General features: G+C 46.4%; 1 protein-coding gene across 2 annotated transcripts; it reads right to left on the bottom strand.

The window, feature by feature from the left end:
* Positions 1–56,407: 56,407 nt before the first annotated feature.
* On the bottom strand, positions 56,408–107,227 carry WSCD1 (WSC domain containing 1). 2 transcript variants are annotated; one of them, XM_053570216.1, is made up of 9 exons: positions 106,961–107,227; positions 96,680–97,415; positions 90,635–90,749; positions 88,967–89,151; positions 86,362–86,483; positions 73,994–74,153; positions 72,843–73,007; positions 62,580–62,780; positions 56,408–60,627 (listed from the first exon to the last, which is right to left on the bottom strand). In XM_053570216.1, exons 2-9 carry the CDS (start codon positions 97,104–97,106, stop codon positions 60,275–60,277), a joined length of 1,728 nt encoding a protein of 575 aa, XP_053426191.1. In that variant the 5' UTR covers positions 97,107–97,415; positions 106,961–107,227; the 3' UTR covers positions 56,408–60,274. The 2 variants fall into 2 exon arrangements, with proteins under 2 accessions (XP_053426191.1, XP_053426190.1); XM_053570215.1 differs by having other exon boundaries at positions 96,680–97,393.
* Between the last annotated feature and the right edge of the window lie 36,952 nt (positions 107,228–144,179).

Raw genomic sequence — 144,179 nt, 5'->3', positions numbered from 1 at the left:
GGAAATGTGGTACTCACATATACCATAAGAAAGTTCAATCAACATTAGGGGTTGACCAGACCTGGGAGACCTCACTCGTGCATGTTAGGGCGATTCCAGTTACTGTTACAAATCATGAAGTTATGGTACACTGGAGTGAAATGAACCTTGGAGACCGTCTCCACCCCCAGATGGTGAACCTGGTGGCCCGAGAGAGATAGCAACTGGCTCAAGATCACACAGCAGGTTGGTAGCTGACCAGGACTCGAAGCAGTGGTTTGAGGAAAGGTGGACATGCTTCCCCTTTGTGACTCCTGGTGTTGAGCAGAAACCAAGTTGGTGGCTTCATGTATTGTGGAATCCCAGCACGTCTGGCAGGTTTGTGTAAAATGATGCTGGTAATAAATTTTTTCCCCTTGAGGACAATGAAACTCAAGAAGAGGGGTGAGTGCTTGACAAGGGCTCTGATTAAAGCCAAATACAGATATTTTCAACAATAAAGGCTGCTGGCACTACTAAGAAATGGATGACACGAAAGATAATGGCTCAGTGCCTGTCTGGGAGAGGAGAGGGCCTCGAGGGCGACTGAGTCAGAGGCTGAGCAGGTGGCAGGGTAGACACCTGCGGCTGCAGGTGTCACATCTACCCAGGCAGGCCCCCACCCCAATGTCTACACCCCCATGCTCCTCTTGCTGGGGAATCCTGTGGCTTTCTGCATACCGGGCAGGGTGACTGTGTATTATAGACTGTGATGGAGGCATTTTTAATACAAATTTATTTTTAAAAAGTAGCTCATTAAATTGCCTTGAAGTGGTATGTTTTTAAGTTTTTTTTTTAGTACTTGTTTTAGCATTGTATTATCTGAAAATAAATATGTTGAGTAAGAAATAGACACAATCCCAAACTCCCAACCTCACATCTTCTGCCCTAGCTTGGGGTATGGGAAGGCAGAGGCTCAGACAGCCCTCAAGGAAGGGAGGGAGGCCCCATGTCCGGATTTCTTTTGCACATCTACTCAGCTGCTCCCAGCCTGCCTTGGATGGTTCCTGCTCCATCGGTCCACGATCAGTCTGCGTATCATGCTCCAGGTTGAGGTTGATCATGTGCTCCAGGAGAAGAAGCCCAGCAGTAACTCCGTTCCGGACAGCCGTACATGGTGTGCTCGGGAGAAAACAGGCTCCAGTTACTCAGAGCAGGGTGTCTGGCCCTCTCTTCCATGGGCCTCAGTTTCCCCATCTGTCAAATAAAGGATTGTGCTGCATCCCCTTTGCATTTGCTGGGAGCACAAAGGATAGGAGATTTAACCCCTAGACTGCTTTACCAGTGACATCTGTCAGTGACTCAGGTAGGGTCTGACCCAGGGTATGTGTAGAGTCTTGGAGGGACCTTAGTCCATTTGGGGCTTCTATAATGAAAATACCATAGATGGGGTGGCTTAAGCAATAGACATTTTATTTCTCTCAGTTCTGGAGGCTGGGAAGTGCAAGATCAAGATGCCAGCCTGTTGGGCTCTCTGAGTGGCTGCTCTGAGACAGCCACTTTTTGCTGCATCTTCTCACATACAGGAGGGAGAAATCATCTCTCTTTTGTCTCTTCTCAGAAGGGCACTAATCTCATTCATGGTGGCTCCACTCTCATAATCTAATTGCCTCCCAAAGGCACCACCTCTAAATACTGTCATATTGGGGACTGGAGCTTCAACATATGATTTTTGGGAAGACACATTCAGTTCATAGGATGATGGGGGCACCTTGAGCCTGTGGGTGTGTGGACTGAGCACTCTCATGGAAAGGCCAAGGCCCTCACACGATCCTGCGTCTGCCCTCCCCAGTCCGGCTCTGTGTATGACATGCCCTGGTGGACACAGCACCTAGAGGCCCAGGAACCCAATCGCTGTAGTCCCAGACACAGCCACTGACATGCTGTCTGATCCTGCACAAGCCGGTTGCCCTTTTTGGGCTTCAGGCTTTTTATCTACAAAGAAGAAATACATGAATAGAGAATGATATCACGTATGGGCATATATTTTTTCTTTGTCTTTTATTACTAAATTATAGAAATCATATATAAATATATTGTCACTTTGAACATTTGAACAATGACATGAGAATGTAAGTAGAGCTTGACCATCTACCCCCTGCCCCAGACCTAGGTCCCTCATCAGAAGGAACTGCTATTATTATTTGCTGTCTATTTATCTATGTTTTTATTTACATACATTTATAGGCACATATGTAGCACTTACAAAAATAAAAAGTTTTATTTTGTACTTTTTAATTTTAATTTTAATTTTTTACCTGAGATTGTACCAGCTGGCTCTTCTGTTCAGAGTCTCACAAGGCTGCCATAGAGATGTCCACAGGCCGTGTTCTCATCTGGAGGCTTGGATGGGGAAGAGTTCAAGCTTATTCCAAGCTCATTAAGGCTTCTGGAAGAATACATTTCTTTGTGGCTGTATGCCTAAAGGTCCAAGCTTCTTACTGGTCATTGGCTAGCAACTGTGCTTGGGTTGGGAGTAGAGGCCACCCAAAGTTCCCTGCCACCTGGCCCTCTCCCTAAGCAGAGAACTCAGGATAGTCAGAGTCAGTAAGAGACCCTCTCCAGTCTACTAGGGCAGAGTCTCATACAACATAAAGTGGCACACTCCCACCTTATATTGTATGAGACTCTGCCCTAGCATTTAAAGATGGCAGAAAACGATTATGATATGATGTGAAGTGAAAGAACAGAAGAGAAAAATCTTGAGCATATGGTGCCAACTCTACAAATGTGAAGAAAAAGATTGAGTTGATTCTGTGTGGCAGCTAGAAGCCCTTCTTTTTTGTCTGTTTTCCATAGACAATGTAATTCTATTGTAAACATGTACATTCTGCCCACCTCCATGCAGTTACACAGGAAAAAAGAGACCCACAAAGATGGTGATAAGTCTTTCATTTTTTATTTTTTAATTTTTTTAAATTTCAGATTTATTTGAGGGTACAAATGTTTGAGAGCACATTGTTTTCATTTCTAAGGTAAAGTTCAAGTTGTAGTTGAACCTTCACCCAGGGGGCGTGCTGAACACCCTCACAGTGTGTACATTAGGTGAGATTCTGCCAATCGCCCTCCCTCTTCCCTTCTCCCCTCACCCTCCTTTCCTCTTCCCTTTGATAGACTATTCTTGTGTTTTTCTTTACAATGAGTTAATAGTTATTTATATATTGGTTTCATATATATAAATGAATATATACTGCATGGGATACTTTTATTCCCATCACCAAAGGGTGTTTGATTTCTTTTTTCTTTTTTTTTGCAGTTTTTTTTTTGGCCAGGGCTGGGCTTGAACCCACCACCTCTGGCATATAGGGCCGGTGCCCTACTCCTTTGAACCACAGGTGTCTGCCCAGGGTCTTTGATTTCTAGAGCATCGCATGAGTTGCAAGAGTCTCCCTCCCAGGTCCTTCAAGACGGGATGCTGCCTCCTGATGTGCTCCTCAAAGCTATGCTAAGGCAGCAGCCTGGCTGAGAAAACTACCTTCTGAATGTTCTTCTGACCCCTCTCCTGTGGCTTCTCCCAAGAACTCCTGCCAGGTTTTTCTGAAGCAATATTTCTGTGTTCCCCAAGAAGTTATTTGAAGGGCTGGTTCTCTTGCCTGGTCATGACACTTGTGATGCCCAATATCATAGCACAGGCTTGCTTCAAGTGCTTACCTGGTAGGGACACACACAGGCATGGTGTTGCCTTTATGGACATGCAGCATTGTGTGGCTACCTTGGTCTGGTAAGAGGCCTTGGTCACTAAGGAAATGACCCTGGCATTTTGCTTGAGAGGAGTGACAGGAAGGTGCCTTTGGAAGGAGAGGAAAGAGACCGCCCTGAGCAGCCCCATCTATGCAGCAGAAACTGGAAGGCTGATATCCACGGAGAAGCTGGGTGGAGGTGCTGGAGAGAGGGAAAGCCCAACCCCGGTCCCCATATCAGCAGGTGTTAGCCCCTGGGTCCTTTCTTGCTCCCTGCTGAGGACTGGGCAGGGCCCAGGAAGTCTGGGCAGACACGGTGCAGGGAGACTGTTTGGGTTCTCAGCCAGAGCGAGGTGCTATAGCATGGATATTTGACCCCTCCAAATCTCACGATAAAAATTTGACCCCTGGGGGTTAGAGGTGGGGCTTAACAGGAGGCTATTTGAGTCATGGGGTCAATCCCTCATGAGTGGCTGGATGTCACACTTGGGGTAGTGAGTTCTTACTCTTTCAGTTCCTGTGGGAGATCCCAGAGGGGCAGTTGAAAAGAGTCTGGTATCCTCCCGCCAACACTCACACACCACCCCTGTGAATACACACTCACTTCTTCTCTTACCATGACACCAACTCTCCTTTGCCCTCCGCTGTGAGTAGAAGCAGCTCGAGCCCCACACCAGATGCAGGTGCCAGTGCCATGCTACTTGTACAGCCTGCAGAGTTTTAGCCCAGTGAACCTCTCTTCCTTACAAAGTACCCAGCCTCAGGTGTTCTTCACAACAACAGAAATGGACTAAGATGCTGGGCCCTACCACGGAAGCTGTGCACTGTGAGCTTATTACATTACAGTGGTGGTTCTCAACCTTCCTAATGCTGTGACCCTTTAATATAGTTCCCCATGTTGTGGTGACTCCCAACCATAAAATTGTTTTCATTGCTACTAAATTACTCTACTAGAGTTATGAATAGTAATGTGAATATCTGATATGCAGGACGTATTTAGGTGACCCCCGTGAAAGGGTCGTTCATCCCCCAAAAGGGTTGCAACCTACAGATTGAGAACTGTTGCATTAGAGCCTTCTGATCAAGAGGACCAATCTCTTGTTTGAGATATAGTACTTTTTATTTCCACATCTTTTTAGAGTAGAAGATTTAATGCATAAAGTATGTGAGGGCAGGGAGTTGGCCACAAGGCAGGATCCTCATGCATTAGCAGCTGGGGAATGAAATGAGGGCTTGGGGAGAAGGGCATGAACCCCTGGCTGCCTCAGCACTGGGAAGGACTGTGCCAAGATCATGCTGAATTGTGGCACAGGCCAGGGATCCCAGCACAGGTAGTGGACTGAGGTAGAAGCTCAGTCTGGGGCTGAGATCAGCTTTGGCCTTTGGCCTGGCCGAACCTGTGTCTATGGATGGGGTGTTTGTTAATCTAAAGCCATAATCACTCTCCGGTTAGTGAGAAGGGTGTGTGGCCAACATCAGAGCCTCCTGGGGACAAGATCAGCAGCAATATCTCTGCCTTACTTTAAGAGACTCAATTCACTTAACATAAGAGCACAAAGATTGGCTGCCAATACCTATTGCCACTGCTCTTCCCACCTCCCTGTCTCCCAGCCCAGCCTCCTTTGGGAGCCCAGGTTGATGCCTCATGGCAGAGTCTAACAAGAAGGGTCTCTGATGTTTGCCATGGAGCTCACAGTCTGGTTGAGGATTGTACCCAGTGGGGCCCGTAGGCTGTGGCCCTAATTAGGAGGCCCCTGTGCTCCAAGGAAGGGCAGCTCCAGACAGCTGGGGCAGCCAGGGAAGACGTCCTGGAGGAGGTGGTGTTTACACTGACTGATAAGTCTCTGGCAGGCAGTAAGGCTAGAACCCGATCCCATCAAGAGACACATAAAAACCTGGCAAAAGTACCAAAAGCCTTTTCTAGATGTTACTTTACTTTAGACACAATATTTTGATAGTTTCCACATGAGATGAATCAGAAACATATGCATTAATTTCCCCTTAAAAATATACACTTGTTTTAGTTGGCAAAATGCAGTATGGCATTTGATGAATATAAGGCAACTGAAGAATTGTATGGGAGCCAAGCCTGGGAGGTCTCAGAAGCTGAAGCATTTTGCAGCCTGTACCTGGAGGCTCCTTCTCCAACTCACATGCGGCAGGGATCTGAGACAGTGACACCTGGTACTCTTCTGAGGACTCCCAGCACCTGAAAGTTCAACTCCAAAGTCAGGCCGGATTCAACATGTTCCTTTATAGGGGATCCAATCACAAGCTGGGAAGCTCACATTGGAAGTCAATAACGTGCTGATTCTGCGAATTTCTTTGACAATGTTTTTCTAATCACGCCCCCCACAACTCCCCCGCAAGTGTTTCTGAGGCAGGTGGCCCTCACTTTTCACACTCAGAAATGCTATCTACACTTTCATTAATCTGCATACAAAGAAAGGCTTGTTCTGATTAAGATCGGTGTTTTTGACCCCAGAATCAAGATGAATCCAAAGCCCTTTCACAGCTGGTGCGTCACTTTCCTTTCTTTGGCATGAAAATGGCCCTCTGAGAAGGTGGTCATTCCTGCAGGCGTGTGTTGAATGAGGGATTCTTCAGAATGCAGATACCACCAAAGTTTATTGATAAAATGGATCTGGGGTGTAGGATGGTAAGATTATCCACAGCATTGGCTGGGTGGATGATGAATTATCCCAAAGCAAATGACTTAACACTAAGCATTTAAGATCTGTCGCAGTGCCTAGGGGCTGGGGTTTTGGAGGCACCTGGGCTGGGCGGTTTGGGCTCAGTTTCTGCAGGGCTGCCACCATCTGAAGGCTTGACTAAAGCCAGATGTCCTGCTGAAATCGTAATTTGCTCACATGGCTGGAAAGCTGGTGCTTGTCCTGTTCAGATAGATTTGTTTGTCCCACTCCCAACCCCAAATTCATATGTTGAAATCCTAGCCCCAAGATGACGGTATTATAATGTGGGACTTTTGGCTCTATCCTCATGAATGGGATTAGTGCCCTTATAAAAGAGGCCTGAGGGAGACACATCATCCCTTTTGCCGGGTATGACTGCAGTGATAGGACGGCCCTGAGAGGGCCCTCACCAGACACCACATCTGCCAGCATCTTGATCATGGACTTCCAAGCCTCCAGAACTGTCAAAAATTTCTATTTTCTATAAGCCACCCAGATTGCGGCATTTTGTTATAGCAGCCTGAATGCACTAAGACTGCAGGGTGTTGGCAGGAGGCTCTGCTGCTCTGTCTAGGCAGGCCTTGCCATGGGGCTGCTGGAGCATCCTCATGACATGGTGACTGATTTCCCCCCGAGTTATTAAAGAGACAGAGGTGGAAGGAACAATATCTTTTATAACCTAGGCTTGGAAACCACATCTCATTACTTCTGCTGTGTCCTGTTGGTCACATAGGTCAGTCTTTTTTTTTTTTTTTTAGAGACAGTCTCATTTTATTGCCCTTGGTAGAGTGCTGTGGTGTCACAGCTCACAGCGACCTCCAAGTCCAGGGCTTAGGCGATTCCCTTGCCTCAGCCTCCCGAGTAGCTGGGACTACAGGCGCCCACCACAATGCCTGGCTATTTTTTTGTTGCAGTTTGGCCAGGGCCGAGTTCGAACCCACCACCTGTGGTATATGGGGTCGGCGCCCTACTACTGAGCCACAGGCACTGCAATGTAAGTGGGGACTACCCAGTCTATGAAACTAGGCAGCAAGTCCATTGAGAACCATCTTGGAGGCTAGAGGTTCCATTTCTAAGCAACTCACACATGTCCAGCTGGACATCTCATGGAGACAGTAAATTACCCAGACGCCCTCTGTATCCACACTCACAACTTCTCTGTACGTGGCATTGTCCGTTGGATGGTCTTCCACCTGGGACTTATAACAGACCCATGACTTACAGCGAATCATGTTACAGTCACTAGTCTGATGAGCCTTAGTCACTTACAGGAGGTCTGAATGCTGGTTTCAGCTGTTAATTATATTGAGAAGAATAAAGCAGAAAAGGGAAAATAGGGCAGAGTGATGGATTAACAACTTTAGAAGGCAGTGAGCCTGCAAGAAGGGCGTTCTCAGTTGGCCTGGGTCTAGGGGGATAGTTAAGTAGGTGGTTCTGGGGTCAGATAACAGGTCGTCTCCTCACCAACTGACTCTCATCTCTGAGCTCTGCCTGCTCAGATGGACAGGTTGCCTGGAGCACACGAGCGGTCAATGAGTGCCCGCTGTGATTACTGGAGTGTTATTATTGAGACTCTACTACCCAGCTTCCAGCTTGAGCCCTGTGCCCTGTACATTTCAGAAATTATCTTGCTAACTCTTTCAAGCTGCCCTCAGGATCTAATTTCCATTCCCACCATCATGAGGGATGGAGGACAAGGTAGTCTTTCCTGGTTGCTGCTATTTTCTTTGTGAATGAGAAAGCAAGGTCATTAGCCAAGAGAAGCTGTCCTCTGGGCCTGCCAATTTGTCTTGGGCCAAAACTGGGGGCAAAGAGTGTCCCTCTGTCAGGGATGTTACTTCTGTGCAAAAACTTCCAGGGCAAGACCCAGGCTGACAGCTTCATGGAGACCACACTGGAAAACTCCCCTGGGCATCACATCTTCAGGCTAACAAAGTGCTTAGAATAGTGCCCAGTGCCTTGTAAATGCTGCCTAAGGATTCTCTGTGGTTGTTGCTACTACTGCTGGTGTGGCTGCTGGCACCCTGACTATTCTTCTGGGCATCCTTTGGCCAGGAGATGGGGACTTTGTGGGGTGTGATGAGCAGGCTGTGCCCATCAGTTCTGACCAATAGCAGAGGGCTGTGCTGGGAGTCACTGACCACAGTACTTCCCAGCAGCAGCTTACAAAGCCTGGTCAGGGTCTCTGTGCTAAGTACAGGGTATTCCAAAATGAATGAAGCATGATCAGCCTCTATTCAAGAGAAGACGGAAGAGCAGTGCATGGGGGCAGATAACATTAGACAAGGTTAACAAACAAATACATTTTAATACTCAGAAATGAGGGCTACAACGGGAGCATGTCTGTGGTGTGGCAAGAGCCCGCTGGGACAGGTAATCACACAGTTGGGAGAGTCAGTGAAGTCTTGCTCAGGAGGAGACACCTGAATCTTCAATGAGGAAGAGACAACCTTGTTAGATCTGTGACCTCATTTTAAGCAAGTTATCTGAGATCACACTTTCCCTGGCTATAAAGCAGGAATTAACAACAGCATCTTCCTGACAGTGCTATTATAAGGATTAAAAAATGCATATGAAGGACTAAGCATGGGGCTAACACATAGCAAACACTCAGTGAATTATGACTATTGATGTTACTGTTATCAGCATGGAGGCCCTAGATATCAGCCATTATGGGATCTTTCCATAGGTCCAGGGACCAGGTGGAAGTGCTGGGGCAGGGAGTGCTGGAACATATTTGAAGAGAGATGGAGCCTGAAGCACAAAGCTGGGACCAGTGGAGGCAGAATCCATCTCAGGAAGAGCAGATTCACAATCACAGCTGGCCAGAGAGAGAACAGGGTCCCACAGGGTGGTGAGCTCCCGTCATGGAAAGTATGCAAGTAGATGATAGACAGTTAGTTAATGAAGAGTCCCTTGGTAGAGATGTGCAATGTAAGTGACTGTTGTGTGTGTGTGGGAGGTCAGTTTTCTTCCCCCATACCGTGGCTTCCTTTCCCCTGAATCTCAGCTGCTTGGGCCCCTCCATTCCTGAATGTCCATTGTTCTATTTCTAATCCCCTGGAGTCTAGCAGGGAAGAGCTAGGTTAAGCTGGGCTTCTGGCCTTATCTTAGCCTCATATGAGACCAATGCTCCTGCCAGTTTCACGGGGTAGGGGGCTGCAGACCTTTGTGGGTAATCCATGGCTCTAGCTCACCAAGGGGCAGGTGTTAATTAAAGTGCAGATTAACTGTTGGTCATGGCTATCAGCACTGGGGCTTAGAATTGCTTAATAGGAGGGTTTGTTACACCATTTTGCCTTGAGAAGGCAATATTGATCAGGAATCCCTGGCCTGGAACTAATTGAATATTCACCCCCAAATTGCAGTGGCTGATTACTTAGAAGGTCATCTCTTTCACTGTTGCTTGGGAAACTGCAGATAGGCTTAGGGGAGAGAGAGAGAAAGAGAGCCTGCGCAGAAGAGGGAGGGAGACGGTGAGAAGAAGGAGAGGGAGAGAAGGAAGAGAAAGAAACGAGAGTAACACAGTGAGACGGGGACCTAGAAAATAAGATGTGACAAGCCAAACAACGCCCTCATCTTGAAACAACTTCTTACCCCTTGGAGAGGAGCTTCCTCGTTGTCCAAGTTTACCAGAAAGTGTTTGCAGTATCGCAATTTTAATGAAGGAAGCTTTCAGCATGTTAATCTTGAGAATAATTGAATATGAATTCATTCCTCTCCGGGCTGTCTTCCTTCCCATCCCAGGGTGAGGTACTATGATACCGTGCTTCTTATGGTGTTTGGTAAATCCTGTGGCTTCCAAGGGAGAGAATGGGATCCTGCGGGAGCTGAGACAAGAGGAAATAGGCCTTGGGTATCTCAAAGCTCTGCCGTCCTCAGCTCTCTCCCAATAAGGCCACAGGCAGGACCCCGAGTGTCTGGAAGGGTAGCAGTATCCTCCTGGTCTGTGTGCGTCTTTCCAGGCACATGCTAACAGCCTGCTGCCCTCGTATACCCGACACAGACAAGGCTGGGCACAGACTGCAGATACCCCCGTGTCTTATGTCCTGGTGAGAGAATCAGGGAAGCGATCGAGAACACGGGCCGGGGTGACACAGCTGTGGTGGAGCATGCCAAATGCTCAGAGGCAATGGCCGCAAGCTCCATCCCCATTTGAGCATGAGCTCCAAGGATGGGCAGGAGGTCAGCTGGCGCAGAAGGGTGAAGATATTCCAAGGAAAAGGAGCACAAAAAATGAGGTGGCGAGTTCCAGAGATGTCAAAGATTTTGATGGAGGGCAGGTGGGTTTGGTTCAGCATGGAGCCGAGGGCTGGACCACAAAGAGGCTGGGCATTTAGACTTTGCCCCGAGTGCCTTGGGGAATCACCAGAGGTATTGCTATAGAGAATGATGGGAAAAGATAGGTGTATAGGAGGAACATGGATTTAGAGATTTGGGAAGCGTTTGGAAGGACACTCAAGCCAGGAGGACCCTTTACACGATACGGTATTTTGCCATATATAATGTTTTCCCATGGGTAATGTATACCCATGTTTTTAGCCCAAATTTTCAGGGAAATACCCATCAAGAAAGTGGCTGGCTCTTGTTTGGAAAAAACACACCTCGGTGGGACTAACGCCCCACTGGTACTTCCCTCCTGCAGCCACAGGCTCTGTGAAGGCAGCCCCTTCCCACTCTCCTGGGAGTCCTTCCCTCCCTGCCACATCAGGGGCTGTGGCCAAGATGACCACGTGTGTGTTCAGCTGGGCAGGAGCTTCTGAGGCTGCTTGAACTGCAGGCAGCCAGGGGGTTCCTGAGTCCTGTGCGGAGTTCCTAGGCCCCTCTGCATAGAAAGGCCTTGGGCCTTAGTGGCCTACCTCAACAGCCCCACTACCACCCCCTTCTCTGGTACCATGGTGCTCTGCAGAGGGCACTCCAGCCCACTTGCACTGAATCCCAGATCCTCCCAGACTAGAACCCCATGCACCTGGGGACCAGGCAAGAGGGCACAGCAGCCCCGGGGAGGTCTGCTGGGCTGTCCCACTCCTGAGCCGTACTACCCATGAATAATGAGCATCCTTATTTTTCCCACAAAAATTTGGGCAAACATTGTGCATTATACATGGCAAAACGCGGTGCAGTTCCAACCACCCAAAGCTGAACTGGTAACAATCCAAATCAGAGAACTGACTGAGTAGAGGGAAGAGGCCGGGGATGGAAGATTAGGCGACTCTGATTGGGTGGAGGGTGCCGGGTCAGAGGAAGGGAGGAGCCGGGGTGATACCCCTGACTTGGGCTATGGAGCAGTTGATGGAGCTGGGGAGACTGGAGCAGAAACAACTTTGGGGAGGAAATGGCACGCTGCGTCTGGGCAGTGCACAACCCCCAATCTTGGGAGATGCCCTGGGCAGCTGCATTCACAGGCCTGGTGCTCACGGGACAGACACAGACATGAAGGTCATTGAGCTGGATTTAGTAGTTGAGGCCAAGTAAGAGGAAGCCTTTTGGTGATCCAGGGAATTGAGGAGAGCAGAAAGGGGATAAATGATTGACCCCAAAGGAATAGGAATATTTGAGGCAAGAAAAGGCCTCCAATGACCAAGAAGCCACCATCTGAAGTCTAGGAGTGAGCTTAGGGAAAGATAACTCACTATTTTAACAAATTCTTACTTCTACAGACAAAACAGGAGAGGGGCAGCCTGGATTTTAATAGTAATTTATCTCAATGTAGGCTTTTAAACCTCCATTTATCATTGTCGCTGACAACACTTGCATTAATTTGTTGCTCGGTGTCTTTCTCGCTGCTGCAAATCCCAGAAGGATAAGAGGGAATTGATACACATAAGGAACTGAATTTCAATTAATACAGGCCTGTGCTAATTTTCCGACACATAACCCAGAAACATTCTCATTCATTACAATTTTGTTACGGCTGATCCTCGGAGAGGAAACACCCCTCAGATTTATTTATTTTTCCTTGCGTCGAATTCATCTTCAAAGGCATTGTGTGTGGCGAGTGGTGCAGCCAGCTGGACTTCTCACCCACCCTCCCCAGAAGTCCACACTTTGCTGAGGGATGGAGAGCTGTTCCTGGAATTTGCCTGAAGTTTCTCGAATGCTTTCAACACACAACACAACTTTCAATAGACCTGTGTGGTCATCATGGGAAAAGGATCAGAGACAGGCAGATTCTGTTGTGACACTATCTCAGGGCCTGCCTACCCCCAGGCTGGGGCTATTTCCTGAGTCTTGCAGGTGGAGACCTGCCTGGGGGCTGGAGTAAGTTGTCCTCTTGTGCCTACTTGCCCCTGTGTGCATGGGTGTCTGCTGGAGGAGGGGATAAAATTTTCTTTGTCCTAAAGCTCTAGGGTAAATATTGCGCCTGAGACAGAGGTCTGCCCAGGCGGGCAGTGTTTTCTAATCTGTCTCCCCAGAGGGGGAGGTCCTTATTCCAGATGACACAAAAGCACACTGTGCCTGCCTGCCGCAGGCTGCTTCCGCTGAGAAAACTTCAATCCATGACTCTGGGGAAGGCCATCTCTGGGACAGCGCCTCTCTGCCAAGTCCAGGCCTGACATGATGTGGCTGGGCCAGGATGTTAGGAGCTGCTGGGGTGCTAGGCCACTTCTCCAAATGGCCTCTCCTGCGATAGCCAGATGCCTTCTCATGGTGGCTCAGGGATCCACAGGGCTACAGTGAAGGCTTCCAAGTCCCTTGAGGCCCAGCCTGGACCTGACACAAAGCTACAAGGCTGACTACAGGGAAATAGGCCCCAGGCCTTGGTAAGAGGAGCAGCGTGTGTGCAACAGGGGTGGGAGGGACCCTGGGGCCACCATGGCAGGCAGCATACAAGGAATGTGGGTCATGGGTAGGGTGGGAGGAGGAACACAGGAGGAGGAATTTGTCCCATCTTCACATGGAATAGTACAGTGGGCTGCAGATTCTGCAAGTGGAGAACATTTTTGTGCTTCCAACGCCTCACTAGCCAGCCCTAGTGGATAAGGGTGGCCTGGCAGCAGGGGACAGCATGGGGTTTGGGTACGCACTGCCCTGGGCTCCAGCTCTTCCCTGCCATTTACTGGCAGTGTCACCTTTATTGGCATGTCACGTCATGTTGAGAATAAGTCCAAGGCCCTTATAAAAGCCTCCCGGCCCAACAACGTGGACTCTGCTCCCTCTCTGCCCTCTGCCCTCGGCTCCTCCTGCTTTGCCCAGCGGTACTCTTTGCACTGTTCTTCCAACTCCACCAGCAGGCACCTGCCAGGCCCTTCTCGCTCACTGCAGCTGCTCCAGGCACCTGCTTCCACCCCCACCTCCAGAAGGCCCCCCAGCTTCTCTTCCATTCATTTGGCTTTCTCTCCGCCCCAACTTCCCCTCCTCAGAGAGGCCTCCCTGGGGCGTGCACTCACTTCCTCCTGCCTTGCCCGCCTTTCACTCTTATCACCATCTGACTTTGTTTATTTGCTGTCTGTCTTCAGCAGAAGCAGGGTGAGATGGGCTGGGCTTGGTTTTGTTTGCCACTGTGCTCCCACAGCTTCATGAGTAACTAGCAAGTAATAGGTGCTCAGTCTATATATGATGAGTGAATAAAAGCGTGGGGTTGAGCTTCAATTTTCTTGTCTGTAAAATGGGCATAGTAACACTCACCTCTCACGACTGCTGGGAGGAATAAGTGAGGTGTAAAGTGGGAAGGCGGCCATGTGGCAGCTGCCCCTCACCCTGGGCCCTGGGAGGACAGTAGCTCCTACGTCCTCACCACCTACTTCAGAGAACAAAAGCTGTGGTGTCAGGCTCAGTCTCGGAGTGGGCCTGTTGCCAGCTGCTCGAGCTGTGCCACCCCCAGCAGTGACATTCCACAGGTGCTGCCTTGATCGCCTAAAACATTTCAGGGTGTAGCAGCAACATTCTGCAATTCAGGAGCACACTATCTACCATCTGAAGCCAAGTGTGAGCCAGGGTTTCTGAACACATCCTCGCACAGAGAGCACGCAGTCATTAGTATAATTATTAGGGGGTTAATGAAGCTGGGAACAGCACATCGAGCCCACATTTAAACAGAAGCTTTTAAAAAAGTGGGTGGAAGTTTGCCTGCTTGACTTCCTCCTTTTTTTAGAATTGGGATTTCAGGGTTTGAACTCAACATGTTGGAAAACAAACTCACTATCTTCCCCACAATGCCCCTCCCACCCCCCGACTCTTCATCTGCAGGTGTCTGCTGGTGGCATCACCTTTCTAGGGTGAAATCCAGAGTGCCCAAGAGTCTCTAGCCATCTACACCCAGCCGGTGGGCAAGGCTGCTAACTCTACCTCCTTGTGTCTCCCCGCTGGCTGTGCTGCCCCTGTCCACTGCCATTGTCCAACGCAGAGGTGTCCACTTCTCCCTGGATGACAACGTCACCACCTAGCTGGCCCCCCAGCCACATCTTCCTAGGCCACTTTTTTCTTGGGTTTGGTTTTCCAGAAGCAGGTCCAGGGACGAAGATTCCTGTGAAAGAGATGTGTCAGGAGGTGTTCCCAGAATACACGGGAGCGGGGTGAGCGGGGAAGTAAGACTGGAGAGGGAAGGAGAGAAATGGAAGGGGCAGGAAACAGCACCGCACCAAACCAAGGCCACCACGGGGACCTCAGGTTGGTCCCACAGGAGACTGAGTAGGTCCTGCTTCCACTCCTGTCCCCATCAGGGTGAAGGGCTGGAGTATTCACACTCCCTGTGACCTCAATCATGGGTGAGGCTATAGTTTCCAAACCATGTGCCAAGGTACCCCAGGTACATTGGGAGATTTTAAATTTTGAGGAAAACAAAGCACCAGTTGCCAGACAGCTCAGCTGAGCTAGTTCACAGTTTCAACATTAGCTTGTCCTCTGTTCCCTTGGATGATATCACAACTTCGTGAAGCCGGGTGCTAGGTGGACAGGGTCATCAAAAGCAAGTACTGAATGGAAATTGATAGGGAATGAGAAACGAGGGTGGGAGTGTCTGATCTGACTCCAGGAATTGAGAAGTTGTCCAGTGCCCCACAGGCACACACATCCCATGAATAAGGAAGTGTGCGTGTGTGTGTGTTTTTTTTTTTTTTAGTGAAATTAACATGTTATTTCTGTTTTAATTTGTAGGTGTCATATTTGTAAGCGGCTGCTAAATTGTTAGAACATAAATACTAGTTAAAGTGTTTGGACCTTACTGCTTAATACTAAATGGAACCATTAGATATTGATTGCTTTTGGCCCAGGAATGAGAGCTGCAAAAAATTTACCAAGAAACCAAGGGCTCCCTGAGCTGTGAAAGTTTTGGGTTAAGGGCTTCCCCTGAGTAGGTGTCAATTTTCAGCCCTTTGACTCTCTGTGCCCTGGGCACAGTAACCCAAAGGCAGACCCCAGCAAAGGACACAGATGTGGGCTGCTGGGAGTACAGGCGCCCTGGGAACCACTGTGCAGGGGCAGCCGCCAGTGGAGAGGGCCAAGGCAGGCTTTGCCGTCCCAGGGCTTCTCAGACTGCAGTGCACTCACAGATCCCCTGGGCAGTGTGTTCTATGCTGCTTCTGATTCAGGGGTCCTTGTCATGCTCCCAGAGGATGCTCCCGCCACTGGCCTGGGCCCCCCCACCTGGAGTAGCCAGAGCTACACCCCGCTTTTCTCTCCTGTTGCTGCTCTACCTTCCACATCCACACATCCACTGGGTCCCACACTGACTCTTCATTCTGAGCCCAGTGTGGCTTCTTGGGGAAGCAGCAAACCTGGGCAGCTTTGAGCTGGGTCCAGACCCAGCAGTGCAGGCCAGTCCTGGTTCCAGCTGGTGGACAGAGAGCAATGGCTAGGCCCTTGCCCACAGTCATCCAGTCATCATGCCTCCTTATCACCCCGTTTTCCCTTAGAAGAAGCCTGAGGGCTCTGGACAGAGATAGATGACACTGGGGTGGGATAGAAGGGACCACACAGCCAAATGCCATGTCTAGAATTCCACACAGGTGCACCCACCTCCTGGGGCTAGAAGCTGCTGGGCTGGACAGGGTCTTGGACATGCAAAGTAACCCAGGCCTAGTGGCAAGCAGAGACTGGCAGGCAGGGCCTCAGTCCCATACCCTGGGTGCTGGCTATCCCCTGTGGCTGTCATGTCCAGGGCAGGGCACCTTTAGTCCCAGATGTTGGAATTGAACTGCCCTATGTATAACTAGTGTTGTCCCGACTAATGTTCCAGGTGTTAGAGTTCACTGATCAGAGGTTGGGGTGCACTGCATGAAATATCATGTGCAAAATGTCAAAGGCACCCTGCTTGGATGTTGGGGCACAGAGTGAGCAGTTTCAATAGCCCTGGGGGGCAGGGAGTAAATTGTACTGAAGAATGTGGCTCTGATGGGGGGAGTCAGTTCCCTGCTCGGCTCCCCAGGGTCACGGCACACTCTTCCCCTGTAGTAGACACAGCAGGGTGCCCCAAGTGCCCTAGGGCACATTTCTTCTGAGGTCCGCTAACTCTTTCAGGCTTCTCCATTCCACCAACAATTCCATGAACCTTGACGTCAGTCTGGCACCCACAGAGAGGACAGAGGACGAGAGGTGCGGTCATGGTGGGATCAGAAAGATCGGAAGGCTTTGGTTTGATCTGAGATTCACTTCTCAACTAGCTGTGCATGTAAATTGTATCCTCACTCCCGTTTATTTTCTCCTGACTGTAAAACGATGCCTCTGTGCCCTTCGGAAGGACAGCTTACAAGACCTCTCAATGGAAGAGGTGACATCTATTCCCTTTCCCATCCACGTGCATCCTGGCCAACAGACTGTTACGTATTTGTATGTCGTGGCTTGGAGTCTTGCTCTCCTACCATTAGAGGAATGTGTGGAGTAACCACTGGTCTCAGGAGATTGAGGGGAAATAGACCAACCCACTGCCTGGAGCCAAGCCCATGGGAGCCACAGCTGTCAACAAGAAGTAAATGCTTGTTGTCATCCCCTGAGGTTGCAGGCTATTTGTTGCACAGCATTATTGCCACAGTAACTGACTAATGGACTGTGGGACCTTTGGCTAGTTACTTATGTTCCTCTCCGTGGGATGCAGTTTCCTCATCTATAAAAAATTGGGCAATAACACTTACCTTGCAGCCCTAGAGTGATGGTTTAATGGGCTATGACATAAATAAAGCACATGGCACGGTGCCTGCTCCACAGAAAGCTCTCGAATGGTGGTTTGAAAAAGAGGGAAGAGTCATTCTGTAAGGGCTTAACTTGACAAAAGGGTGTTGAGTTGCCACGATGGATGGCTCCATGCCAGCCACCGGGGGATGAATTTAAAACCCTACTCCTGTTCCATGAATCATATTAGCCTCAGACAGGTCTTTGGGCAGAATTACAGGCCAGACTAGGGCTGGGGCAGAGGTGGAATATGAAATCTCATCGCCTCACTACTAATATTTGAGCCTATATCCTCCCTTCTTGAGCGTGGGTTGACTTTCTCTTGCATGTTTCTTGGCAAAAAACCAACTCTACCAATCTCCCATCACTTCCACAAGAGAGATGTGATGACACATCATCTAAAGGAGACTGCAGTGGCAATATTAAACACACTGTTGAGAGGGTGACATGGGCAAGTTGAGGTGGGTTCCCCAGGCTCCTGGATGCTGGCGTGTCCCTCCCTTCTGCAGAGGCCAAGCCTCCGTTCATGAGGTGACATATGAGGTTGAGGCCTGCTCCTGGTAAGCCCAGTCATTCTATGTAGGAGTCAGTTCAATAGTTTCAAAAATGGCAGCAGAGGATATCCTTGAAATGACCTAGGCCCCACTCTCTGGGCCCTTGTGGTGGTTACTCTTTTAATGTCTGTGAGTGGAGTGGGGGTGGGAAGTCAGTTTCAGTCAGTCCCCTGGAGGTCTGGAGAAGGCTGCCTGCTGGTCTCAGTGACACCACTGGGACAGGTAGGAGGGCGCTGAGATGAATCAGATCAGAGTAGGGGCTGAGGTCTATGTACTGGCTGAACAATGAGTGGGTATGGAATGTGGGCATGTACTGGGAGCCTGTGGGCTGGGAACACTCAGATCAGGCATCTGCATCAGAGAGGATATTGTCTTTCCTGGAATGAAATTGCTTCCCCTGCTTCTGCTCAGAGTGGGAAGCTAATACTTGCTTAATTTAGAAAATTCAAATAATACAAGAACATATAAAGAAGAAAATGCAAAAAAAATTACCCCAAATATCATTACGCAGAAATAAGCACTGTTAACGTTTTGGTGAATGTAATTCCAGACTGATTTTTCTTTATGTGCATGTGTGAGTGTGAGTATGCGTGTGTGTGTGTGTGTGTGAGAGAGAGAGAGAGAGGGGGAGAGATAGAGGTGCACTGCTGTTTACAACCCCAACTGCTACTAAGGAGGGCAGGCTCTGTTCGGTGAAAGGACTGTTGGGAGCTGACCCTGAGCCCCTCAGTGGGTTTGGATATACGCAAGAGTGGCCTAGATCCGAATTTGGGGGTGGGGCAGGAAAGGGACTGAATTGCTCTGCTTCATAAAGTGAGAAGAGCTTGGTGCTCCCAGGACCAATCAAGAACCGGAGGGAGAGCAACAGAGCTGAAAATAGAAAGAAAAATAAAGGAGCAGAGCACAGCCCGGCAGGGGGCTGGAGCCCTCGGCCTAGGAGTGGTCAAGGCACATTTGAGAAACAGGGACACCTAGTTACTGAATTTCAAGTTGCTTGCTTGGTTGCTATGAAAAGACTTCATCAAGCTTCGACAAGCCTTCAACAATGTTTATGACACACACACACACACACACACACACACACACCCCTACATACCTAACGTGTGTTCTGGGGGGAGATATTAAAGAAAGGGCCGAATCCATATCTGAGTGGTCACGGTGTGGAACCAAAATAGGTCCACATGGGACAGTAAGACAGTCCTGATCTTGAACTAATTCAGCAGAAAGGAGGAGTGGAGGGGTGGGGGAGATGGAGAATCCAGGTGTGACCCTGACAATTCAAGTCCTTTGGCAATCCATAGACATTTGGGGATCAGGGGATTCCCCAATTTGTGGGGGAGGTTCAAGTCAGCCTGTTGCAAATTTGAAGCTGTAGCTGGCCCAAGACTCCTGGGATGTATTTTTATGTTTATAGGTTTTATTTAACTAGAATTTTACAACCTTTGCTGTTCTCTATGTCTTTTTACTCAGACCCGGGTCTTCTGCATCTTGGCTGATCAGTAAGTGTATAGCTAGCTCACTCTTCCTCAGGTCTTGTTGGTAAACTACTAGATAGGAATTAGCCGTGTAGATAGCCACTCTCCTACTGATGGGCATTCAGGCAGTTTCCAGTACTTACATGATCACATCCCTCTGTTTATATCTTTACACATATGTTGAAGTGGCCACTTTAAAAACTGGCTTTAGTTTAGAATACGCTCCAAACACCTAGGTCAACAAACATTGTTTATTTCTTTTTAGTCTATGGAATTGTTTGGAGGCAATGTCAGTGTGGCCCAGTGGTCCCTTCAGGTTGCAAATGGTAGAGGCGATTTTAGTAAAAATTATAGGATTCATCAGGCCACATAACACCCCTTTAGCCTGGAGAGTCAAAGGAATGCAGATCCCCTCCTTCTTCTGATGTTCAAATTGGGCACTGGGCCTGTTTTGGTGTTTAAACATATCCATGACCTGTGATCCCTGCTGGGAGGAAGGCAAAGTCTACTGAAGAAAATGGATTTTGTGGTTGGCAGTGGTGACTCAGGCCTATAATTCCAGCAGTTTGGGAAGCTTATGTGTGATAGCTTGAACCCAGGAGTTCAAGACCAGCCTAGGTTGGCTTGGCATGCGTAGCTCAGTGGTTAGGTTGCCAGCCACATACACCCGGGCTGGGGGGTTCAAACCTGTCCTGGGCTTGCTAAACAATAATGACAACTACAAAAAAAAAAAATAGCTGGGCATTGTGTCAGGTGCCTGTAGTCCCAGGCACTTGGGAGGCTGAGGCAAGAGAATTGCTTAACCCAAAGAGTTTGAGGTTGCTAAGAGCTGTGAGGGTGACATAGTGAGACTCTGTCTCAAAAAATCAAACAAAGGAACAACAACAACAACAACAGGTCAGCCTGGGCAATAATGAGATTTCATCTCTACAAAAAATAAAACAATATTAGACAAGAATTGTGCTATGCACCTGTAGTTCTAGCTACTTGGGAGGCTGGGGCAGAATGATTGCTTGAGCCCAGAAGCTGCAGTGAGCTATGATAATGCCACTGCGCTTTAATGCCAGTATCAGAGCAAGATCTGGTCTCAAGAAAAAGGGAAGGTGGATTTTGTATCCCTGAGAAAACAAGTTCAGGCAAGAAGATGCCATTTGGTTGCATTGTCAATGGCAAGGAATATCAGAGCTAGAAGCTTCCTTAGAGATTATTTAGCCCCATGTCTTCATTTTACAAACAGGGGAAACATGCCTATAATCACACAATTTGCAAAAAAAAAAAGAAGCCACAGTTATTATTAGTTTTTAATGTATATTTTTAGTCTAAAATGTAATAGCAACCCTGACAGGTGGGCATCCTTCTATTGCCAGTCTTCAGTGGAGGAAACAGGAGAGGTGGGAGAGATAACTTGCAGCCTTGCAGGTGGAAGCCAGGATGTGCAGTTTGCATCCTAAACCATTATGGAATTGCTGTCCCCTGGAACTGAGAGGGGTGGGGATCCAGGGTCTCATCAAGTTCTCCGTTCTGCCCCTGTCATGAGGCTGCTCTTGGGCAGAGATGCTCCTGCGTGGAGGGACCCTTGGCCACATGCCTCTCTGTCTAAGTGTCTGTCTGTCACAGCTGTAAGCTTGGGGGGAAGTTCTAGGTGGACGCTGCAAATGAATAATTCAATAAAAGTGAATAATTTCCATGGCAACCTTGCCAGCACGTGACCTGCTCTGCTGCCTCCGAGGGATGGGTTCACCCTAATAAAGAAACACATTTGTCAGACTACACAGAGCGAACTGGAATAACATTTTCTTTTAAGGAAATGGAAATAAAACTAGGTCGGCTGATGGTAGCTTGTAGGAGCCTTATTCAAACATACTGTTGGCAGGTCAGGGGTTTATGGAAGGCCCGGCATCCTTAAAGAGTTGGGAAAAGAAGTGTCCTTTCTGGCAGAGGAGGGGCATAACGATCGGTCCCTAAGCACCCCTGAATGTGAGCCCCCTAGATTATTCCGCAACGTATAAATGACTCCCAGCAATAGCTTGCAAAGCCCTTATAATATTCCCTCGTGGTAAGAAAAGGAAATGGAGGCCTGGAAAAGTGCATTTTCCTCAGTGGGTGCATGACAAAACCTGGACTCAGACCCAAGTGAGGTGGTCTTTCTACTGTGACCCGATGGTCTCAATAAACTGCTCCCCATCCTGGCATACGATGTGGGAAGCTGAGCTCCTGGGGCGGGGGTGGGGGGGGGGCTGAACTACACTCTTCACTTTCTCTTTCAGTTTTCCTATTTAAAATAAAAATCAACATTCGTGAGCTGAATTAGGTTGGGGGACAATCTGGGGGCTCAGCCTGGGTTGGGGTTGAAACTCAGCCTGGGGTAAGTGCACCTTTGAGGCAGAGTTAAGGGGTGAGTCTTGGATGAGCATTGGGCTATGGCTGTGACCGGGCTGTGACTGAGACACAGATCGAGGTCAAGAGCAAGGGAAAGGGCAAGGCCAGGGTTGGGGTTAGGGTTGGGCCTGGGACTGTTAGGGTCAAGGCTCAGCCTGTCCTGGAGGAATTAGAATCTTTTCTATGTAGAACTTGCCAAAAGTACCTGAATGTCCTTGCTGTGGGGGAGTGAGACAGACTGGACAGCTGGTTGGGGTGGGGAGAACCAGGGTGTACTGGAATCCTCAAGGGTGCTCCCAGGACCCAGGAGAGAGCAGAAATGTACTTCACATCCAGAACTATAAGAGGGAGGTGGCCATAAGCGAATACACTCCGGCATACGGGGACAGGACAAGAATGAGGGTGGAAGTTCAAATGAGTGTATCCAGGGGTTTCAAACATGGGGCGGCTGGGGGCAGGTGAGGACCTATCAGGAGAACCACAGTCTGGAGAGTTCCACAGGGCTGAGCTTCACCCTAGTCCCACAGGGTCAGAGGGGAAGAACTTCCTTGTCCTGGACCTCCCCACTCTGAGTTGAGGTGTTCTTTTTTTTTTTTTTTTGTAGAGACAGAGTCTCACTTTATGGCCCTCGGTAGAGTGCAGTGGCCTCACACAGCTCACAGCAACCTCCAACTCCTGGGCTTAAGCGATTCTCTTGCCTCAGCCTCCCGAGTAGCTGGGACTACAGGCGCCCGCCACAACGCCCGGCTATTTTTTGGTTGCAGTTTGGCCGGGGCCGGGTTTGAACCCGCCACCCTCGATATATGGGGCCGGCGCCTTACCGACTGAGCCATAGGCACCGCCCGAGATGTTCTTTTATCTTCTTGCAACACACTCTTTGGCCTTAGTTCCTTTCACAATTCCCCAAACCTTCCCTATTCATTCACACTCAGGAGCCAGCACCACCCAGTCCCCCACTGCGGCCTGCAGCACCAGCCTTCTTCCTTTCCATGAGCACTTGCCCCCTCCTTATAAGAATAAGTCTACCCCTTATTCCGGGGGCTTCTCTCCTACCTGCCAGACCTGCTGATGTTGGCATATCTGGGACCGTGATCAAAGAATGAGGCACACATGCTTCGTTACCCTTAGCTCTTGATGAACTGTTAGGGGGCAGTCAAGTTCACTGCATTTTGCAATGGACGGACTGGGTTTAGGGCTGGGTTCTGCCTCCCAACTGCTGCAAGGCTGCTGCCAGCCGGTAGGGAACAGTAATGCAAAGTAGAAACAACAAACAACCCACCATTCTTTCTTCAAGTTAAAGAAAATGTGGGTAGGTTCAAATAACTCCTAACCAGAAGTGCATTATCTGGCAGGGAAAGGAGGAATGGGGTGTGTTAGAGGACTGACCTGATGGCCCTGTAAGATGCTCCTACATGTGTGAAGGAGCAGGAGGCGTGAGGGCGTGAGGGTGGGGATGCAGGATCGGGGCTCTGGTTGGCAGTATCCCACTTACATTTGCATGAACTGTGATCACTTAGTTCATACTTATTTTCATTCTTGTAGACAGAGCACATGCACCTGTGTTGAACATTGCTTTTGTGCCTCTTTCAGACCCTCTGGGCTCTACTGTCTCTCCTTATTCCGGCTTCAGCTCTGGCAGGTAGCTTTGTTCAGTGCAGCCCACTTGGGCCTGCCTGTCTCACCTCCTTCTCCAGGTAAGGGAACCCAAGCATCTGCATGGTACAGCCTACAAGATGCCCCAGAGGGTGACCTTTTGACCAGCAGATGAACACATTTCATACAGCACCCACCAAATCAAGATCCCAGTGTCATGTAAGAGCAGCAAAGCAGAAAATGTGTCCTTAACTCGGCTCTCCTCCTGTTCTTCCTTAATTCTTGGGAAGCTAGGTAGTAGCCCCCAGAGATATCTGGGCCCTAATCCCTGGAGCCATGATTGCTACCCAATGGCAAAAAAAGTTTTGCAGATGAGATTGAATTAAGAACCTCAAGATGGGGTGATTAACCCCAGATTCTCCAATGGGCTCTAAATGCAACCCTGGGTATCCTTCCAAGAGGAGGGCAGAGGACATTTGTTATAGAATAAGACACTGAGAAGACTGAAGGAAGGTCTGATGCTGTCAACATTGATGATGGAGGAAGAGGCCACATGCCCAGAAATGCAAGGAATGTAGACCTAGAAGATGAAAGGCAAGGATGTGGATTCTCTCCTATGCACTCCCGGGAGAGGGAGACCCTGCCGACACCTTGCTCTCAACACGGTGAAGCTGATTTGGAACTTCCAGCTTCCAGCGTACTATAAAAGAACAGATGTGTGTTGTTCTAAGTCACCAAATATCTAGTAATCTGTTAGAGTAGCTATAGTAAACTAATCCAACTCTCCACCCCTCACTTCTGCTCCCTGGGTCCACGCTCCTTAGTGAGACCCTCACACATAAGTTCACGCCAAAGGACTCTAACTTCCCTGGCAAGCTGTGGAATTTGCCCATTCTCTGTGCCCCCACATAAAAGGGGTCTCTAACTGCCCCTGGGGCACAGATACCACCTTTGCACTGCCCAGGCAGGTCACTCTTCCCTTGCAATACATCTGGCCTGACCTTCTCCACTCCAGTCTTATCTCCGGGCGCCACTGCTTATACCTTCCCGTGTGCGCCTGCTCCATCTACCCAACAAAGCCAGACAAGGCAAGATGGGTGATTATAGCAGGCTCCAAATCTGGTCTGGGATGGGAATCGGGCCACCAAGAGCCAAAGCAATGAAAGAAACCACCTCAGGGGATGACTGGGGCACAGTCAGGACCCAGTAAGGCTACACTCCTGTGTGTACCAGGAATGAGCTCCTGTGCTTCTGAGTGGAAGCTGGGTCATGGGTGTCTGGGTGGACTTAGGAAGAACCAGTTGATCTAGGACATACCTGGGAAGCCTGGAAGCCCTGAGCTCACTGCATGCTGTCCTCTAAGTTAGTATTTGTCTGCAGTGTAAACATCATCCTTTTTATGTGGGGCTTCTTTGTGCAGTGCACAACATGAACAATCACACAGATGGCCCTAATGAACCATTTTGCCTTGGGCAAATTATCTTACATCTCTAAGCTTTTATTCCTCTGTGAAATGGGAATAATCAGAGCACCTTCCCCAGAATATTATCCCGAGGGTCTGATAGTTCGTTTGGGCCCCGGAATAAATACTTAACAAATGGTGATGGTGTTTTTTTTTTTTTTACTGTTACTATTATTTTCATAAAGGTGGATTAGGCACCTTTGTGGAGCCCTGCTTTTCACCAAATGACAACACTCTTTGATGAGGTATATTCCCTCAGTGTCAGTTGCTAATTGGACAATATGAGCCTAATGCTCCTTCCTTCTTCAAAGATGACTCAAGTGACCACAACATGTGACCATCCTTGGAACAGGGAGGCAGCAAACAGCCTTTACACAGCAAGTTTAGGTGTACCAGGCAAATAAAAGAGCTGATTGCCAGGTATAAGCTAGTGTCTTTGCTGCTCCACCCAAAAGATGAGGAGACATGAGCTTCAAAGGGGCAGGTGGCTGGCCCAAGGTCATACAGCTTGCAAGTTGCAAAACCAGGGTTCTAACTTCGACCTCTTGGCTCCAAGAACTCAGCCTTTTCCTTTCCCCTTTCTTTAGTGTCAGGCAGCTGGGGGCATAAAAGCAGGAAAGGAGGAAAAGGAGGGAGGGAGGGATCCTGGGAGCGGCCTCCTCCCTGGAGGAGCTTTTACTCCAGCCCTTTGGAGGACAGCCATCTAAGAATAAAATGAAGTGACAATCTGGGAGTGCAGTCTCTCTTTTTCCAATTCAACTACGTCTACCCATAGCAAATATCATCAGTTCAGTCTGTGGGAGGACTGCAGCTTTCAAGAACCTTTCACATCAATGTAAATCTCTCACACTTTCCTTCTGCCCTGGCAAAGATGTTCCTTTAAATTACATTACACACACCCCAGCTCCCACCCTCATCCTAGGCATGTGTGTTTTACTCACTAGTGGATAGCCAGCAAGCCCTGATTTGATTTGAGGCTTTTGCAGCCATTAACAATAGACAGTTTCCTTTTGTAGCCCCTTATGGGTCAGCCCACCAGGCTAGGGGAATAATACTATGAAAATAATAATAACTGACCTTGACTGCCTGCTGACTCTGCTAATCTCTTTACATCTAATATTTCATCTAATGCCTATAATCACCAGATGAGTTTGATATTATTATATTCCAACTTAATGGTATGGAATTGAAGACTCAGATAAGTTAAATAATAGAGCTGGGACTCTACTGTAAATGTTCCCAACAGCAGTGTCCATTCACTTAATGTGCCTCCCTCTTTCCTCCAGGGACTGAGGGGGTCTCCCGGGCTTTGCTAAGGGGCACCTGCTTGGCAGCTCCACCATTGCAGTCGTGAAAAGCAGATCTGCATCCAACTCCAGTTGCAGCCAGGATGCTCAGTAAAGGGGCCACATTCTAAAGGCCTTTCCTTACTAGACATCAGGTAGAAATTCTCGACTGAGGATAATTTTTCCCCTCAGGCACATTTGGCACTGTCTGGAGACTTTTGATTGCTGTGGTTGATGGGAGGGGGTGCTGCTATTGGTGTCCAGTAAGAAGAGTCCAGGGACACTAAATCTTACAGAGCACAAGACAGCCTCTCAAGCCCAGAGCTATCCATTGCAAAGAGTCAATAGTGTTGGAATTGGGAAGCCCCGGCCTAGGAAAGGGACAGGGCTAGAGTGTGTGATTAGGGATCAGAGGCAACCAAATATTCTGTAGGCATAACAAATGCTCTTCTAGTGCTTACTGTGTTCAAGGTGCTATTCTGAGTACTTCCCATGCCTTCACTCATCCACTCCTTTAACTCCAAAAACAACTTTGGGTGGAAAAGATGGCCTTATTTTACAGAAGAAGAAACCTACAGTTGAAAGGCAAATCCATTTTCCCCAAATCACATCACTCATGCATGTCAGGGCTGAGTTAGAGCTCAGGCAGCTGGCTCCCTCCCAGCTGCACTCTCCACTTCTTCCAAGGTGGCTGCTGAGAACCTAGACTTTGCAGCCACCCAGACCACGTTCCAAGTCCTAGCTGCACAACTTTGAAAATAGCCCAGCTGTTCTGAGACTCAGTTTCCTCAACTGTTCATTGAGGTTCTGTATTGGTTTCCTAGGACTGCCACATAAATCACAATGCATGTGGTGGCTTAAACAACAACAACAAAATAATAATAATTATTATTCTCTTACAGTGCTGAAGGCCAGAAGTTCAAAATCAAGGTGGCCCTGAGGGCTTCACTCTGTCTGGAGGCTCCAGAGAAGAGTTCCTTCTTGGCGTCTTCCAGCTTCTGGCACTCCAGGTGTTCCTGGCCTTATAGTTGTATAAGTCCAGTCTCTGCCTTCATCTTCACACAGACTTCTCTATGCCTCTCTGCCTGTCCTGTTCTGTCTCTTATAAAGACACTTGTCATTGAATTTAGAGTTAAAACAGGATGATCTCATGTTGAGAGTCTTAATTTAACGGCATTGGCCAAGACTCTTTTTTTTCCCCCCAATAAGGTCACATTCACATGTTCTGGGTGATTAGGATGTGGATATATCTTCCTTGGGGCCACCATTCAACCTGCCACACACAGTAACTCCTGCTCTTCTGAATGGGATTATAACTGTAAAAGCACCAAGCACTGTAGAGTCACAGTAAATCTTAGATGACTCTGGGAGACATAGGTCTCAGTATGTGGTAGGGACATGGCGATTATCTGCAGGAGAAACTCTGTGAATGGTGCAGCCACACCCTGTCCTGGTAGAATGACAGAATGCCTCATGGTTTTCTTCAGTGCTGTGGATCCTGATTAGTTGTTTCTGTTTATGGTTCCTTGCATCAGGCTGAGCATCTGAGGTTAAGAGCTGATGCAGTTTCTTCAACTGTCCCAGCCCCACCTTCTCCCTCCTGCCCACCCACCAGGTGAGCATTTCTGGAACCCTAGTCAGGCACAAAAAAGCCACCTGGGTTGCTTTTAGAAAGGTCTGCAGGCCTGCCTTTCAATACTATCCTTGAAAAGGTGGTCACCGAAGTTGTTTGCACAGCAATCCAATTCTCCCTGCTTCTGGGCACATGGGAGCATTGCACCTCTTGGTTCTTTTGGTTGAGTTTTGCTGCATGACTAGTTCCACCCAAAGGCTTTGAATGGACATGCCATGCTTGAGTGTGGGGTTGGAGTGTTTCAGTGCCAGGGCAACCACCTCAAGAGCTGTCTTTCATGAATGCTTTAGAAAAGGGTTGGTCTGTGAGTTTGAGATTCAGGGGTGTGGAGCAAGATATCAAGATGAGCAGGAATAGACATGGGGCATGAGTGAGATACACACGTTGGGGCTCTTTAGCCACTGAGATTCCCATGCTGTACAGCCTCACCTCTCAGACTAAGACTTGGAGGAAGGGAGAGAAGTATAGGTGGATGGTGCCCAGGGGGAATGCTGACCACGACAGGGACTCAAATGAAATGTGATTCTTAGAGAAAACACCAAGCTCTGCTCCCCTCTGGGGCCTTGGTGATGCCTGAAGGATTCAGAGCCTGATGGAAGACTCTCATTTGGGACAGGGGTAGTCACAGGGGACCTCAGGGAAGAAATAAGGCCAAGCCTACACCAAGGGTTGATTCCAAGCCCAAGGTGTTGTGGATTTGATTTTGACTATTTGGATTTCAAAACCCCCTCTTTGAAAGCAATGTTGGTATCCTGGATTTATTTGTGGAACAGAAAATATGAGTGGAGACACAGGGGAGAGCCAAGTTTAAGTGTGTAGTTTAGTTAGTGGCCTTACAGCACTGTCAATGTCTCAGTTTTGGTAAACAGACCCAGATTATGCAAAAGCAGTTATTCATGTTAGAAAAGCTGAGTGAAGGAGACTCTCTGTTCTATCCTTTGTGATTCTTCTGTAAATCTAAAATTATATCAAAACACAAAGTTTTAAAAATCATCTCTCACTGCTTAATTGATACCCAGTTTCCTTTTGTGGTAATGAAGATGTTTCAGAACTAGAATAGAGGTGTTGCTTGCACCACGTTGTGACATGCACTAAATGCTGGTGAATTGCACACTTTAAAAGTGGCTGATTTTATGTCATGGGACTACGTCTTTGCTTTAAAAAAATCATAAGGAGAAAAACAAGAACAAAACACAAATTCTTCATGGCCACAACAGAACAGCACCTAATACCATGGTAACTTGGGGCCTGTAGGAGCCTCAGACTTAATGGCAGCCCCCAATTTCCTCTTTTTCATCATCTACTGTGTTGTTTCCCAAATTCCACCTCCTTCCTCCTCCTCCCCACTCCCATTTCTATCTTTGGCCCAGAAGTTTTCGTAAACCTCCTCCTCCTGGCTCCTCTCTCTCTCAGCCCCTCCCACCCACTATGTCTATCAGTTCTTTCCACAGAGTGTGAAAAATAGTAGTAAAGACTCCACCCACCACGTCAAAGGCATTGGGCTCTTTACCTATAGCAGGTGATCCCTGCAAATAACCTGCATGCTAAGTGCTGTTGTTACCCCTATCTTATAGCTATAAACAGGGGGCAGGAGAGGTTAAGCCCCTTCAGATGATGAGTGGTAAACCTGGGATTTGAACCCATATCATTTTACTTCAGAACCTATAGGATTACATACTGCAGGGAAATTCTGTAGACATCATCCATGGGAATAAACATCTTTCTCCTACAATGGTTCAGTTAGGGTCAAGCAGTGATGCTTTCCTCTCATTCACTATGTCATTCATTCATCAAGCCTTTCTGGAGTGCCTACTGTGATCCAGGCACTGCGCCAGGCCCTGGGGTTCTGGCATGAACATGACCTTGTCCCTGACCTCGTGGAATTTACAGTGAAGGGGGAGAGGGTGGCAATAGTAAACAAACCCAGGAGCATGTAATGTAAGTTGCACCATGCACAATAAAGGAGGAAATCTGGTGCTACCAGAATTTCATGGAATGTCAGAGAGAACTTCAATTAGCCTAGGAGACCCTGGTTGAGGAAGGGCCATGAGTTAGGCAGAGGCAGAATGTAGCGTAGATGGGCAGGGATGGGGGGAATCTCTTTCTTGGGAGATTTCATATTATTGATGCTATTTCAGTGATTGATATAGGTCTATTCAAGATTTCTAATTCTTTCTGGTTGAGTGGTTGAGTCTAGGAAGGTGGCGTGCTTCCAGGTATTGGTCCATTTCCTTCACATTTTCATATTTCTGGGAATAGAGATTTTTGTAGTAATCATTGAGGATTTTTTTGAATCTCTGAAGTCTGTTGTTATTTCTCCTTTATAATTTTTGATAGATGATATTAGAGATTTTACTTTTCTATTTCTGGTTAGGTTGGCCAAAGGTTTATCAATTTTGTTAATCTTTTCAAAAACCCAACTCTTTGTTTTGTTGATCTTCTGAATGATTCTTTTGTTTTCAATTTCATTTAATTCTGCCTTAATTTTGGTTATTTCTTTTCTTCTGTGGGGTTTGGGGTTGGAATGTTCTTCCTTTTCCAGTTGCTTGAGATGATCCATTATGTTGTAGGCTTCCTCTCTTTCTGTTTTCTTGATAAAGTCTTCCAATGCTATATATTTCCCTTTGCAGTATCCCACAGGTTTTGGTAATTTGTGTCTTCATTATCATTTTGTTCCAAAGATTTGGTGATTTCTTTCTTAATCTCATCTTTGACCCAGCTATCATTCAGCCTAAGATTATTTAGCTTCCATGACTTTGTTTGAGTATGAAGATTCCTGTTCCTGTTGAGTTCAACATTTATTCCATGGTGGTCTGAGAAGATACAAGGAATAATTTCTACACTTTAAAATTTTCTGAGGTTAGACTTGTGTCCTAGGATATGATCTATTTTGGAGGATTACCTGTGGGCTGATGAGAAGAATATATATTCAATTTTATTAGGGTGAAATGTTCTGTAGAGGTCTGTAAAGTCCATTTGTTCTCGGGTCAGGTTTAAGTCTAATATTTATTTGTTTAGTTTCTTCTTGGAGCATCTATCCAAAACTGTCACAGGGGTGTTAAAAGTCTCCAACTGTTACAGTGCAGGAAAATATCAAGTTGTTAATATCCATTAGGGTCTGCTTTATGAATTGAACATTCTGGTAGGGTGCATAAATGTTAACTACCCTGTTTCCCTGAAAATAAGACATCCTCCAAAAATAAGACCTACTTACAGGAAAGATAAGATGTCCCCTGAAAATAAGACCTAGCGCATCTTTGGGAGCACACCTTAAAATAAGACACTGTCTTATTTTTGGGGAAACAGGGTATAGAAATTTTGTCATGCTGGATGTTTCCCTTGACAAATGTGTAATGACTTTCCTTACCTTTCTTTATCTTTGTTGGTTTAAAGGCAATTGTATCTGATACTAAAATTACAACCCCTGCTTTTTTCTGGTTTCCATTTGCCTGTATTATATAAGTCCATCCATTCACCCTGAGTCTATTTTTATCTTTGAAGGCAAGGTGAGATTCTTTTATACAGCAGATATCCAGTCTGAGTTTATGTATCCAGTCAGCCAGGCTGTGCCTCTTTAGAGGACAATTTAAACCATTCATGTTAATTGAGAAATTGATAAGCTTGGTTGTGTTTGGGTGTTATGATTTTGGGATGTCCAGTAGACATTTTTAATCCTTTCACCACTGTGGAAGTTGGGTTTTGTTCAAAATTTTCTGGGTGAGTTTACTTTGGAAGTAGAGCATTGCGCTGGTCGTTGTGGAGATGGGTCTGAGACTACCCTGGAGAGGTGGTTTAGATATGGCAAATTTCTTCAACATGTTTATGTCATTAAAGTATTTGATTTCTCCATCACAAATGAAACTCAGTTTAGCAGGATACAGGATCCTGGGCTGGAAGTTGTTTTGTTTCAGGAGATTGAAGATTGATGACCATCTTCTTCTGGCTTAAAACGTTTTGGCTGAGAGATCTGCAGTCCTTCTGATACTTCTCCCTTTGTAGGTGATGCTTTTCTCATGTCTGGCTGCTTACAGAATTTTCTCCTTCATCTTAACTTTGACAAAGTTAATCACAATGTGTCTAGGAGGTGCTTTATTTGGATTGAGTCTTGCTGGGGTTCTGAAACTGTCTGCTATCTGAAGTTCTGTATCTCTTGCAATGCTTGGGAAATTCTCCTCCAAAATATCTTGGAGTAGAGCATCTGTACATTTAGGGCCTTCCTCTTCTCCTTCGGGAATTCCTATAAGACGAATGTTTGATCTTTGGGAGTGATCCCACAACTCTCTCAGGGAATGACCAGTTTTTGCTCTCCATTTGTCTGCCTCTTCGAGTGTTTGGGAATGTTCAAAAGCTTTGTCTTCACTTTCAGAGATCCTTTCTTCTGCCTGGTCAACTCTATTACTGAGGGATTCTACTGTATTTTGGAGCTCCCCAACTAACTTTTTCATTTTCTTGAGCTCTGCTATCTCTTTTCTCATTATGTCCCTATCTTTGGTGACTTGGGCTTTGAATTCATTAATTTCTTGAGACAACTTTAGAACTACTCTTTGGAATTCAATTTCTATATTTTCTTCCATTCTATTTACCTTATTTGCAATCCATATTCTGAATTTGATTTCTGACATTGCTGTCATTTGTCTCTGCATGGCATCTTCAGTTGTATCTCCTTTGTCATTTCTTGGGGGGCGGGGGGGAGGTTGACCTACTCTGGTTATTCATGTTGCCAGAGTTCTTCTGGGTCTGCACCATATTTATTTTCCATTGTTTGGTTATTAGAACTGGGGTTCCCAGGTAATAGAGATAGCCCCTTACCAAAGTGCTAGGCTTTGTAATTGTGGCTTATCTCCTACAACCTTACAAAGGCCCCTTTCAGAGTTTTGGCCAGAGAATCTGAGGACCTGGTTGGTGAGATAGCGCAAGTTAGCACTGTTTTGATATCAGCCAACCTCTATCCTAGCCTAAGAAACCATAGTATTAGGTTTAAATCTTGACTGTGAAGAGATACAAACAGCTGTAGCACCCAGCCCCCACCCTTCAGTTCTTTTTTGCTGCAGAACTTCGAAGGTCAACCTCAGAATGTCCCTAAGTGGAGAGCCCCAGACATAGGTTCCAATTAAATTATCTCAGGCAGTGCAAAACCTGCTCAACAGAGAGGGGTTCAAGGGTCTCTAACAGCACAATTAGAGTCAGGGATCCACACTCCCGCCTGCCAGACTCAGTCCACACTGTTGTCTGCTTCTCTGCTCACAGGCCCAGTTGGAGCCAGAGGCCACATCCCCACCCACCGATCTCAGTCACCCAGCTAGCCTCTGCTTGCCAGACCAGTTGGAGTCAGGGAACCATTCCCTAGCCTGCTAGTCTCAGTCCACTGCTTGGCAAGCCTCTGTTCACAGGCTCTGTTAGAATCAGGGCACTGCACTCCACCTGCAGTTCTCAATGCTCACCCAGTAAGCCTCTGCTCACCAGCCCTGCTGGAGACAGGGACCACACCCTAGCCCTTAGGTCTCGGTTCACACTCAGTAAGCCACTGCTTGAGGGTTCTGTTGTAATCAAGGGACCATGCCCTTGCTGTCAGGTCTCAGTCCATACCTAGCATGCCTCTGCTTGCAGGACCAGGAGGGGCTGGGGACCCATCTTGTCTGCTGAACTCTGTTCACAAGGGGCAACCGCTCTCCTGCTGTGGGTGCCATCAGAGGTGGGGGTTCTGCACCCCATCCCACCAGATCCTCGATTCCCAGGCCCGAATCGAGGGTCAACACCACCACTGGCTGGGCATAGTCATAACCAGAGGACACTCCTCCTCCTGTAGAGTATCCCTTTCTTCCCACACCCTCTTTCTTCCCCGTTACTCACAGATTCCATCCTGATGGTTGGCAGTCCACACTATGCCCAGATGTCTCAGGACAAGATCAAATACTCTGTGCTCTGCAGGGGGCAGAACTTCAGACCACCATGTGAGGTGGAAAGGGTGGACTGGGAGTTTGGACTTGTGAGGGAAAATATCTGTTCAATTTTATGCCTGGGTGGGGTGATGTCTAGTTTCATAAGTGGGACCTCCCTGGAGAAAGAGACCTGGAGTTTAGTGGCTCTCTCCAGCAAGGTAAAATGAGAGGTCTTTTGTTACCTGCTCATTCACATGTAGCCTGTGGCAGGTGTCCTGCTTGGGGGAGGGGTCTCCCATCCTCTAGTCAATAGGCTTTGTACCTATAATTTGTTTTCTTGAATGCTCTTCCTTGGTGTTACAGCTTGCTGAACTTCTTTATTGGCTCAGATCCCCACCTTTGGCTTTATAAAGTCTGATTCCAGTTTGTCTTCCTCTGCTCAGGAGCCTCTGCAGAGGATTGCTACCAGTTGGCCATCTTTCCAGAATCCTCCCAGGGGGGGAATTTCAAGAAAGAGAACAGCCTGTGAGAAGGCCCAGGGATGGACACAGGGTTGACTCTTTTGAGGAGCTGGATGAGTGGCATGGCTGGACCTGGAAAGTTCCAGAAAAAGAAATAGTGTTGACAGGCTGAGACGAACCATCAGACTACTCTCCATCTCTGTAGTAGGTTCTGGCCAGAGAGGAGTTTGGAAAGGTGAGGTTGAAGGAACTTGGAAATTTCCCAAAGACTATCCAGGCCACCTGAGTTCATCCCCTGGGAAATGCCAGCTTCCCTGTACCATGGCCAAGTGAGGAGGCTCAGGACAGGGCCCAGGAGAGAGGTCCTTACCATGGAGGCTTCAAGGGAGGAGTAGAGACAGGAAAGGAGGGGTGGCAGGCCCAGAAGCCATCCTGGTATTTCCCCCCTTACTGGCACTGTGGTGCCATCATGGAGATGAATCCCAGGTGGAGGAGCAGATTTGGGAGAAGAAATTAGACTCCAGAGTTCCAGTGAGACACCAGGTTCTATAGCCATGGGGAGTGTGAACAGGAGTTAATGAATGTTGGGATGGCAAGGAAGTAGAGGAGTCAGCAGCCTATTGTAAAACTTAGTAAATGTAGAATGTAAATGTCTTAACACAATAACTAAGAAAATGCCAGGAAGGCTATGTTAACCAGTGTGATGAAAATGTGTCAAATGGTCTATAAAACCAGTGTATGGTGCCCCATGGTCACATTAATGTACACAGCTATGATTTAATAATAATAATAATAATAATAATAAAGGATGGCCATGCCCATGGGAATGAACAATGAGTGATAAAAAAGTTGAGAGAATGGGAGTGAGGAATCAGGAGAAGAGAAATCTGGAGATTCTGGGTGTCTGGGGTAGAAAAGGAGGCAAGGGAGGCCGAGGCAGCCCATGTAGACAGGTGGGCAGAGGAGCAATCCTTGGTGACCTGGAATCAAAGACAGCAGAGGTGATGAATACTCTCAAACATTGCTAAGGTATGGGGGCGGGCAAGGTCAGAGAAAAGGCAATTGAATCTGCTAAGTGATATTGGGACACAGATGGAGAAAGCAATTTTAGTGCTGTTGTAGGGGTGGAACTGAGGTTTCAAGGAATGGGGAGTGAATAGGGTGTGAGGAAGAGGAGGCAGAGAGCATGGAGCACTGTGCAGAGTGGGAGGGAGGTTGGTAAGAGAGGCTCCTTCGGGCTTGGGGAGACTTGTGTGTGCTGGTTGGCACCAGGGGTGAGGACAGGAGCAGGTGTGAGAATGAACAAGAAGCAGACATGTGGGCAGCACCTGTGGCTCAAAGGAGTAGGGTGCTGGCCCCGTATGCTGGAGGTGGTGGGTTCAAGCCCAGCCCCGGCTGAAAACTGAAAAAAAAGAAAAAAAAAAAAGAAAAGAAAGAAGCAGACGTGAGGCTAGTGAGTAGGAGGCAACTGGGGCGAAGGCACAATGAGGGATTGGGGGGTGGTGAGTGAACTTCTATCCAGGAGTCAAGGACTTTGAGGTCAAGGAGGGCACCTGCCAGAAATATCTCCAGGTTCTGACTGGGAGCTAGGCATGAGTAGAGGGAGCCTGAGGTGGGCAGTTGTGAGGACCATCCCCAGAAAGGCTCTGTCACCAAGTTGTAGCTCAAGGGAAGCATAAAGTGGAGATTTTGGAACTTGTAGAAATGAGATTGTCATAGTCATCACAGAGGGAGCCTGACTTTGGGCATCTCCACGTCTTGGAGAGCCACAGCCCAAGCAGATCCTGGACCCTCAACCCCCCTTTTAAAGACCAAGGACTAGAGGCCCAGAGTAAAAGGAACTAAGGTGGGTAAGGAAAACCCTAATTTACACTTTGCTAAATTAGGCCCTGTGCTAAATATTTCACGTAAGTCATCTCATGTAATCCTCCTAATATCTTTTCAAGGGAGATGAGAAAAAGCGGTATTAGCCAGATCAAGTGGCTAAGCTGGGATTCACACCCAAGGAAGTCAGAGCCCACAGCTCGAGCTCATTCCCTGTATATGCTGTCTCCAGATCAGAGAGCTGCAGCTAAGACAGTGTTTCAGTAATGCCTGGTCACCTGTGATGTGGGTGTCTGATATGACAGGACATGGAGCTGCAATGAAAGTGAGCTGTCTGAGGCAAGACAGGGTTGACTTCCTACTCAGATGACCAGCAAGACAAATTAGTTCATCTCTCTTCCCCCAAAGACCAGTCATCTTGGGGAAAACTGAGGCAGCATAGCTCTTGGTCCTTACATCACAATGCAAACTTCTTGAAACATGCTTAAGCTTGGTATGCTGGCCGGACAGTGGTTCCCATCTCTCCCGCCTCCAGCACCTGATGGACCCAGGAGGAAGAAGATGAAGCCTGACTTCAGGCGAGTCAGCAGCAGAGTCAGTCCCCTTCGGATGGATGACATTAAGCAATGAGAGCCTCATCCTCTAATCACATTACCTCACCCCAGGGGGTGTTTCCCGGCCCATTATCACATGGCGTGGTTGGCTGGATCTCCATTTGTCACAGCAAACATCAGGCATATGGTAATGGTCCCGTAAAACATGCCCTGTTGGGTCTTAATGTCTATTTAATGACACCTGCTATGAAGGCTCCCATAACTGAACTCATAATGGGAGATGAGGGGATATTAGATTTTGGAGAAGGAGAGTTCTCTGAACGACAGGCTGCCTCTCCCTGGGAGGCTGACACTATGCTGGGTTGGGTGTGGGTGGCTGGTAGGAAATGACAGAGTTTAACTGCAGGAGGCACTCTTAGGGATGAGATGGCCAGAAGCATCTTTGTCCTCATGCAGATGGGGGAGGCTGAGGCCATGAGGAAGGGGGTGGGGTAGGGACAAAAATGGTTCCAGCAGGGAAGCATGGGACACCAAGCCTGACCTGGATTTCTTCTACTGACCATTCTATGTTGAGAATGAATCCCAGCCACCTCATTTCCTATTCAGGGTGGGAAAGAAAACCCGAAGCTTAGTGGGAGTAGGAAACACCAAGGGAGGGGCGCCTATTTCTCACCTTCTTAGGAGCTGGAAACTGTGTCTCTCCCCTCCCTGCCCTCACTCTGTTGCTCTTTCTGTATCTCTTAGGTTCAAGCATCAGCCTCAGCTAGGGAGAGGCAGACTGGGTCCTAGAGAAAAGATTTTGGAAAAGAGAGAGATTTTACTTTCCTTTCCAAATTGTCCCTTCTTCTCCTCACAGTCCGCCCATTCCTGCAGATTTCACATTTCCTTCACCTGGGAATGGCAGCAATTCTCCAAGCTCAGATTCCACTCACGCACCACACGCTGGGTTAGAGGCCGGGCTGCTTTCTCTGGCAGATGACATTTTCCAAAGGGAATCACAATAATAGCTTTCATCCCACACTCTCTTCTATAATGTGACTTCATCAAGAGGGGAAGCCTAAGGACCTACTCCTTGACTCTGTGTTTGCCTTTGGCTCGCTAGCCACCCATAGGGTCAGGTCAGCTGTGACACTGTATGACCACTGAAACTGGGTCAGAAAAGGCCATGAAACTTCTGCCTGGTTCTCTTGGGACACTTGCTCCAGGGACACCAGCTTCCTTAGGCAGTCAGACTAGAAAGGCTGCACACACATGCTCCAGTTGACAGTGACTTGTGAACTCCCAGCTGCCAGCCACGTGTGGGAGCCATCGTGGGCTTTCCAGCACACCTTAGCCTTCAGATGACTGCAGCCCTCATTGATATGTGACTGTAAGTCACATGAGAGACAGCTCGGCTGAGCCCTTCCTGGATTCCTGACCCACACAAAATAAAATAATTGGTTTCTTAAGCCTCTAGGCTTGGAAGTAAACTACTACACAATATAAGTAGAAAACCGAAGTCGTGAATCAAATTCAGCCCTTGTCCTGGAAAGATTTACGATTTTATCAGAGATTGAGACTCTTACCACTGCTCCGTCTATAATCCAATGTGTTGTAACACAGGACCATGCATAGGAATTGGCCAGATAGCCAGGGAAGAAGAGTATTCAGAAAGGAAGCCTTGGTATATGGAAAGGCAAGGAGACACCACAGGAGGCCAAGTCAGTACTGTTGTGATGGTCTGAACAGGGAGCTCTGTAGTGCCCTCTGAGGTATGGAGCAGTGTCTAAGGGGGTGCTCAGAGTCACTGGTTAAAGATGAAGTAGCTTCCTAGAACACGAATTAAGCCCACCAGGAAATAGTTCAACATTAGAAAGAAATTTAACATTTTCATATTAAAATTGACAAGACTATATTATAAAAAGAAGACACAAAATTATGCAATTTTTCAGAATTGAATTAGAAAAATTCAAATAAATTGGGTGCCTTTTCAGGCCTTGCTGAAGGCACCTCAGAGGTACAGGTTTGTTTGACGGGAACTCTACATAGGTGGGGGTCACTTGCAGGAGGTTGTTATTTGGGTATGTGATGTGACCTGACCTATTTGGGGAAGAGTTCCCTGGAAACAGGAATGGAAAGTGGTCTGGGCAAGGCTTCAGGTAGAAGGCCTGTCCAGAGCTCGTTGGATCATCCAAGGTAGAGGTTCCATGGAATGGGAGGACTGTGAGGAGGAGAAGAGGGGACAATGTGAAAAGAGCTTTCAAAGCCCAAATCAACAGCACCTCTACCTGACCTTCTAGGTCTCTGCTTAAATTTCTCTTTCTCCAAGAAGTTTCCATCTGATATGGATTAGAACCTCTCCTAAAAGGTCTGATTCTTCCTGTGTTTCCCTCTTTGTACCACAGACCACACTGCTTGGTCACAACATAAAACATCACTGATGACATTTACTGAATTCCCTCTGGCACCAGGCAGCTTACTTGCTACCAGTTAAGAATAGGTTCACATAGGTGGTACAGAACTTCCTCCCATCCTTCCTGCAAAGAGTGGCTTAAGCAAGAACTATTCCTCTCTTGCAGAGTCTGGAAGTTGGTGGACTAGTGCTTATGCAGGTGCCCAGGGATGCCATTTGGAAGTCAAGTTCCTTCCAGCTTCCTCCTCCACTACCCCAAGCATGTGGCTTCACCCTCACGGTCTCAAGTTGGCAGGCTCATCCATACTTGTGTTTATGGCAGGAATATAGAAGAAATGTCATTTGTGAAGCTTTGTCTCTTTATTCAGGAAGGGATGTCCTCACCAAAAGTTCCGTTTGCTTTTCACTGGCCAGATCAGAGACACGGCCATCCATCACAGAGAAGTTGTATATGTTTTCAGGGTACTTCGTCACCCCAGTGAAATCCATGGATATTGGGGTAGACAACTAGTTGTGCCTAACATAACATGTATTAACTAATACAATTCTCCCAACAATCCTATGCTGCATCATTATATTATTAATGCAATTTTATAAATTAGGGTTTTGAGGGACAGGGATGTCAAGCATTTCTTTTTTTTAAGATTATAGAGTTAGTGACTATAATAGGCAGAGGAGCAAGAGATGGTGTGTTTATATGTCCTAGGAGACCAGAAGCAACCTGAGGACAGGACTGTGTACGTGTATTTATTGTTTTATTTACAGCCCTGTATCCCCATCACTCAGCATAGTATGGTTAATTGGTTTGATGATGGAGGGGAAGTTTTACTGATAGACTAATAAAAATCTGTACCCATCCTGTCACCCACTGTCTTCCTTGACTGACATCTCATGACAATGTAAAGAGAGATCAGAAAGTCTCCACCCTGGCACACCGTTCCTCTTGGCTGAAGTCAGATTGAACTAAGTTCTGCCGACTGCCAGCCCAGCCATGCTTGGCTGAGCACACCAGGACTTAACAAGGTCTGAATTGTTTCGAGGAGTGTTTTTAACAAGTTGTAAATGTATTTCACCAAGTCCCTTTGCTGGTTATAATTGATGTAGCTAATGAAAAGCAATCATGATCCCGTAAATCATTTCTGCCTGTTTACAAGTGCATTTCATTCCCTATCTTCCAGAAGGATGCACAAAGCACACTTTAAAAGAAAATATATTTGATATTGACATATGGTAAGACCGTCTTGCATTCCACTTTCACATATCACTGGCTCATGTGATATGTGAAATAGAAAAAGGCAAGCTCGTAATTACTGTCGATTTTATTTTTTAAAATACCCACAGATAATTGCTTTTAAGTATAAACAAGGGCATTTGCAAGAATGATTGTTTTTCTTCTACTTGATTTGCTTTAAGATGAGAAATATGGCAGGCACCTTGGGATGTAATTATTTGCATATTCTTCTTTCACTCTCACTTAAAGAGATGGAATGCATCTCGCTCCAATTTACAGCCACCCCTTTCTTTCCCCAGTGCTTTTGCTAAGGTTTAGCACAGTAGTCATTTTTTCTTTTTTAGAGACAGAGTCTCACTTTGTCACCCTTGGTAGAGTGCCATGGCATCACAGCTCATAGCAACCTCAAACTCTTGGGCGTAAGCGATTCTCTTGCCTCAGCCTCCCAAGTAGCTGGATTACAGGCACCTGCCACAATGCCCAGCTATTGTTTTTTGTTGTTGTTGTTGTTGCAGTTGTCATTGTTGATTTTTTAGCTGGCCCAGGCTGGGTTCGAACCCACCAGCCTTGGTGTATGTGGCCGATGCCCTACTCACTGAGCCACCAGGTGCCACCCAAGTAGTCATTTGTTGAATGGATGAACAAATGAATGAACAAAGGAAGAAATAAACTTTCCAGAAGAAATATCAAAAAATCTTGAAGGGAAAGAAAGGCTTCCTTGCTTATAATGATTGAGGTTGTCTAACAGTGTATATGGCAGTTGGACTTAAAGGATTGATCATAGAATTGGACTAGAGAGATGGTATCAGTCAGCATCAGTAACTGATGCTATGGTAATGCTGAATAATAAACCAACCCAAGCCTTGGTGGCTTAAAATAAAAGGTATTTCTTCTCTGATCACGGGTCTGCAGGTTCATTATGGTATGGCTGGTCCAGACTGGGCTCCGCTGGCTGGCTCCATTCCAGGCTATAGGATAGTCCGTGTTTCTTCTGGGGTCCAGTCTGAAATGGTAACATCTACCTGGCAGATTATCTTCATATAGTGGATCACCTGGGGTGTAGAAAGAGCAAACTCAATTGCACAAGAACATTTCCAGCCTCTGATTGTATCACACATTCACTAACATCTCATTGGCCCAACCAAGTCATATGATCAACCCCAAAGTAAAGAAGTGAGTATGTATACTCTGTAGACCATGAGGCTGTGGGAAAGACATGCCAATAAAATTCTATTACAGAGCAATGAAGAGCTGGAACCAAAAATTCAGTCTTCAGGGGAAGCCAGGGGATAAAGAGGAGGCAACAGATATGTGAGGTGATAAGGAGAGAGAATAAACAGAAGTTGGGAATGGAAAGAAAAAGGGAAGAAACTTAGCTACATGTTGGTTCCCGAGCTGAGGTTTTAGTCCCACAGGAGACTCAGCCCCAGGCATCCCAAAGATGCTCCAAGGTAAAAGTGTCACTGTGGCTCATAGTTTACCCTCTCAGAAAGCAAAAAGACATAATTTCTTGAGAGTTGTTAGGTCTGTGGATGAGAGCAGAGAACACAAAAGCTAAGTAGAGTCGTGGATGGTGGGCGTGGATTGGATCCCTGCACCGACTGTGTGACTCCAGCCAGCCCAAGGCCAGCTCACACCTTGGCCTCCAGCCCCCACCCTCTTCTCCCCAGCTCTCACGGGTCAACAGTGATTTTCTCCAAGCTAAATCCAATAGACACTTACCAGATCTTCTCTTCTTTTATTTGTCTATAGCCTGGGACACTGTCAACCTCTTCCTTTCTGAAGTTCCCCATTCTCTTGGGTTCTGTTTTGTGATTCTCATCTGAGTCATTTCCAGGCTCATTCAAAGTTTCAAGGAAGAAAATGTTGGCAAACGAGCTATAGAAAAGTGTTTGGCAGTAAGTGGTCCAAAAATCTTTTGCCTTGGAAGTCACGGAGCCTCGTGCTAACAATGCCCACTGTAATATGCAATGTGGATGAGGAGCTCATCTGGGACCAGCTGCCACATACAAGTTTGAGTCTGTATTAGCCACATCCTCATTTCTACCTCTCTTCTGGGTTGCTGGGGGTAGGCTTTGTGCCTAAATCATCTGGGTCTCCTATACAACCCCAGCACAGGGCCTGGCAAGTAGCAGCTGTGCTATATTGATTACTTCCAGTTAATATTTATTGCACATGCAGAGGGGAGGAGGGCACAGCCTTGAGCTAAAAAATTTAAAATAATGCTTTCCCCACTTCACAACAACCTTCAACCTATCTTTCCATTCCATCTCTCATCACCCTTCCACTGCCTGCATTCTACTAAATTCACTCCCATGTTAGCCTGAGATAACCTACCTCTGTGCCTTTGCTCCTCAAAATGACCTTTCACCTCCCCACCTGCACTCCATCCCTTCATCATTCAAAGGTCAGCTTAAAGGCCTCTTCTTCCATGAAGCCTTCCCTGATTCCCCAGAAAGGAGCAACTACTTTGCCTCTGAACTCTTTTAGCTCTATTTTTCTGGAGCATTTATTACTATCTACCTTGTGTCATCATTATTTCTGTGTGCTACTTATATTCCTTTGTAGCAGGGAATTTGTTTCTGGTTTTTACTTACTCTGATAGTCAATGATTTGAGTAGAGCAAGTCCTCAATAAATCCATGAACAGTTGAATAACAAATTGGGGTGAAAGTGGCAACCTAGGGGGAATTCTTATATGCTCTTAAAAACTCCTGTCCCAGGTTTGTGGTTTTTGAAAAGAGAAAAGTAAAATCAGTTTTTATTGAATCCATGCCCTCTTTGCAGAATTATTTTGTGGTCTCTTTCATTGGGCCAATTACATTTATGAAGATGAATTAGGACAGGCGAGAACCCACTTGCATGGATTACTGTGTGCTAACTACGTAATTAGCGGCCAGCGACTAAGAGGGGTGTTTATTTCCATAAGAGAAAAACACATTATGATCCATAAAAAACAATGAGCAATGATAATTTCACTTTTATTGGTCATTTAAAAACATTCACTGATAATTCTCCCCATGCTTAATAGGCATATGTTTGCTTCCTTCAAAATACACTCATAAACTTGTCGCAAAAAAAAGCACTCTTACATAATCGTTCAGCCTCACTTCCATTATGAAACCTAAATGAAAGACTTTCAAAGACAAAAAGTGTGGAGTTCATCAAGGGCATTTAAACAGGTGGTAGCAATTATCCTGAATCAGCAACTCTTTCCTGGGAACCTGGCGTGGGCCAGGCAGGCCCTGTACGGACTATTGCATTGTTCTTGAGTCACGGGACTTTCACACCTGAGAGAGTTTATTCTCTGATTAGCATTTGAATTAGAAAAGAATGAGTCCTTGTAACCAGTATCCCATCCTTTCCATTGATAATTAAAAGGATGCTAGACGTCTTTTCAAGGCACCTGGACCCCAAGACCAGGCTAAAGGCAGGAACATGGCAGGTGACAATAATTTTAACTACTGGCGTGACTGACCAAATGCTGGCTGAGCGAATGAATGGATAAATGAAGGTGGGTTCAGTGGGGCTGGCTGGGATTTCTCACATCCTAACCCTTCAGGTTCTGGTGGAGACCCCAATGTCACTGCTTCTCAGCTTTTCTCGAAAGAAGAGCTGAGACTCTTGGGCACCCGAGGAGGTAGTTATAGCCTCCAGAGCCATATCTTAAGTTCAGAAAGGAAAACTCTTTCATGTGTTTCCAAAACCACTCTAGGAAATTATCTCAATTTCCTCACAGGAAATTAAATTCTCTACATGGAATGTGTTTTCTTTTCCTTCTTGCTCCTTCTGACTGCGTAACTCTGTTCTCTGGGTCCTGACTGACCCCTGGCCTTGAGGTCCGGTCCACTTTCCTACTGTGTACAAGGCCAGAAAACCATCAAAGGTGAAAATGGAGATTAAGGAGCTAATGACCGCACTGCCCTCCGAGGGAAAAGGAGCTCACAAGGCCTTCAGGACATGCTGGTTTTTTTCCAGATCAATTTGCTTGTGGTTTGAAGTGTTGGGAAGCTGGCTGACACACTCTGAGTCTAGTATACATGTTAATGTGTGAGACCCAAAGTCTGCATGTGTGTGCACATCTATGTGTGTGCATGTGTGTGATTTACACATGGTGTATGTTTGAATGTGTGCAGATTTGTGTGTATATGAGTGCACATGTATGTGTGTACGTGTGGTGTGAATGTGTGTGTATTTTCACTGTGTGGCTGTGTCTTCCCGGGTCTCCAGAATTTTTTCTGTGTGGGACAAGTAGGGAGAACAGGGCTTGCCCCTCACATCTGAGCAGGAGGGCCAAGCCCCTGTCTGTGTTTGCCCCTGGCTGAGCCCTCGTTGATGTGACCTCTCCCTGATCTAAGCACCCCAGGCTTTTCTGGGACAGAGGCACGGTTGTGTCTCCTGCCTTTCTGCACCACTGCCCTCGGTTCTGCCAGCAGCTCTGCTTCCTGCACTAACCTGCTAGCCGCCTGCTTTTGCCCTTGTTTCCTCCAGCTCACTTGGCTTTCGTCTGTTCCCAGAACATTTCCAGCCTGTGCTGCTCTCTGACACTGAGTAGCGGTCTCAACCAGTGTTTGTCCCAGGAGGGTCGTGTTGGGGAGTGTGATGAGCTGAGTCACCCACCCCTGTTGGCCTGGGCACAGCTCTAAGTTCCTGCCCTCCTGGGGATAGTCAGAACATTGTCCTGGACCCAAAGGGATGGGACAGTCTTCTCCACGTGCCTTGGGAATAGATTTGGAATGAAACCCACTGGTGGGGCTCTTGTAGCAGATGTGTCTTTGGGATTTTTCCCAACGGGAGGCGGGTAACCAGTAGATGACAATTGCTATCAGTATGCGGCTTCTGGGTAGTGCCCTGCTTTAGTTAATGGAGCGTGTGATGTTTTTTCTATATTTGTGTCACTTTTCCCCTTATTATTCATTCATTTGTTCATTAATGTATTTGCTTATTAATTCAGCAAACATTTAACGAGCACTTAGTGAGGTTAGCAGAGTGGTTAGCTGGGAAACCAGGCACTATGAGTTCAAATCCCAGCTCTGCCATTTCCATGTGATCCTCTCAACCCCATTTCTTACCTGTTAAATACAGTAAGTACAGTCTGTGCCTCCTGAGATTGTTCTGAGGGTTAAACAAAATGACCTTTTAAACTCTCCATAAATGTAGCTATTATTACTGTCATTGTTTCTATTGCTTTGAGTGGGATAATGTGGGAACAGAGGTGAATAACATGACCCCTGCCCTACAGGAGGCCACAGTCCAATTGCAAAGGCATAAATGAAAAACATCAGTGATGGTAAGAAGCAGAATGGAGCAAATGGAACTGTGGTGATCTCAGGGGAGAGACCCATCCGTTCAGCCTGGGAGAACAGGGAAGACTCCCTGGAGGAGGCAGGTTTATTCAAGTCAGACTGTGAAGGGTATTCAAGACTTGAATAGTGAGAGAGGAGAAATAAAGACCTTCTCAGCAGATGTAAGAGCTGTCACCCAGAGTGACTGACACATCAATGGAACATTATATCCAAGAAAATGATAGTGGGTGGATTGCAGACAGCCTTGAATGCCAAGCCAAGTGGGACCTTTGGATTTTACTTTCCTGGCTATGGGGAGTGGCTCCAACATCTTAAGCAAGAGAGCAATTGGATCTGATCATTACTGAGGGTAAAACTTACCATTATAAAAAATAATTATATTTACCCATTGAAATATTGGCAGAAATAAGTGGCCAGATTTTTAATTCTGTGCCTGTGTGAGTTTCCTTCCTGCCGTAGGCAAAGGGGCCAAGAAAAATGATGTCACAGGGGCTGTGGGATGCCTGATGTCCAGAGCAGACAGCCAACTTGTGTTTACCAGGGATCATGAGGCTGGGGGGATGAAGAAGGCTTGGTTTACCATACCAAGCACCATACCAGGCTTCCCTTTCATTTCTATACCTGCTGTAGGCTCCTGGAGATCTAGGGACACTATAGATGGGAAACTGAGGCACAGAGGGACTGTGAACAAAGTAGGTTGGAGCCAAATGCACCTGAAATCTGAATCTTCCCTTTAGCACTTACTTAGCTGTGTGAATTTGGGAACAAATTGCTTATCTTTTATGAGGTCTCATTTCCTCATCTGTAAAATGGGAATAATGATGGTAGTTATTTCACAGGGCCATGGAGAAGACTCAGTAAGAGAACATATGGGACGTTTCTGGCAGGATTCTGGGCATGCCATGAATGCCTACCAAATGGTGGCTGTCAGGAGAGCCCCAGGGACTTTGAAAAGGGCCAACACAGAGGCTGTCCAACCCCTCATCTCCCCTGTCTTCCTTAGCCCTTCTTGCCTGTTGTACACTGATCCACCCCAGAGAGGAGCAGGAATAAAACACGCAGATGCTTGCTTTGGAGGGTTTATAGTCAGAGAAAACCAAAACATATCATGTATTTTTTATCACTTCTCCTAAGAGGGTAAGGTATGCATTGTATATCTTCTTTTCTAAGACCTCTGAAATTTTAGCTATAAATGGTAAAACACATCAATGAATTTCCCCATGAATATTTATTGAAATGGTGCTTTTAATACAAAGCCATTTGAAAAGCGAACCTCCAAGGAAAATGCGTTTTGTGCAGCCATTGATCTTAAAATATTTACTATGAATATGCTCATCCTAGAAATATTACACACTGCTTTTTATTATTTGTTCTGGATGAAATCGCAGGGATTTGGCTTAGATGGTTTTTACAAGCTAAACAGTATTGGCAAGATGATCTTCTGGATTACATTCAAGTTTCTTTCTCTCCAGCCCTTGATTTGTCGGTTGCTGGCAACTTTTTCAAAGATGTCTCTGGGATTCACAAAGAGTGAATGAATGGGCACTAAACACACACCCGCTGACAGGTGATCTCTGAAAATAGATAATCAAAGAATCGTGAATACTCGAGCCAGAAAGATCTTAGAGGTCATCTTGTCCATGGCTTTACTTATACATGAAAGCACTCTTAAAGACATTCTCAAATTGGATGCCATTCTCAACCCTCCCACTGGATTGGAAAGTGTTGAAAAGAATAATAACTCCCAAAATCCGTAAAGATGCAGGAAAAGAAGCACTTCATACTTTGTTGGGGGAGCAGAATCTGAATTGCTATAGGCATTCTGGAGAGCAGACCACCAGTATCGGTTAAAATTAAAACTACATATACCCTTTGAATCAGCAATATCACTTTTGATATTCTGTCCCTAAAGAACTAAACCCACGGCATATAAATGTCCATGTAGAGCGATGCTGGTTGCAGGATAGTTTGTAGTGATGCTTTCTGCAGCGTCTAAAAACAGTCTGGGTCCATCAAAATAGAAATGTGTGAATAAATTTTGCCCTGATTCTAGAGACTAGTGGTCTTTAAGCATTTTTGATTGCTCCTTTAATGATCTGCATGTATGAATATCTTAAATGTAGGATAAACAAACAGAAAATAGACACTTTAAAGAGATGAGATCAAAATAAATGGATAAAAATTTGAATATTTTTTTTCCTTGGTTTGGAGATCCCTACTAGAGAATATTAGGTCACCTTCTAAAGCAGAGGTTCTCAACCTGTGGGTCACGACCCACAGGAACTGTATTAAAGGGTTGCGCCATTAGGAAGGTTGAAAACCACCGTTCTAAAGGAATGAATATAGTGCATCAAAGGGACTTTACCTAACAAATGCAATCAGTGTAACCTGGTTTATTGTACCCTCAATGAATCCCCAACAATAAAAAAAAAAAGAACAGAAAAAATATGTATTATATTTCTGTACAAACAAATGATGACTCCCAAAGTTCTATATCTACAGATACATAAGCATAGAGATGTGTATATACACATGTTTTTATGTATTTATATGAGAATAAAGAATGGTATGAATGGATAATCCCAGGCTATCAGTACTAGATCGGGGGATAAACAGAAAAGTAAGAAAAGCAGAGAAATTGGGGGGAGGGAGAATAAGATGTTTAAAAAGACTCTAGAAAAATAGGAAAGTATTCAGGATTTAATGTTAACTAAGAAAATCAGAGTCTCTATATTGCATTAGTTCATACAGGTAAAAAATAAATTAGCAGAAAAAGGGACTAGAAAACAATGCGGACAAATGAAAGGATTGATTTGATTAGGTGCACAAGTTTTATTTCGTAGTTTGGTTGCTATGTTAACAGATGGTATCTCAGCCTCCCTCTGGGTTGTTTCCTTCGAGGTTCTTCCTGGTGCAGAGCAATGATGCCATTCATTGCTGTCCCTGCAGAGACCATGTGCCTGCTCACAATCACATGCCCAGCAGATGGGCTGGGGTCTCTCAGGCCCACATCCAAGTGACCAAGTAGGAGAATTCGACCCCCAGCGGTCTCATGAGCTCTGCCCAGGAGAAAAAGTCACAACATCAAACTAAGATGATAGCTCCATGGCCACATTTGAGTGATTGTTCTCAGAGGAGGGGACAGAGTTTTCCAAAGGTGCATGGCCAGTCAGAGGTAGGGTCAGGTCTAGAGCCTGAGGTCCCCAGATCCCAGGTCTAGTGATCTTTCTGCTCTTCAGAGCTGCTTCATTCTCCATATCCAGAAAGTGGGGACCCTAAGAAAGCCATGCTCACTGATTTGTGGGATTAGGACAGGCAAGAGGCATCAAAATAGGGTATTTCTGTTGGAAAATGGCAGAGTAAGTAACTCAAAGAGCAGAGTGTGGCTTTTAAAGGAGAATAGATGAGGGTGTCTCTGGCTTAACCATTTGATGCTCCTCTGCAATTAAAAATCTGCATAAAACAGTTTGCTTATGGTTTCCACTGGCCAGTGCAGGTCTCAGACCTGAGGATTTTCTGGTGTCTTATACATAAAACATCCTGGCCTCATGGTCCCATGCCACCTTGGTCTGACCCTGAGCACAGTAACAAGTTTCAACCCACTGAGAGAGAGGAAGGCAGGAGAGAGATGCAGCCCTACTTGCTAACCTGGGGAGCTAAGGCTGGGCTGAGCCCTGCTCAGTGCTTAGCAGGGTCCAGGCCACTTCCTTGATCAGACCTAAGGCGCCAGAGGTGGCCTCACAAGTGCCCTTGGTTACTGGGCCATTTGAGGGGAAAATTGAATTATAATCCTAACATCCTTTGTACATCTAGAAATTTGTCATTATAATTAAATGCTAATACGGCAAGGGAGATTAAATGGATAGTTTCTTTAAAGATTACACTCCACCACCCAAGGTCAGGTAGAAATTATAAGTAATGTAGTGGTGTAGTCAGATCATTCGGCTGAATAAATGTCATGACGAAAGCAAGGAGTCGTTCCGTTTTCTATATTTGAACATCTCATTAGACTCTGTATCATTCAAAGATGTATTGGGTGGCAGAAAGGTGACATTTAAGGTCTCTCATGGAAAGCCAAGCCCTTAATTATTTGATGGAGGTTAATATGGCTGTGGAACAGAGCCTAACAGGGAATAATGGAGTATGCTAAGAGCAGGATTCACAGGTGGGCCCATGGAGTGAGCTTTCCACTAGCATATCTGACCAGAGTTTTTCTTGCTGGTTCCCTACCAGGCTGAATATGAGGACTAAAAGTGTTCTGCTTGATATAAAAAAGTGATGGCCATGATTTTAAGGAATGAGACTACAGTAAATGATCTCTCAGCCCCAATGCTGAGAAGAAAAGCAGATGTACGCAGGAGCCCAGCCAGCCTAAGGCTCTGGAGAAGATTTGCTGAGGGTGCTAAAGGCAGTGAGATGGTTGTATGTAAAAGTCAGGCTAAGAGCAGGCAGCAGCAAGAAGGCCCTCAATGGGAGTGTGATAAGCAGCTATGGAAATGACTCCCAATGTTCCCTGGCACCACATTTTTTTGTAGCCCCCTCCCCTGGATGTGGGCTGGACCTAGAGATTTGCTTCTAATAAATATCTTATAGTAAAGTTAATGTGATGTCAGTTCCAAGATTAGGGTATAAAAGCTGTGACTTCTGTCTTGCTCACATTTTCTCTAGCTCTTTTCATTTGCTCCTCACACTGATGAAGCAAGCCACTGTGCTGTGGAGAGGCCCAAGTGGCAAAGAACTGAGGGTGGCTTCTGACCAACAGTCAACAAGAGACTGAGATTCTCAGTCCAATAGCCTTCAAGGAGCTGAGTCCTGCCATTATGCTATGTGAGTGAGATTGAAAGTGAGTGTCCCCCCAGTTGAGCCTTCAGATAAGACTATATCCCAGGCCGAAACTTCATGCTTATAGTCTCATGTGATTTACTCAGCCAGAGGACTCAGCTAAGCTGTGCCTTGATTCTTGACCTACAGAAACACTGAGTTAATAAGTGTTAAGTCATGGCTTTAAATCGTGGCTAAGTCTTGGGGTAATTTGATACGTGGCAGTAGATAATAAATATAGTGAGCTATGATACTACTAGGTGGGAGGCCCTGGGTTGGTGAGTAGGTAGACCCTCCTCCTGCGCATCTCTAGTATTCTCCCTCTTGCCTCAGCCCATGGAAAGGAAGACCCTACCTGCACCTTCCTGGAAGGGAGTGGTCTTTGTGTTATACCTTGGGGACCTACAATAGAAAGGAAATTTATATTAAATGAAGTTTTGCTATAGGTTTAGCAATTAGCTTTAGGTAATGAGCTGCGGGACTGGAGGAGGTAGAAAAGCTGTTGTCCCTCACATGACTCAAGGCAAACCAGAACAGTGCCCGTCCACAGATGAGACTCTGAACTGAAGCAAAGGCATGGACTGCACCATTACACCATCTGAGCATCCATAAACAGGGATTTTGACAGATATTCTGCCAATTTGTTTCCTGTCCTCCAAGATTTGGTAACAAATGGTTGACCAAGTATTGATGTGGTGGCTCAGACTGACTCCAGCAGTATTTGTTGGCTGCCATATTTCCTTTTGGTGGCCTGCCAATTGTCCCTCAGCATGGGACGATTATGGGTCAACTTGGGTCCTGAGTTTCTCAATAAACAACTGGCAGAAAAATTCAACCAAGTATCTTCAGCAATATTCCCTCAATGTATAACTAGGAAAGGTAAGGTATTACTTTTCAGGAAGATACTATTTTCTTAGAAAACTTTAAAAGCCAGGTGATTTAGAATTTTCATCTATCCCTCCTCCCATTCCACTAACAATTCCTGTGCCTCTTGCAAACCAGATCCTGTGCTGGTGGCTGAAGTTGCAAAGATAAGTATAAAGTGCAATACTGTCTCTTCCTTCACTGGTTTAAAAATATATTGAAGGAGGGCAGCGCCTGTGGCTCAGTGAGTAGGGCGCTGACCCCATATACTGAGGGTGGCAGGTTCAAACTCGGCCCTGGCCAAACTGCAACAAAAAATAGCCAGGCGCTGTGGTGGGCACCTGTAGTCCCAGCTACTGGGGAGGCTGACGCAAGAGAATCACCTAAGCCCAGGAGCTGGAGGTAACTGTGACCTGTGATGCCATGGCACTCTACCAAAGGGCGATAAAGTGAGACTCTGTCTCTACCAAAAAAAAAAAAATATATATATATATATGTAAATATATAAATATAGCTTTAGAGTGAAATGAAAAATAGTGGAGAATTATCTGTTGAATCAAAAACAGAAACAAAGAATGAAAGAAAGAAATTAAATTTTTTTCAGGGTATTTTATTTTTCCCAGGGTATTATCCATTTTGGGGGGTAGACCTGACAAAGATTAGGAAGCAAATCTTTATAAAGTGAAAGTTTGTTAGGATAGCATTGGTGAGGCAATGTTTTAAGTAGGTAACAAAAATCATGCCTTTTCATAATATGAAGTGGATGAGATAAGCAGAAATTTAGAATGCCCAAGTTGGATGAGGTTGTCTAAGAACTGAGATAATTCTTATTTCAAACTTCTAAATTTTTAGTGAAGAAACTGAGACTCAGAGAGGAGAAGATACTTACCCAAGAGCACTTATCAAGTACATTGTATTTCTAGATTAGAGCATAGGTCTTTTCACTCGAAGTCAACATTTTCTTTTTTTTTTTTGTAAAGACAGAGTCTCATTTTATGGCCCTCGGTAGAGTGCCGTGGCATCATACAGCTCACAGCAACCTCCAACTCCTGGGCTTAGGCGATTCTCTTGCCTCAGCCTCCCGTGTAGCTGGGACTACAGGTGCCCGCCACAACGCCCGGCTAGAAGCCAGCATTTTTTAATGATGCTCTAAGTTCACTTGAAAAACAGTGAACATCAAGGATCTGGTTTTCCTGGTGGCAGGTTTAGAAAGCATTTGCTTTGTCCCTTGGATCGAATGTTTAACAAGGGGAGGGGTACCAGAGAGGACCAAGAACTAGGTAAACTCTGAAAGGCAAGAGACTAAATGGTAAACTTAGAAGGACATCAGCACCAGGACACAGCTAAGAATTCTGCCTCAGAAATACTGGTGCTTCCTACTGAGAGTTGATGAAATTTGGGAGCAGAAGGTAGCCTGGAGTAATTAACAGTTTCATTAGTTAAGGTGCCACACCTAGGACAGCCAGGATGGTTGACACTTACATAATTCTCCTCTCCTTTCATGAATACACAATCATCAAATTTTGATAAAAACCCAAACCATGAAAGAGAAAGCGAAATCAACAAATGAAAACATTTGCACTCAAGAAAATAGAGTTCACAAAGCAAGTGATATAGAACATTTTTATAAGCAGATTTAATAAGCTCAGACAGAGATTAGAGGGTGTCTTATCTGTGAAATAAGTTCAGATTGCTATAAAAAATCTACTAGTGGGGCGGTGCCTGTGGCTCAGTGAGTAGGGCGCCGGCCCCATATACTGAGGGTGGTGGGTTTGAACCTTTCCCCGGCCAAACTGCAACAAAAAAATAGCATGGCATTGTGGTGGGTGACTGTGGTCCCAGCTACTTGGGAGGCTGAGGCAAGAGAATCACCTAAGTCCAAGAACTGGAGGTTGCTGTGAGCTGTGACGCCATGGCACTCTACCGAGGGTGACACAGTGAGACTCTGTCTCTAAAAAGAAAAAAAAAAAAAGAGAGAAAAAATCTACTAGTGGTCTACAGAATAATAATAAAAAAACCTTTAGAAATTGACAAGTTTGAAGAGCAGAATAGACACCGTGAAGAGAAAATTATAACTTTTGTCCATCAAAGGGAGGAATTCTCCCAGAACCCAGCACAGTGGGATTGAGAGACACAAAGCATGGGAAAAGTGCCAAGGGTGGAAAGTGGATTCTTGGTGTTCCAACACCAGTGCCAGAATGAGAGACGGAAGAAGGAAAGAGATGGCAATATTGAAAGAAATAGTAGTTAATAATGTCCTAAGATGAACAAAAGAAACCCAGACATGGAAAGGTGCACCACTGTGCATGTGCAGAGCAGAATATATTTTAAAAACATAATATAGACTGGCCAATGTGGACCGGGAATGTTCCTTCAGCTTCACAAACAGATGATTCTGTTAATGCCAGCTCAGTGGACAGGGGACATGAGCCCTGAACTCAGTATTATGACTTGTGTGTCACGTGATCCTCTTGGATGGTGCTTCGAAATCTCCACTGTGTTCAACACAATCCAAAGGGCAGAGGTGCACTACAGACCCTGAGGAATGCTCCGATCCTTCGCTGGTGTTGGGTGGACAGACTCAAAGTTGAACTACAATAATCCCTATTTCCCAGTGTTCCTCTCTTCATGTCATCCCCTCCTCTTCATGTGGCTAAGTCTTGCGACTTGCCAAGTAGAACATGGCAAAGGTTAGAGATGTCATTCCCGTGATTATGTTATGAGTGGAAGACTCTGTCTCACCCTCTGGCTGATCTTAAAGAAGCAAATAGCAATGTTGTGAACTGCCTATGTGGAGAAGTCCAAATATTTTGAGGAACAGTGGGGCACCTGTGGGGGCCGAGGGCTTCAGCCCTACAATCACATGCAACTCAATTCTGCCAACAATCAGAGTGAACCTGTAGGTGGATTCTGGCCTGGTCAGGTCTCCAGATGACTGCAGCCTACTGAGACCTTGAAGCAGAGAACTCAGCGAAGCCGTGCCCAGAATCCTAACCTTTAGACACTATGAAATGATAAATATGTGTTGTTTTAAGCTGTTCCCTTTGTGATCATTTTTTTTCACAGCAATAGAAAACTAATACAGGTGATTCTGGTGAGGTATGATTTCAACCTTTTGGCAAGTCCCGTGGTACCCCTGGATGGCTGCAGCTGTAAGTATTTGTGTTAGCACCACTACTCTGCTCTCTCAAGCTTTCCCAGACACATACTTAATGTGTGCCTCACCTTCCAAAGTGGTGGTAGGTCATTCTGTCATCTGGATATGATAGCTAGGACTGTGGGAGGCAGAGTCAACCAAGTGAGCTGATGCCAAAGCCCAAGTGACCAGGCTCTTGGCACTTGTAGTGCTCAGTATGGCTGGTGTGTGGTTCAAAGGGACAGTTGTCTGTCAACTGGAGCTCACACCTGCATGCACATGTTCTCACAAACACATACACACTGCTGGGCTCAAGCCCATTGAAAATGTGTTTTTATTAACATCTGGGAGTAACAGGGATTTTCTTTTGCTGCCTTAGGTGGGGGGTTGTGACTTAGTATAAAAATTATGGGTTCCTGTGTTATGGCAAGTTACAGTCCATCTCTCTGACCCCTACTTCTTCATAAAAGGATGTTTTCTTTGTGCAGGTTTTTAAGTACAGGGGATGCTTCATAAATGTCCGTTAAAAGTGAACTCAGGTGTTCACCAGAAAGTATTTTGGCAAAGAATTACCAGTGAAATTTATGAACTTGTTTCCACAGGAGCTGTATGTGAACACTTGTCTCATTTCAGAGGTAGTGCAGGGCCAAGCAGGTGGTTTAGTGAAGAAAGCCTGCAATTCCGGCCCAGCGCCACCCTCAATGTCACAGCATAACTTCATATGAGAACCTGCCCCAGTTCCAGTCTCATTTTTCTCTTCAGTAAGATAAAGGGGTTAGACTTTGGCCAACTCAAACTCAGAAACTAAACTTTCTCTTCCCTCCACATGGATCATAATGTCCACGTCACAGAGGCACATGAGGGATGATGTCTATAGGCCTGTGACCATTAAGAATTCTGTTTACTATTATTGATCACCATTGGCCACCACTTCAAGCCCTGGATCTGTCATTGCTGATATCTGAACCTGAAAAAGTAAAAATGGCTTAAGTCCTGAAGATGCCTCGGAAAGTTAATTAATTCAGCTCAAGTTGATGCTCACAACAGCATCTGGAATTCTTTCTGTGTTTGCCATCAAGATTCCTTGTTTTATTTATGCAATTATGCTTGCAATTAATTTAGTATGGATCTGCTCATATTTCCCATGCCAGAGACCTGAATTTCTGCAATGTTTCTCATGAGTGACCCCCAATTTATATTCAGTCACAAAAGACAGCACTGTGGATAAATATACAACACATTGATTTCCTGAGTTCTTGGCCTTTTTCTACATTTTGCACAGAGCTCAATCCTGGAATATTGTGTAAAAGTCAGACAATCCAAGAGGAGTCCGAAGATAGGTGTCATGTATAACTCTCTTTGTCGTTTCAATATCTGGCACACAGTAGGTTTAAAGAGAGGACAGGGGAGAGGAATTCTCTGTGGCATCACCCATTTCTCTTGCAATAGCAGCAATTCTGCTCTGCCTCAAATTAGCATGTTCTACTTGGCAAAAAGGTTAGCCACACCCTCTCTCCTTAGAAAGGAGTTTACTATCTGCTGTTACTCAAACATGTTTCTTGAAGGGAGTGTCACCCCCAATCCAAGTAGCTTATCAAAGAATTCCCCAACATATCATATGCTTCATGAAAGGAGTTATGGCAAATACAAAGGAGTCACCACTTTTACCACCATTACCAATTGGAATCTCAATCTTCTCATTTGCCAAGCAGAGATCATAATCAAATAGAAATTAAATCAACCACAGAGTTGATTGACAAGCAAATGAGACAACTTAAGGATTAGGGTGGGCACCCAAAAGTAATTATTTTCTAAGGATATCTGGGTGACATCATCACGTACTGACTTAAAAACATGACTGACCTTGGCTGACTGAGCATAGCTTCCACCAATCCTACCAATTTATGCTGACCTGAGTTTCAGGTTTTTTCTACATCAGCTATAACTATAAAGACAGAGAATGTCAGAGCCCCAGGGCCTTTCAATCCAAACCTATTGCACCATACTCTCATGTGTAAGTAAAAGAAACTCAATTCAACCCAACTTAAACAATCAAGAGAATTTATTTGTTTGTGTAACAAAAAATCCCAGAGGTAGGGACCAATCTCAAGCAAAGCTTGATCCTGTAAATTGAACAATGTCACTGAGGACCCAATTTCTTCCTGCCTCTGGCTCTCCCTTCAGTGATGTTGGAGTCACACTGAATGATGCCTGGTTGTGACCCCAACATGGCCAGCACCAAGGCCCAGCATTATCTCCTTCTTCCTTTATGTCCATCCAGCAGGGGAATGAAGAGTTTCTGTCCAACATCCCCAGAAAGTCTTGAAATTCCCTCATGCTGTGTTGCCTTAATGACCATGATCATACCTGGACCAATCATAGTAGCCAGAGAGAGGGAACGTGAGTTTGGCTTAGTCCGGGATGTGTATTCTAGCCCTGGAAGTGAGCACAGAGGCAGTTCTGGCAGACCATAAGAATCCCCCAAACAGAAATGAGGGGCTGCTGGGAAGGAAAATGGGGGAATGTATATCAGTGATACAGCCAAAAGCATCCACCACATACCTGATTTTATAGATGGGAGACTGAGACTGGAGATGAGAAAGGCCTCATCCCAGAATACAACAGAATAGAGCTAGGGCCACAACTGGCCCTGCCCTGGAGGAGACTATACTATTCCCACTTCATGTTACTACTACCTCTTTCAGGCCAACCCACCCAACATTGGGTGGTGATTCAGTGTGAGGTCAGATCAATCAATTTCTCCCTATACCTTAATAAACCCCTTTGGAGTCATTTTTCAAATACCTCCAAATGAGTCCAAAAAAAAACCAAACCTGTGCCCCCAGAATTCTTATACCAACAAGATCAACTCCAGACCCTCTTTCTACCTTCTCAGGGCCCCCCAAGAAGCAAGTAGCTCTTGCTACTTTTAAGGGGGGGCATGCATTCCGATGTGCAAACATTATCGCATATTCATGCAGTCATGATCTAATTTTAGCTGCAAGAGTCTTCATTATAAGATATTCACATAATTAAGCAGCTTTCTTCTTAGGGTTTGGAAGCCTATTATTCTCTCATTTAAACGTCCCTGGGATTTTTGGAATGTGTTTTAGTGTTTTAAAATTATGCATTTTGGCTTTGCCAAATTGATCCACAACGGGAGATGAAATCCATGAAAATTTCACGTTTTAACACAGGTTTGTGTCACTCTGTCGTCTTGCTGTTGAAGCCGGAATCCGTACAGAGTCAGAGTTCTGCTGCTCTGTTCTAATCAATTCCTGATGCATTTGCCACACTTCTGCCCTACTTTACAGATTTGAGTTCCCTACAGCTGGTTGGGACAGTACCCTCTTTACTGATAAGCTTCGAGTGGGGGGTGGATGAGAACTACCTGCTGAATGACAAATGGACTTTCCCCAAAGGACAGACAAATCCCTCTTCCTGTTTCTGATGAGACCTCCTGCATGGGCAGACCTGGGATGAGAGGTACTGAGGACCAGCAGCAGCTGGCAGGACCTTCACACCTCCTTGCTCGCCCAACATCTGGGATCACCTGCCAAGTGCCAAGGGCCTTGCCATGTGGAGCGACTCCATGTGAACCTGATGGACCCCGACTCATTGTTCCACTAGCCTGCTCTCCTACCTAAGGTACACGGAAACCTGGAAGGCCAAGTGGCCGAGCAGGCAGCACCCCACCTGCAAGGAGATGAGAGCTCAGGGGTCCTGGTGGCGGTGAATGTGCCAACCTGACTACCAGGATGAACAGTCTGCTGCCGTGCACTCCCTTGACACCTCCGCGAGGTGATAGGGCAGGCCCAGGGGGTCATGCCTTGCTCCAGTACAAGTCAGTGCTCTTTCCATAGTTTTACCCTTTCCAGCCTCTGTGCTTTCTGAGTCTTCTTCCCTGAAGACTACCTGAATGGCCCGGGAGAGTGAGGGCCAGAGCAGGGGAGCCAATCTCAGGACAAGGCCAGCTTCCCCTTTCTCCATCAACCTGGTGCCTGCTATCTCTTTTGGGACTCTTGGTTTACTCTGGGAGGCAGGTCTAGCTTAGTGCTCCTTCCAAGGCACTGTGAAAACTCCTAGGGGCTCCCAATTGCTCCCACAACTTGGGAAAAAGCTCCACGGGGGCCTTCACACACTGGACCTTATAGCCATTCTGCACTAATAAATGAATAGATGTTTACAAAGACCTTGGTGTTTCTAGCTTTGTGCTGAAATGAGTGAAGCTGCGGGTGGATCAGGAGCAGCTTCACCTCAGTATGGACTTGGGGAACTCCCAGGAAGGACCTGGAAGTCACTGAGAACGTACATGCCCAAACCCACTCACCAGCCAAAGTAAAGGCTGGGGGAGGCTTCACTCTGAGGAAAGACAGCTCTCCAAGGCCCTCTACCCCTGCTGTGCTCACAGGGTGGCGCTCAGCTCCCCATCACCAGGCCAGGGAGCGAGTCAGGTCGTTACGACATTTCTAGCTCTTCTCCAAACCCTTGTCCAGTTTTCTCATCCCAGTGCAGGTTGGTTCAGGCTGAGAGAAATCTCCCTTATGGCCAAGGTAGGACCAAGGGGTCTGGCCAGGGTTATCCCAGATCTGGAGAAACCACACATAGGTTGCCGGAGTTCAGGCAGTGGTCAGTGTGCCTCCGATCGTCCCCACAGTCCTCCCTGCATCTTGGCTGCCCTAAGCTTTGCTCCCGGATTGCTACCCCCAACCTCCACACCTGAGCCTCTCAGTCTCCACAGCCTCATTTCTAACCCTGGAGGTGAGCACAGAGGCAGTTATGGCAGATCATAAGAATACCCCAGGATTCTTACGTGTATTAGGATGAGTCCAGGATATGTACTGGGGGGGTGACCCCAAAAGGTCAGTAGCATCAGCACCTCTCTTCATCCCTAGCTGAATACCACGTAGCTCTAATGACCCCATGCATGGGACCCACAGACAGCAGGGGCCTGTCGATGTTAGTGGGCACCAGTCACAGTAATCCCCAAGATACACCCTTTAGACTGAGTCTCCTCACACTGGTCCATAACCCCCCTCCCTGCTGGTGTATGGCCTCTGGGCCCTAAGCTCCCTGAAGGCCCCCCACCTGCCATCCCCACACTCTGCTTCTGAGGCGTGGTGTAAATCCTCAGGTTCCCCGGAGAACAGTTGGAGGGAGAAGCTGGGCAAGGAGGCCCCACCTGAGGAGCACTGCTACAGGGTGAGGCAGGGGGTGGCAGGCGCTGCACAGACGCACAGTGGCTGTTCCTAAGGTTAGAGTGTGTGGAGGCGGGGGCGCCATTCTTCCCATGGTGCCCCCAGCAGCCCCACAAAGAAGAGAGAGGCAAGGCTGCAGTCTGCAGTGCCTGGAAGCCACACCACACACGTTTATGGGAAGTCAGACACATGATCAGGGCTACTCAGCCCAGCAGCAGTGATTTCTGCACCTACCTCCACTCTGACGGCTCTTTCTGCTCAGAGTACAAACGCCTGACCAGCTCAGCACCCCAGAGTCAAGGACCCCGACAAGCAAGTCTGTGCCAGGATGGACACAGGAAGGCAGGGCTCCTGAGAGCTCAGGGTGCATGTGTCTGTGTGGGAGAGACAGTGGCCTCTGGAAGCACAGAGCCGGCGTCTGAGTGTCTCCAACTGTGTCTGAACCTGAGAGCGCCCAGCAGGCCCTGCATGGTGGCTTAGCTGCATCAGTACAGGCACTGTGAACGTGGAGTGGTATCTAAGTGTGTCTGAGAAGGTGTGTGTGTCCATTGTATCTGCCCCGTGATGCCCATCTGTGTCCTGGTCTCCCTGGGTGTGAGGCAGCACCCCGGTGGCCTCCCTGCCGACTGAGCATCCCAGCAAAGCCACAGGCCTGGGCAGCGGTGTGGGCGCGCAGCCCTGGCGTGACCTGCGTCTCTCAGCAGGGGCGGGCAGCACTGGCCAGGGCCTATCATCTGGGCACATACTCCCTGGGCAGCCCAGTCCAGTTGTGGTCACGCAGGGCCTGGTCCACTGTCCGGATGTAGCCGTTGATCAAATCCTTCATCTCGGGGGTGAAGAGCTCCGGGTCGTGGGGGCGTCGGCCACGCCTCCGGAAGCTGCCCTCCTTGTTGTTCTCCACGCACAGCAGCCGCTCCTCGCTGACGGACACGTTGAGGAAGGCCACCATGTCCCGCAGCGTGGGCACCAGGCTGTGCCGCAGTTGCTCATAGTGCACTACCAGCAGCCGCTTCCCATACTTGAGCCAGTCCAGCACGTGTGATGACCACCACGACGCATAGGTGTTGACAAAGTCTGGCCACTCTGGGGCAGGGAGAGAGGGACTCAGTATAAGGGGGTGGCCCTGTCACACTGCCAGCCCCTTCTGGGCCTGCACAGGAGAGGGGACAACAGCCTGGGATGTTCCCCTGCCCACTGCCTGGGGCCAGCCTGCATGGAATCCCCCCACTTCCCACCTGGGAAGATCCTTTTAGTAGCCACACAGTGTGTGCCTTATGGGTTGCTGGGCCTCCTGGTGAGATGAAGACACTGGTGGGCTCTATTCCCTGTCCTAGGTGCTCCTATAAAGCTAAGTCAATGTGGTGCTTAATGGACGCTCACAGTGTCTGGTGAGCTGGATCGTCTTTGTAGACCTGTGAAGCCGCTGGGCAGCAGGATGTACAATGAAGCCACCAGCAGGGATGGCCTCAGACTTCTGCAGGTGATCTACTCCCTGCGATTTCTTTTCAAGAAAATTAGGAAATTAATTTTTTGGAGGGGGGGGTTGGAGTACAGATATCAGAAGTCATCCCTACAAAAATAATTTCCATAATTGGGCTATTCATATGCTTCAAATACTACACAGAAGGGTTGCTTTTTCTCGTCATGAGACTGTGAGGCAGGGACTGTCCTTGTTTTAAAAATGAGAAAACTGAGTCCCTAAAGACAAAGTATGCATCATATGGGGTCACTCAGCTTGTAAGAGGCAGAGGATGGCTCAGAGCTCAGCCTGCCTGACTTGGGGTGCTAGTCTAGAAGGAGGGTGACAGAGAAAGGGAAGTACTGGACACCAGCAGAGGCCACCTGCCAGCCTCCATGGATCCAGAGACACAGCTTTATTTCTGACTGATTTAATTTCACAGCACTTACCACCCAGTCTCTATTATTCATCACCCAAAGGCTACACTGCATGCCTCCAGGGCAGAGAACTTGACCTCTGCAGCTTAGACCCATGGTGCCTTGCCCTGTATCTGGCACACAGTAGGACTTTGGTGTGGGTCAGTGGACTGACTCCACGAAGAAAATTTCAGTGGGGAACAGGCCAATCTGACCTCAAATCAGAAAATTTGGGTGTTATGGAATCAATGTTGTATATACACAAAATTCATGTTAAAGCCCTACCATCAACATGATGGTATTTGAGATGAGGTCTTTGGGATGTAGAGTAGAGGTCAGGAGGGTGGGGCCCTTATGATGGGATTAGTGCCCTAGCAAGAAGAAACACTTGAGCTTTTAGACTCTCTACATCACACACCATGTGACAACACAGCTATCTGTAAGCTGAAAAGTGGGCTCTCATGGGAATCCAGATCATCTAGCACTCTGATCTTGAACTTCAAGTCTCCAGAACTGTGAGAAATAATTGTTTACTGCTCTCCATCTGGTATTTTGTTACAGCAGTGCCAGCTGACTGAGATATCGGTTTTGAGTCCCAGTTCTGTCTCTTGCCACTGAGGCTACTTGGACAGACCCATAGCCATGGTTTCTGGGCTCACATGATTGCCCTACAGTTAGTGAGAGGCACCTTAGGAGGGAACTGACACACTGAGCTCTGAGGCCAGGCAGGGCACACACATCATTGAATGGTCCTTGGAAGGCCCATGAGATGCAGGTTACCATCTCATTTGATAAAGGAGGATCCTGGTTCTAAAGGGAGAGGAGGGCACAAACCAGGTCCACACACATCCAAAAACCAGTGGCCTTCCCCCAGCTCCTTGTGAGCTCCTGGGTAAGAGTAGGGTTAGAAAAGAGATGTAGACCACTCAATTATCCCACTCGTGGGGGCTGACAAGGTTCCTGGCAGTCAAGCTGGTATCCATAAAACAGCATGATGCATGGACCTGAGTAGGTGCAGAGGAGATGGGAAGGAAGTGAGCTCAAGGCCAGGCACGGCAGCAGCAAGTCCCGAAGAAGATGGGGTTTGAGTGGCATACTGTGCATACCAATCCTGCATCCCGACAAGCTTCCTGCCTGCACTGACCTCCACCCCCGTTTACCTTTGCTCTTCCAGTTACGGTCAGCGGCATAGCCCAGGTGCCCAGCACACTTTCTGTTGAATTCGGCGACCAGGGACCTGTATGGGTTCCGGATCAGCAGGATGGCAGAATCGAACATCTCAATCTCCCTCCTACCACTCTCGTGGGTTTTCACACAGATGGTTCGCCGGCTCCGCCAGTGGTCCTTCTCACCCTTAAACCCTGCCAGAAGAAAGGAGAGGGCCCCCATGGAGGAAGGTGTCCATGGAGACCCTTCTATAGTGGCAGGCAGGTCTGAATGCTGACTTTCAACCCTGGAAAGCTGGCATTAAGGAGGCCATGGGTGGCACATTAGAGGGCACCAGGAGGACCCATGGATGGTGATAGGAGCAGCTGCCATGGGAGTGACACCTGTCCAACGGCAAGTGAGAGCAGGAGGCATCTCAGAGCAGGGAAACATGACAGCTGCCGGGAAATGAGATAAGGCACCTCCTGCAGACCCCCAGGGGCCTTTGTATGTTTGGAGATGCACACACATTTCTGGCATTTTCATGGAGATATTTTACACAAACATCACAAATAACCTTGTGATTTAGCCAGAGTTGCAAGCATAGGCAAATGGAGAGACTGAGGCACAGGGTCAGTGTATGATTTGCCCAAGATCACACTGCACCATGGAAATAGCAGCGGGGCTGTCTCCACATGGCTTGTTCCTGTGAGGTCTCCACCCCCTGCCCCACAGTGGGGAAGGATGTCCACTACCAGCCTCAATGGCTGTAAGAAGGTAGAACCTCGACCTCTGACCTTAGGCCATCCATACACAAGATCAGACTATAAAGTTCGCAAACTCATCCTAGAAAAAGTGCTATGTACCTCACTGCTGCATATCACCATGGTCTCCTTTGAAGTGCTCCCCTTGGCCATCTATGGTGGTATTCAGCAATGAGGTATGTAGCACTTTTTCTAAGATGAGTTCACAAACTTAATTGTCTGACTTCATACACATTTTTCACCTTAGATGACTGCAGAGCACATCTGGTAAAAGTCTCAACCACTGTGTTTCAGGCCAGCTCTGAAGCCCTCAGGGCCCAGTTTCCATAAATAAAAACTTTCTCACATTCACCACCCTCTCCGGGGCCTGTCCCCTTCCTTGGCCCTTGGGTACAGTACTGGGTACTCAGAACCTGAATGACTACTGTCTGAGAAGGGCAGACTCCACCCATCCATCCGGAGTCACACAGTTATCAACAGAGGTTATTGTGGGCTCATTATGTGGACTTTATGTTGGAGTGAAAGTGATAAGACTCAGACCCTGTATTCTAACTTATATTCTAGCAGAGGAAGTAGCCCAAGTATAGAGCATAGCAGCTTATGAGAACAAGGAGAAGAGGGTACCAAATAGTGGGATGTCCACAAAGGACTTCCAAGAAAGTTGTCTCCTGAACCTATTCTGCTGGCCACATCCCAATGTAGCTCATGTCATCTGGCTCTGGAATATGCTCAATAAAAGCTCATAAGCTTATCTTGGGCTCTTAGAAACAAAACGAGTCGTTGGGCGGCGCCTGTGGCTCAGCTGGTAGGGCGCCAGCTCCATATGCCGAGGGTGGCGGGTTCAAACCCAGCCCCGGCCAAACTGTAACAAAAAAATAGCCGGGCGTTGTGGCGGGTGCCTGTAGTCCCAGCTACTTGGGAGGCTGAGGCAAGAGAATCGCCTAAGCCCAGGGATTTGGAGGTTGCTGTGAGCTGTGTGACGCCATAGCACTCTACCGAGGGCGGTAAGGTGAGACTCTGTCTCTACAAAAAATAAAGAAACAAAACGAGTCGCACCACTTGCCTCTTATAAAGGGCTGGAAAGCATTTGTATCTACAGTAAGCAGTGAAAGATTCCAGATGCCTGGGATGTGCAAGTCCTCCTTGAATACTAAAGTCTGGGTTTACCTGCTGAAACTCAAAAAGCTTCAAATTCATCTTTACTATGGGCCAAACACCATAAGTCTTTGCTTTGATTCACTCCATCAAACAGCTAGAACATACCATGAAAGGAATAGTCAAACTGTGGATTGAATAAACTTGACATCTGATTTTTAACAACCCTGAGACCTCCGCCTATTTCTAGACCCTGTGTTGTGGTAGCTCAGACCACATTCACCTACCACAATGGGTTTAGCATTCTGGCATTGTAGATATCTTGTGAATTTTACATGAGTCATCATTTCATTGGTACTTTCAGACCAGTGGCTACCTCTAACAGTCCAGTAAGGTTCAAAGATGTGCTGGGTATCTCCAAAGCATTTTTGAGGCAGTGTCATCCCAATCTTTATGGCTGGCTCCTCCAATCACTGGGCCACCTAGCCATATGTAGACAAAACAGCCAGCTGCTTAAATAAGGGAACGGTTGTCTCGACAAACAAGTGGGTAACTGCAGCCCAGGCACAGTGGGTGATTCCCAGAGGGCTAGGCCAAGTGGGCAGGATCACATGCTTATCTGGCCAACTCTTCCCTTGTCTGAAGGTTCCCATTAATACTCAAGGCTCCCGGAAAAGATAGGACAGCCTTGGCTTTTTCCCAGCCAAAGTGATTCCTGAACTCACCACCAAGCTCAGAAAGTTTCTGTCTCTCTAGGATGTTACTCATAGTATCATCTTTCCTAAACCAAATGCTAAAAACCCCAGAGAAACTGTTATAACACTTGACAACAAATAAATACATTTTGCCAAATTTAGATGCTACTTGAGTTGTCTGAGGTGCTTCATTCTTAAACAGCACCCAGACTTGGGCCATTTAAATTACTTTCCTCTTATTTTTACAAGGAAAAGATTAGAAATCATAAAATTCATAAAGATTTTTGGACCTATTTTTAAAATTCCATTTTGATAAGCTACCCTTGTTAAAAAAAAACAAAACAAAAAAACCCAGAAAAGCAATGAACAGATTAAATCGGGTTCACTCCTAATTATTTAGAGCTGTAAAAGTTAAGGGAAATTCAAGAAATGTTTATAGAGGGAAATCCAAGCTGTTAGTCTTTCCTTTTGAATACAGAACAGGCACTAAATTCATATTGTGGTTCTAGAGCTGCCTGCATCAGCATTATTGGGAGATAGTTGGAAAGGAAAATTCCCAGGCCCCACCGAGGCTGCTTGAATCAGACTCATTAGGAGTAGGGGCCCTGAATCCATGTTTTATATTTTTTTAGCTTAAAAATATTTTTTTATGATTACTTCCAGTTGACACATAACAATTACACATATCATAGGGTACAGTGTGAAATTCTGATGCATGTATACAATGTGCAGGGATCAAATCAGGGAATTAGCATATCCATCATCTCAACATTCATCATTTCTTTGTGTTGGAAACATCCAAAATGCTCTTATACCTATTTGAAAATATGCGACAAATTATTGTTATCCAATGGTGCTGTAAACATTAGAATTTATTCCCCCATCTAGCTGTAATTTTGTACCTGTTAGCCAAATCTCCCTACTACCACCCCTCTACCCTTCCCACGTTCTACTGACCACCATTCTACTCTCAGCTTTTACGAGATCCAGGTTTTTAGCTTCAACATGAGAACACTTGTTATTTATCTTTTTGTGCCTGGCTTATTTCACTTAACACCTTCCAAACTCATGGAGGTAGCTATGAATGATTTAAAGGAATTAAATCCTTTTTATAATGGCTGAATAGCATTCCTTTGTGTATGTATCCCATTTTCTGTTTCCACTCATCTGTTGATGAACACTTAGGTTGATTTGATATCTCGATTATTGTGAATAGTGCTGCAATAAGCACAGGAATGTAGATGCCTCTATGACACTGATTGCTTTTTCTTTGACTATAAACCCAGTACTGGGATTGCTAGATCATATGGTAGTTCTAGTTCTTTTTTGTTTTTTTTTTTAAAGAATCTCCATAGTAGGGCAAAATGTGTCAAACGGTCTATAAAACCAGTGTATGGTGCCCCATGATCGCATTCATGTACACAGCTATGATTTAATAATAAAAAAAAGAATCTCCATATTGTCTTCCATAACGGCAGCACTAATTTCCATTCCCACTTACAGTGTATAAGAGTTCCCTTTTCTCCACATCCTTGCCAGCATTTACTTTTTGTCTTTTTGATAGTAGTCATTGTAATTAGGCTGAGATGATATCTTGGTGTGGTTTTGATTTGTATTTGCCTGATGATTAGTGATAATGAAGTTCTTTTCATATATCTGTTGGTCATTTGATGTCTTTTGAGAAATGTCGATTCATATCATTTGCCAATTTTAAAAATCAGGTTATTTGTATTTTGCTGTTGAGTTCCTTATATGTTTTGGATATAAATTCCTTGTCAGATGAATAGCTTGAAAATATTCCTTCCCATTCTGCAGTCTGTCTCTTCACTCTTTTGACTGTTTGCTTTGCTGGGCAGAAGATTTATAGTTTGACATAATCTCACTTGTCTATTTTTATTTTTGTTGCCTGTGCTTTTATGGTCTTATCAAAAATTCTTTGCCTGACCAATACCTTGAAGAATTTCCTTTATGTTTTCTTCTACTAGTTTCGTAGATTTGGCTCTTACATTTAAGTCCTTCAATACATTTTGAGTTGATTTATGTCCCAAAAGTCACCTGTAAGGTTGCCGCACATAGTGAAAATAGGAATTTGTAGCTAAACGTGCCTTTATTTACAAAATATTCATTATAAAATTTTATAAAGAGATGGCCAACAGGTAGAAAATATTTTGTAATGAACATTCTAGTGCAAATATCCTTACGGTAAAGTGATTTTTTTTCTTCTAGTAATGTGATTGCAGGAACAAATGCAAGGTGTACTTTTAGCTCTTTGAGGATCTCCATACTTCTTTCCACAGAGGCTGTATTAGTTTGCAATCTCACCAGCACTGTAAAAGTGTTCCTTTCTCTCACATCCACAGCTTTGGGACTTTGGGACATGGGCTATTCTCACTAGGGTTAGGTAATATCTCAGGTGATCAATTCACAATTGCCAAGATGTGAAACCATCAACTCAAGTGCCCATCAACTCGTGACTGGATTAATAAACTGTGGTATATGTGTACCGTGGAGTACTATTCAGCCATAAAAAATGGAGACTTTACATCTTTTGCATTTACCTGGATGGAGTTAAAGAATATTCTTCTTGGTAAAGTATTACAAGAATGGAAAAGCAAGTACCCAATGTACGCAATACTGATATGAAACCAAAAGATAAACAACTACACCCCAACATGACAGAAAAACACAATTAAATTCAAGTGGGGGGAGGGGAAGAAGGGGGAGGGATTGGTAAGCTCTCACCTAACAGGGACAAGGTGAGGGTATACAGCACACTCCTAGTGAAGGGCTCAACCAGAATGCAAACAATATCACCTAATCATTAGGACCCTCATATTAATCTGAAATAAACTTCTTAAAAAATATTTTGTAAAATTTTGTAATGAATATTTTGTAAATAAAGATACAGTTAGCTATAATTTCCCATTTTCCCTATGTATGGCCTGTTGGCCATTTGATGACTTTTGAGAAATGTCTATTCATATCATTTGCCAATTTTTCAACGTAACGGGCAACTTTTAAGTCACTCTGTGTTAACAGAGATAGAGGTCTAGTTTCATTCTTCTGCATATGGATATCTAGTTTTCCCAGCACCATTTATAAAAGACTGTGCTACCCTAATATATATTTTTGATGCCTTGGTAAAAAATAAGTTAGCTATAAATGTGTGGATTTATTTCTGGGTTCTCTATTCTGTTCCATTGATCTATATGTCTGTGTTTATGACAATGTCATACTGTTTTGGTTACTAAAGCTTTCTAATGTATTTTGCAGTAGCGTTATGCCTCCAGCTTTATTTACTGTTGCTCATGATTGCTTTAGCTATTCAAAATCTTTTGTGGTTTGATATGAATTCTGTAATGTTTTTCTCTATTTTGGTGAAGAAAGTCATTGGTATTTTTACAGAGATTGCATTGGATCTGTAGATCACTTTTGGTAGTATGGTCATTTTCACAATTTTAATTCTTCAAATCCATAAATACGAGATTTTTTTCCCCATTTTTTGTATCTTCTTTGATTTCTTTCACCAGCATTTTATAGTTTACCTAACAGAGATTTTTCATCACCTTGATTACAATTTGTTTCTAGGTAGGTTTGGGGACTTTTTGGTAGCTATTATAAATGAGATTGCTTTCATGATTTCTTTTTCAACTAGCTTTCTATGCATGTATAGAAATGCTACTGAGTTTTGTATGTTGGTTTTGTATCTTGCAACTTTACTGAATTCATTGATCAGTTCTGAAAGTTTCTTGGTAAAATATTTAGGTATTTCTATATACAGGGTAGCCATAAAGGTCATGTACTGCACATAAACTTTATGGCCATCCTGTATAGATCATATCATCTTCAAATAGGGACAATTTGAGTTTCTCTTTTCCAATTTAGATGTCCTTTATTTATTTCTCTTGTCTAGGTGCTCTGGGTAGGAATTCCAGCACTATGTTAAATAGAAGTAGTGAAAGTGGGCACCCTTGTCTTGTTTCAGTTTTTCAAGGAAAAGTTTTCAACTTTTCCCCATCGATTATGATGTTAGCTGTGGGTTTGTTATATATGGCCTTCATTGTGTTGAGGTACATGCCTTCTGTACCTAATTTATTGAGCATTTTTATAATAAAGGGATGTTGAATTTTGGCAAATGCTTTTTCTGCATCCATCAAAATGATCAAATGATCATATGGTTTTTGCCCTTCATTCTGTTGATGTGATGAATATCACACTTATTGATTTGCATACATTAGCCATCTTTGCATTCTTAAGATGAATTCCACTTGATATTGGTGAATAATCCTTTTGTGTGGGTTTGGTTTGCTTCCACTTTGTTGATGACTTGTGCATTTATGTTCATTAGGGATACTAGCCTGTAGTTTTCTTTTTTGTTGTGTCCTTGTCTTATTTTGGTATCGGGGTAATGCTGGCTTTGTAAAATGAGTTTGGAAGGATTTCCTTCCCTTCCAATTTTAGGAATAGTTTGAGAAAAACTGGCATTAGTTCTTTAGAAGTTGGTAGAATTCATCAGTGAAGCCATCCAGTCCTGAGTTTTTCTTTGTTGAGACTTTCTAGTATTGACTTAATCTCATTAAATTGTTATTTTTGTTTCAAGTTTTTTATTTCCTTCTGTTTCAATCTCAGTAACTAGGTGTCCAGAAATTTATCTATTTTCTCTAGGTTTTCTGATTTGTTGTGTATAGATATTCGTAATAGTCTCTAAATGATCCTTTGTATTTTTGTAGAATCAATTTTAATGTCTCCATTTTCATTTTTTGTTTGTGTCTTCTTTCTTTTCTTCCTAGTCTAACTAATGGTTTGCCAATTTTATCTTCTCAATAAATCAACCTTTTGCTTTGGTTCATCTTTGGCTTTGTTTTTTAGTCTCTATTCACTTATACTCTGATTTTTATCATTTTTTTCTTTCTACTAATTTTGGGTTTGGTTTATTCTTGGTCTTCAAGTTTCTTGAGGTGCACTGTTAGGTTGTTTATTTGAAATCTTTCTCCTTTTTGATGTAGGTATTTGTTGCTATAAACATCACTCTTAATACTTCTTTTACTATGCCCCACTGATTTTGGCATGTTGTGTTTCTATTTTCATTTGTTTCAAAAATTTTTAAATATTTCCTTCCTTAACCCATTAGGCATTCAGGAGGAGGTTGTTTAAGTTTTAAAAAATATTTTAAATTTAATTTTTTGAAAGACAGAGTCTCACTATGTCACCCAGGTAGAATTTGAACCCTTGGGATCCAGTGATTCTCCCATCTGAGCCTCTCAAGTACCTGGGACTACAAGTGTGTGCCAATTTGGCTGGCTATTTAATTTCAATGTATTTGTAATATTTCCAAAGTTCCTCTTGTTATTGATTTCTAGTTTTATTCTACTATGGTCATAAAAGATACTTGATATTATTTTGATTTTAAAAGAAGTATTGAGATTTGATTTGTGCTCCATCCTAAAGAATGTCCCATGCCAGGTATTTTGCAATTGTTGGACAAAACTTTCTGTAAATGTCTCTTAGGTTCATTTGGTCAACAGTGTGATTTCATCTGAAGTTTCTTTGTTGATTTTCTCTCTAAATGATATTTTTAATGCTGAGAGTGGGGTTTTGAAGTTCCCAACTATTAATATATTGGGGTCTGCCTCTCCCTTTAGATCTAATAGTTTCTTTATATATCTGAGTACTCAAGTGTTAGCTGCATTTATTTTTAAAATTGTTATATCTTCTTGCTGTACTGACCCCTTTGTCATTATATAATGACCATTTTTTGTCTCTTTCTGCAACTTTAGACTTAAAGTCTATTTTCTCTGATATAAGAACAGCTACTCCTATTTACTTTTGGTTTCAATTTGCATAGAATGTCTTTTTCCATCTTTTTACATTCAGTCTGTGTGTTTTTCCAGGTAAGGTTAAGTCTCTTAAAGACAGTATATTCTTTTGTCTTGTTTTTTTACCCATTCGGACAGTCTATATTTTTTAATTGGGTAATTTAACCCATTTACATTCAAGATTGTTATTGACAGTCTTATTTCTGTGTTACTTTGTTAATTGTTTTCTGTTTTTTTTATATATTCTTTTTCCCTTTCTTCTTATATTATTAAGAAGAATATAGTCGTTTATATTTGTGATTTGGTGGTTTTCTGTAGTGACAAAGTCTGATTATTTTTCTTTTTCATTTATGTATCTGCTATATTCGTGAACTTTGTGTATTATTATGATGGTGGTTATTATCCTTTTAATTCCAAATGTAGGACTCCTATAAGCCTTTCTTGTAAGGAAAGTCTGATAGTGATTAATTTCCCCAGTTTTTACTTGTCTAGGAAAGACTTTATTTCTCCTTCACTTCTGAAGGATAGCTGTGCTGGGTGTAGTGTTTTTGTCTGGCAGTTTTTCTTACTTCATCCCGTTGAATAAATCATCGCATTCTCTGCTGGCCTTTTTTTTGGGGGGGGGGGGTGGTTACCTTTTGGATGCATTTTTTTAATTATTAAATCATAGCTGTGTACATTAATGTAGTCATGGGGCACAATATGCTGGTTTTATATACAATTTGAAATATTTTCATCAAACTGGTTAACATAGCCTTCATGGCATTGTTACTGTGTTAAGAAATTTATATTCTACATCTCTGCTGGCCTTTAAAGTTTCTGATGAGAAACCCGCTGTTAGTCTAATGTGACTAATTAAATGTGCCTTAATGCTTTTCTCTTGCTAGTTTTAGAATTATGCCTTTGAGTTTTTACTTTGAGTTTTACTATATTGTGTTTTGGAGAAGAACTTTTTGGGTTAAAACTGTGTGGAACTTTCTGCGCTTCCTGGATCTGAATGTCTAAATCTCTCCTAAGACTTAAGAAGTTCTCAGATATTATTTTATTCAATAGTTTTTCTATGTCTCTTCCTGTTTATTTACCTTCTTCAAAGCCAACAGTGCAAATATTTGTGTCCCATAAGTCCTATAGGCTTTTGTCATCCTTTTTATTTCTTTTATTGTTATTATTTTTTTTTGTCTCACCATTTAAAAAGATCTATCTTCAAGTTCATAAATTCTTTATTCTGTTTGATCTAGTTTGATTTAAGATTTGATTTTTTATTTCATTCACTGAATTCTTCAGCTCTCAAATTTGTCTGGTTATTTTTGATTTCTATCTCTATTGAATTTCTCATTTGGATCACGAATTGTTTTTCTGATTTCATTGAAAAGTCTATCTGTATTCTCTCGTATCTTGCTAAGTTTCCTTAATACTATTATTTTAAATTCCTTTTCAGACATTTCATAGATTTCCTTTGCTTTGGGGTCTGTTCCTGGAGAATTACTGTTTTGCTTTGGAGGCATTATGCTTCCTTGCTCTTTCATGTATCTTATGTACCTATGTTTATACCTGCACATCTGGTGGAACAGCTGCCTCTCCCAATTTTATGAAGTAGCCTTCATAGGGAAAGATTTTTTTCCTATAGATGTGTCCTAGAGTGTTGGTTTGGTTTTGGTTCTGGCTAGGTGCAGTAGTGTAGTCTCCATGTAATTTCTTGGCTGTAATAAACACCAGTGGTGCCTGTAAGTGCCTCAGTGACGTAGACTGCAAGTGCTTGTGAAGGCAGTGGTGTACCTTTGATGTGGATGAGGCCCACCAAGCAGGCCAGTCCTTGGTCCCTGAGGGGTAAGTGTGGCATACTAGTTGCTCTATCTATAGATGATTCTTATGCACATTCAAGTTAGTCCCCTATAGCTTTGACTTACCTTTGTTATAGAGGGTCCCGTCAAAGTAGTAGCTCCCTGTATAGAAGCCAGTGGCGTGCTCAATAAGGTGCCGTGCCCATGTGTTTCCAGCACCTGGGAAGCTTGACAGAGCCACAAACACTTTGGATTTGTTAGGCAGAAACCTTCTGTCTGTGCACCGAGTATCTGAAAGTCCAGAGGTGTCACAGGGTTATTCACCTCCACTGTGAATCACAGGTTTTCACCACTGAACTCCCCTAACAGGGACAATCCAATACTCCCATTCAATAGATGGAGAAACCAAGGCCCAAAGAAGGGAGAGATTTTCCACCTGCACAGGTCTGTGGCTGGCAAAACCAAGCCCCATGACAAGGCCTCCCACCTTCTAGCATAGGAATGGGTGAGAATCTGTCACCCCATGGGCCTTGACCCTCATTCTATCTCCATGGCCACAGCCAAACTGTTGCTTTCAGCATAGCACAGATAACTCAAGATTCTGCTAGGGGCAGTATATAGAGGTTGCACTCTGCTGGGCAATTCCACATACCCAGGGATAGCCAACAACAAACCAGGGTCATTTCAGGCAAGCAACTCTACATCTCATCCTCACAGATGCTGCCAGGAGCACACACACACACACAAAAAAAACACCAGGGAAAACCCCCAAAGCCTCCAGGTATGTGCTGGGTCATGGTGGGCACTTGATAAAGGTGGTACCATCCCTCTTCACTTGCTCTTCCTCTCATTAGTTCCTAAGGTCAGACATGATACTCACACCAAGGAGGACGTCCAGGTTCCTGTGTTTCCTAGCATCCCCGTGGCCCCTAGGATCCCCTTCTCCCCAGGCCTCCCAACTCCACCATCTTGCTTTTACTTCCCCTCTAGTTCCTTTCTCTTTCTGCTCTTCCCCTGTTTCTCCGACCACTGTCATCTCCAATATCAGATAAAGGGTCTGATATTCTTCAAAGTGAGTCCAGGATTTAGCCTCCAGGGAGGGTGGAGGCCTCATCTCTCCCATTATCTCCTCCACCCACTAAGTTGCTAGAGCCTTTATACAGATACCTTCCTAACCCTGATCTGTACACTCAGCCATGACTGGCATCTCCAAACCCTGGAAGCTCTCCCCAGGCCCCAGATCAAGTGCCACAACCAGTGGTGGATACAGAGCTCACCTTGCACAGGTGTCTGGTAGACCTCGCAGTACTCTGCCACCCTTTGGACCTCAGGGTCTGGGTCACATAGGGCGCTGTCCATGGCATCCCGTAGGCTGAACTGGGGAGTAGGGTAAGCGCAGTAGCACTTCCAGCCCCTGAGGACTGCCAAGGGGAACTCCTGCCAGGGAAGAGAAAAAGAGGAAGGGAAACACATGGAGTGACTGTGAGGGTTACACCCCCTGCAGGCATGGGATGGACATGTGGGATGTACTGCCAGCCGCCCGATCCACAGGGATGACTGTCATCCTTCCACCACCAGGCTCTGTGCCCAAACCCAGAGGAGACAAAGCTCAAAAGGACATGACTTCTGCCTGGATGTTCAAGATACAGTGGCATTTGTTATGAATTCCAGGGAGGGAAAGGTCACTGTCGGAAGGAATACACATGAGTGGACATCTGCATGGGACAGAGTGGAACTGATTGGTCGACACAGGGCAGCTCTGGGGCTCAATGTGTCACACTGTTAACCAACAGAACTCGACCCCTGAGAGAGGACTGGAATTCCTTCTGGCTCTTTTGGGCTAGCCGCCTCTCCAAAAAGACACCAAAGCCAACTCTGTGCCTGACGTTCCACTGCAAGGTGGGGACAAATTCTGGTATAGTCATCTTTCCAAGGATGGCAGGGGTGGGTGAGAGCAGACCTTGTTCCCACTCATGGTTCTCAGCCCAATGGAGGGTTCTTGAAAGTGGAGAGGCTCTGTAGGGTTAGGAGAGGGCAGGGTGCCTTGCTCCATGGGCCGAGTCAGGTCCTGATAGTCTCTTAAGTGAGTTCTTATTCTTCTTGGGGCACATTGTACCATGAAGTGGAGAGATGTGGGGTGCTGGCATCCTGAAGACCTGAATGGTAATTCCAACTTAATTCCTGGGCACCCTTGACCAAGATGCTTAACTTCTCTGACTTTTTCACTGTTGAAAAAGGTAATAAAATCTGCCTTGTTGGGCCTGGCACACAGTGGGTACCTCCACAGAGGGATGGGCTGTCCTCATCATCCTTAACCCTTAAGGGCATCAGCCACGGCTTCCTCCAAAATGCATCCAGCCACCTCTTCAACATTATTTTCTGAGAACCTGCTTTGTCCTGGGCATGAGGTAGGACTCTTAGCCCACTTCATTTCAACCCTCCCTGCATCCACAACCAGGAGATGCAGGACTCCTGGAGCATGGGGAGGAGAGAGCAGTCTGTGAGTGTGTGTACCAGGAAGGGAGGCAGTGTGTGGAGAAAGCTTCTCAAGGCTAGGGGAAGTGCTGCACAAACCTTTTTATTTTTTGCCCACAGCAAAAATCTCATAAATAAATAAGTAAAAGAAAATCGATAGCATTTTCTGAGCATGGCTAGGTCAAGCTGAGGATCTTGGCACTCATAAAAGATAATAGACAGTGTCGAGCCGAGGGGTGATGCAGGCTCCGGGGTGGGTTGGGGATGGAGGGTGGGTGTCTTATGAAGGTGGGATGGGATGCTGCTCAGTAGTGCCCCCAGTGTCAGGCTGCTCTTGTAAGCAGAGCTAGCAGCACCCAGGAAAGACTCTCACTACCCCTTGTCCTTCCTCAAGCTGAGGAAGCCCCTGCGAGTGAGTGGACAGCAGGCTTAGAAGCCCCATCAGCATTTCCAACTAGACTCCATCACACCTCTTCTCTACACAAAGTGAGATCTGTAGCCTGGCCCTCAAGCAGAACACGATGGATTTTTTGGAAGCAAGTTTTCCTGCTGATGTGAGTTCATGAAAAGCGACCCGAAGAACTGCCACCTCTGGCCTCTGCACTCCATCCATCCTCTCCCACAAAGCCCTCATCCCACCTCAACACAGAAGTGAGCAGCCAGGCACCCATGGCTCTGCACAGGAACACATGGTGGTCTGTGTGTGTCTGTCTGAAACACAACTGTCCACGCTGGCTGCCATGGGCTGAACTTGTCCCTGCAAATCCGTATGTTGAAGTCCAAAACCAACCACTTCAGCAGGTGGCTTTATTTGACAGGTGGGTCTTTACAAAGATAATTTAGTTAGAATAAGGAGAGTGAGTATCCAATATGACAGAGGTCCTTCTAAGAAGAGGAATTAGGATACAGAAAACACAGACCAAGGGACAACCACATGAGGACATGGAAAGAAGGCTGTTATGTGTAGGCCAATGAGAGCAGCCTCAGAAGAAAATCCACCTGCTAACATCTTGATCTTGGATTTCCAGCCTTCAGAAGGGGTACTCTGTCATGAGAGTACTCTGGGGTACTCTGTCATGAGGACCTGAGCTAACACACTGCCTTTCTTTCTTGTGGTTTCTTGGCTGCTCTAGTCGCTATCCCACTTCAGGGACTTGGAACATGCCATTCTCTCTGGCTGTAATGTCCTTCTCCCAGATACCTTCGTGGCTCTCCCCGCTACTTTCCACATGTCACCTCAGCAGGGCCTTCCCTGTGCACCCCATCTTCCAGTTGCGGCAGCTTGCTATGCTTTATAATTTTAATAACTCACCTGATGAATAGCTCTGATTCCAAGTGTGCTATTCAATCAGTGTGGACGAGTACGTCTCCAGACAAGCAGCACGCCCATGACCCCTTGCCGTTCATGGCCATCCCTGCCTCCCACAAAGCAACCGCTCCCTGAGTTCCATCTCACAGAGTGGTTTTGTCTATTCTAGAATATCACTTAAATAGAATCACCCTGTACATCTTTGTGTGTGCCTGGTTTCTTCCACTCAGAAAATATCTGTTCAATCTGTCCAGGTTGTTTTATGTGTCTGTAGACTATTCTTTTTCACAGCTGTGTAGCAGTCTGTGGGCAGGTGGGCCAGTTCACTGCATCATTCCCTTGCAGATGGACATCTGGGCTGTTCCCAGTGTTCAGCTGTTGTGGATAAAGCTGCCCTGAACATTCTTGTACAAGCCATTTAGTCAATACATGTTTTCATATTTCTCGTGGGCAAACATCTGTAATTTCTGCTTCAGTATTTCCACAGGCCAATTACCATATAACAGAGTGTATATTTTACTTATTCATTTGGCTTATCATCTGCCCCATCCCAGAGAATGCCACTGGGGTTTGCTGTATCCTCAGTGCCTAGGACAGTGTCTTGCACATGGTGGTTAAGTTATAAACGTGATAAAAAAAATGAAAAAATGAACAAATGAACATCGTTTTCAAATCTCAACCCCACCAAAAGCTGCTCAAAACTAACATGGGTCTGATCTTTCCACTGGTCGTTTATTCTACTGCACGATGGGTGTGAGGGAAGAGAAAAAGTCCTGTACCATCTAAGCAAATCTTCCTTGACATGGGGGACCTCAGGGGTGCCCTGCTGTCCTGGGATTCCTATTCAGAGGGCGAAAATTCCAGCAGCATGGTATATCCACCCGGGCATGCTGGCTTTCTCTCCCTCCCCAGCGGCAGGAGCGCTGCTGACGCTGATGCCTCACAATCTTATATCCCCAGGCTGCAGAACGGGCTGCCCCCACCAGTGACCCGAACCTCTTTGCTTCCTTGAGTGGATTAAACTGTCAAGTTTCTGGGTGTTTGCAGAGCGACGGGAGAGCTGCAGACAGTAATGTGGTTTTATTTACAACATAACTGCTTCAGCAACATCACTGGATTCTGAAAACACAGAACAATTTTCAGCCCCTTAGGGATTTCTAGGACATGATTTCCATAAAAATTAAATATTGATGAATCTTTTCTTTCTGCCAACTTTCCTCCTTCCCCCACCCCTGCCCTAAGCTTCAGTAAGAGAGAGAGAAGCGACAGAAAAAGAAGAGGAGACAGGGATGGGAGAAAACGAGGCAGAAGAAGAAAGTGAGAACAGAGATTTGGGAGTGTTTCAAACAGACGAGGGGCTGACGAGGCAGTCGGCTCAGCCTGTGCCTGAGGGCAGGGGCGCTCCACATCCTCTCCTGATGCTGCGTCTACGGCCCCAGCCTGGGCTCAGCCTGTGACTGAGGCTGGTGCAGGGCTGGGCCTGCAGTGTCAGCTAGGGCAGGGCTCTGCAGGTGGCAGGGATCCATGTTCAAAGGGCTATTTTGTGGCCAAGGGGTCAAGGAGTGGACATGCAAGGGACAAGGTCCCAAGCACAGCCCCTGTCACAAACTGGCCCATTTGGGCCTCATCTCCTTCATCTTCATTCCTCCTTAAGTACCTGCCTTAGGGTCTCCGAGATTATATACAATCAGAGATTTCAGAGGCACAGAAAGGGAAACTGAGGCTCAGAGGCAGATGTTGAATAGCCCAAGATATCCACCCATCAAGTGAACAGAAGCAAAAGCCAGCCTTCTGGACTCTGAGGCCAGGGCTTTGCCACATGGCACTGTAGCTCGGCTCCTCGGAGGCAGACACACACTTGCAATGGGTCTCCCTCTGGTGTGGGGGTCAGCTCTGCCAGTCTTTTGACTCCAGGGTGATTCCCTTCATTCCTGAGGCAGATTTGGACATGAAAGATATAAAAAGGAAAGAAGATGCCCTCGGGGATGGAGAATGGTATGGTTTGGATGTTTGGCCCGTCCAAACCTCATGCTGAAATTTGAACCCCAGTGTTGCAGATGTGTGTGGTGGGAGGCGTTTGGGTTGTGGGTAGATCCCTCAGGGATGGCCGGGTGCCCTCCCCGTGGTAATGAGAGAATTCTGGCTTTATTAGTTCAGGGGAGAACTGGTTGTTTCAAAGAGCCTGGCCACCCCTCCCTCTCTTGCCGTGTGATACACCTGCTCCCCTCTGCCTTCTGCCTCGATTGGAAGCTCCCTGAAGAACTCACCAGAGCAGGTGCCGGTGCCAGGCTGTTATACAGCCTGCAGAACTGTGAGCCCAACAAACCTTTCTATATAAACTGCCCAGTCTTGGGTATTTCCTTCATAGCAATGCAAAGAGGGCGAAGGGGCAGACTTCTGCTTTCAGGCAAATGTCAAGTTGACTGAAAACGTGTCTAGTGATGCTGTAACTGAGCATGGGAACTGTGTGACTTGGAGAGGCAGGTCCTGGGAGGGGGAAGCAGCCCAAGGCTAGTCATAAGGAACCAGCTCTGAATCCCATTTGTGGACCACTGGCAAGCTACTGGGCATCTCTGAGCCTAGGTTTATCATCTGGAAAAGGGGCCTTGCTTAGTGATTAAGAGCTTTGTAGGTGTGAGTTTAAATTTAAATGATTGAGTCTTGTTTTTTCAACCCCTATGGGGTTCTTGGCATTGAAATACTCTTGAGGTGCCTTTCAGAGAGAAAGTAGACAGATACCCAGCAAACTCAGGTGAGTCCAGGTAAAGCCAAATGTGTGGGGGAAGCCCCTAACCCAAACCCACAGCACCTACTCTTCCCCATATAAAGAGCCAACTCACCAGTCCCCGTCTGCAAGGTGCTGGCAGCTCAGCACACTCTGTAAACAGACTCTGGAATATCATCCTGTGGACATGAGAACAGTCTGAGCATGACTGCTTGGGGCCAATGTCAGAGTGTCTCCAGGGGACCCTATGGAATGTCTCCACCGGCACCATGGCTCTCAGAAGACTTGAGACTCCGACAGCTGACATATCTAACCCACCAAGCAACGGTGCAGAGCCACTTCCCTCTCATTGCCAAACACCCATAAAACAGAAGAGTCTGTGCCATGTGGTGTGACTCACAATTACTAAACCATCAGGATCCCAAGGTGCTTGGATTTTCACCAACTTGAGCAGGGAGCAGTTCCTCATCTTAGGTAGTTCTGCAAACACACCCTGCACAGCAAAGGAACTATGGGGAAGCTCAATAATAATGAGGGCCATAACCACCATCTAGAATACCCAAGAGATACCCTAGAACACAAATCAAAAATCTGTTCATGTCTACAAGGACAATGAATTCTAAGTACAAGGTGAGGCATTTTACCCCCACCAATCCCGTTTAACAGATGAGAAAACTAAGGCTCAGCTTAGTTTTGGATCGGCCAGGATCCAAAAACAAGGAAGTGGCAGCGAGGGGATAGGAACCTAGGATACTTTGACTCTAAAGCCTCCTTTCCACCAGCTTAAGAAGGATACAACTAGGAGACACACTTCTAAAATGAATCAAACGTCTTAAAAGTGTACACACAAAATGTACATACCCTCGGCCCCAGCAATTCCTTGTCTCTCATATAGCTCAAGGAAATAATTATGAACATGCTCAAAGGTTTATCTTTGTTTATAATAGCAAAAAGAAAAAAGCAAACAAAAGGAAATGCCCTAAATGTCCATCAGGAGAGGATGGAGTGCCAATGAGCCATGAAAGACATGGCTCAACAAAGGAAAATGTTTATAACATATTAAAGGAGAAAAGGAAACACATCTCAGAAGATTCAATCTTCATAAAACAAATAAACAAATGAAGTACGAATACACCTAGAATGTAAGACCAAGAGGATGGAAAATGTTATTAGTTGTTTTCTTTGATGTGCTAAAGTTACAGGTGAGATTTTTTTTAATTTTTGCACTTCTAAATTTTCCAAATTCTCTAAAATAGATATGCATTTCTTTTGTAACCCTCCATAAACAATGTTTGTAGAAACACACACAGTTTCTCAAAATATGATATTCACAGGTTTACTAGGGATGTTTTATAAAAAATTCAAAGCAATAGCCTATCAGTCACTCATTGGAATGACTACAGCATTTTGACAAAGGGAAAATTATTATTATCAAGGCTCACAAAACCCAGACTCTTATAGATCCAATGCTTGGTAAAGACATGACATTGGGTACCCCTGGGAGGCCATGAGTCCACCGAGGATTGACTGCATCTATCGGCATCCCAGTGGATTTAGCGGGAGCAGCTGTCCAGCAGAGAACAAAGAGGCTGCGCATTAATTCATGCCTTTCCATTCCACACACAGCCAGGTTAGCAGAAACATTTTTAAAAAGTAGGAAAAGAGAAAGATAAACAACAGCTTTAGAAGAAACGTCAATGGGAAAACATCCAGGTGAGTAATATTCTGCAGAAAGAATACTCAGAAGACGCTAAAAGAGGGAAAAAAAAGAAAAGGCGACACCTCTCTTCTCCTCTCCCCTTAATACCTTCATCAGTAGAGCCACTAGCAGCTGCTGGGGAACAGCACTCAGATCACAAGGCATAATGGCTGCGTCATACATTACTAACCTATTTGCAGATGATGCTGGATTTCATTCATCAGCCCCGTTTCGGAATCCTCCTACAAAATGGTCTTTCTACTTAAGCGCAAATGTCCAACTTTAAAATTAATTTCCCTGGATCTGAATTGGTAGTAGTGCAAATACAGAAGCTGCCACCTCATTCTCACCTTATGGCTAAGTGAAGGAGGAAGTAGGATTCTGAGCACTGCTGAGGGTGAGCACGCATCTCCTTCCAGCTCCAATACGATCACAGGAAATTAGACAAGATCATTTTACTGGGCTTTAAAAACACATCACACTGGTCAAGTCCCTCTAGCTGGCAGACAATCAGATCATTAAGATGCTGATATTGCCCAAAATGTTCTTCTATTCAAACTACACTCTTGGAGCTCCCCAAATCCATTTTCAGTAACTAGCAAAAAACAGTGAGAAATTTTTATCTGGGGCCACAAAGAAGCCTCAGATGGTGCTCAAAAGTGGGGATGCTGCAAGGAACCTCCCCTCTTTTCCTGTTTCCAAGCCCCACCTCTTACATCTGCTGCTCTGGCCCCTCTGCCCAGCCAGCCCTAATTAAGCCCCTCGCCCGTCACCCTCAGGCTCAGCTCTGCCCCATTTAACATTCGACTGTGAGCATTTTCCATCGTAAAAAATCTTTGAAAACATTTTCAATAGCTGTATTATAGTCCACTGTATGGCTGTGGCATTCCCACATCGGAGGACATTGAGCTTGTTTTTCAGGCAAATTAGGATGAGATAAAGCTGCCACTGGGAGGGTCCTGCAGTCTTGGCACCACCCGCCTTTCCAGCGAGGACATGTTTGGCACTTTAGAATAGGAAAAGTACAGCCAGACATCCCTGAATTCACCTCTCACCACTCTCAGAGTTCAGGAGAGAAGGGAGGAAACCATCCCCTGCAAATACATCCCTGGCCGCTGCAGGCCTGGGTCAGATAAACTTCCAGAGGATTTCACATCCTCCACACCAAAGGGCAGAATTTGCTTCTCTATCCTCAACAAATGGTTGACCACTGCTCACCTGAATTCAGCCCCATGTGAAATGTGGCCCTGTCTGGGCACTGCTGCCCACTGTGTTCACACAGGCTCTCTAGGGCCATGGTCCTCAACCAGGGGCAATTTTGCCCTCCAGAGGCAATGCTTTTTGCCTTTCGTCTCAATTTTGCAATGTCTGGAGGCAGTTTGAGTTGTTACAGCAAGGGACGCTGGGGCAGAGGTGCTATTGGCAATTAGCAGGTAGAGGCCAGGGATATTGCTAAACAGTCAGCAGCATACGAAATGGATCCTAAAACAAAGTATTATCCAACTCGAAATGTCAACAGTTCCAAGGCTGAGACACTCCACTCTAAGGGGAAATCAGGATTCCAGCAGAGCTCCCACTAGGCACCTGCACAGCTGAGGGGCTGACAGCACAGAAGGCTCGAGTCCAACTTATACCAACATCCAAGGGCAAGCCAACAGGAAACAGACGGCCGGTCTGGGAATAAAAGACTCACTGTTGGGCAGATGGTGCCCTTAGCTGGATGTATGACATCAGGGCATCCTTCCTGCCCCACCTGGAATCCCTGACTCCAGAACTAGGTCATAGGCCGACTTCCCAGGCAGTCTTGCCAAGGCATCTCCAAGGGTGGTCTTGAGGCATGCCACCTCCCAGGAGGGAGCCTGGCCAGTCAGCTCTTCTCCTCCACCCCTGCCCGGCTCATGCCTCACCCTCCTCCTGGGGGTTCCCACCTCTTCATGTTCCCACATCCCCTCATGTGGATTCTCCCCTCCTTTACTGGCTCTCCGCTCTCCCAGTTCCAGGTCCTCCTCCCTGCAGATACAGAGTACCAGAAATACCCACCCCTGTCTGCCACGGAAAAAAGGCAGGCATCCAAGGCCCTCTGCCATATGTCCCCACCTGACCTTTCCCAACACTCCAAGTCACCCTCCACTCTGGGCCACCTGGGTTGCTCTTCCGCCACTCCCTTCCTGCTCAGCAGCTGCCCCCCTTGCGGTACACTCCCCTCTCCCTGCAGCTGCCTGGCAACACCACCCTGCAGCCTCCAGGTCCAACCCTTCCCCAAGTTGCAACCCTCTGCCTTTCTCAGCCTCCCTCCAAGCTTTCAGTCACCCTCCTCGGGCATTGACCTCACTCTGCCATGTGTTAGAGGCACCCCACACGTGCTTTACCCACTGTAAGGGTCGGCATATGTGTTTTGCAAATCCCACTACATATGTTCTGCCAAGACCCGCTTTCAACTTTCATGCTGGAAATGGTGACTGTTCCTCACAGCTGCAGAATTCTGCAGCTCTCAACAATGGGACTGGAGGAAATACCCCCTCCCCGCCCCATCCGACAATACAGAGCAGCCAGGACAAGAAACAAGGGTCAGCACAGATTCTAGCTGTGAGCTCTGAGAACCCTGTGGGCCCTTCCCCTGCTCTCTGACCTCGACAGTGCACAGCTGGACTAACCATGGCTGAGCAGGTGACCTGTCCTCCATCACATCAGGAGGGGAGAGGGGCGAAGTGCTAAGGTGCAAAATGGCACAGACACCAGGAGCCTACAATTATCATCTAGCACATGCACTGATGTGAAATTGCAGCCACCTGGATTTGCACCAGTAAATATGAAGAAAGGCTGAAAATAGAAGTTGAAGAGTCTTATTCTTATCTGTGACCCCAAGGCACAACTCTCTGGGCCCTAATGTGCTGCCCAAGAGGAGGCACCCAGAATACCGGGCCTAGTTCTTCTTTGAAGTCCGTCCCTCCCGCCCCCCCGCCCTGAATACAGAAGGATTACCAGGTGGCCTGCTCCTCCTCCCACCTCATTGATATGGCTGTAAAATTAGTATAACCTTTGGAAGGCAACTTGACAAAGTTCACCAACATGACAAAGAGAGACACTCCTTGATCCCGCATCTCCGAGGGATTTTCTTCTTACAGATTCACCTTACATGCGTATAAGGGTAGTTAAGTCATTGCAACCTTGTTTGTAAAAGCAAAAGCCTGAAAACAACCTAAATGCTTAACAGTAGAAAACTGGTTAAATAAATTATAGGACATCTGTGTAATGGGAAAGCAGAATGAGAAAGCACTTTTCATACCAATGTGGGACAAACTCTGAGAGAGCCTGTCTGGTGAAGAGCTCAGCGCAGCCGAGTATGTGTGGCTCTTACTGTCTGGGGGGCTCATATCAGATTGGACAAGGATATGATCGCTTGAATATTCAGTCTCTCTGGAAAGGGACACAGAAGCTAGGACTATTAGCTGTCTCCAAGAAAGGAAAATGGCCAGAACAGACTAGGAGTGAGAGGAAGACTTCCCCTGGGTAGTGCCTTGTATCTTTTTATTGTGCTCCACGTAAATACATTATCCATTCAAAGCTGCTATGAATCTCCAGGCGCACTTGCCTTGCCTTTCCTCTTATCTCTTCTGTCTCCCCACCCCTCCCCACGACAGGGCAGCAGCACATAAAGCACAGGTGTGGTGTCAGGACCGGGCTGTGGAGGTGGTCACTCTGCCTGCACGTGAAGGTTCTCACCTCTGCAAACCTGCTCTGGCTCTCCTCTTGGAGAGAACGGAGATCTGCATATCTCCCCTCTGGGAGCTGCTGGGAGGATTAAATCAGTCAACCCTGGGGAAGCCCTCTCCCTGCTCCCCCACCCCCACCCCCAGCACACAGCAGGACTCCTCCAAGTTTGCTGACCAAGGGTGGCCTGCCTTCAGCGTGGTCTGGAGCAGCGCAGTTCCTCTGATTCTAATGAGGGGGTCTCTCCAGGGAACTGCTCGGAGCTGCAGGTGTGAGGAAAGCCCTGGGAGGCAGCTGGTTCCCCTGTGCATGCAAGTGGGGCCTGGCGGTTGAGCAGGAGTGCCTCTACCCTGAGCTCTGCTCCCATGAGGGGAAGAGAGGAAGAAGTCCCCAGGCCAGATGTCCTTGTCCCTAGCCACACTGTTTTTTTGGCTCCCTGCATTCTGTTGTGGGAGCCCTGACGCCCAAGACATCCTTGGCAGTGTCTTCGGAAATGCTGGTGACGGAGGAGAGCCACTTCAAAGGATGCACTTGGGCAAGAAGAAAGCACACATGAAACGCTGTGTTCTCCACTCCCCCTGAAGGGAAGCATCCCAGAGAGCCGAGGAGCAGAGGAAGCAGGAGCAGGCGATGTGGGGGAACCCAGCCCCTGTGCCTTGCACACCCCTGGCAGGCTATGAAGCTAGCTGAGTTCACATCCCAAATCTGCCACTTTGTGTGTGGCTGTGTGACCTGGAGCAGACTGCTCAAGATCTCTGCCTCAGTTTCCTCACTTACAAAGGGCAGACCTCAAGGTATCTCTCATGATGGATTGTTAATGAGGATTAAATGAATCAACACATGTAAACTGCTTGGAACAGTACCTGGCATGGAGTAAATGGTAAATAAATGTTAGCTCCTGTTGATAAACATCACCGCCACCACCACCATCACCATCGCAAGGCCCTGCTCTCTCCTTAGCCTTGTTCTATTTTGCTGCTGAGTACCACAGCCATGTCCAGGCTACTGTAGCCCAACATATATGGAAGAGCCCTAGCCCCCGGCCTACAGCAACTGAGGGCCCTTCCTAGAGACACAGCACCTATCTCTGCAGACTGCTCGCCTCCTACTGGAGACCTTTAGGACACAGTGTCCTGGTCTCCCCAGCCTCACCTCACACACTCCCAGTCCCGCCTTTTGCAAGCCCCATCTGGCCTTGACCAACTTTCTCCACCCCAGAGTCAGGGGGCAAAGCAGGGACAGTGGCCTTCAGTGCCCAGCCCGCCCTGCATGGAGTCACACTCCACTCCTCAGCCCACGTGGTACCAAAGGTGCAGGTGCGACTGCAGCCCTGTAGTCAGATTCACAGCTCAACACTGTCAGAGTAAGTAAAAGAAAATCCATCAGCTATCCTCAAGTCCCCAGCCAGCATCTTCTTGCTTCCAAACCAAGTCAATTTAACATCTGATACTCGTGCCAACATTTTACACGCTCCTTTCAGCTTTACAGCCTTCGCTGACAACTCCCCACCCAGCCTTGAACCGCTGACACAGGCGTCAGGCTCCTTCTGGCACCCTCTGTAAGGTTCGGCATGTGGTCTGCCTCCCTCCCATACCTCCATCCTCAGCTCCCACCCGGGCTGCCAGAGTGGACACCCCCAGCCCAGCACAGGTGCTCACCCTCTCTGGGGACCACCATGCACACTGGATTGTTAAAAGAAAGGTTGTAAAATCATCGTGGGTCTTACTTTCTGGGAACAAAATCCTGAGCATGCCTCCACGGTCACATTAATCTGTGTCAGGGAGTCGGGGAAGGCGTGTGTGATGTTCTCCGGCAGTCGGAAGCACCCGCGGTAGGTGGCCGTCCGCCCTGTGGGGAAGGAAATGGGCTTCTGGTGAGAAGTGGTACCCCAGGTGTTGGTACCTGTCACAAGGAGAGAATACTGGCTTTGGATCCTGGGAAGGGCAGATTTCAAAGCAGGGAGGGAAACTGCCCTGGGGAGGGAGCAGTCAACCCAAGCTCTTAAGAGAAGCCAGGCACCAGCATATAGATCACTCCAGGTCACCAGCAAAGGACCACTTGGCTGAAACTGCCAAGCTCAGGCCTTGATTCTTCCGCCAGTTGTCTAGGTGTGGGGTCCTCCCTTCCTTCAACGAATATGAATTATGCATTTATTATACTACGTTCCAGATTGCCCAGCAGGTGACTTGAGAGGCTGATATTCTGGAAAATATTATATCCTCCTAGAACATGTGTTAAAGGAAAAGTAGATGCGGCAATCTTCCCTCTTGCTGTGCCATCGAAGTCAGGCCACTGCCTTGCTTCTGTGCAAGGTTGGCCTCTCTCTGAACTCCCACTCAAATTCTAGGAACACTTCTTGAGCCTGTTACAAAGGAAGCCTCCTGCCGAGCTGTTCTTTAGACCTTCGGGTGGAGAAGTCTAGTTCCCCAGCTAGTTGCCTTGGTGCTAAGCAAACCTCCTAGAATGTTCTGGCAGCAACCGCTCATGTTTCTTACAGATTTGCCTGAGTTTCTGTAGACAGAATCATACTTCTTTCAATATCAGGTCTCCCAGGACTTGGATCTCCCACAGCTCTCTCCACCTACCATCCTACCTGGGGACAGCAGGAAGCCTCTGCCATAATCTGCCAAGCAGGACCAAAGCCCAGATCTGGAAACCCAAATCTGGAATGTGCACCAGTGGTCCACACACCAGGGCATGAACTATTAGGTCAGGCACAAGAGAGCAGCCTGGGGTGAGGAAACAGCTGAGGTGTAGGCTGTCGGGTGCTGGGTTGAAACCCAGGCCCTGGCAGTGACTGGCTCTGCCTGTTATGGATTCAGAGACCCTCCCTTTCCTCACCTGCCTGCAGCCCGGCTCCTGGAGTTGTAGAGAGGAGCAGTGTGCACCTACATTCCATCCCTGGTGGGCTGTGTCTCTTTACCGTCACATGCTTACCTTGCCCTGTGGCATCCAGGCCGAGGTGATGGCTGGTGCTGGGCTCACTAAACTCCTTCCTATCCCATGGGTCCCCAAAGAACAAACATCTGGATGGACAGGGCCTCTGTGCCTCCATCACTGCTGTCCCAACCTTGCCAGTGGCAGGGGAGGTCTCTTCCCATGCTCCGACTTCTTCCCAGCCTGCTCCTTCCTAAAGGGAGGATAGCCCACGTGTGCGAAAGTATGCAACCTTCTTATTTCATAAAGGAGCCTTCTGTAACTAGTAGATCTGTGCTCATCATCTTGCAATGAGGGAAATCCAAGTTTCAAACTCATAGCTGAGCCCCTGCAGTTATCATTTCTATCTGATGAAACTCTTAGTTGGAATTCCAAAGGGTTCAATTCTGCTGTCTGATGCATCAGCTTACTCTTCCTCATGGTTGATTATTTCCTCCCGAGTTCCATCATTCTGAACTGCAAGTTCAGTGCTCTCTGAACTGCAAGTTCAGAGAATTCACCTAGGACAGCCCTTCACACCTGGGCTGATGGCACAGCTCTCAAGAGGGGATCTGGTACCTCCAGACAGGGACACAGTCAAATTTATGTTGGAGTTCTCAGGCAGATAATACAAATTGGAATCCAAAAATTCATACAAATGAAGGCCTGTGGTTATAAATTCTTAGGAACAATTTTTTTTTATCTGAAGCTCAGGTCAAAACAGACAAGCTTTGTTTCTACCTCCCTGAACTGATGGGTTGTTCTTTTAATCTAACTTTCACTGATTTGAATCCCACTTTATACAGAAGTTTTATTCTGTTTACTGCCCTAGAGGCCCATGGCCTCCTTTTCTATCCTGTTTGGACATTAAAACCTAAACCTAGTAGCCACCCAGGGGCAACTTCCCTCCGCTGAGATGTGAAGCCATTACCTCTAACTTTCTCCACTGGGATTAGTCCTTCCGTCTTTGTTTCTGGACCCAGGGACTGCCTTACTTTCCTGTTCATTCAGCTATGTGTTTAAAATGATCCTAGGTGTTTTATAGCTAGGGAACTTTCAGATTATCTGGTCCACTCCATTGCTAGAAATCTAAGTCTACCTCTGCAGTTTACAAAACAGACTAGAACCAAAGAAGAGAAGTGGGTTGCCTGAGGCAACACAGCATGTCCCAGGCATACTCAGGCCTCCTCATCAGTTCCTCTCTCCTACAGGGGGCAAAGGAAGATGTGCCTCAGTCATGAACCCAAGCCATGGTGCCTCTGATGGCACACACCACGCCAGGAGCTGCCCAGTAAAGGTGGTAGGGAAGGAGGGGCACAGGTTCTGTCCTCCACAGTTCAGACCAGGGGCGGTAGTTTAGGGGCAATTGGAGAGCAGAGGAAAGGCAGAGCTCAGGGCGAGGCTGGCACACTCACGCTTCCTGGAGCCCAGCTGCATCTCATCCACGCGGTACACAGAGAGCCGGTTGACGGCCCCACACACGGAGCCCTTCTCCCCCTTGCACTGATGGTTACACTCCTTCAGCCTGACACTCACGGCAGGGAGCCGGTTCCCACAGTAGCACTCCGCACCAGCCTCCAAGCCAGCATAGACATAGGACCTGCAGGGAGACAGGGCCTGGGTGAGTCCTGATCTTGGCCCAGAGGAAGTGCTAGGGTCCTAAATGCAAAAATCTGGGTCAGGCAAGGGCAGCTGGGTCTGGGGTCAGGGTGAGGGTTGGACTTGAAGCTGAGCTTAGGTCTGTGTAACGTGGGGGCCACAGCCATCAGCATAAGGCTGGCCTTAGGCATCAGCCTCTAGGCAGACTTAAGTGTCATCTGGCCAGTCAAGGGAATAGTTTTTCCTTTATGATAAACTAACCAGCTCCACTGGTCTCTCGTCAGCCCTGAGCTTTGCCCCTGGGTACCATCCGTGGTTACAGATTAGCCTGGCTCTAAGTCAGTGCTATGCTGGGAAATGGACTCTCAGTATGAGATGGGGAGAGCCCTAAGTTACAGCAATTGCCAATTTTTGTGGTGTAAATACTTTCACTATAGAAGATTTCAAGCTCCCAACAGTTTTGTAACAGCTCATAGCAGTTCAAAAAAATATTTGTTTGCCCCTGTAAGCCAGCATAAGCTCCGGCCCCACTCCTCCAAGGGCTGCAAAGGCTGCCATGAATAGTGTCTTGTTCACCCCTAAATCCACAGCCACTTCTTTACCTGCTTTTACCCAGTGGTTAACACCATAGGTTAAGAAAAGATTGGAAATGGAACCTATCATAACTATATATCTTCACACTCACTTCTCATCAGTGGATCCAGTTGTAAAAAGTTGACACAAGCCTCTAGTCCCCGGTTTGGCGACTAGAAAGTGCGGCTCTGAGTATCACTTACTGTCTCTGAGTCTCAGTTCCCCTAACAGCTAGGATACTAACATGAAATCCTGTTGCCCCGAGTTTCGGCTTTACCTAGCGAGGGCCTTGCCATTCATTTCTAGCACTGGCCTCAGTTTCTCTATTGTTAAAATGGGGACAGTGAACTGCTACCCAGCAGAGTGTGATGACCTACGAAAGATGAAAGAAGCTAGAGTGTTAGGAATGAATGGAGAGGCCGGTCTGTGATTCTGTTTTATTCACCTCTCTCACACACACGTGTGTGCTCATGAACAAATTTGGTCACTACCTGGACATTAGGAACCATTCCCTGGCATGTGACAAGTGTTCAGTACGGACTGGGTGAGCTGGCAGTTATCAGAAAAAGCAAATCATGTTACAAACACAAGCTAGAAATATTTCTTCTAGCAGAGCTAGAAAGGGCCTCAGGGAAATAAAATCTTTATTTTTTTAAACTGGAAAGGAAAATAACCCACCAAAGTCACACAGCAAGTCCCTGGTATAGCTGGACTAGAAGTCACAGCTCCTGATACCAGCCCGGCAGCCATGCTACCTGCAAACAAATGTTCTTTTTTCTGGAGAAGTGAGATCTGATCAATGAGATCTAATTGTGCTGTGACAGCCACCTGGCAGCCAGGTGCCACCTCCCTCAGGGACTGTCTCCTGACCTTCCTTGGTGGGGTCAGCAGGCCAGGGCCGCAGCACCTACCGCTCAGCACATGCTTCCTGGCAGTGGGAGACAGTCATCTTTCTCAAGTCGTAAAACACAGCACCCTTCAGAGTCCTTTCTTGGCCGTCATCACTGAAACATCCGACATATGTGCCTGCGGTGAGGGAAGCAAGGCTGAGATCAGAGGTGCAGGAGACAGAGGGAGGGGGCCCAGTCTTAGGAAAAGGCAGGGGACTCTCTCTCTCCCTTCCTGGCCAAGGCCCCCTATCAGAGAAGCTCAGGGTGTGAGGGCTGCAATGCAACATTCCCCTCAGTGCTGAGCCAAGTGGGCATCTGGGCACCTCTCTCTCATTCATTTCCTGACCCTTTTGTTAGCTAATGACCCACTGGCTACCTGGAAAGCCGAGCCAGAAGCCTGGTGTCAGCCTGACCACCTCTTTCTTTTGAGACCACCAAATCACAAGTCCAGATAGCTGAATTGCCTCCCTTGGACTCCAGCCCTCCCTGCCACTGCTGCCCTCTCAGGTTCATGTCCTCAGAGACAGGTTCTGTTGCCTTCTCATGGCCCAGAGGGAAGACATTCATCTGGGAATGTCTGGTTTTTATCTAATTTGAGAAAGGTCTTTCAAATTGGGAGAACTATTTAAAAAAAAAATATCTGCTGGCCTAGAAAGGATTAATCCCTCATTGCTGGAGTGTGTTCACAGAGTCTGTGACAGTACAGACAGGTGTCCTGTGCAGGAATCAACTGGACCAAGTGACTGTGGAGGCTCCTCCAGGCTGGTCATCTTGGGACATTCCTGGAAGGGGACAATGAGGGACGTGACTCTATGAAGCAGAGGCAGGGCAAACCCAACCCAACACGCACCAGTCGAAATCTGGACCAGCCCTTCCTTGTCCCAAGGGAGAGAGGTGTCTCCCAGAGATGCACAGAGAAGCTCAGAGAACATGAGCACAGTGCAGGCGTGGTATCAGGCATGTAAATGTCACGTGCACCAGTGTTTGGAAGGAGCGGCATGTTGGTTGTTTGCAAACACACCACTGCACAGCCCCCAAGCTGTGAATACACACCCACAATAGCTGTGCCGAGATCTGGATTGGGCACCTGTGATAAAGACACTTCTCCCCAAAAATGTCTGCGCTGAGCTCCTTGATGTCACCTGTGGAGCATGCAGCAGTCTCTGCAGAAGTTAGCCTATCTCTGAAAAGCTTTGGGCCTGAGGCTTCCAGACAGACTGCCGGCTTCCAAAAGGAGGGAGCTCCCTGAGGGCAGAGGAGCTTCATCTTTATTCCGGCCAAGAACAGCAGCTTGGGCCACCTTCGGGGCAGTCTGTAGGAGCAGGTCTGCTGACCATTCACTTCTAAGTCTGGCAGTGACTTTTCTACTGTGAACATGATACTGAATTCTACCTCTAACCTATAAATCACTTCAACTGTCTGTGCCTTCATTTCCTCAACTGTCAAAGGATACACACCCACCCTTCCTGCCTCACCGTGCTCAAGGTCATTTTTTCTGCCCCACAATTGGACCTGACCCTGAGTCTTACTAAGGCTATCCTCTGTTTCCCATCTGTCCTTGGAGGCTTTAATCTCTAGCCCTGACCAGTGTGGTCAGGGCCTCCCCTTTCTCAGAATTTTTTTCTATGTTGTGCCTCTGAAAAACTTGTCTGTTAGCCAAACCCTTGTCAACAACTGTTGTTCAAACTCTTGTGTATCTGTGTGTCCTGCTTTGCAACATGACTGCAGGGTTCTTACTGCAGAAGTGACTCCCCCAGGTTACTCACTAGGGCTGGGCACATCAGTGTCAGCACCTGTGAATAGTGGGCTACGACTCCTAAAAACTACACTGTTATGCTTGAGGGTGCAAAAGTAGTAGCAGAAAGCCCAAATGCAAAGAGTGGATGGTCTTATGGAATGCACCAATCTCAGGGCCCTAGAGCTGTTGTCATACAATTCATCCTAAAAAAAGTGCTACACACCTTGTTGCTGAGTATCACTGTGGTCACCTTCCAAGTACTCCCGTTAGCCAACCGTAGTGATATTCACCAATGAGGCATGTAGCACTTTTTTCTAGGATGAGTTCGTGAACTTAATTGTCCAACCTCATAGCTTCCAAGTAAACATCCAAAGCACAATCTCCAGGACTGTTAAACACTTATCAGCATAGCTGGGAAATTAACCACAATTTTCTAAAGGTGTGTGGGCTTAAAATCTTACAAGGCTGAGAAAGCAGGTACCCGTGTTTGGGGGAGTGGATGGAAATAGTCTTTGGGAACTTAGGAAGACTTAGGTTCAAATCCTGTCTCCACCGCTCTGCCACTTGGGATGTGCAGCTTCCCCTTCCTGAGCCTCTGCTTTCACATCTGTAAAATGGGGATATGGTGCCAATTCCACGGGGGTATTCGTGAGAATTCCATAAGGTAACACATGTAAAACGTCTAATGCAAGGCTTGGTGTGTAGTAAGTACTCAGAAGTGATTGCTTTTATTCTTAATAATGACCAGTTTAAAATTACTTTACTTCCCCGAAACTCAAATTCTTCATCATGAAAATGGTGATAGCACCACTTACATCATAAGGCCATTTGAAGATTAAATTAAATGAGATAACAGATGTATATCTGCACAAAACAATGCTTGGCCCATAACAGATGTTCGAATAAGTAATGGCTATTATTATTCCGATCCTACATTCTAACCTGGGATGTGTGATGGATAGATCAGTAAATATTAGCTGAATAATTAACACATTAATAAAAGAGAGAAAAAGGATGGTTTCAAGCAGTCAGGCTCCACTTCTTCTGAAGAGCAGAATGGCTACCCTGTTACCATCTGGCTGCTCGATGGAGCTGACCAGTGTGGAGAGAAAGCTCATGCCTGGCTAGCCCCATCCCAGAGTGTGGCGAGGGTCTGAGACACAGGGAGGGCCCTTTGTTTGGGAGGAGGAGTTAAGCTCTTTTATCTGAAAACATAATAAATGGCTTTTCTAGCTCCACGGCAGAGGCAAGAATGTGCAGGAAAGAAAGAACTTCCAAGGGATACACTGGGACACATTCTGAGGTGGATTTATTACTTTCGGCTGAAATGGAGGCATCGCATTATTGTCTGTGACTCTGCATCTGTTCATTTGCACATCAAAATGGACATGCCGTGAGGCTATTAATGATGGCTTTGAAGATATTGGAATGTCTTTGGAAATTACTATCAATAAAAAACAAACTGGCTATGGAGAAGTTACTATTTTTCCCCTAGTAAACTTACTGACATTTTATTCCATTATGGATGTTGTCCAAGGTATAATGAAATGCTCAGTGATTGATGGAGCCTCCTGCAACCTCCATGCCTTACAGGATCCCCTTTCAGGAGAATGGCAGGCTGCCCGGGCCACAGAGAAATGCCTGCTTTGTCTGCGGCCCCAACTGCTGGCCTAAGGGCCGAGCTGTGGGCTACTCTCCACCAGCATGGCCCACCTGACTATGAAGGACCCACGGAGCCCCAGGAAGGGAAGGCGTCTCCACCAGGACTTGCCTTCCTCTGTTCTCTGATGACCTCCAGTCACCACATGACATGGCTCCCCCATACTTGGCTTTCCTATTGTGTAGGGGCAGCAAATTCTTACTTAAATGCTGGGGCATAGGCAAGATGTTTAGCAACCTAAGGGGGGGCGGGTAATGACCATTCAGAATTGCCACCATTCAGCACTGGAATCATGTTAACCCTTTCTTTGCTGGGTAATGGAAGGTTTGGGGTGGGGGGCATTGGGCAGGCACAAAGTATAAAGGGCACCCAAAAAGCCCATGGCAGTGACCATTTATCAACACCATGGAGGTATTTCACTATTTTAACAACTGATAAGACCATACTGGTTTATACAGTTGAATATCAGTCCTGCTTAACATCTAACCACAACCTCTCCAGTTTTTACTAGAGCTCCTTCCATTAGTTCTTTAAGTCCCTGGGGGTAACTTACAGGAATGGAGAGCCCATTTCTCTTACACATACATACTCCACACCCAGGGCCGTAGCTGAATCACCCTGAGCCCTCCCCTCTGCTGGTTAGCTATAAAGGTCACTTCTGTCTAAGATGTGCACATGCCCTTTGTACATCCCTCTAGTACATCTTAGACATGCTCTGCTGGAGTGACTGGGGAGCATGTCTGATTCTGCCACCAGACTGAGCTCAAGGGCGCAGTGACAAGCACGTAAAACTCATGCAGTGGGTCCTCAGTCAGTGTGGGGTGATAGAAATGAAGAGAGGAATTAAGGCAGGTAAATATGCCTAAGGTCATGGGACCAGTATTTGGCAATACCAAGTGAGGAACCCAGGTCTGTTTCCAAAACTTGTGCCTTTATAGGGCTTCCCCTCAAAAAATCCATATTGATGTTCATTAGTCATTCACACTTTAGTCTAAGTAAGTGGCATAGCTGAAACCTGCAGAGAGATCCAGTTTTTTGGTGTGTCAGAGGGAGTTGACAGAAAATTGTCCCTGTGTAAAATGAGCTGAAGCATCACTTCCTCATTTCTCCCCCTTTTTATAGGCAAGCCTCCTTGAGGAATCCTATAGCAAGGGCTACACCTAGGTGGTTTCTAAAGAATCTTCCTTCCAGAGAGATAAGAGCCCACTGCCCTCTTGTCTTCTTCTGACTGGTCTACTCATCATACTCCTAAGGGAAGGGCAGCTTGGGCTCCTTTCTCTGCCGTGGAATCTTCTCATCATGATCGAATAAAGCCAAACTCCTAGGCCTGGCACTTGTGGCCCTCCCTAACCCAGGCCCTGACACCCATCTCCTTCCATATTCTGCCCCTTGCAGATTCTATGCTCCAACCACACTTATTGCAGTCAAAACAGCAGTGTATAGGTCCAAACAGGGTAGTGACAGGGATACTGAGAAGCTGATTGAGCTCAGTCACCATCCAACAACAACTCTGGCACTTCCTGGGAGCTCATCCAGCCTCAGGCACATTTACCAGGCCCTATACTGTTCCACGTAGAGACCTTAACCCAGAACCTGATGTCCCCATATTGGAATCCAGCAGTGTGACTATGGTGGATCCCTGTCCCCCAGGCTTGTCACCTAGAGCTTGCACTCTGAGCCATGTGATCTAATCTGGCTCCCAGTCCCCAGCTGCACCGAACTCCAGTTGCCCAGTGGCAACCTGCTGGATAATGCCCCCTATAGGGCTGCCTTCTTCTCAGTCTCACTTCCCACTCCCCTACCAGGGTTCCCTGGAATCACATCCCAAATACATGAGGAGCATTTGAATTTGGTTTCAAGGTTTGCTGCTACAGAACTCAAGCTAAGAGAGTGAACCTGGCAATTTATTTAGCTTCTCTGTGCTTCAGTTTCTTCACCTGTAAAACCAGGATAAAATAATAACCTGTAAATAGCAGACTTACAGGTGCACAGTGAATGCTATGCGAGTTAATCATTTTTATTAAGTAACAATGGATGCCAGTTAGCGTGCTGGCAGATAATACCCTATGCACTCTATCCATCTGGTGGCTCTCAGCTTCGGCTTGTGTTGGCATCACCTGGAGAGGGTCCACATGCACACCCTGCAGGCCCCTGTCCCAGAGTCCCTGATTTGTTAAGTCTGCAAGAGCCTGAGAACTTGCATCAGTAACAAGTTCCCAGGTAATGCTGGTGCTGCTGACCTGGGACCCCACCCTGAGAGCCACTGCTCTGTCATACCACACTGAACCCTCGCAGTAACTCTGGGGTGGGTGTCTCTCCATCCATTTCAGAGGCACCTAGGGAAACTAAGTGGCATGTGCAAGGTCACCCAGCAAGGCTGTGGCTGAGCTAGGACTCAAGGTGAAGTCTGTCTAAACCCCACAGCTGAGCACTAAGTGACCTGCTCACACATCTTGGCCTTGAGCCAGGTGGAATTCCAGCTGGTGAGTGAGGAAACCTCCAAAACACTTCACCTCGCGGGCCCTTCCTATCTCTTGCAGAGGAGAAGGGTAGAGAAGATCTGTGAAGGCCATGGCCCTGCGGGGCCAGAGAGAATGGGGACACCAAGCTCATGACCCTGAGCAGGGCACGTGGGAGCAGCTCCCAAATATGCAGCTTGAATACCTACCTCGGCTGCGGGTAACTGGCCTGGGGGGCGCCTCAAGGACCATGGGTGGGCCCGGGGAGTCAGTCATGAAGTGGTGGAACCAGCGGCGCCGCAGCTGGCGCAGCTCTGAGTTGCGGCTCCGGAGCCAGCGAGGGACAGGCCTGGTCTGGGCCAGGGGTTTCTGCATCATGTCCATGCTGAGCAGCAGCTCCGGGCTGACGCGGGGGTCGTGCAGGGCTCTGCTGTCCAGCAAGCCCACACCCAGCGCCACGGCAGCCACGGGCAAGGTCTGCAGGGGGCCGGGGGCCCGGGGGCCCTGGGGGAGGGCCACTCGGGCCCGCTGCAGCAGCAGCAGGCTGCCGGTCATCAAGTAGGCAGCTGTGAGGAAGAACAGCAGGAACTGCGTTCTGCGGAGAAACTTCTGGAGTCGGAAGAAAGGTTTGGCCATGCCCCTGGGCAGCAGGGCTCCCAGGTGGAGCCCGGGGATGGCTCCTAGCGCCCGGGTGGGAGGAAGGCCGGGGCCTCTGGAGCCGTCATCCCTGCATCCTGAGTCCTGGCACCTGCCTTAGTTCTCCTGCAGTCACTGCTCCTGCTGATTCCAGCAGTGTTCAGGTGGCAGCATCACTTATCTCCAGTAGCCACTGCGCTCTGCGGCGGCAGCTTCTGGTCAGATGTCACAGGCTTCTCCATCCCTGGGCTTTACTGACCCTCGTCTCCTCGTTTCATCTCAGAAATCTGAAAAGGTGGAGAAAGAACACTTAAATTTAATGGGGGAGGGGTCCACCACCCCTACCCAGGATCCCCCTCAACCCCATGCTTGATTTACTAAAGGGGCCGTCTGTGTTGTGGTAGGACTGGACAAATCCCAGCTCTGCCATGGGGTGGCTGTAAAACATGGGCAGGGTGCTTAACCTCGCTGGGCTCAGCTTCCTAAACTGTAAAATGGGGATAACAGCTGCCTGTGAGGAGCAGTGAGGATCCAGTGATGACAGTAACAGCAATAAGGAGAGGAGAGAGAAGCAGCCCTGTACTTACCACCTGCCAGGCTCTTGACTAAACACTACATATTTTGTCATTTAACCTTCACACCAACCAACGAGGCAAAGACGATAAAATCCCCTTTTTACAGAGGAAGAAACTGTGGTCACAGGAGCCAAATAAATTTTCCCCAAGTCATACAGTTGGTAAAAAGAAGAGCTAAGGTTTTCAACAGTCTGGATTCGGCACCTGTATTCTCAACTACTCATGGCCCAGCTGTAGTGAAACATCTCCCCTTCTAAGTGCACCTGGACCAGGCAGGCGTACACAGCAAGTGCTCAATACACGCCCACAATCTGCTAACTCCCAGGGACAACACTGGGACAAGGAGCCACATTCTGGAAGGAGCTTCTGCAGAGGGTGGTCTCCAGCTTTCACACAGGAGGGGCGTGAGAAAGGGAGGTGTTTGCATAGTCTTCCCAGGCCTCCTGGACTGAAGGCCAAAGCCAGAAGAGTGCCTGGGCTGTGCAGCTGCAAGCTGAGGCTGCTGCAGAGGAGGCGGAAGGCACTCTGAGCAGCCTTCCAGAGGCCCTGCCACGCCCCAGGACTCAGCTCACCCTCTGGACCTGGGGTCCCAATGGCAGCGCCTGTGAAGTGGATAGTTAGGGGGTTGGCAGAGGGCTCTGCAGCTGCCATGAGCTGAGCTGCTGTGTGAGAGAAGTCTCGAACACAAGGGCAGGCTTGTCCCAGAAGAAAAAGACCCCTAGAAGCGTGACTAAGCCACTGCCCATAACTAACTTGGCCTGGGACCCCGGCCAGGCCTGTGCAGACACTCAATGGCTGCTCTGTGTGTTGGGGACAGACAGCTGGTGTGAGCAGAAAGACAATGTTTGGGCTCAGGGGGTCTGGGATGGCAGGTCCCCAGAGGGGTCAGAGGCTCAAGACAAAGACCAGCACGACCCTGTCTGATTAAATGTTGAGGGCTGCCAGGTTCTGAGCTCTCTAGGGAGGACACAGATCTAGAAATACGGGTCAGCTGGTCATTTAGGCTGTGGTGGGGGTGGCAGGCTCAGTAATCAGCAAATGGAGGTGGAATTAAACTCTGAGCTGGGAAGCCATTTCAGATGGGGCTCCAGAGGTTTTATTTTTTTAAGCTTCTGTGTCTGCCAGGCCCAACCCAGCCTCGGCTTTCTCAGATTTGTAAAACCACAGAGAAAATCGCAAGCAATCCTGACTGATCTCTCTGCCTCCAGCTTTGGACCCTCCAATCCATCTTACACAAGGCAGCCAGCAAGATCCTTCTAACACACATATCTGATCATGGCCTTCCCCTACTTAAAACCCATTTTAATAGCTCCTCATGGCTATTGCAATAAAATCCAAACTCGTTACCCTGACGTACAAGGCCCCTTTGAGATGCAGCCTCTCCTGCCTCATCTGTTACCAGGCTTAAGTTTCCCCATCTCTCTCTCACACACACACACTCACTCACTCCATGGTCCTGCAGAGTCACCACAGTGCATCTGCCTCAGTGCCTTTGCACATGCTACCTTTTATGCCTTTTCCTTCCTTTTCACTTGCCAAATCCCTATATATCCTCCCAGAATCAGCCCAAGTATTGGCACCTCCTCAGAGAAGTTCTCCCTGACCACTACCCATGTGCTGACGAAGATTCCTCAGTCTTCCCACAGCCCAGGCTGGCCCCACCCCAGCACTCACCATCCTGGACTAATATGAATTATTCATCTACTTGCCAGCCATCCTTGAAGGACTGTGACCTACTGAAACCTACTCATTTTCCTAACTCTGACTCTAGCAGGAGGCCTGGCACGGTGAGGATGCTCAGCCATCTCTGTTTCTGAAAACATCTACAAATGAACAAGAGTCCCATTACTAGGCATCTACCCAGAAGAAAAAAATGTCATTTTATCATAAGGACATTTGCACTAGATCATTTATTGCAGCTCAATTTACAATAGCCAAAATGGGGAAATAACCCAAATGCCCATCAACACAGGAATGGATTAATAAACTGTGGTATGTGTATACCATGAAATACTATTCAGCCATAAAAAAGATGGAGACTTTACATCATTTGTGTTAACCTGGATGGAGTTGAAACACATTCTTCTTAGTAACATATCACAAGCATGGAAAAGCAAGTATCCAACATACTCATGAAGCTAATAGATGAACTAATAAGTACTTACACAAGACAAAAACTCAATTCACTTCCAGGTGGGGAGTAGGGGAGGGGGATTGGTGCGCTCCTACCTAACAGGCCCATGTAAAGGTATATGGCACACCTCCAGGGTGTAGGACACAACTACAACAGGGACTTTACCTAACCAATGCAAACACTGTAACCTAATTTTTTGTACCTTTATATTAATCTTAAATTTAAAACCATATAAATTAAATTAAATTAAAGTAAAAAAACCGAGAGTACAGATCAACTGATAGGCAAATCTTGATTATCAGAAACCTGCTCCTGGGAGTCAGGGAAGTTAAATCTCAAATTCTACTCCCCAGACCTGTGGATGAGGCCCGAACCATGGGAGAGATGGAGTAAAATGCACAGGCACAGGTCCCAGGCAGTCAAAGGACGCAGCTTAACAGAGCTGAGGGATTCAGACTCAACGGAAGTCAACAGGAGTGCCTGGGCTTTATATGCTATAAAAGCCTTTTGTGTGGTAATTCTATGAAGAGGGGTTTCCAGGTCTGTTCAAAGAGGGGTTCTGGTTATAAGGTTGGGGACTTATTTGTGACAAAGCCTATAAAACTAAAATAAGAGTGGAGAGCGTGGCCCTCTCACTGTAGGAAGCAAGTTTCTAATGAGACTGAGCAAAAAGGTGGGCAATGGCTCTGGCAGTTCAGAACTGGAAGGCAGGATGTGGTGTGAATTCCACATATATGTTACAGAGGGATCTGGATACCTATTACAAGTAGAAGTGTGGTAGGGAGTTGTCAGGGCTAATTAATTAGGATTCAACCCCATGTCACGGATTACCCAAGGTCCTTTCTGGTGCTCCCTCTTTGCAGAAAGGGCTCCCTTGATCTGGGGATATGGGTGTTATGTGTGGACTCAGCAGACTGAGCTCCACCACTCAGGTCTCAAATGAAGCAGGCTGCCACCCTCAACCTTTAAAATCACAAAGCAGATTTCCAACCCAGGACACTTGCCACTGGTGGGCTGGGGGCTTGGGACGTGCCCCAAAGCATCAGGAACTTGTCCCCTGCCCTAGACTTCCACGGCACTTTACCACCAACATCACATTTGCCAGCTGTCACTTACTTTTAGCCATGCTCATCTCTCCTCAAGGCTGGCAGCCCCTCTAGGGCATGGATTGCACCAGATTCATCTCCATGTCCCTAGATCCCAACACACAGCAGGGCAGTGGCACTAAATGTTGAGTGACTGAAACCGAAAGAGGCCTGGGGTGGGCTAGGAAAGTTGGGGCACCTGCACAATGGCTCACAGCTGTACCCACAGCACCCTAAAGCCAGCAGGCCCTCTGTTATAGCAAAGCTACCTTGAGAAAAGCATTGCTCAGAGCAGGGCCTCAGGCTCCTTATCTTTAAATGGGGGTAAATGGACATCATGGCATCCCTTTGGAGTAGAGGAGAACGTCTTACCTGCAGACTATGGCATGAATTGGTTATGAATGTAACACAAGCAAGGAAAAGCTGGAGGACAGGCCTGAAGCAACTATGCCACTAGTGCAATCAGTTTCAAGGAGTCCTCCCTCCCTCGTAGCCCTTCCTTCCTTGGGGTGTGCCTAGGATCGCACTCTTGCTCAAAGCTAATCCTCACACTAAGACTGCTGTGAGCGACTACCTTGTTTTTCAATGCCATCATTTATTAAGCATGCGCGGTGTTAATAGGTTAGACTAGGTTGTGCACTTTACCTGCACCAACTCATTTACTCCACACAGCCCACTGTGAGCGGATGCCACGCTTATCCCATTTGAGATGGAGCTGGGGCAAGCCCAATGCCCAGAGTCAGAAACATCAGACGAGGTCACCTGCTGCCAGAGCCCACCATGTGTCCACTAAGCTTCCTGCCTCTCCCCACTCCAGCTCAGGCTTCGCACAGGCAAGATTTATTCTTGAAAGGAGGTTAGTGAGCCTCCCTCACCTTTTTGAAGTCATGCCAAGCCGAAGATCTTGAGCCAAACCTCCCAGACACTTGCCTCCTAGAGCGGCTGGGAGGCAGCCTTCCTTCCGCCCCTCCCTCCCCTCCTCTGCAAGTCTGGAGGGTTTCCCCCCAAGGTGTGCTTCTCCCAGGAACATCCCGTCTCAGAACCCTACAAAGTGCCTCAGCTCAGTAGGAGGCTGGTGGGATCCACCTTGCCCAAGGCTTAGTTTTCTTGGGAGGGGGCCCAGGGCTGGACAAAGGTACACACCTGCTAACTTGCCTAGTGGTCTTCTGGGGCTTGGGGTCACCTTAGAGAAGGGCAGGAACTGAGGAGAGACTCTGAATTTCCACTTAGAAAGGAGAGGAGAATAGAACAAAAGGGTTTGGGGCGGAGGCAGGAGCCCAGAGCAGGTGGGGACTCAGACAATCTGAGCCTTTGTCTGTTACTTTGCTGCCAGCTGGACCCCAGAAAGCAGCAGTTGCTGAGCCTAAAGGAGGGCTGGGTCGGGCTGGTCAGATGGTCACCTCTTAGCCAGGCTGGCGGTCCAGAGGCCAAGGGGTGGCATGGGTAGTGGTAGGAAGGGTAGAGGAGGCAGTTCCTAGGACTGAGGGCTGGAGCCCAGAGCCCAGAGCCCAGAGCTGCCCTAGGCCTGACCAGAGGCCACTCGGGCTCAGTCTTGAGAATGTACTTCCCTACCACCCCCAGCCAAAGAGGACAGGCAGTGGCAGGTGAGGACAGAATGACTCCAGAACACCCCCAGAGGGATGTCAGCCAAGGTAGCCACCACAACAAGGCTGTGAATCTGTCAGGATTCAGAGAAGTGTGCTCTTAGCAGAGCAAGAGCCCTAAAGATGAAAGACTAGAGCCTGGCATCTTACTCTCCAGACAGGGAGATAGACACTTGTGTCTCAGAGACACAGAGCATAGCCCCGGCCTCAGTGACTGGCAGCCAGAAGATTTCAGCCTCAGGACCTTGGCTTAGTGCATGAAGGGGCCTCCAGTTGGGTACAGTTTCTGGGTTGCCCTCCCCTGACTTTCCCTACAGCTCTACCCCTGCCTTTACCCTGCTCAGCATCTAGACCCCATCCCCTCCCCTACATACAGTCCTCTTCCAGCAGCCTAAGAAAGTGTTCTTTCTAAAATGAATACAAAGAACTGATGATACCACAGCATACAATGTCTCCCCAGGGCTTGGATGATCAAGACCCCAGCTCCTTAGCCCGGCATTCAATGTCCCTTCTTGGCGAAGTCCCCTAAACCCTGCTTCTTACTATTTCTTCTAGAGCCCTGTGTCCCATTAGAGCATCCCCTGGCCAGCGTGAGATGCTGCACACACTCTCATGCATAATTTTCCACAAACTAGGGCCACCTTTGCCTCATCTTATGGCTCAGAAATGCTTCAAACCATCAAGGTTTAGCTCCAAGGCCACTTCTTCCATGAAGAAGGTTCCATGAACCCTGATCCCTAGAACAGAGTGGCTCCCCTGTGCTAGACAGCGAGGCTGGATGCTGCAGTGAACTGTGCCTGGGTGGTGTGTTGTCTTGAGTCAGGGCTGCCTGCTCACATGCCTACTTCTCTTCCCTGGAACAGCCACTGTCTCTGCCCACTTCTGGGTGGGCACAGGGCAACCTTCAGGAAATAAGTGGCTGCTGGACACTCTCCACTACTCAGGGCCATGCTCCCCTCACTCCTAGGTCCCACAGCTCTGGGGCTTAGAGGCTGAGAAAGAAGGAAAGGGACCCACTACATACAAACCTTCTGGGCCCTTAGCAGGGAAAAAGGTCTGAGGAATAGGACTTGGGTGTGTTCTCTGCCTTTGATGATGAAGATCTCTTAATATTTGGAACTTTATAACTTAAGAGGAAAAGTTAAAGAAAAAACTTGCCAAAAGGTATAAAACATGTTAATAAGATAAGGTCAAAACTTCATTCAATGCTGAGGGGAAACTCTTCAGTAAAGCCACTGTTGAGGTTCATATAAGCAATTTTTAATATGCCACATTAGAGGTTTCAAGGTACTTTCACAGATTATCAAGAGCACTGAATGAATGATCAGAAGAAAAAATGAATGAGTGATCTTCCCATAAACTTGTGAGGTCAAAAATCATTACCACCCCTATTATACAGATGCAGAATTTCAGACACAGAGAGGGCCAATTAACTTGAACAAAAACAGCTATTGCTAGACCGAATGCTCTGATTTCAAGTGTGTGTCATCTTCTGTGTTACATGGCCTTCAGTTGTTCAAAACCGGAGACAGAGATCCTTTCAAGCACCATTCTAGGGGGTGGGGCTGCAAAGAAAGACAGGACACCACCATGGAAGGGGAGGGCTGCATTTTCTCCTTTTCAGTTGGTTAATCTGGAGTTCAGCCTCTCTGTCTAGTGCCGGGGAGCAACTCTGTTCCAGGGATCAGGGTGGCTTCATGGAACAGGTGGCCTTGGAGCTGAGCTTGACAGCCTGAAGCATTCTGGAGCCAGGAGATGGGTTCCAGGCCCCCCTGACTGTGACTGAAAGCCAATCACAACCTCTTCTAGCCTATCTCTGGGCTGCCTCTTTTATAGAACTCTATTTTGTTCATCTGTTCACCTGTTTCTTGTCTTGGTCCTATCTCAGAGTCTGGGAAATAAACAAGAGTTCAAACCCCAGAGTGACTTGGACACATTTAGACAAGTGAGTACAGTACCTAACAAAAGTCAGACCTGATTGTCTCTAGCTTGAAACTTGCTCCTGGGACAGGGGACTCAAGCTACAGAAGGGGAACCCAGGTGCCCTGTGCATTCCTGTCCTCAGAACACTCATAGCTCTCCCATGCCAAGGGAGCCTTCTCTGGGAGGGGGCTCAAATCCCCACAGGCTTCTAGCAGCAAAGGAAGGGAAGTAAGAGTGGACAGTAGGGGACTTAACACCTACCAGAAGGTACGCTGCCTTAAAAAATTAATCCAGCCCCTTCTTCCATCCACTTCTCATATCCTCACAAGGAGGCAGCACATATGTAGGGTTCCTCCCTAACCATGTTCTCCAAAAGTGGCACACTGCCAATAATTGCTCAGGCCTAGGTCAACGAAGTTATTGTCAAAGTCATAATGAAGAGAGATTAAAGGAAGCAGTGTGAAAGCAAGGCCATGAGGCCCAGGGAGAAGGCAGGGAAGGCCATGTTGACTCACTTATCCCCTCAGTGAGCAAGGTGAGCCTCCAGCCCAGCTTGGTCCCAGGTGTTAGGACCCAGCTCTGCCTCTGCTGGTATTATGATTCTCACCTACATTTTAAGGATAAAAACCTTGAAGGCCTAAACACCTAGATGCACCAAAGCTCCTGCCCTTGACCTCATTGTGCATCTAGAGGGAGAGTCAGGGAGCTCATCTCACCAAGCTCTGACTAGGATCTGAGCCGGATGGGAGTAAAAGCCAGGAGCATCTATATAGAGAAATGTACCTTTTGGAGAGGCCCTGCGCAGATACCATTCTATCAGGGCCTGGGAATTCTGGATTCAGAGGCTCTGAGCTGCGCCCACAAGGGCATCTCTGTGACTCACTCCTCAGTGCTCCAGAGGCACTGACCAGCCTAAAGGCTCAAGCCTTAGCAGCAAACCACCTGGTGGCCCAGCATATTCACGTCTGCCTGGTCAGGGAGACAGAGGGAGAGACCAGAATCCAGCATTCTGCCTGATCCAGCTTCTCTTCACTTCCAAGCAGATATTTTACAAGCCACAGGTCATCACCATACAGGGCTCTTATACCAAGAGAGAGATCTGCTCACTCCCAAAGAAGATTGCAGAAATGGTCCTTCTGCTGAGGCTTGGAGGATGCAGACGCAGGCGAGGGCCAGAGGACTTCTGGTGGCGAAGATGAGCTGTCAGCTCAGCTCACCAGCCCAGCTGCCCACCAAGAATCCTCCAGCCACTGTGCCCATGAGAGTTCATGCTCCTCCTCATGGACACCTGGGCTCCAGCAGCCCACCTGCAAGAGGCACCTTCTCCAGGGATAATCTGAGAGCCAAGTTAAGTGTGTGGGGGAGGGTGCTTGTGGAAAAATAAACCATAAACCTCCCATAGCGGAGGACACCTCCTTAGGGCCCCTCCCAGCAGTTGCAGCATCCAGTAGGGGGTCCTGCAGACAGGGCAGGGCAAGGCAGCTTTTTGCCTCCCCTAAGTTTTCCACTCCCTACTAATGCTCACTTCCTGCACCTTGCTCCGAGAGGAAGGAAGGAATTCCTGAGAGAGGCAATTCGAAGGAAAAAAGAAAGGACCCCACTCCTGATCCTAACCAGGGCATCCCAAAGTGGGTTAACGCAGGTGCCTCCACAACCCGAAGCAACAAGAGGGACGATGGCATCTCATGTTAGAAAAGTATGTTGGAGTCTGTCCATCGTGGGAGCAGCCAGGGCAAGGGCGAGTGTGGGCAGTAGCTGGATCCCAGCTCAGAGCTGTGGGGCTGGAACCTCTGTACCCGCCTCCGTACTACTCAGCAGGAGGGACAGAGACGCCCCTTCCCAAGCCACCTCTGCAAGGGCGAGCTAAAACCCGGCTTGCACAGATGCTCACGAAAACGACACAGCCAGGGACGCTTCTCAGTATGGGAGAAACAGGCAATTAGAAGCTTCCAGTCTTGAGTGTCCGTCCACACCTGGGAAGATGCAAAACTCTACTCAGGCTAATTTTCTGGACAAAATACATCCTTTTCCCTTTTGCCTCTGCCTCTGTTCAAGTTCACCAAGAGCCTGGAGAAAACCCTCCGCTGACCGGAAGCCTGGCTTGGTAGCGGAACGAGAGGGAGCTGCTTCTGGGTAAACGTCTCCGCCTCGGAGGGAGGCTGTGCGCACCCCAAATCCTGCCCCTCGCCCCTTCCCAGGGCCCCGACAGCGGCATCCTCTCGGGAGACGGACGGTCTCTCAGCACTCCGGGAGGAGGACGCGGCTTCCGCAACTGCCTTGCGCACACCCGCCCCATCCCGCCGGTGCCCAGGCGCTCCCCGCACCCGCACACGCTCGCACTCCCGGTCCCGGGAGGAGCGGCCGCGGGCCCCCCACCAGGCGCCCCCAGCAAGCCCGCCCCGAAGCCTGAGCAGGTGCAGCCCCGCCGCGCGCCCAGAAGCGTCTACACAAACTTGTTCGCCCGCGGCGGGGGAAACCCTGCTCCCAGCCCGCGCAGGGGTCCCGGCTGGGACACCCGGGAGACACCACTCACCCCGTGATCGCGGTTGGCTGGGGCGCCCGTTCCAGCGGCCATACGCCCGCCTCCCCGGGGCGCCGAGCCCGCAGCTCCGCAGTGCCCCGCTCCCCGGCGCCCCAGGCGCCCGCACTCCTCCGGCCGCCCGCGGCGAGCGGACAGACGCGCCCGGGACAGGGCGCCGCCGCCGGGCTTCTCGGGCTGAGGACGAGCGTGCTGATCTGCGGCGGCGGAGCGCGCGGGTGCGGAGCTGGCGGCGGGCGGCGGGCGGCGGGCGGGCGAGCGGGCGAGCGGGCACCCGGCTCTGCACATGCTCACTCGCGCGGCCCGGGTACCGCGGCCGGCCGCCGCCGGGTCCTAAAGGCGCCTGCGCGCGCCGTCGGCCGCCCAAGGGAGGGGTCGCGGCTTCGCCGGCGGGGGCCCACACCCTGCCCCGGCCGCGGAGATACGCGAGCCGGGCAGGCCACACACCACTGTCACGCAAAGACTCTGCCACCCACTCTGGTACGCACACACACAACCATAGCCTTGCCTGGGAGCCTCGCTGGCTGTCATACACCTCTTACGCGCACCATGGCGCACCCCCCAGACTCGGACACACTGGGCGCTGCCACACTTACTGCGATGCAGACACACAGTGACTGATCCAGATAGACACTGAGTCACTGTTTCACAGACACACTAACACACGCACATGGACACACGCGCTGGGCTCTGCCCCACTCACCCAAAAACAAACTGGGCCACTGTGACAGGTGCACACACACACACACACAGCCACTCTGTAGCACTCGGATACAAATACAGAGACACACGCAGGATCACTGTCCCACGTAGATATGGATACCGACGATCACACCTTGAGGCACGAACACACTTGGAAGCGAGCACGTGCTGGAACACACACATTCACACTATCTGAGACAGTCCTACACGGACAAATGCACTGACAGCGTCTCCCATGCCTGCAGACTCAGCTGTGCCACCAGCTTTGTGCACCTCTCCACACGGGCTCACAGTGACAGCCCCGCGCCTTGTTATAGTCGCCCAGAGAAGGAATGCCCCAAACCGGAGTCCGCTAGCAGACACATTCCCGTATGGAGGAGTATACTTTGCACCGACCCACAGACTCCCTCTCTCTCACGCACACACATACACACGCACACACTGAGGTGGACATTCGCTGAGCAGTCAGTTCTATACACAAACCCCTTGTTTAAATAAAGGCTGAATCCAAACCTACGGATTTCCCCCTCTGAGGAGCCCTGCCCCTGCTCCTCAGAAGCTTCCAGGTCACAGCATATGCCTTGGACTGCCAGGTGCATCTGTGGGGCCCTGTTCTCACCCAGGGCTGGCTGCTAAGATGCTCCCGGGGGCCGAGGACAACAGAGGCGGCAGGAGCAGGTGGCAGTGTCTCTAACCCGGTCTTCCTGAAAGGCAGTTTATGCCTCCAACTCCCACTAGGGGCAGAGCTGCTTGGTCAGGCTTGGAGGAGCTGCCTTTCAACAGGTGCAGGGAGGCCGGAAAAGAATTTGCCTGGGGATCAAGCTGGTCTGTGTTTTAGGTAGGTCGCTTAAGTGGGGCCCAGAGCTGGGAGGGACCCGCTGAAGTTGGCACAGCCTGTCAGATCACATGCATAATTAGAATAGTGGCCAGACCCAAGAATGAAGGTTTAGCACACTGGAGCTCTGGAGGGGCTAGGAGACTCCATGCTGCCCCAGCCTTCCAGCCTTCCAGAAAAGCCTCCTCCATGTACATGTCCTTCAGAATGTGAATATTTGTATTATTTTCAACAATAATGGTCTGCTGTGTAGTTTTACAATGCTTTTTGGTTTCAAAGCCTTCCCTAGGACTAGCTACATAATTCCAAGGGCCCCAAATAAAATTGTGGGCCCCTTGTTCAAAACTTATCAAGAATTTCAAGAGATGAGGGAAGGACATTAAACTAAGTATAGGGCCCTTCTGAGCATAGAATCCTGTTCTCGTGTTCATGAAGCCAGCCTTGGCCTTCTTATATGGATTGTCTCTCTTAAAACTCATGGCAAGTCTGTGGGTGCCTTTATGTCTGACAGACAATATCCAAAGAAAGACAAACTCCAAGGCTCACAATCAGCATATCCCAGGGGAACTCCAGCTCAGCTTCTCCAGGGGGCCAGGCACTGCCCTGCAGCTGCCACTCAGGGGCACTGGCCACTTTGAGCAGCAGCCCCTTGGGACAGAAAACTCAAGCTGAGGAGTTGATGTGGCTGCACCAGGGAAGGAGAGGTGCCCCAAGGAAAGAGAAGAAAAGACTGCTGGGCATCTTGCCATCTATACCCAATGCCACAGTGCGCCTGCTCTGCAACACCCCCCCCCCAGGGAAGTGCCACATGGTCTCTGCGTGGGAAGACACCTGCTGAGTCTAGGGAGAGAGGTTGAGAAAGAAACTGCATAATCCCAGGAAATATTTAAGAAGGACTTGAGAAATACATCTTGGATGTCAAAATGGCCAGGAGTATTTCAGCATGGGGTAAAGCCCTCCTTTCTAGCAATGGTGACAGATAAGAGGGTATGAGGCAGCTACCCAGACCGGGCCTGATGACAGAGTCCCTCCCAACCAACAGTGCAGCTCCCTGCCCCACAGCTTTTCCCTCCACATGGCCAGGACCATTCACTAGTTATTTGTACAACATCCCTGTCCATATCCCCAAAGCAATTGTTCCCACAATGGTGCTGGCATATGCCCAGTTACTGCTGAGTAATGCACTTCTCCCTGCCTCTCCAGCAAGTCTGGGACTAAGAATCAGACCAGTCTGATCTCACTTTAATCCCATCTCTGTGTGTTTGGCTCTTGACTCCATCTGCTCCTCTCTTTGCAGACCTCAATTATTGGATCCAAAGTATTTACACTGCCTCCTAACTTCATGCCATTGCTGGCTTATCCTTTCCTTTCCCTCTCTTCTTCCCTCCCTCCCTCCTTCCTTCCTGCCATCCTTTCATTTATTCACCGAGCAAGGCACCCATTGAATGTTAGATTTTGTGTTGAACACTGCAGACTCTTTGATAAAAGAATCAGTCCTCTCAAGGGGCTTCCAGTGTGAAGAACTGGGCAAGAAAACAGACCCAGAGTGAAACCATACCACACAGGAAAAACTTTGCTGTATCAGTTAGGATGCTTGCAGCCTCAAGTAATACGCGCCAGAGTAAAAGGGGTGTCAACAAAAGGGTTTATGATCCCAGACAGCAATTAGCCTGGGACGGACAGTTCCAAGATTAGGTGATTCAGCAACTCTAAGACTTCAGGGTCTGAGGTGACCTCTCTGCCAATCCCTGGCCTTCCCACTCCTGACTGCAAGATGGCTATTGCAGCACTAATTCTGAATTACCCCACATGACAATGCCCAGTGAGTTTCCCTATTTATTGGGGAAGAAAAACATTCCCAGATCCTCTTCCTTCCAGGTCCCATTGGCCAGAACTGGACTCCATACATATCACTAAGCCAATACCTGGCTAAGAGGAATGAGTTTGGCTAATTATGATTCATTCTCAGGGGAAAGGCTAGTCTTCTCTGAGCACATTACTGCTTAATCAAACTTGTTCCTCTGATAGCAAAGTCCAAGCAGCACAATGGCTGTTGGGAAGGCAACTAGCTGTGTGTGCCGTATAGATACATGGTGCATTGAAAACCAAATGGCTCACAGCACCACTTTGGAGGAATTCAGGGAAGTCTTCATGCAGAAGATGGCATGTAATCTGGCTCCTGGGGGAGAAGCAGACATCATCTCGGTCACTAAGTGCAGGCAGGAGTCATTCCCAACAAGGATGGGGGAGGCATCCTTTGCAAAGGCAGGGAAATGTGAAATACACAGTGTGTTGCCGAGATTACTACTAACTTAGTACAGCTGGTACAGTGTCAGCAGTGGTTAGAGAGGCCGGGTGGAGACTGGCCACTGAGCCCTCATCCATATCATTGACACCAGTGAACAAGGCAGGGCGAGGGACTAAGCCTGAGCCAAAACCATTAGGACATTCCTTCACGGAGTGGTCCCCCTAATCATCCTTACCCTTTGGAAAAAGTCATTCCACAAGTTACAAATGGTCAAATCCCACATGGGTTGTATTGACAAAAGCAGCCCAAACAGTTAGGAAAGGGATGACAAACCCACGTGGGGGTTGAAGGAACAGGAGGGCAAACTCCGTATCTCTCTCTCACCTTGAGCAAAGTCACACTCTCTGAGTCTCAACATCTCCTTCTGCAAATTAGAGAAAATGCACCCATTATTGGGTGCTTGTAAGCATTGAATAAAATACCTGTCAAGTGCATAAATGAGAGTTTATCACAGAGTAAGTGCTTAACACATTCTAGTAAATGTTACATGAAGGGCTTTTCCCCAAGGCTTTGCTAAAATCAGGAAATGCCACACGTGCAATGTTGGTCTGACCCACCAGGCTTGTGGTGCTTTCTCTTCCCCAAAACGCCAGAGAGTCTGCCCTGACATCCCAGCCAACACACATGTCTGCCTTGAAGTCCAGTTCCCAGTCTTAAAACTCATTTCCCTTCTGCTCCCCGTGTTTTTGGCCTTCTCCTCCCCAAACCTCACAGCCCCCAGAACAATAATTTAAGCCCTGACGTAGCCAGGGAACTTTCTGTCTTATTTAGAACTATGTCCTTAGTGCCAAGCTTAATTCTGGGCACATACATATGCTTACTAAATATTTATTAAATAAATAATTGGTTTTGTAAAATGCAATGTGTCTAGTATGACATATTTTTAATGAACCCAAGCAGGTTCTCAATGGTTGTCCATGTTTCTTCCCAAGAATTTAAGCGGCTGCTCCCTCTTGCTCTGCTCACAGACTGTTTCTTTCTGGCCCACTGGGGAGCCCCAGAAGGACAGCATGGATGGCTGACTTCACTGCATCCCCCTGCCAGGGGCCTGGGGTGGGATGAGGAATCAGGTACCCCATCAATACCCATCTGAACATTCTCTTCCTTTACCCATGCAGCTCTTGGCTGCTACTCCACCAAAACCCTGGCCCACAGGGTGACACAGGAGTGACCCTCCTGGAGTAGCCAGTGAAGGTTGCCTTTCCCTCTTCTGGATCATTGCATCATCCATGGAAGCATCACTCAGGGACCGAGAAAACCTCTGGCAACATCCCAAAAGGGGAGAGGCAGGTTTTTCTCTCTCTCTCTTCCCCCACCCTCTCTCTTTTTCTTTGATTTTTATTTTTTGCATAGCGCTATGAACTATTTCATGGCCACTTCGTGCAGTCGACCTGACACTGGGTTCAGCACTTTGCTGGGCTGTGTATTTGCTTGCTTTCTTCTGTGAGTGCTGCAGTGACTTAAATATGCCTTTGTAAAGATGCCAGCAACACAGATGGTAATTGTACCCCCTACTGAGCTGTGCCTGCAGACATGGAGGGTAGGAGGTGGAAGGCAGGGAATCTGTACCTGTCTGGGAAGAGAGAAGCCTCCCCAGGCACTGGTCTGTTCTGGGAGAAGCCGGACTTCCTAGGCATTGGCATAGGTGCCCAGAAAGTTTCAGGATTTCAGAGGTGGCAGAGAGAGCATGGTAAGAAAGCCTGAGTTCTTTTTCTGCTCAGACCTAAAACTCACCAGTCTGAGTTTGCCCCTCTGTAAAATGGGCAGGTTTTCTAGTTGCTATGGAAGGCCTTTTTTTTTTTTTGGGCCAGGGCTGGGTTTGAACCCACTACCTCTGGTATATGGAGCCGGCACCCTACTCCCTTGAGCCACAGGAGCCACCTAGAAGGCCTTTCTTTAAGGCAGTCAGGGGATCCAAGGGTGCTTTGGGACTAGTTCTGCTTTTCTGATTGGGAAAATTACATTATTTTCCCAAGATGTAGTTTTTTCATCTGCAAAATGGGGTGTTTCATTTCTGGTGCAGAGTTCCTGGCACAGCTCTAGCCAGCCCTGGTGTGGGGTCTGACATGGCAGGTGCTATTATAAAGGTGGTTGGATTTGGGTTATAACTGCCTGAGCCCATCCAACTCTCTTTACTAGCATAGAAGCAGCAACTGGGAAAGAATAAAGGCCCACTGAGTACAGAAGTCAGTGGGATTAAATGCAAGAGCCTGTGGGATCCAATGTATAAGGGTGCTAGGGTGGCAAGGAAGTCCTGGCACAAGGCAATGGCCAAAGTGGCCCTTGATTTCCTCCTGTTTCCTGGCTGGTATGAACCAGTGGGCAGACACAGGTACTTAGCAAAGGAAACACCCCAACTTTGTCCTGTTTTTATGAATTTCCCTGTAAGTCACCCATCAAAAGCCTTGAACTTGCAAGTAGTCTTCTACATTAAGCTAATGAAACACCTCATACTTACAACAGCATTGATAAGAGATGGGTCCACTTTAGTAAGCTTCTTATCATGGAATAATCTTACATTTATAGACATGTTGGAATCAACAGAGTTCTCACGTATCCCTCACTAATTTTCCCCATTGTTAACATCTCAGATTATTATGGTCCTTCATCAAAATGAAGGCATGGACCGATATTGGCACACTGCTATTAACTAAACTTCAGACTTTATTTGGATGTCAGTTTTCTCATTAATGTCCTCTTTCTGTTCCCAGATCTGACCCAAGTACCACATTGCATTGGCTCGTCTTGTCTCCCCAGCCTCTGTGGATCTGCGATTTCTTATTCCTGCCTTGCTTTTTGTATCCTTGACACTCTTGAGTGGTACTAGCCAGGTAGGACATCCAGTGGGCTCATTCCAAACAATCAGACATCACAAACGAGAACACTTTTTGAAGCTGGTGGCATCACATGACCACTGATGCTATCTTGGGGCCTGAGGCTTATTAACCAAGCTGGAGTCAGGGCGAGCTGGTCAGTGCGCAGGGGAAAGGCACAAAGAAGGAGAGGCTGCCATGGAAAAAACTCTCTAACAGAATTGGGGCTGAAATGAAATTCTGATGAAAATGTGATGTCAGGTTCCCAATGCACAGTCGACAAATTCCCAGAGCACACCTGGTCTGCAGGGTCAGCTCATTCACTCTGTGCCCCTCCTCAACCCCAGAGGAATGAAAGCAGCCTCCATCTCTAGCCTCTACCTCTAGCCCTGCCGCTTCACCTCATGTGGACATATTCATCCATTTAAGCAACTAGCCACCTGCCCCCCTTACCTTAACCTCACAGAAAACAGCACACTAATGTCAATGGGTACCAAAAAAAAAAAAAATGCTTCATGGAACCCTTTTCCAAGTCCTTTGTTTAGAAATATTTTTAAGAGAGAGAATTTTGAGTCCTTTCCAATCCTTTCCCCTGCCCTCTCCTTTTTAGAACTTTCTGCTGTGGCACCTAAATGTCATCTGTGTTGCTCTTCTCTGTGTCATCTTGGAACCATGAGGTGAAAAGTCAACCCTCTATGGAAGAAGACCACAAAGAAAAAAAGTAGCCCAAGTCTTCTGTGGCACCTGGAGCTGCTGTACCAAAGAAGGATCCTTACCTCTGAACACATGCCAGAGAAATAAGGTCTGTTTGTGTAGGGAGAAAAAAGATGCTCATTTAAGTGCTTTTACGTGGTTCCTTCCCTCCAAGGTGGGAGCCCATAATATCCATCCTAGAATCAGTGAATTCCTAACAAATTTCTGCTGATCAAGAAAGTGGAACACTTAGAAAATCAGGCTTCTGTATTTTGAGTCTTCTATCTTCTGAGGGTGTGAAAACCAGTGGATAAACGAGAAATGGGTGAAGGGGCTGGGGTGTGCAGATGGGCTTAGGGGTGACGGACAGAGCACAGGGTGCTACGCAGGTGAGTGGAAAGGCATGCATATGTAGACTCTATGCTCAACGAGAGCAGGGAGCGTGTTTGTCTTCTTGTTCACTGCTGTTACCCCAGCACGTAGGAGAGGGTCTGGCATATAGCAAAGTCTCAACAAATATTTGTTGATTGTATTAATGACTACTTAGGTTGATAGCTAAGAAGGTAGAAATGTGGATGGTAGTGGTTGGGGAGGTAAATGGTAGTGTGGTTGAGTCATGAATGGGTAGATTTGTGGGTAAATGGATAGCTAAATATTTGGGTGTCATACTAATTTCCTAATGCATGAGAAATTATCACAGTCTTACTGGCTTACACAATATGCATTTATTGCTTCACAGTCTCTGTATCGTCATGGTCTCTGTACATCAGAGTTCTGGATGTTCTATTCAAGTTCTCATCAGGCTGCCATGAAGGTGTCTAAGGGCCGTATTCTCATCTGAAAGCTCAACTGGCAAAGAATCATCTTCCAAGTTCTTCCTAATTTTTGCAGCATTTGTTTCCTTACACCAGTATATCTGATAGCTGTGTTTTCTTACCACCTTTTGGCTGCCTTCAGTTCTTCAGTTCCTAGAGGTCACCCACAGTTCCACATAGCACGATGGTTTGGTTCCTCAAGGTTGCAAGAGAATCTCTCACTTCAATAGGCTAACAGAATCTTCTATGTAAGACAGAATCTTACACAATATAAAACCCTACCAGCATATTTGCCCTATTCTGTTAGTAAAAAGCAAGCCACAGGTTCCACCTACCCTCAGAGGGGATGGGGATTCCACAAGGATGGGCTCCTGGGGGCCAATTTAGCCTGTGTGTGAGACGGTGTTAAAGATCACACTAAGCTCTTGAATAAATGCCTGACCTGCTGCTGCCAGCCCCATGAAGGCCCCAAACCCACCTGTGCTTCTCATGTCCAGCTTAAGAGACTGGTATTCCTCTTGTGCATTGGGGCCTATATCACAGGAGTAAGAAGAACATATAGGCATGTCACTAAACTCAAAGGGGTGGCAGGAGGAAGGGCCCCAACCTTCAGCTCACCTATCTTTGCCCTTCAAATAGTACTGAGCATCTAGTCTTCCTAGGATGTCCTGGGCTCCTCAGTTGGATGTCAAAAGTCTGCCCTGGCTATCTTCATCCAACCCACTATCTTCATCCCACTATCTTCATCCAACTTGATAGGCCTGGCTCTGTACTGAATTCTGCCTGGAATATGTTCATACATTAGTACATCACAGACCAGGTGCCTCCATGCTCCATTCCAATCCCTGCTTTCTGTCTTTCCCACCCCCCTCTATCCTGTCTCTGTGAGAAGACTGAACTTCCAAGACTCTGGTTTTATGGAAAAGGGCTTGAGGTGCCTTCATCCCTTGTGTGTCCTTGCCTCTCTCAAGAAGAATCCTTCCCTCTACTTGAGAGCCTGAACCATTCCTTTCCCTTCCCTGATGGACCTACCAGTCATGTCCTCTGTCCAGCCACTTCTGTCTCTCTCCTTCCTTTTCCCTGCTCTTCCTTGAGTCCCTACCAGAAGGACCCTTCCCAAGCACATTTGTCCGGGTCACCCTCTCACCTCTACCATCCCCATCTCAGCATCCAGGCATGCTCAGATCACCTCCACTAACCTTGTGTTGTTTATCACACTCTGCCTCTGACCCACACTATTTGCCTGAGAGAGTCCCTGCCCCCAGATGTCAGCAACACCTTCCTGACTCTCAAGTCCAGGGCTCCTTCTCCATCCCCCCGGCCCACCCTCTGCTGGCATCGTTCCCTCACCTTGCAGCCCCCAAGGCTCCAATCTCCTGTGTTCTCCCCATCTCCTCTCTCTCAGTTTTCTTTATCTGACTCATAGACTCCTCTTTTCCCACTTGTCTCTCTCTCTTTTTTTTTTTTTTATTGTTGGGGGTTCATTGAGGGTACAAGAAACCAGGTTACACTGATTACATTTGTTAGGTAAAGTCCCTCTTACAATTGTGTCTTGCCCCCAAAAGGTGTGTCACACACCAAGACCCCACCCCCTCCCTTCTTTCTCTCTCTGCTCTCCCTTCCCCAACCCCCCACCGTGTCATTAATTATCCTCATATCAAAATTGAGTACATAGGATTCATGCTTCTCCATTCTTGTGATGGTTTACTAAGAATAATGTGTTCCACTTCAATCCAGGTTAATACAAAGGCTGTAAAGTCTCCATTTTTTTAATGGCTAAATAGTATACATATACCACAGCTTGTTAATCCATTCCTGGGTTGGTGGGGCTTTAGGCTGTTTCCAAATTTTGGTGATAAAACTGTTCCCTTCTCTCCAAATCCACGTCAGCATCTGCAGTTTTGAGATTTTGTGATATGGGCCATTCTCACTGGGGTTAGATGGTATCTCAGGGTGGTTTTGATTTACATTTCCCTAACAATTAGGGATGATGAGCAAGCATTTTTCCATATGTTTGCTAGCCATTTGTCTGTCTTCTTTAGAGAAGGTTCTATTCATGTCTCTTGCCCATTGATATATGGGATTGTTGACTTTTTTTCATGTGGATTAATTAGAGTTCTCTATAGATTCTAGTTATCAAGCTTTTGTCTGATTCAAAATATGCAAATATCCTTTCCCATTGTGTAGGTAGTCTGTTTGCTTTGGTTGTTGTCTCTTTAGCCGTACAGAAGCTTTTCAGTTTAATTAAGTCCCATTTGTGTATTTTTGTTGTTGCAATTGCCATGGCAGTCTTCTACATGAAGTCTTTCCCCCCTCTGATATCTGCCAATGTTTTTCCTATGCTTTCTTTGAGGATTTTTATTGTTTTATTTCTTAAATTTAAACCCTTTATCCATCTTGAATCAATTTTTGTGAGTGGAGAAAGGTGTGGGTCCAGTTTCAGTCTTTTACATGAGGATATCCAGTTCTCCCAGCACCATTTAAAAATAGAGAGTCTTTCCCCCATTGTATGTTCTTGTTTGATTTCTTGAAGATTAGATGGTTGTAAGATGTTAGTTTCATTTCCTGGTTTTCTATTTGATTCCAAATGTCTATGTCTCTATTTTTGTGCCAGTACCATGCTGTCTTGACCACTAGGCTTTGTAGTACAGCCTAAAATCTGGTATGCTGATGTCCCCGGTTTTGTTTTTATTACTAAGAACTATCTTAGCTATATGGAGTTTTTTCTGCTTTCATACAAAATGCAGAATCATTTTTTCCAAATCTTGAAAGTACGATGTTGGTATTTTAATAGGGATGGCATTGAATCGGTAGATTGCTTTGGGAAGTATAGACTTTTTAACAATGTTGATTCTTCCCAGCCATGAGCTTGGTATGTTCTTTCATTTGTTAATATCCTCTGCTATTTCCTTTCTTAAGTTTTCATAATTTTCTTTAGAGAAGTCCTTCACCTCTTTTGTTAGGTATATTCCTAGGTATTTTGTATTCTTTGAAGCTATGGTGAAGAGAGCTGTGTCCTTAATTAGCCTCTCATCTTGAGTGTTATTGGCATATACAAAGGCTACTGACTTGTGAACATTGATTTTATATCCTGAGACATTACTATATTTTTTGATGACTTCCAGGAGTCTTGTGGTTCAGTCTTTGGGATTCTCTAAGTATAAGATCATGTCATGAGCAAAGAGGGAGAGTTTGACCTCCTCTGCTCCCATTTGGATGCCCTTTATTTCCTTGTCTTGCTTAACTGCATTGGCTAGAACATCCAGCACTATGTTGAATAGTAAAGGTGACAGAGGACAACCTTGTCTGGTTCTAGTTCTAAGAGGAAAAGCTTTCAGTTTTATTCCATTCAGTAAAATATTAGCTGTGGGTTTATCATAGATAGCTTCGACCAGTTTAAGAAATGTGCCACCTATGCCTATACTCTTCAGTGTTCTAATTAGAAAAGGATGCTGGATTTTATCAAATGCTTTCTCTGCCTCTATTGAGAGGATCATATGGTCTTTGTTTTTGCTTCTGTTGATACGGTGAATAACGCTTATGGACTTGCATATGTTAAACCAGCCTTGCATCCCTGGGATGAAATCTACTTGATCATGATGTATGACCTTTTTGATGATAATCTGTAATCTATTGGCGAGGATTTTGTTGAGAATTTTTGCATCTATATTCATGAGTGAAATTGGTCTGAAATTCTCCTTTTTACTTGGGTCTGGTCCTGGTTTTGGTATCAGGGTGATGTTTGCTTCATAGAACGTGTTGGGGAAGATTCCTGCCTCCTTAGTTTTTTGGAATAATTTCTATAGTACAGGAATAAGCTCTTCTTTGAAGGTTTGATAGAATTCTGGTGTGAAGCCATCTAGAACAGAGCATTTTTTTGTTGGAAGATTTTTTATTGTTGCTTTGATCTCAGTGCTTGAAACTGGTCTGTTCAGGATCTCTATCTCTTCCTGGCTAAGTCTAGGCAGATAATGTGATTTAAATATTGATTCATTTCCTTTACATTGTCAAATTTCTGGGCATAGAGTTTCTGGTAGTATTCAGGGATGATGTCTTGTATCTCTGTGCGATCAGTTGTTATTTCCCCTTTATCATTTCTGATTGAGGTTACTGGAGATTTTACTTTTCTATTTCTAGTTAGTCTGGCCAAAAGCTTATCTATTTTATTTATTTTTTTAAAAAACCAACTCCTTGTTTCATTAATTTTCTGAGTGTTTTTTTGTTTTCAATTTCATTGATCTCTGATTTGATTTTGGATATTTCTTTTCTTCTTCTGGGTTTAGGCTTAGGTTCTTCATCTTTTTTCAATTCTGAAAGATGGCTTGTGAGTTTGTTGATGCGCTCTCTTTCTGTTTTTCAAATGTAGGCATTTAAAGTGATAAATTTTCCTCTCAGAACTGCTTTTGCAGCATCCCACAGGTTTTGGTAGCTTACATCTTCATTGTTGTTATGCTCAAGAAAGTTAATGATTTTCTCTTTTATTTCTTCCTGCACCCAACTGTTATTCAACAGAAGATTGTTTAATTTCCATGCCTTTGTGTGGGGTTGAAAGTTTTTGCTGGAGTTGAGTTCCACCTTTAGTGCCTTGCGATCTGAGAAGATACAAGGTAAAATTTAAATTCTTTTGATTCTGTTGAGGTTTGTTTTGTGTCCTAGGATATGATCAATTTTGGAGAATGTTCCATGGGGTGATGAGAAGAATGTATATTCTTTATCTTTGGGATGGAGTGTTCTATATGCGTCTATCAAGCACAGTTGTTCTAGGGTCTCATTTAATTCCTTTATATCTTTGTTTAATTTCTGTTTAGGGGATTTGTTCAGCTCTGTGAGAGGAGTATTAAAGTCCCCTGTTATTATGGTGTTATAGGATATCATATTGCTCAGACTGAGAAAAGTCTGTTTCAAGAATCTTGGAGCATTTAAGGTGGGTGCACAAGTATTTAGAATTGAAATGTCTTCTTGTTGTATTTTTCCCTTGACCACTATAAAGTGACCATCTTTGTCTTTTTTGACTTTAGTTGCTTTAAATACACATGTATCTGAAAATAAGATTTCAACCCCTCTTTTCCTCTGAATTTTGTTTGCCTGAAAAATTATCTTCCAACCCTTAACTTGGAATTTTAATTTGTCTTTTGAAGCTAGGGGTGCTTCCTGCAGACAGCAAATGGATGGCTTGTGTTTTTTAATCCAGTCAGCCAATCTATGCCTCTTCAGTAGAGAATTCAAGCCATTAACATTTATTGAGATAATTGATAAGTGTGGTAGTGTTCTATGTGTCTTATTTTGTGACAGTCTATCGCTCAGTTTTATCTTTTGCATCATTGTGGAAGTTAGGTTCTGTCCTTTAATTTCTGAGTTCTTACTTTGCTGCTGATCCATTGTGATGGTCAGTGTGTAGAACAGGTTGAAGTATTTCCTGTAGAGCTGGTCCTGTTGTGGCAAATTTCCTCAATGTTTGCATATCGTAAATGATTTGATTTCTCTGTCTACTTTAAAGCTTAGCTTAGCAGGATATAGAATTCTTGGCTGAAAATTGTTCTGTTTAAGTAGATTAAGGGTAGATGACCATTGTCTTCTTGCTTGGAAAGTTTCATTAGAGAAGTCTGCAGTCACCCTGATGGATTTGCCCCTGTAAGCCAACTGGTGCTTTAGTCCTGGCAGTTTGAAGAATCTTTTCTTCTGTCTTGACTTTGGACAGATTCATCACAATGTGTCTTGGAGAAGCTCTGTTAGAGTTGAGGTGACCTGGGGTCCTATATACCTCTGAAAAGAGTGTGTCAGAATCTTTGGTTATATTTGGGAAATTTTCATTTATAATATTCTCTAGTACAGCTTCCATTCCCCTGGGGCATTCTTCTTCCCCTTCTGGGATACCTATAATTTGTATGTTTGAATGCTTCATAAAGTCCCATCATTCTGTCAGTGAACGTTCTGCTTTCTCTCTCTTCTTTCTTGCCTCTTTCACCATCTGAGTTCTTTCAAGAGCTTTGTTCTCTACCTCTGAGATTCTTTCTTCTGCATGGTCTAATCTGTTGTTGATAGTTTCCATTGCATCTTTAAGTTCTCTAATTGACTGCTTCAGTTCCCTCAGCTCTGCTATATCCTTTCTATATTCTTCATATCGTTCATCTCTTATTTGATTCTGTTTGGTTATTTTCCACTTTATCAGCAGTTTCCTTCATTGTTTTTATCATTTCCTTTATTGTTTTCATCATCTGTATTCCACATTCCCTTTCTGTCATTTCTAACATTTCTTTGTAGGTGGAATCCTCTGCAGTAGCTACCTCATAGTCACTTGGTGGGGTTGCTCTGGACTGGTTTTTCATGTTGCCAAGATTTTTCTGCTGATTCTTCCTTATGAGTGTTTTCTTTTATCTGTTTTCTTACCCTAATTTTCCTTTCACTTCCTCTTGTTCTTTAAGTTACTGTGCCTATGGCCTAGGGTTGTGATGAGTCCTTTTGGTACAGGACCAGAAGGATAAGAAGATTGAAGAGCAAGAAGGGAAAAAAGATAAAAAAAAAAAAAAAAAAAAAAAGAAGAGGAAGAAGAAAGAAAAAAGAGAAAGGAGAGGGGGTGAGTAAAAAAGGAAGAAAGACACAAAGAAGAGAGGTACAGAAAGAGGGAGATGGGACCAATGTAAGTGAACAGTAGGTTACTTTGACCCAACCTTAAACCCCCCCATCTGTGGGGGTGCTGGGTTGGATGGTTCCCTTGAAGTCAGCAGCTCTTTGCCAGCCTATTTTGACACAGTACCCCACCTTTCATCAGGTAGAGAGAAAAGACAAAAGTTCTATAAATCAAACGAAAACAAGCAAACAGAAAACTTTATGGGATAAAATTGGGAGAAAAAACAAATAATAGCAGTAGAAACACTAGCAAAAATGAAGTTCTAATTGTTAAAGAAGGCAACAATGGAAAATTATATTTAAACTAGAAAAATGAAGAAAGAAAAGAAAGAATCAAAGCAAAAATCTAGGGGAAAATGTTGAAATAAAATAAAAAACCACAAAACAAAGCAGCATATGTATCTTGCTGAATATTGTCTGGGCAACAGGTCATCTTCTGGGCTATGAGATGTTAATCACAATGCTGATACAGCTATATGAGATGGAGATTGGAGGCTTCTGCTGATTTCTCAAACCCCACAGGGTGGAGAACCTAAATCTCTCCTCAGCGTACTTAAAATCACTTTAAACTGTTAACCTTGGCTAAGCAGAAGCTTTCCCAGGAAAGCACTTGTCACTGTGATCACTCCTGAAGTGGTTGCCCACTTATCCAGTGTGCCAAAACCGGTCTCAGTCTATGCCCCTGAGGGCCAAGTCTATAAGGCGTGTCAGTCCCTGCCTTTAGGCTGTTCAGTTGCTAAATTACTCACCCAAGGTCTCCCACCTGATCCTCACTCTGTGATGCTGAGGGTGGAGCTTGCTGGGGCAGTTCTCCCACAATGGCTCCAACGTGGCTCACAGCTGAACACTATTTACTCCAAATGGATCAGTGGCGCAGTCCAGGGCCCTAGACAATGCTTAAGTCCTCCACACTCTCACCCAAGTTCTCCCAAGGTAGTTCAACTGAGTGCCAAGCCAAAAAAATGAAACAAACAACAACAACAACAAAAAAAAAAAAAAAAAAAAAAACAGCTCACAGGGGCGGAGCAAGATGGCAGCCGAGTAACAGCTTCCTTGCATCTGGGCACCGTGAGTCTGGGGAGATAGGACTCCAGGCATCTCTGGCTGGTGGGAACTGCCTATCATCACTCCTATGAGGATACAGGGAGTCAGTGAGAGACTTCTGGACCCCAAGAGGAGGACTAAAACAGTGGAAAACCAGCAAGTGGTCGCGTGTGTTCAACCCGTCTAAACCCGCCCACAACTGTAAGTTCAGTAGCAGCGAGACTGCAAACCAGAAAGGCCTTACCTGTGAACTCTTTTGATGTCCTTGGACTTGGCACTGAGTTGAACTGCCTTGGGGAAGGCCTGAGTGGGAGTGCGGAGAACTTTGGCCGTTGTCTAGGGCCCCAGTCTGAGCCGCTGAGCCAGACGGAGCTAATAGTGTTTGGCGGTGGGTCACACGGATCCATTGTCAGTGATCTGCCCCGGCAAGCTCCGCCCTCAGGGTAGCAGAGCTAGAAACGGGTGGGAGCTGGTAACCCAGCAACCAAGTAGCCTAAGGGTGGGGTCTGAGCCGCCTTGCAGCCCTAACCCTCAGGGGCAGAGTGAGACCGGTTTTGGCACACTGAGTAAGTGGATAGCCACTTCAGCAGTGATTCCAGCGAGAAAGCTGGGAAAGCTTCTGCTCAGCAAGTTTACAAGTTCAAAGTGCCTTTTAAGTGGGCTGAAGAGAGATTTAGGGTGTCTACCTGCTGGGGTTTGAGAAATCAGCAGCCTCCAGTCGTATCAGAACTGTGACTAACATCTCATACCCCAAAAGACCACGTGTTGCCCAGACAATATTCAACAACATATACAAACTGCTTTGTTTTTGGTTGTGTATTTTTTTTTCTTTTTTTTTTTGTTTGGTTGGGTTTTTTTGTTTGTTTATTTTGACGTTGTTGATGTTCTTTTGTTTCTTAATTTCAATCTTTTCCATACAGATCCCTTTTTCTTTCTCAATTTTTCTAGTTTAATTATAATTTCCCATTGCTGCCTTTTTTAATAACTACAACTTCATTTTTGCTAGTGTTTCTACCGCTATCACTTGGTTTTTCACCCAATTTTATCGCCATAAAGTTTTCTGTTTGCTTGTTTTAGTTTGATTTATAGCATTTTTGTCTTTCCTCTCTACTTGGTGGAGGTGGGGTACTGTGTCTGACCAGGTTAGCAAAGAGCTGCTGACCTCAAGGGAACCACCCAACTGGGCACCCAACCCCCAGAAGGTGGGGTTTTTTAAGGTTGTGTCAAAGTACCCTACTGTACACCTATATTGCCCTGTCTCCCTCTTTCTGTGCCTCTCTTCTTTTTGTCAATATTCCTTATCCCTACCCCCTCTCCTTTCTCTATCTTTCTTTTTTTTCTTATCACTCGGTCCTCCTTTCTTTCATCCCTTTTTTGCTCTTCAACCTTCTCACCTTTCTGGTCCTGTAACCCTTAGTCCACAGGCACAAGAACTTAAAGAGCAAGAGGAAGTGAAAGGAAAATTAGGGCAAGGAAACAGATAAAAGAAATCACTCATGAGGAAGAATCAGCAGAAAACTCCAGGCAACATGAAGAACCAGTCCAGAACAACCCCGCCAAGGGACCATGAGGTAGCTACTGCAGAGGATTCCACCTATACAGAAATGTTAGGAATGACAGAAAGGGAATTTAGAATACACATGTTGAAAACAATGAAAGAAATGATGGAAACAATGAAGGAAACTGCTAATAAAGTGGAAAATAACCAAAAGGAAATCCAAAAACAGAATCAAATCAGAGATGAACGATATGAAGAATATAAAAAGGATATAGCAGAGCTGAAGGAAATGAAACAGTCAATCAGGGAACTTAAAGATGCAATGGAAAGTATCAGCAACAGGTTAGACCATGCAGAAGAAAGAATTTCAGAGGTAGAAGACAAAGTTTTTGAGATAACTCAGATAGTAAAAGAGGCAGAAAAGAAGAGAGAGAAAGCAGAACGTTCACTGTCAGAATTATGGGACTTTATGAAACGTTCCAACATACGAGTTATAGGAATTCCAGAAGGGGAAGAAGAATGCCCCAGAGGAATGGAAGCCATACTAGAGAATATTATAAAAGAAAATTTCCCAAACATCACCAAAGATTCTGACACACTGCTTTCAGAGGGCTATCGGACCCCAGGTCGCCTCAACTCTAACCGAGCTTCTCCAAGACACATTGTGATGAACCTGTCCAAAGTCAAGACAAAAGAAAAGATTCTGCAAGCTGCCAGGAGTAAGCGCCAGTTGACCTACAGGGGCAAATCCATCAGAGTGACCGCAGACTTCTCTAATGAAACTTTCCAAGCAAGAAGACAATGGTCATCTACCTTTAATCTACTTAAACAGAACAATTTTCAGCCCAGAATTCTGTACCCTGCTAAGCTAAGCTTCAAAATTGATGGAGAAATCAAATCATTTACGGATATACAAACATTGAGGAAATTCACCACAACAAGACCAGCTCTACAGGGAATACTTCAACCTGTTCTGCACACTGACCACCACAATGGATCAGCAGCAAAGTAAGAACTCAGAAATCAAAGGACAGAACCTAACCTCCACACTGATGCAAAAGATAAAACTAAGCAATGGACTCTCACCAAATAAGACGAATAGAATACTACCACACTTATCAATTATCTCCATAAATGTTAATGGCTTGAATTCCCCACTGAAGAGACATAGATTGGCTGACTGGATTAAAAAACACAAGCCATCCATTTGCTGTCTGCAAGAAACACACCTGGCTTCAAAAGACAAATTAAAGCTCTGAGTCAAGGGTTGGAAGACAATTTTTCAGGCAAATGGAATTCAGAAGAAAAGAGGAGTTGCAATCTTATTTTCAGATACATGTGGATTTAAAGCAACTAAAGTCAAAAAAGACAAAGATGGTCACTTTATATTGGTCAAGGGAAAACTACAACAAGAAGACATTTCAATTCTAAATATCTATGCACCAAATTTAAATGCTCCCAGATTCTTGAAACAGACCTTACTGAGTCTGAGCAATATGATATCTGATAATACCATCATAACAGGGGACTTTAACACACCTCTTACAGAGCTGGACAGATCCTCTAAACAGAAATTAAACAAAGATATAAGAGATTTAAATGAGACCCTAGAACAATTATGCTTGATAGACGCATATAGAACACTCCACCCCAAAGATAAAGAATATACATTCTTCTCATCACCCCATGGAACATTCTCCAAAATTGATCATATCCTGGGACACAAAACAAATATCAACAGAATCAAAAGAATTGAAATTTTACCTTGTATCTTTTCAGACCATAAGGCACTAAAGGTGGAACTCAACTCTAACAAAAATGCTCGACCCCATCCAAAGGCATGGAAATTAAACAATCTTCTGTTGAATAACAGATGGGTGCAGGAAGAAATCAAACAGGAAATCACTAACTTCCTTAAGCATAACAACAATGAAGACACAAGCTACCAAAACCTGTGGGATACTGCAAAAGCAGTTTTGAGAGGAAAATTCATCACTTTAGATGCCTACATTTGAAAAACAGACAGAGAGCACATCAACAATCTCACAAGAGACCTTATGGAATTGGAAAAAGAAGAACAATCTAAGCCTAAACTCAGTAGAAGAAAAGAAATCTCCAAAATCAAATCAGAGATCAATGAAATTGAAAACAAAAGAATCATTCAGAAAATTAATGAAACAAGGAGTTGGTTTTTTGAAAAAATAAATAAAATAGATAAACCATTGGCCAGACTAACTAGAAATAGAAAAGTAAAATCTCTAGTAACCTCAATCAGAAATGATAAAGGGGAAATAACAACTGATCCCACAGAGATACAAGAGATCATCTCTGAATACTACCAGAAACTGTATGCCCAGAAATTTGACAATGTGAAGGAAATGGATCAATATTTGGAATCACACCCTCTCCCTAGACTTGGCCAGGAAGAAATAGACCTCCTGAACAGACCAATTTCAAGCACTGAGATCAAAGAAACAATAAAAAAGCTTCCAACTAAAAAATGCCCTGGTCCAGATGGCTTCACTCCAGAATTCTATCAAACCTTCAAGGAAGAGCTTATTCCTGTACTGCAGAAATTATTCCAAAAAATTGAGGAAGAAGGAATCTTCCCCAACACATTGTATGAAGCAAACATCACCCTGATACCAAAACCAGGAAAAGACCCAAACAAAAAGGAGAATTTCAGACCAATCTCACTCATGAATATAGATGGAAAAATTCTCAACAAAATCCTAGCCAATAGATTACAGCTTATCATCAAAAAAGTCATTCATCATGATCAAGCAGGCTTCATCCCAGGGATGCAAGGCTGGTTCAACATACGCAAGTCCATAAACGTTATCCACCATATTAACAGAGGCAAAAATAAAGATCACATGATCCTCTCAATAGATGCAGAAAAAGCATTTGATAAAATCCAGCATCCTTTTCTAATTAGAACACTGAAGAGTATAGGCATAGGTGGCACATTTCTAAAACTGGTTGAAGCTATCTATGACAAACCCACAGCCAATATTTTACTGAATGGAGTAAAACTGAAAGCTTTTCCTCTTAGAACTGGAACCAGACAAGGTTGTCCTCTGTCACCTTTACTATTCAACATAGTGCTGGAAGTTCTAGCCAATACAATTAGGCAAGACAAGGAAATAAAGGGAATCCAAATGGGAGCAGAAGAGGTCAAACTCTCCCTCTTTGCTGATGACATGATCTTATACTTAGAGAACCCCAAAGACTCAACCACAAGACTCCTAGAAGTCATCAAAAAATACAGTAATGTTTCAGGATATAAAATCAATGTCCACAAGTCAGTAGCCTTTGTATACACCAATAACAGTCAAGAGGAGAAGCTAATTAAGGACACAACTCCCTTCACCATAGTTTCAAAGAAAATGAAATACCTAGGAATATACCTAACGAAGGAGGTGAAGGACCTCTATAAAGAAAACTATGAACTCCTCAGAAAGGAAATAGCAGAGGATATTAACAAATGGAAGAACATACCATGCTCATGGATGGGAAGAATCAACATTGTTAAAATGTCTATACTTCCCAAAGCAATCTACCTATTCAATGCCATTCCTATCAAAGTACCTACATCGTACTTTCAAGATTTGGAAAAAATGATTCTGCGTTTTGTATGGAACCGGAAAAAACCCCGTATAGCTAAGGCAGTTCTTAGTAACAAAAATAAAGCTGGGGGCATCAGCATACCAGATTTTAGTCTGTACTACAAAGCCATAGTGCTCAAGACAGCATGGTACTGGCACAAAAACAGAGACATAGACACTTGGAATCGAATTGAACACCAAGAAATGAAACTAACATCTTACAACCACCTAATCTTCGATAAACCAAACAAGAACTTACCTTGGGGGAAAGACTCCCTATTCAATAAATGGTGTTGGGAGAATTGGATGTCTGCGTGTAAAAGACTGAAACTGGACCCACACCTTTCCCCACTCACAAAAATTGATTCAAGATGGATAAAGGACTTAAATTTAAGGCACGAAACAATAAAAATCCTCAAAGAAAGCATAGGAAAAACACTGGAAGATATTGGCCTGGGGGAAGACTTCATGAAGAAGACTGCCATGGCAATTGCAACAACAACAAAAATAAACAAATGGGACTTCATTAAACTGAAAAGCTTCTGTACAGCTAAGGTGACGATAACCAAAGCAAAGAGACAACCCACACAATGCGAAAGGATATTTGCATATTTTCAATCAGACAAAAGCTTGATAACCAGGATCTATAGAGAACTCAAATTAATCCACATGAAAAAAGCCAACAATCCCTTATATCAATGGGCAAGAGACATGAATAGAACTTTCTCTAAAGACGACAGACGAATGGCTAACAAACACATGAAAAAATGTTCATCATCTCTATATATTAGAGAAATGCAAATCAAAACATCCCTGAGATATCATCTAACCCCAGAGAGAATGGCCCACATCACGAAATCTCAAAACTGCAGATGCTGGCGTGGATGTGGAGAGAAGAGAACACTTTTACACTGCTGGTGGGATTGCAAACTAGTACAACCTTTCTGGAAGGAAGTATGGAGAAACCTCAAAGCATTCAACCTAGACCTCCCATTCGATCCTGCAATCCCATTACTGGGCATCTACCCAGAAGGAAAAAAATCCTTTTATCATAAGGACACTTGTACTAGACTGTTTATTGCAGCTCAATTTACAATCGCCAAAATGTGGAAACAGCCTAAATGCCCACCAACCCAGGAATGGATTAACAAGCTGTGGTATATGTATACCATGGAATACTATTCAGCCATTAAAAAAAATGGAGACTTTACATCCTTCGTATTAACCTGGATGGAAGTGGAAGACATTATTCTTAGTAAAGCATCACAAGAATGGAGAAGCATGAATCCTATGTACTCAATCTTGATATGAGGACAATTAATGACAATTAAGGTTATGGGGGGGGAAGCAGAAAGAGAGAGGGAGGGAGTGGGGTGGGGCCTTAGTGTGTGTCACACTTTATGGGGGCAAGACATGATTGCAAGAGGGACTTTACCTAACAATTGCAATCAGTGTAACTGGCTTATTGTACCCTCAATGAATCCCCAACAATAAAAAAAAAAGAAAAAAAAAAAAAACAGCTCACAGGTAAGGTCTTTCCAGTTTGCAATTTCACTGCTGCTGTACTTACAGTTGCCAGCAGGATTAGACTGAACAAATACATGCAATCACTTGCCAGTCCTCCTCACAGGTTCCAGAAGTCCCTCACTGACTCCCTGTGTCTCCAAAGGGATATTTCTGGGCAGAACCCACCGCCAGAGATGCCTGGAGTCTTCTCTCCCCAGTCTCACTGTGCCCAGTTGCAAGGAAACTGTTACTCAGCTGCCATCTTGCTCCTCGCCTCCCCACTTGTCTCTTAAGCCTCTTCTCTGCCTGTTTCCCCCCTCAGGATAGAGGGTGTTCCACCCTCTATCCTCAGTCCTAGCTGTCTGCCTAGCATCTCCCGTGGATGACCTGCCAGCAGCTGAGAACCACTCGTCCCCTACTGGACCACCCATCTCCTCTGCAATCTCCTGAGCTTCTCCTGATCTGCCTTCCCTCCACTCATTAATAATGCCATTGTCCAGCCAAGGATGAGCGAGAAACCTGAGTCTCAGCCTCAGGACTGCCCCCTCTCTCACCCTAGTCCATCTCATTGCTGACCCTCATCCATGCCACACCCCTAAATCTTGTTCAAATCTGCTCTGACCTAATCTGCTCTTGTCTGGACCCACAGCCCCACCCATCTGTGCTGGCACTGGCTGTAACGGCATCCTGGGTGTGATCCTGACATGTTGTCCTCACTACCTTTCTCCATCCTCCTACTGCCTGCAGTGTGAGCTCGAATTCTGGAGCCTGGCATCTGGGGCCCTTCACTCCTGGCCCATCCTCCTTTGCTTCCCAGATCCTGGTGTTGCCACATTCTTCATCTTTTCCTCCAGTCAGCCTGTGTTGGCCCATCTATGGGCCGTTCTCTCTGCCTGGAACACCCTCTCCCTCTCCACACTTTCTCTCTCTCTGAGGCTCCATCTTTTACAAGAAATTCTGCCTCCTCCATAAAGCCTTCCCAGATCCCACATCTGAACTTTAACTGCTCCTCCCAACTAGTTCTAATAGCTCTGTGCTCAGAATAAGAGCCAGAACAGAGAGACATGGGTTCAAAGCCAGGAGGAAAGGGCTGTGTGTGTGCATGCATGTGTGTGGTGCAGAACTATTTAGATCTTCACTGCCCTAGAAAGAATTTATTTCTCCCATCTGCACAACAAGGTTGCTGAGTCTAATGTCATGCATTTTACATGCTATTTTGCATAATCCTCCCCACAACCTTAGACAGTGTGTTCTGTGGTAGTCACGTTTTAGCAGATGAGAAAAATGAGGCTCAGAGGAGCTGATCATACAACTAGCAAGTGGGAATGCTGAACTTGGAGTGCAGGTTTGCCTGGCTTTGAGGGATCTCATCCCCACGGGTACACAGGGCCCCTCCAGAAGTCCTGGACTGTTGCAGAAGTCCTTGTACAGTCATCTTACAGCTCCCCCCGCCCCAACAGTGCTTGTCCTACACCTCACAGATGAGGAAGGAAATTCCATGGAAAGGGTACTGCTGAGATGTTACTAACAGAGGACATAGCCAATGTCACTGCCAGAGCCCAGGGGACTGGGGAGGGAGGAGGAGTTGCTATTCCCTCCAAGGGACCCTCAGGAGAGAGGGAGAGGGAGAGCAGGGGAAAGGAACTTGGCACCTGGGAGTCTTGGCTCACAGGCAGGAGAAATCCATCCTGTAATGGGGCAGCAGCAGGAAAGGAGGGCAAAGTTACTCAGATGAATATGGTCCCCTCCATGTTCTGTCTGTTTCTTTCTGTTTCCACCAATATTTTCCACCCCCACCCACCCCAGCAGGAACGGAGGGATAAGGAGCTGGGAAAGAACAGAAATGCAGTGGATGAAGAACTCAGCAGTCCCTGGATGTTCAGCAGACCAGGCGCACTGTGCTACTCACAAATCATGTGACTGCAGGTCCTCCAGCAAGGCCTCTCACCTCCGGGAGCCTTGGTCTAAGCTGGGTGCCCAAATTCCCTGGAAGTTCTTCACCAGCAGGTGGAAGCCATGATGCGAAGAAGAGAGTGGCGTCGCATCCTGTCACCCCTGATCTGCCTTTGCCACCGTGACCAATGGTTGGGTCAAGTAGAAAATGGTCTTTCAGTTACGTATGCCTTTGACCCTCAGTATCTCCGGCTGAGTTTAGGACCAAGAGCTAGGAACGTCTACTTCCCTTCAGGGTCCCCAGGTGAGGAAGCAGTTTCAGTACCTGTCTGCCCTCCTCTCTTTCTCTCTCCCAGCAAGCAAAGCCCCGGGCTGTGGGCCCAGTGCCCCTCCTGGTCCCTCACTCCTGAGGGCTGACAGGGCCCAGGTGCACACCAGGCTCTCTGACTAGCCTCCACCCAGTTCCCACCAAGCTGAGAATAGCAGGGAAATGGAAAGTGACAGCAAGTGCCTGAAGTCACTAAGTCTGTGTCACCTCGATTTCCAGGCAGACAGAGCTGGCTCTGAGCAAATGCAGCACTTTAGAGACACCCCTGTCCCTGCAGGATCCACCTGGGACAGCTGAGGCCTCACCCCCAAGCCTCCTCTCCGCCTCTGGCCCTCCCTCCCCTACCCCCTCACTCCAGGTCAGGCTTAGTTGTTTCCTGGGCCCTGGGTCCCCTGGGTCCAGCACAGCCCCTGACCCCAGGGGCCTGTCCTCCATGTACTCTCCAAACCAGCTTTTATCCTTCATAAAGGCATATGTCTCCCCATCTTCAGGGCCATCCCCTCAGAGTAAACAACTCTCTTCACCACCTTCTTAAGATAACCCTGAAAGGTTCACCTACTCGAACATCAGACTCCCAAGAATAATTAATCACTCTATCTGTATTCAATTTCTTTATCTCCTTTTATTTTTACCAACAGAGTGAGGGGGTTTCTAGCTACCATGACTGTCTTTGAACAGTGCTGCTTTTTGAAATAATTCGGAAAATGCTGTTTGCTACGTGACAGAATTTGGAAGGAATCTTTCCTGAGGGGAAAAAAAAATTTGAGAAATATCATTTCTCTAATATGCAAGCACTTACAGTATCAAAGTGCAGGTCTGGGCTTGAGATCCTTCAAGGCCCTGGAAGATTGAGTATGAACTCCCGGCCCAGTCCCTGCCCGGCCCAGCCCCTTCCCGGCCCAGTCTCTGCCCGGCCCAGCCACTCTCACTGTCCACGTTTTGCTAGCCTTGCCCAAGACTTGACGGTCAGTCCCTGGATTCAGTTCTATGCCTCAGGCATCCCCGATCCAATCACAGACACACATATGCACACACATATGCTAACACACATGCACCCATGACATGTGTGTAATCATGAACATGCAGGCATACATATATGGGCACTATATACACACACATACAGAATACATGTATATATACTATGGTACATCCACCAGGACATGCAGACACACACGTACACACATAGATGCATCCAAATGCACATGTATACACATGTGTGCACGGAGATGTGCGTGTGCCCACACATACACACGAATGCTTTTGTGTGTGTGATTGTGTTCATCATGGCACTGATACTTTGTGCCATGATACGGGGTGTCTTTGGGTTCTTTGGTACTGATTGTCCCTTCTCAGCTTGAGTGACCCTCCGGGAGCCAATAGTCCCCATGCCTGGTGAGGGACCACTCAGGAGGCTCCAGCCCTGCCCTGCTGTAGGACTATGGACAGGGCCCTGTCTCTTTGAGGCTTTGCCTCCCATGAGGACAATGAGTGTGGCCTGGCTAGCATGGGTCCTGATGTCTCTTGGCCCACGTGGCCCAGGAGGGAGTAGGCCCTATGCCACTGGTGGGGGAGACCGGAGACCACTCTAATTCCCTGATGCAGCCAGCACAGTCTCCTAGCCCAGCTTATTTACGATGCTTTTAGCTCCAAGTGGACCCATTTCCAAACTCCTCTCTAAGATATAAATTATCCTAAAGGGCTGATTTGTATCACTGTGGTTGGACAATGCCTAACCAGAAAGCACTGCTGCCTTTCAACAATTTCAAGTCAGGGAGAGCTATGGATTTTTTTTTTTTTTTCAACCTAATTGAGCACTTCAAAAACAGGGGTTGAAAACCTTCAATAGGTTTCATTTTTAGGGAAAGCAATTTTGACTTATTAGGCACTGTTGGCTTCAGAAATATGCTCACTAATGACTTCTATTTAAATATTTTCCTCCAGCTGAGACTTATTTTTTTAAATATTGTGTTAATGGATTCAATATCCCCTAAATGAATATTTCCCACTGAAGCCTCTGAACTCTCCTGGCCACATCCTCTCATGTGCTTAAGAGGCCCCAAGAAGGCTGTGTCACCCCTGTCGGTACCACCTGCAGGGGTGAGGACTGTGGCCCACCCACATGTCATATGCAAGCACAGTCTCAGACTGGATCACTGGTTTCTCAAAACCTTTCACTAGCTTCTCAACCCTGACAGGCTTAAATTCAAATCCTCTTGCCTTGCCAAGAAGGCCCATCTGGCTCTCATCTGAAACCACATAACCCACCACACTCCATCTTGTACCCCAGGCAGGAAGCCAGTGGCAGTTGGATGCCCAAACTCAGGACTATCTTCCTAGGTATGGGACCTGCACAGGCTCACAGGGCTCAGAATCTGGAAAGGCCCTCACCTGGTTTAATGCCCTGCTGTTGCTGTCCTGAAATTCTTGGTAATGCTCACTTTGCACTGGGCCCTGCAAATAATCTGTAGCTGATCACCCCCAGGGTTGCTATGCTGTCCTGTTCCTCTCTACCTTTCCTAGTCTGCACTGTTTTCTTTACACAAAGTGTCCACCCCCCCTTCCCCCCACCTGCTCCTTATGTGTGTGGCAAGCCGTGAGGAGGGAGGAAAGCTGCAAGGTTGAACAATGCTGGACCAGAGTGCAACTCTCACGACTCTCAGCTCCACCACTTCCAAGCTACATAACCTTAGGCAAGTGACAACTTAGCCTCTCCAAGCTAAAAGAGATCTGAAAGATGGGATCACATCATCCCTACTTCCTAGGTCATTGCAAAGAAGAATTTACATTGAACACTTAGAATAGTGTCTGGTACAGGGTAACCGGATAATGTCATTGATCACTATTATTACTATTCCTTCCTGACTGTGATTGAATCTGGATCCTTTTATGAAAACCTCCTTCACTGGCCTGGCTTCTTTACCTGAAGTTAGAGGTCCCCTGGTTTGTGTTCCTGCAGCCTCCTCTTCCTGTCTATATCAAAGTTGTTCCAGTGTATCACACAATGCCTATCATAATAGTTTACAAACACTTTTGTTTGCAAGTGTCAGGAGCTCACTCAAGCTAGCTTCGGCAAAAAGAGGATCTTGTTATAAGAATAAGGAGTGTCTCATAGAAACCCAAGGGCAAGAATATTGCTGGGCTTCCATAAACTTGGAAAGCCTCTGGAAATATAGCAATTGCTCAAATTGCCCCTTTTAATTCTAGTTTTATGTGAAAATTGTCCTTATCACCATCCCATCCCCCTTCTCTGCAGACAAGCTTCCTCCTTAACTCAGCCACAAGACTCAACAGTGTTACCCTGCAGCCTTCTAACTGGACCTTACGGTTGTAGCCACTGGGAAGTTGGACAGTTTCCAACTCAGTGCTGCAGAATGAGGCCTGATTGGCCCCTCCAGGCTCCCGTGCCCATTGGCTGAGCCCAAGCTATGGGATGAACTCACTCTCCGGATTGGCTCAGTCCCTTGGAACCTGTCTATGGAGCGAGTCTGTCTTTCCTTAAAGGGCTATAAAGGACCCCTACAGTATACACACTTCTCATCTTTGCCTGTACCTGTACCTAACCAAGTTCCTGGAACATAAATTGTTGAACACAGGAGAAAGGGCTTGCTTTTCCAACCTGGACCATCTGCCATCACATCTCTTCATTCTGTCCTCCGCAGGAATCCAGGGAAGGAGGCTGTCCTGGAACCACAAATGCCTCTGAGGCAGTGGCTCATCTGAGGAGAGCCCACCCCTCAGCACACACACCCAGACAGGCCCCTTCCTGGCTCCTCACCCAACGTCCAGAGCAACTCCTGCTCGCCTCACCTGCTTACACCCAGAACAGACAGGGCTCGGTCTTCCTGAATATGCAGTGTACAGCCTCAGGATTTAAGTTGATTTCTGCAGGAAGGAACCTGCTCACTCAACAGAATCTACACTCTCAGAAATTATTAAAGGAGCAGAATTAAATTAACTGGGGTCAGAGGTCAAAGAATGCTGGAAATGAGGCAATCCCAGCAGAACCTTAGCTAATTGCCACAGCCGAACACGCTGGAGGAGCAGAAACACTCTTGAATTATTTACCTGGGCCCTGCTACCAAAGCAAATAACAAGAATCTGTTCCACAGCTGGTGGCCCCATGAGCTCAGGGCATGGTGGTAGTCAGGAAGCCTCAGTGCCTAAGGTGTTTCTAGGCCTTTCCTGCCCCTCCGTACCTCCTTTTCTGACAGGAGTGGGTGAGGATGCAAAGGAAAGAAAAGTATGGGCCGGGCAGGGTTCTTCAGACCAGGTAAACCCAATGTGCTGACTGTTGAATTTATGGTGTTCACAAAGGGCTGCGTGAGTTGGTAGGCTTCATCTAGGAACCCAGCATGATGCCCACCTTCCTGAGCTTCCATCTTACAGAAGGTGTGAGAAAATAATTGCCTCCTCCCCTTTCTGGGTTTCCATTTCCAAAGTTCCCCTCTGGTCTCTTGTTTGTTCCTTCACCCTCTCAGGAGTGAGCAGTCACAGGAAGGGAGCATGGCACTGCTCCACCCCTGCAGAGGGAAGGCCTGCCCGGGTCTGGAGTGGCAGAACTAGATCAGTTCTTCTGTGTGGCGTGGCGCAGTAGTGAAAGAAGATCTGTAGTCCTCCATATTTATTTTTCATTTGTTCAACTTGTTCAAACCCCAAGTCGGGAATGGAGGTCCTGTTTGTTATCAGGGGTGTTCAGAGAGCTTGGTTTTTGCTGCACAAATCAGAAACTACAGTCACCAACCAAAGTTAACATACCAGTTGGCCTGAGGCACAACTTTCCTCCCCACATCAGAACTGCTAAAAGTCAAACACACCACTATAAAAAAAAAAAAATCCTATCCGGCCTATTTCAGCTTCTAGAAACCACCAAGGTCAAAATGCTCCACCAGGGTCCCAGCCACAGGCTCATGCTGCTCCCAAGACCATTTCACATACAGATTCAGCTCCCTGAATTCCAGTTTTGTTTTTTATTCTCTAATGCACTAAATATTAAGTATCTCTAAGGAAATCCCTAGTAAATGGTATCTTGCTACCTCTTCCAGGTTTTAAACAAGTTGTGAAATAAAGAGTAGAGATAAAGCCTAGAAACCAGGTGGAAGATGTGGCATTAAAACTATCAGACACATGACTTGCTCGCACTAAATTCCCCACCTGGTGAAGCTATCTGCGCAATCGCAGACAGCACCAGGCTGCAGCAGGCTTCCTACATGGAAGGTCCTGCCCAAGTGAGACCTATGTCTTACAGGAGTAGACGAGAACTTTTGCCCTTTGAAGTCAGACTTGACTCTAGGTGGGAGGATAAAGCAGCCAATGCACAGTTATTCTTCCCAAATTTACTCATCAGAGGAGTCAGTGCAGGAAAAGGCACAGAAAGGCCATGTGTGCTCAAGAAAAATCCTTCCTCCTGGGAACCAGCAGCTAGCAAAAGGGGTTCCCGTCTAACAGTGAGAAATTCTGTTCTTCCAGTCACCCAGAGGAGAAAGGAGGGTACCATTTTCTCCTCTTATCTGTCTACCTCACACGCATAAACAGTCACCAGTTCCTGTTGCTTCCAAATCTACTTTCTAAATAAACTTTAAATCCATCCATTTCTCCCAGCCACCACTGCCAACACACTGGTCCAAGCCATCTATCTCCTCAACAACTGCATTACCTTCCTACCTTGTCCCTTTGTTTCTATTCTTTCTCCCCAGCCCATTCTTCTCTTAGTTCTTTTAGAATTAAGATCTGGGCTTTCAGGTCCCTACAGCTCTGCCTTCATCTGTAATCTCCTCTCTCCCTCATTCTTCATTCTGTGCTTCAGTTCTGCTGACCACCTCTCTGTGTCAACAGCCCTTCCTGCCTGTCATGCTCCAGGGCCTTTGCACATGCAGTTTGCTTTGCTGGTTTGTTTTCTGGCTCCCTCTTTTCTTTTCACCTGGGTAAATTTTTATAATCTTTTAAGGCACAAATGTGGTTAGAAAAATATACGACATTTATGGATAGGAAGTTGTAGCATCAAAAAGATGCCCAGATCCGATCAAAATTCCAAAATGCTAAAATTTTAGTAACCTTTTCCAAAATGATTCAAAATTCATATGTAGGAGCAAAGGGCCTAGAATCCCTAGGATAATTCTGATACAAAGGAGCCAAGAGGAGTGACTTATCCTACCAAACACCAAGACTAATTCAATCAGTTATGGAACTGGCTCAAGAATAAATGTATCAACTAATGGAGTCCAGAAAGAGACTCATACACAGATAGACAACAGATTTTCATATTAAGACAACAGAACAGTGAAGCATTTTTGTTTTGCTTTGTTTCTTCTTTTTAAATAAATGGGGCTAGTTTAAGTGGATATCCATATAGGAATAAACACACCCCGATGCCTATGCTTCACACCAGACTCAATAAGGGAAGTTACAGCTGGAAGAAGATATAACACAAGATTAGCAGCAATAACATGTGAAGAACTACAACTGGGATTCATCATAATCAAATACTTGATAATTATTTATAAAATTGAAGTAAAAAAAGGAAAGTGTAGTATGAGCTCTATTAGGCTGGTCAGGCTGCCATAATAGAATACCAGAAACTGATGGCTCAATGGAAATTTATTTTCTCACACTCCTGGATGGTAGGAGTCCAAGATCAAGGTGGCAGTAGGGTTGGCTTCTGGAGGGCTATTCTTCTGCCATTTGCTGGGTTCTTTCATGGACGATTCTCTGCACTGGAACTCCTTGAGTCCCTTTCTCTTACTATAAGAACACTCATTCTATTGGATCAGGGCCCTCCCCTTATGACCTCATTTAACCTTAATTATCTCCTTAAAGGCCCCATTTCCAAATATAGTCACATTGGAGATGAACAGTACAACACATGATTTGGAGGGGCAGGGGTCACCATTTAATTTATAACATAAACCAAGGATTGTGCTTAATCCAATTTTGTGGACCCGAAGTTAAAAAATGAAGTAAAAAGACCATATTATACCCAAAATATTTGAAAATAGGAAGTAAGAAGATGCTCACAGACGAATGTTCATAGAAGCATTATTCACAATAGCCCAAAGGTGAATACAAACTAAGTGTTCATTAATGGCTGAACGGATAAACAAAATGCGGTATATCTGTACCACGGAGTATTATTCAGACATAAAAAGGAATTAAACTCTGATACATGCTACAATGTGGATGAACTTTGATGATATTATATTTGGTGAATGAAGCAGGACAAATTTTGTATTGTTTCACTTCCATGAAATGTTAACAGTGGGCAAATTTATAGAAGCAGAAAGTAGATGAGAGGTTATTAAGGGTTAAGGGAAGAGGGAATGGGAGTTATAATTTAATGGACAGAGTTTCTGTCTAAAGTGATGAAAAAGTTCTGGGAATGAGATAGTGGTGATGGTTATACAACATTGTGAATGGGATTAATGTCACTGAACTGTATACTTAAAAATGATTAAAATGGAAATTCCTATGTTATATATATTTTGCCACAGTACTAACATCCATTTAAAAGATGAGGGCTGGTCTCAGCCATAGCCTTTCATGGCACCTGCGCATCGTTACAGTTTTGGCAGTTCCATTGTCTGACTTCACGCCTGGCTTACACATATTAGATGCTCAGTAAATTAATCAATAATTATTACATGGTTGAATTAATAAACAGGAACTACATCAGTCTTCTGCTGCATCTACTTCTTGCAGGATGATTGACACAAATATTTTTTTTTTTTTTTTTTTTTTTGGTTTTTGGCTGGGGCTGGGTTTGAACCCGCCACCTCTGGCATATGGGACCAGCGCCCTACTCCTTGAGCCACAGGCGCCGCCCGACACAAATATTTCTTGATTCAATGGATTAACATAGCAATGCATGAATGAACCAACAAAGGGCAGGGGTCTTGTCTCCTGTTGGGTTCATCACAAGGTCTTTTGTTCCCTGCAGAGTGCCTGATACTCTGTAATGACTCAGGGAATGAATGTGTGAATGAATGAATGAGTGAATAAATGAAAAGGTGCAGAATGAGGGAAGTCAGGGTCTTTTCTCACCAAATGTGGTCAGAGATAACCTGGGAATTTGGTCCACATGTTAAGAGCAAATACAGAGGAAGTAAGCATTAGATAGATTTCTCTAAATGTTGAAGGAACTGGAAAAGATGTGACACTCTGTCTTTAAATGTGTCTTTAAACATCTGCCAGGTTGTCATGGGAAGGAGGAGACAGACATATTCTGGGGTCCCCAAGGAATTAGTGGAGGAAGCTTTAGCAAGGCAGATTTGAGCACAATTTTAAAATGAAAACCTGCACACTTTGTGCACCAACCATGTATTAACACACATTCAGTTACATTTCTCACCTCTGTAAAGCAGGCATGATTTCCCCACACTTTATACCTGAAGGATGAGCTTGCTCAGAGTTATAGTTGCAAGAGGACAAGCCAGGACGTAAATTCAGGACCAGGCGGCTCCATTGCCTACAGTTTAGAGCTGACCAAAAAAGGTGTAGGATGCGTCAAAAGGTGGTGGGTTCCCCATCACTGGAGCTAATGAGTAGAAGCTTAGCTGGTCACTTAGTTAATGTAAGAGAAAACACATGATGTAGCTGAAATGAGAGACTGAACTGGAATCTCTCTGGTTCTCTGGCTGTGGGTTCACCCACTCTTGCATTGAGTGCATCCAAGCATCATAATGGATTTTGAAACAATGGCTTTGGTCTAGTGAGCTTACTTTAAACTACCTGTCCTCTAAGCCATACATTTAGGTCTCATAGATAACACCTGACTTTTAAGTGGAAGGATGTCAAATAGATTTATTTTTGTGCTTTAATTTGATTCTACTGGTAGATCCTGCTTTAAAAATAACTTACGGCTTTGTTTAGGCCCCATGGGAGATGGTGCTTTGATTGATTAGTGATGTCTGTCATGGATGCAGGGATAGTAGCAGGCAAACACTGCTACATATTTGCCAACTTTGCTCCAGGACATGCATTATAACTCTGGAGAGTCCCATTGGATAATAGTGGTAAAGCCGCATTCATCTAAGAAAATACCAAAGAGCATCTTCTTAGAGCCAGAAAAGGGATTAACTTTCAACATGGAGATTTGCAGCAGTCCAGATTCTAATTCCTAGTCATCACTCCACTTGCCTTTTTTGTGGGCTTGTCCACTAATTAGAAGGCTCTGCAAACACTTCAGAGCTGAGCAGTTCCCTGGCCATTCTAGTCCGGTGCCTATCCTGCCAGTTCCCCAATCCATACCCTCCCAGGATCCCCAGAGCATCAGACTGGGTTTTTATCAAGCAAATTGAAATGTAGGCTTCCTGCTGTGGAGTAAATAGCCATCTCCCCAAACACATCTTTATCCCTGAAGCCAATTAGAGGCATGGCTGCCTTCCCAAGCAGGGTGGGAGAGCATCTCTGGCTCTTCCCTTCCTTGATTGTTTGGACAATTCTATAGCTCCACATCCAAACCTGTCTAGGCCTCCAGAAAATCTGAGAGCCTTCCTTGGGCAAGTGACCCAAGTTTCTTCACCAGCCTTTCCTATTCAGTGTGCACACACCTTCCCATAGGTGCCTCAGTGGTGTTGGAGCCTGCAGACTTTGGTTCAAATCTTGATTCTACAATGTCCTTGCTACATTGCTCTGGGTAAGTCATTTAATCTGTCTGAGAATTACTTTCCTCGTTTTTCAAATGGGAAGAATATTATAAAACACGCACAATGCTTTGTTCATTTCACTGTCACTTATGAATATCCCTTACATGCAACTCTCCCGTGCCACTGCGACAGTTTATATTCAAGCCTTATCTGCTCTTCCCTGTCTAAGAATTGTACCTGGTTAGGCGGAATTTATTATTTTTAAAGCCAGAGAAGCTGCTATTTGGATTTGTCAATGTCTTCTCCACATTTGAGGGGACATTAAGTCATCCTGGAGCAGACTTTCTCTTTCTTGGGAAGAACGCCTTGGTAACAGAATGGTCCTGGAGGGGGTCTGGGAAGGATGACAAGGAACTCACTCTATTAGAAGAAAGAAACAAAGTGAACTTCTTTGATATTTGACCAGGGTCACACCTCCCAATATTCCAGAGCTGGTGAATGGAAAGGAAGTCAGCAAAGTAGAAGCCTTCTTGGGAAGAAAAGCTTGAAGAGCCCAACTTCTTTCCTGCATCTGAGGCTTAGTGGTGTTGTTTGAGGTGGTCCTGACTCAGTCTGCTGGAAGCCCCAAGAGAACTTGCCTGAAGGGAAGGTGGTAACCTGGGCTCAACCTCTGAGCCTGGACCATGAGGTCCTACTGGCCCAGAGGTGGCCCCTTCCCAAGCCCATTTTCTCAGAGGATGTGCTCTGGGGAAAATATTGTAGCTGGAGAATGCAAACTCAGGAGATTATCCTCGGGAACAGAAGGAGACTCCTTGAAGCCTGCTGAGAAGGCCGATCTGCTCTGCTCCACTCAGAAGCCATTACCCAGCCACATATGGCTATTTAAGATTAAAATTAAATTAATTAAAATGAAATAAACTTGAAACTTTAGTTCCTCCATTACAACAAACCACATTTCAAGGACTCAATTGCCACATGTGGTTAGTGGTTACATTAGACAGTGCAGGATGATGAGAGAACATTTCCATTGCGACAGAAAGTCCTGTTTGGAAAGCACTCATCCAGAACAGGGTTTGTCAGCACCGGCACTGCTGATCATTCTTTGCTCTGGAGGGCTGGCTTGTGCACTGTGAGACGTTAGCAGCATCACTGGCCTTTACCCACTAGATGCCAGTAGCACTTCAACCTCACTTGTGACAATCAAAACATCTCCAGACATGGCCAAATGTCCCTTAGTTGGGAGGTGGGGAGCAAAATTGTCCCCAGTTGAGAACCACTGAGCTAGACCATACAGACCATCATGGGCATTGCTCAGGCATTGACAAAAATACAACTGAGCTGGGCAGTTTTCTTTGGATACCAGGATAATCGCAGCAGAGTGCATGGCTGGCCCCATCAGAGTGATCCAAGCAAGTATCCAAGATTCTTGGAAGGATGGTAAAAGGGAAGGAGGGCTGTGAGGATGCCAGAAGGAGCACTTGGTTCCTACAGTCGCATCTGCCTTCCTGCAGTGTCCCCTCCAAGGCCTCCCAGCCTCCTGTTTACTCCCTCACAATTAGCCCTAGATACCAGCTACTAGAGCAGCGGTTCTCAACCTGTGGGTTGCAACCCACAGGAACTGTATTAAAGGGCCACAGCATCAGGAAGGTTGAGAACCACTGTACTAGAGTGATCATTGCAACAGAAATATTCTTAACTGCTACTTCTCTTTCTAAGTATGCCCAGTGTTTCCCATTGCTCATAAGATAAAATCCAGACACCTTGGCCTAGCACCCAGGCCCACTGTAGCCTTGTTCTTCTGAACTTTTTCAGGTTCACCAGCAGCTGTCTTTAATTTCCTACAAGTCACCCTGCTCCTTACCCAGCCACCCCCCTTTCATCCTTCTGGGAGTTTATATATGCTATTTCCTATACCTGGAATTCTCTCTCTTCTTGCTCTTTTCATTAAAATCTCATTTATATTTTCTATGTTAGGGGATACCCCCTAAGACCATACATATGCTCCCTGACTCACTAGGAGAACTTGTGGGACTCAGCATATATTTGACCTTATGGCTATAGTTTATTGTAGTTAAAAGGATGTACAATAAGATCTATAAGGGAAAAAGACATCCTAGAGACTCTGGGGGAAATCCACACACAGGCTTTTTATCCTCTCCCTCCCATGATATAATCAGGGAGGAAAACACTGGGCATGCTCTTTACTCCAGCAGCAAAAATTGCAGCAACATGTGTACTGTGTGTAATGTTTTGCCTGGAGAAGCCTGTTAGAGACTCAAAGCATTTGTTGGGAGTTGGTCACATAGCACTCTTTACCTAGTTCGTAACTAGGTAAAGTTTCAGGATCCCATAAGGAAAACAAATATTTTACATAATATACATTGTACAAACAGTCTAGGCATGACAAAGTTACTTTATTAGTCAGGGAATGTTTTAAAAGACAAGTTCTTGACTCCAGCCAAGGGCCAACCTTGCAAGTAAACTCTTCTAAAGATAGTAGCAGCTGGGGTGGTGACTCATTCCTGTAATCCCAACACTCTGGGAGGTGTGGTAGACTGCTTAAGCTCAAGAGTTCAAGACCAGCCTGAGCGAGAGGGAGACCCTGTCTCTACTAAAAATAGAAAAATTAGCCAGAAATAGAAAAATCAGCTGGGTGTGGTGGTGCATACCTATAGTCCCAGCTACTTGGGAGGCTGAGGCAAGAGGATCACTTAAGCCAGGAGTTTGAGGTTGCTGTGAGCTATGACTCCATGGCATTCTTGCCTGGGACAACAGAGTGAGACAGAGCCTCAAAACAATAAAACAAAATAAAGATAGCAGTTTTTCACTAGGTTAATTCTTTTCTCCACTCTTGTTTTCCAAAATCAAAGGCCACATATTCTTTGTGAAGGCTTTCTTGCCTCCACGTTAAAGCTGATTCATGGCCTCTGTGACTCATTGTTTTCCATGACTCCCTGTATCACAA

This window comes from Nycticebus coucang, chromosome 18 (genome assembly GCF_027406575.1).
Source record: "Nycticebus coucang isolate mNycCou1 chromosome 18, mNycCou1.pri, whole genome shotgun sequence".
Classification (NCBI taxonomy): Eukaryota; Metazoa; Chordata; class Mammalia; order Primates; family Lorisidae; genus Nycticebus; species Nycticebus coucang.
Note: the sequence above shows the minus strand (reverse complement) of the source record. Positions and strands in the feature narration are given on the sequence as shown.

Coding starts and splice junctions, on each gene's coding strand:
- WSCD1 (XM_053570216.1), bottom strand. CDS start 97,106: ATGGCCAAACCTTTCTTCCGACTCCAGAAGTTTCTCCGCAGAACGCAG. Junction 86,484..88,966: donor GCAGCTGGGCTCCAGGAAGC/GTGAGTGTGCCA, acceptor CCTTCCCCACAG/GGCGGACGGCCACCTACCGC. Junction 74,154..86,361: donor CAGGATTTTGTTCCCAGAAA/GTAAGACCCACG, acceptor CTTCCCTGGCAG/GAGTTCCCCTTGGCAGTCCT.